We start from the raw sequence: 107,501 nt of genomic DNA on the forward strand, positions 1-107,501 counted from the left end.
TAACTATAAATACTCGCTGGAGTCACTCGGCAGCGTTGGAGCAACGCGGCGTTGTGTACCTAGAGTCCACTTCCCCGGGCTGACGGAGTGACAAGCGCCAGAACTTTCCATGGAAAAGGTTTTTGAGGAGGCCGGCTGCAGGCTGCCGTCTTAATGTTTTTAAACGTGCAGGAAAACGAAATTCTCCGACACACACTTCACACCGGTTCAGGTCAATGTAACGTACGGACATACTGTGAAAATTCACATCTTAAGTCCACACCGGTACTTTGTTTATGCTGCACATTTTTATATTTTTGAGTCTTGTTCCGGATGCTCTGCACAGTTTTCATATTATTAATAAGATGTGAAAGAATTGACTGTTTAACAAGATGAAGCGCCAGGTTAGAAGTGGTTTGTACAATGTCGGGAAGTTAATGTGTCTGGTCATCGTCATCAGCCTTGATATCTTTAAAATACTGTCAGTTAGTGTCTCTTGGGGAAAAAAATAGAGCTGAGAGAGCAGGTATTTCTCTGGCTTCATTTTCACCTCCACAGAGCTGATCAGTCACTGCGTGGGTGTGAATGTTTTTAGAAAGTTACAGAAATTGTCAGACGCAGCCTATTCCAACACTGGAAATGTGTGAGGAGGGAGTTACTGAAGGTATCCGAGCATTACAGAGGCATTTGGGAGTATGAGTGTCGAGTCAAGTTTCTTTATATAGCACATTTAAAAACAAAACATCGCCAAAAGCCCCCACACATCAGACAAATAAATCCACTGGAACAAAGTAAAGAAAATTGAGGATCCTTCTAGTCATGTTATAAGACATCTGATTATAATAATGATTGGATTCTGATGGTTTTTTTTACACACAAAAATGCTACAGCATCTGATTATGGACATATTGTTCATTTCACCAGTTTTCTGTTTCATTTCCTGATCTCCTAAAAGTTCATTCCAGTGTCTGAGGAGTGATGATTTCAGGATTCAACAAAACACTTAATGAGGTTGAATAATACACAACTTGGATTTAAATAACAAGTAGGTAGTATCCTTCCATTGGATAATTCCTGCAGTGATTAGTGTTTCAGCTGCAAGAAGTTGTTTAACCCTAAATGAACTGAAGCAGAAGCTTCTTCTGATGCATCAGGGTGAGAAGAGAGGTGGATTAAATGATTACCCATCATGCCTAGTGCCTGCAATACAAGCCTGTAGGGGTAGAGTTATGATCCGGGGTTGCTTCAGTCTTTCAGGTCTTGGTTCACAACATTGCGTGTCCATAAAATGATGGGAATAAATGTTGTGACAATGCAAAAATGTATCATATGTCATGGCAAATGTGTGCTGTAGTTAAAGGTAAAGACAGTCCAGTGAAATATTAGAATGTGGGTCAATGTATTTTCATATCAGCGCCAACGTTTCCAGTCATGTGATCTCTGAGTTAGAATCAGAATACTTTATTAATCCCAGGGGGAAAATATTGGGTGTTATAGTTGCTCCATTCAAGTTCAATAAAAAAAAAGTAGCAGGAAACAAAGTATCAATACAACAAAGAAGAGAAAGCTCTAAATATGCAAGCATATAGATAGATAGATAGATAGATAGATAGATAGATAGATAGATAGATAGATAGATAGATAGATAGATAGATAGATAGATAGATAGATAGATAGACACACACCAAATATACATATTAAATTAAAACACTGTATTAAAACACAATTAGAACAGCAATTTGTACAATATGTACTAGACAATAAATTATTAATATGATAATTAAAGTGATATACATGAATAAGTGTCCAAAAATATACTTGTGTGTAATTATACTCATTCCACTTCTTCTCCGTCACTTCGGTTTACGTCTTTGTCCCTTTGTTTGTTTGTTTGTTTATTTGACAATTTCATGAATCTTAATTTGTCGTCAGCTTTTCAAGGGGATTGTGAAGATAATGTAAACAAACCCTTAATAATAACACTATTAGAACTGTCCTGCTCAGCTGACATGGCCTGTTTATCTTTGTAATTACAGTATTTTACAGTGTATTGTACATAAATGTTACACTGACCAGTGTATTTCTAGCATCACTGTCACCTGTAGATGTGCTAATAAGTTTATTTCTGTCCATTTATAGCAACACGTCAGCAGCCCTCAGCACTAAAGTGTTCAGATTTAATCCCTATTAATTTACAGTGTTTCTGTGATGTATTATTTTGCTGCTGCTGAAGAAATGATGATGAATTATTGAAGTAAATCTACAAAATGTGTTTGGTGCAAGCAGTGAGTCTCATTTACAAAGTTACATTACAGTGTCAATGCTTTTGATTCATCATCAAACCCTGGCTGGATTGGCAATTAATGTCCAGGAAAATGTGGACTTGTCTTTATCTAATTATTGTCAATATTGTGGAAGTTGGTCCAAAATTTCACAAAAATCCAGATTTCTAATCGGATAACAGCAACAAAAATCTATGCTACACAGCCTAAGCCTAAACTACAGGTAAATATATGACTGTAACTCACCTACATTTTATAAGAACTGAGAAAATCATGAGGTGTGATTCTTCCTTAAAAGATCGACATATGATATTTTAGCTGGATCGCCCAGACCTACTGCGGCATTAATCCAGGTTCATGTAAAATTCTGGTTTCATTCTTCCTTCATATATTTTTAACCACATATACACACAAAGTCAGATCACCTCCATACATGTCACTTTGGACACGTTGAATCGAGCATGTAAATTCCACTCCACCCCTCCTTGACTCGCTTCCTCTTTCCCTCGCTCTCTGACAGGATGATGGGTACTTCACACTTCCCAGATGTACACACCGTGCCAACATGTACCCAGATGTGTGAGATTAAGGACAGACTCATGAACGCCCTCTTATTCCAAGGCAGAGAGGGAAAAAAAAAAAAAGCTGATGATGTGGAACTGAGAAGTCCTATTCATCTTAATGTTTTTTTAACTCAAGTATTTTCCACCATTGACTGCATTTAATACCTAGAGTAAGCTCCTGTTACTCATGAGTTGAACATATGACGTTTGACATTTTATTATATGACATTTTATTTACTAATTCTGTGCCTGGTTTCATAAAAGGAAATATTTATTTTTTCCCAGAATTGGAGTTGATGCTTCCAGCTGATGCATTAGTTGATCTTTTCTCTTTTTGTGTGGAATCACAGGGGGATTTTCGATGGGAGGAGCCATGGCTCTGCACCTGGCATGCCGATTCCATCCGGATGTAGCAGGAGTTTTTGCTCTGTCCAGCTTTCTCAACAAGGACTCAGTGGCTTTTCAGGTATCAGATTCTTATCGCATTCTTCCGGCCTTTATAGTAGAGCCCTGATGAGATTGTATTTTTAGGTGCAATAATGGCTTGAAAATAAATGTTACTGAGATTATTTGTGTTGACATGTAGAGCAGAGACGTGGTGGAAAATAGTTGGAAAATCATTTCATCAGTGCAGTAAAATGAAGACAGTTTGATAATGAAATATTTAAAAAAAACACAAAAACCAACCTTTAGTCAGATCAGTCCACCATCCCTGTATTATATTCTGTTCATGCCACTCTTCCAATTACTAGGAGTTAAGCCTTAAAGAACTTAATAGCCACCACAGACCAAAATTAGCTATAGATCTAAAGCAGTTCAAGTAAAATGCCGTTTTCCCAGCTTTTCGTCTGCATCACATGACAGATTTTGGACGTTCAGAGGCTCTGCAATGAATGTAGAAACACCATCATCTTCTGCAACATTGTTTAGCCAGTAAAACCCATGGAATCTGATAAATGACAGTGGTTGTAGACCCATGTTCTTAGGTTCAGTTAATGATTTATTTTGCTGAAAAGTCACTTTTTGTAAATTTTTCACAGTTTTGATATAATGAAGTTTGTATGTACTCTGAGATTTTATGAACATTTACATGATCAGTAAATTAAATATAGGAAAAAGCCTGATTTTCACTGGAAATGCAGACAATAAAATAGTAAATAGTCGACTCTGTCTTCAAAAATTGGCCCAAATTTGAGTCTAAACAACTTCATTTTTACCTTCATTTTGCAAATGCAATGGAAAATATTATAATCAATATTAATAAACTTAAGAAAGGTTAAGTATAGTGAAAATTCATTTGGAAGTTATCACAAAAGTAGTTCTACAACTTTCTTTGCTAGGTCACAGTAATGCTGACCTTTGACCTTTGGCAACTAAAATAGACTCAGTTCATCTTTGTGTCCAAGTGAACATTTGTGCCCATTTTTGCAGAATTCTGTCGAAGTTTTCCTCATATTCATATCCTGGTGTTATCCAAGCTGCTTGTTTACATTGGTATTTATTTGACACATCCTTTGTATGTTTTATCATTTTGTATTTTATCAGTTTCTAATAAAGCACTATATATAAAAAAAACATTATAATTCAGATGCATATTAATGTTCACAATAAATAAATTGCTGATCATGAGTTACATCAATGTTTGACACAATATTCATAAAGGACTCTGCTCTGTGAAGTGCACTTCAGATATTTCAACCAGAAACTGTTAAAAGAACAGTTTAACTAATTCATCTATCATATGTTGAATTGTAGTTTGTTGTGTAGAAAAGGTGATTCTGGGAAGCTAAATGATGCAGAAGTCTTTGAACCTAAATTTTGGCGGAAAACTGTTCCTATGATCTATATATAAAATTGCCCACATAGAATAGAACAAACACAACCACAGATCTGCCTAAAGTGAAGACGTCCTACAGTAAAACAGTGTATACAGTTGTATTCCTTGTCCTTATCCGTGCTGTGACTTCGTCCAATGTAGGCGGTTGAAGACCGGGCCCGAGCAGGACTGTCCCTCCCTGAGCTGTTCCAGTGTCATGGGACCAGTGACGACCTGGTTCTCCACCAGTGGGGACAGGACACGTCTACGCTGTTGAAGAAGGTCGGCATGTCGACCACGTTCCACTCTTTCCCTGGACTCTACCATCAGCTGTGTCAGCCTGAGATGGAGCTGCTGCACAGCTGGATCTTCAGCAGACTTCCACCAATCGCCTCCTGATCCCATCTACCTCCAGATGCATCATCTAAATTATGTCACATGTCTTCCAATAAATATGTCTTGTTTTTAGGGACCGAGCCGAAAGGTGAGGGCCTCTCACTCTGTGAGTGAGTGGCCTTGCCTTGAAGGCCCTGTTGTATTTAGTTTGTTTTTAGGCCCGAGCCGAGTAACGCCGGCGCAGGGCCTATTGAGTCTGCAGTGGGCACATGGGGATGAAAATGCTAGTGACGAGGTCGCCTTTCACCACTGTCGCCACTCTCACTCATATTCACATTCACAGCAGTGAGACCTTTCTGAACATGTACTTGTCATGGACACAAACCACATATTTACACCTGCTTGGAATGAATGGGAGTCAGTGGGTGATGCCCTGTCGGGGTCAGTCATGTGAGTGTAAGTGCACGGCATGTGACATTGGACCCCACGGAGACGTGGGGGATCTTGAGAGCTTTCAAATAAAGCCAAATATGTGGTTGCCATGGAAACGGCTATATAATTGCTGCTCAGATTATTATTATTATTTATTTTTTATTTTTAGGCCCGAGCCGAGTAATGCCGGTGTAGGGCCTTTTGAGTCTGCAGTGGGCGCATGGGGGACGAAATCACCAGTGATGCGGTCGCCTTTGGCCACTGTCGCCACTCTTCACTCATATTCACATTCACGGCAGTGAGACCTTTAAGAACATGTACATGTCATGTACACAAACAGCATATGTATAATTATTTAACCCTTTATAGAACACTCATAGATATACTCTGAAATTCAAAATTGTAGTGTGTTATGGGAAGATATAACAAGACTTTATTACTTTTGTGAAATTTTTCAAAAAATTGTTATCATATTGAAAATCAAGGTCAGTGAAGTTACCATATTTAAATCCTTGCCTGTATGTGGCCAAAAAAACCCACAATAAAAATATAAAAAAGAAAAGCACATGTAAGATGAAAGGAACATGTATTTTAGAACACTGGACCAACATCAGTGCTGATCCAAACCCCTGTCCACATCCACATTATTCCTTTGAACATCATTCCTTACATTAGTACCATTACTTCATGGTACCTAACAAAGCAGGTACACTCACTGTTCATGCAGAGGGGGACCTTACAGACCCTGAGGGTTTGTTGCCTCACTGTCCTCACTGTAACTGTTGCTGTGACTGTCTTGTAATGTGAATATGTGCAGAAATAACCAAAAATAGTCACTTGCCCGATAAAGGGTTAAACTCATGCATTGTACTTTTATTTGCAACAATCTAAGAACTATAAATGAGCAGACTTGGCCAAAAGAGCAAATTTTCAAGGCACCTTACAATTAAGTTACAATAACTCAAAAAACAACAGAAAATGTCAATCATTATAATGTAGAGATCATCTTAATTTAACATTGAGCTGTTTTCCTACAGATGGTTTTAGTAGACTAGAGGGTCCGTCCTAACAGTCTGCTCTGGGGCAGTTGGAACTACCTTTTGTCAGTGCTATAGCGAACACCGACATAGGATGCACATTAGTCACCTTCGACATGGTTCTTCTATGTAAAAACAAAGTAAAATTTTGAATTCCCTCAGAAGCTCACTGAAAAAGTTGAAGCTGATTTGAAGCTACTTGTGGCAGTGACTGAGGTGTGCCAAAGGCCAGCGTTATGACTCACATCAGTTTTCAGGATAAGGCAGTCACTGAAGAGACCAGCCCCTTGTGCACTTCTATTCACATTCCTGAGACCACGCCACACCCCTCCCCTTTAATTAACTTCATGGTTTGCCCTGAGAGGCCACTTGAGATAGGAGGCCGAGGAGGGAGAGGAAGTGAGATGTAGGTGAACGAGGTCAGGGAGTCTCTGGTGAGGGGTTGATAGGAGGAGCCCAGGGAGTAGACTCATAGATTTATTTATTTACTCACCACACATACCCCATATTAGAGGAAACACGTTGGCTGATAACAATAAATATGTTTGTAATGGTACAGTTCCCAGATGCTTACATATGTTTTCCCAAAGGAGTGTAAATAACAAAAAAACAGCACAAATCTCTTGCCCATGAGCTGAACATTCAATTCGCTACTAAATATCAATCAATCAAATTTTATTTATATATCATCACATCTTAACAAAAGTTATCTCATGACACTTTATATTTACAACTGGTGTAAACAAGACTCTTAACCCATAAAGACCCAAACATCCATCACCGACCAAGGTCCTAATAGTTTTGGATTTTTCATTATAGTTTAGTTTTATTTAGTTTTGACTTTTTTTCTCTAATTCAGTTAGTTTTAATTTGTTTTTAAAGCAGGTTTGCTAGTTTTTATTAGTTTTTATTTTTTTCTAAAAGCTTAGTTTTAGTTTAGTTTTAGTATTAATTTTAGTTCTGTTGTATCTTTTACCTTCTTCACCATCGTATTCAAATAAATCCCAGATAGGACTCTGCTGCTTTTTCCCAACTTTAGTCTCCATGTTTTCAGGTAGAGTGGGGACCAGAAGACGACTAAACGACAAGCGATGAGAAGTGATGGACCGTGAAGTACTGTATGGTGCCGCTAGCTAAAATTTGAAATGAAATTTTGGTTATCTATACTTTACTGGATTAATTATTTTTCTACTTTACTTCTACTCCTTACATTTTCACACAGTTATCTGTACTTTCTACTCTGAAAATAGCCTTGTTACGCTTACTTCATTTCTGCTTGTTTTCATTCATTCATTCATTCATTCATTCATTTTCTGAACCTGCTTTATCCTCACTAGGGTCACAGGGGTCACTTAGAGCCTATCCCAGCTACTTATAGGCAAATAAAGTTAACTTACTTAACCTATAAAGACCCAGAGCTACTTTTGCTGCAGTTACCAAAATGAATATTTCTCTCTATTTATCCGTTCTTAAGTGTTTTATCATCATATATTATGAAAATATCCTTTGCATTTTGCATTTTTAAAAGTGAAAATCTGTTATTTTCCTATATTCATAAAATCTCAAATTAAAGTTGAGGGTTATTAGGTCAGAAATAGAGAAAACTGAAGAAAAAGTGACTTTATCAGCAAAAATATATCATTCCATCCACTGTGATTTATCAAACTCCATGGGTTTAACTGGTGAATCAATGTAGAAGATGATGGTGTTTCTAAGTTCACTACGGAGCCTCTGAACGTCCAAATGGGTCATATGTGTTGACCATGAAAAGATGATAAACTGTATTTTATGCCAATTATTTACATGGATTGATTAACTTAATGGATCGGAAGTAATTAAATATTTTAGATCAGTAGAGGAATTTGGTTGCCCATGGCTGTTTGGGTCTTTATGGGTTAATATATCCCACCCATTGACAGGTTCCATTGTAATGAGATAATGTTATGGTTGATTGGTGTCTGTTTCATCGTCTCTAATAGAAGTTTATTATATATCTATAGGAGCATTTGTGATTCTCCTGTCAGTAATATTAAATAAATATCATGATAAATACAGTCAGTTTGATGTTCATATTGGATTGTACTCAGGGAATGACTTATGATTTCACCTCAGTTCACATACTGCAGCTAAGGAAATGCATATGAAAACAAACAATGTATCGTACTGCAGTGAAACAGTTCTTACTACGACCGCGGCTGTCTTCATTCCAACATATAAACGGAAGGTCCAAAAAGCTCTGGCAGCTCGACAGCAAGCGTTTATTGTGCCAATGAGGTCATTTGCATTCAGCTGGGATTTAAGACTTATGCAACATCCTGCTCCCAGCATCGGCGAGGAAGTATTAACGTACAGTATCTGTTTTATCCTAGTTGGACACACTGGACTCAACTAACTGAATGTAGACTTTTCCAGAAGAGATTTCTGTCACCTTTACATCTCATGTTTATATATATTCTCACGCCACACTACAAATGATTTAAAGGTGTAGAAATGTTTAAGGTCTTTGAATAAAGGGAATAATTCCACTTAATTCAACATGTGGTGCCAGGCACGACAAACCCTACCCCTTGCACATATTGTAGCTTATTTTGGCATCGATCCAGCTGGTGTCATCATGTCTATGAATGTGCTGAAGTCAACATATCAATTGTGTCTATACAGGGTGGGGAAGCAAAATTTACAATGAACATTTAGTTGTTTTTTCTCAGCAGGCACTACGTCAATTGTTTTGAAACCAAACATATATTGATGTCATACTCATACCTAACACTATTATCCATACCTTTTCAGAAACTTTTGCCCATATGAGTAATCAGGAAAGCAAACGTCAAAGAGTGTGTGATTTGCTGAATGCACTCGTCACACCAAAGGAGATTTCAAAAATAGTTGGAGTGTCCATAAAGACTTTTTATAATGGAAAGAAGAGAATGACTATGAGCAAAACTATTACGAGAAAGTCTGGAAGATACTATTAAAGAAGAATGGGAGAAGTTCTCACCCGAATATTTGAGGAACACTTGCGCAAGTTTCAGGAAGCGTGTGAAGGCAGTTATTGAGAAAAAAGGAGGACACAGAATAAAAACATTTTCTATTATGCAAATTTTCTTGTGGCAAATAAATTCTCATGACTTTCAATAAACTAATTGGTCATACACTGTCTTTCAATCCCTTTCAATCAAAATATTGTAAATTTTGCTTCCCCACCCTGTATATGTGCTGAGTTTGAAGTAAGTTGAAACAAAATTGATGTTTTTATAGAAATTTGAAATTTCGCCCATTATAAGTAATGGGAGGAAAGAAACATTTTAAAAATGTACAAAAAATTTGAACTTTGACCTACTTTTCCCAAAATGTAATGACATCTATTCTGGGTCACTGGTAACACTGGTCTGCAAGGAAAATGCTTCCAGAATAAAAGTAATGAAATTTTACCACATGAGAGTCACTGATAAAGAAAAATCAAGTCAAAAATGCTGGTTGGCTGAACTTTCCAAGATACAGCCTTGGGTCAAAATGTGAAATTCAAGAATTAACGAGAGAATGGGTTTGACTCAAAAGGAATATTTGTCTCAGAGCTACAAGATCTACTTTAAAACACTGTCTGCACATTACAATACATTCACTTTACAGGTTCTATTTAGTGGAAGATTTATAAAACTATTACATACATGTACATAAACCAATATATATGTGTAATAACACTTAATCATATACCTTGAAAACATCAGCAAACCGGCACTTTTGTCATTTATTTTCCAATTAATCTTATTAAAATATGTAACATTTAGCACATTTAACCTCTGAAGCAAATCATTTCTAAAAAATTGTAGACCAGTGGAATCTATAAACCCAGTTTGGTATGAATTCAACCAATAGTTTTGCTGCTCCAGACGTGTGAAATTTCACCCACTATAAGTAAATAGGGGGGAAAAAAAAAAAAATCTAAAACATCATAAAAAATTTGAACTTTGACCTATTTTTCCCAAAATGTAATAAGATCCAATCTGGGTCACTGGCAATCTATAAACCCAATTTGGTATGAATTCAACCAATAGTTTTGCTGCTAGAGTGTTAACAAAGAAACAAAACAAACAATACCCCTTGCCTCCCCTTGGGGGGGGGGGGGGGTATTAATTACTCAACATGCAGTTCTTGAAACTATTCTGGTCATTTGCTACTGCCCCTCAAAAGTATAAAATAGTGCAAGTTAAAGAACAAAATAGTGGAATTTATCAAGCGAGCAAGTCATAAGACAAATATTTACTTAACATTATGATTTGATGAACAGGTGTCGGCCTTTAGAAGAAAAGATGGACCAAGGATCAAGTTGTCAACAGATTTACAAGAGATGATCAAAAAGTTCCTTAAGAAGACATGGGGAGGGTTTGGATATTTCAGCTCCTAAAATATAACGTGAGGGGGCGTTCATGCACAATTTTTGAGTTTGGGGGGTGTGTACGCGGGGGTGCGTTCCATACGTAACGTAGGATATGCTGCCGTAAAACGAAAGTGATATTTAACACGCTTTCGACGTACGACTCCTGACTTCTGTGCCTCTATTGTACAGCTGATCTTACTCGAAATTTTCCCAACTTCTAACCTGTATTCACTGGACCCCCTCCATTGCTATATGCCCCCACACACACACAAATGCTGGGGCCCATAAATTTGTCATGTTAACCCCCCCACCCACAATGGCGCCCTAGTCTTTGGCAGAACTTTTGAATTTTTTATTCTAAACAATCTAATGATACTTTCAGGTAATTTTTTAATATTTGAAAGTTGCTTGTTAAACTTTGAACTATTTCCCATACTCCTTAGATCGTTTCAACGTCTTTCTTTTCAGAGTGAAGTCATTGCTTTCCCAGTAGTTTCCCAAATACCATCAACAGTACAATTGTACATACTTTTCTTTCTTCTCACCTTCTTTTTGTCTTCTGTAGGAAGGAGGGAAACTCGAGGATCAGATGTACTCTGATTAGGCAACAATGTTCAGATCATTTGGAGTGGATTGGTGTGGACGGATGGATGGGGGGGCTGCACAGAGACAGGATGAGGAGGTGGGCTCCTGCTGAAGTGGAGAGCAAATGGAGCCTTCGCTTGAAGAGTGAAGGCACAGGGAAGAGATGGGAGTTGCAGCCAAAGCAAACAGAAGGAGCTCAGAGTTTCGTTCAGGCCCTGATCGCTGATTACTTCCAGCTATGTGTGAAAGAATGCTACTGTTGAGCAGCCAGCAGCAAACGCTCCCACCCAACACCCCCACTGGTGAACTGGCAAACCCCACTTCATCTCCCCCTCCCTGGCCGAGTCCGCCTTGGCCATATAGGCATCCAGGCGTTTAATGATTTAACGATCAGAATAGTTTGAGCTAATAAAGACGGGCCCCTTCAGCTCTAATCTGTACTCTGTTAAATGAAGTTGAGAAGGGAAAAAAAATTAGAGACAACCTGGTTCCTTATGTTTTCACTCAACAAGTGTTTTTCCCATTTGTGATTTTTTCCAATCAGTTAATGCGAGTGTTGCTGTATTATTTCGGTTTGATTACAGCGATGTGTAATGGGCCGCATGTCTGGATTTTCTTTTACTTTTTGCATCTCACTTGAACTTTTTATTGTTCACTCATCTCCACCCCTTATTAAGCATTTCCATAGTTCATTATAATAAGGAAAGAAAAAAAATACAAATATTGCAGCGACTCTATTTAATATGGTAAATTAAGTACAAAGACATTAAAAGTGAAAATGTGATATTACTCTTTGGACTTAATTTACAAATGCAAATTGAATTGAAATTATTTTAATGCTCTAATTTATGCATCTCTATATTTGTTTCTGTATGCATTCATTCATCCATTTCTACTGTTTTCATTACCAAAATGTATTTATAAATTTTGACTTGATTTTTATGATTTATTTATATATTTCAATGGCGGTTTTCAGCTTCCATACCCCTAACCCAGCAGCTTGAAGTGAGTCTCCTATTGCTTATATGATGATGTCATCCTCACTCACTGATATATTTATTCATGTATGCATTCCCTGAATTTATTTATTTACTATAATGGCAGTTTTCACCTTACATACCCTTGACACTGCAGTCTGATGTGCATCCCCTTTTGTTCATATGATGATATATTTATCCATCCATCCATCCATCCATCCATCCATCCATCAATTTTCTGAACCACTTTGTTCACGTGAGATGTATGACTATAAGATCCCATTAAAATAGATTAACAGATATATTTGTTCCTGTATATTTAGTTTATTAATCTATGTTAATGGTAGCCTTCATTCTTCATCACTGGTCATGTGATGATGCTCTCCTTATTTATGCATATATATTTACTGATGTGCATTTTTAGTATATGTATATGTTATATATTTATTCCTGTGTACAGGGTGTCCCATAAGTCTCCATACATAGGAGACATTATATATATGGTTCTAACATGTATTTCTTTATATTTCTTCTTTATAGTTCTTCAGCAGTGGAGGACACGCATTGAAATGTGTTCCCGACAAAATGGCAGTCATAAAGAGCATATTATATAAATAAAAATGGTTTATGTCAAGAAACATTTATTTTTCCTATGTATGGAGACTTCTGGGACACCCTGTATTTTATAGTCTCTTTATATTATGTATTTTAATGGCACCTTTCAGCCTCCATACCATTCACCCTCCATCTTGAAGTGCTTCTCCCGTTGGATATATGATGATGTTTTTCTCAATAGTTTATGTATTTATCCCTGTGTATTTTAATTAACTTTTATTTTATATATTTTAATGGAGCTTTCAGCCTCCATACAACTCACCCTGCAGCCTGACGTGCTTCCCTTATTGGTCATAAGATGATATTTTCCTCATGTCTTTATCCCTTTGTATTTAAATTTTTTTTTTTTTTTGTACATTTTAATGGCAGCTTTCAGGCTCCATACCCCTCACCCTGCATCTCTAAGTACATCTCCTGTTGGTCATAAGATGATGTTTTCCTTAGTAGTTTATGTATTTATCCCTGTGTATTTTAATTAACTTTTATTTTATGTATTTTAATAGCAGCTTTCAGCCTCCATACACTCACCCTGCAGCCTGAAGTGTGTCCCTTATTGGTCATATGATGATGTTTTATGTTTTTCTTAGTGGTTTACATATTTGTCCATGTGTATTTTAATTTATTTTTATTTTATGTATTTTAATGGCAGCTTTCAGCCTCCATACACTGGCCCTGCAGCCTGAAGTGTATCTCCTATTGGTCAAATAATGATGTTTTTCTTAGTAGTTTATGTATGTATCTCTTTGTATTTTAATTTATTTTTATTGTATGTATTTTAATAGCACCTTTCAGCCTCCCTGCAGCCTGAAGTGCGTCCCTTATTGGTCATATGATGATGTTTTTCACAGTAGTTTACGTATTTATCCATGTGTATTTTGATTTATTTTTATTTTATGTATTTTAATGGCAGCTTTCAGCCTCCATACAATGGCCCTGCAGCCTGAAGTGTATCTCCTATTGGTCATAAGTGATGTTTTCCTCAGTAATTTATGTATTTATCCCTTTCTGTTTTAATTTATTTTTATTTTATGTATTTTAATGGCAGCTTTCAGCCTCCATACCCCTCACCCTGCACCCTGAAGTGCTTCTCCTATTGTCATATAATGATGTTTTCCTTAGTAGTGTATGTATTTATCCCTTTCTATTTTAATTTATTTTTATTGTATGTATTTTTATGGCACCTTTAGGCCTCCATACATTTTGCCCTGCAGCCTGAAGTGCGGTCATGTGATGATGTTTTCCTCAGTAGTTTACGTATTTATTCCTGTGTATTTTAAATTGGGTATTTTTAATTGCACCTTTCAGCCTACATACCCCTCACCCTGCAGCCTGAAGTGCGTTGCGTCCCTTATTGGTCATATGATGATGTTTTTCTCTGTAGTTAACATAATTATCCATGTGTATTTTTATTTATGTATCTTTTTTAGGTATTTTAATGGCAGCTTTCAGTATCCATACACCGGTCCTGCAGCCTGAAGTGTATTTCCTATTGGTCAAATAATGATGTTTTTCTCAGTAGTTTATGTATTTATCCCTTTCTATTTTATTTAATGTATCTTTATTATATGTATTTTAATGGCATGTTTAGGCCTCCATACTATTTGCCCTGCAGCCTCAAGTGCATCCCTTACTGGTCATGTGATGATGTTTTCCTCAGTAGTTTATGTATTTATTCCTGTGTATTTGAAATTGGGTATTTTTAATTGCACCTTTCAGCCTTCATACCCCTCACCCTGCAGCCTGAAGTGCGTCCCCTATTGGTCATTTGATGAAGTTGTCCTCGGCCTGATGTGTCAGGGGGAAGGAATGCTAATCTGGCTGAGTTGCGGACTGCAGAGTCTGAGTATTTTTTGGCTGCCAGTTTCCACTGCACAGTACTTTCCATGTGGACCGGCTCCAGAGCGGCCGGGCTACAGAAGGAATTCCCGGCCGAGGGAGCTGAGGTGCTGACAGATTCCAGATCGCTCTTCTGACCGCACCTCCTCAATAAAGATCACAAGCTGAAGGGATGATCACATTATCAAGGTTTTATTCAACTGTGTGCATGATAAGGACTGATAGATGAAAATGGCCTGGAGTCATGTCTTAATATGACCGGTGCATGACGACAGCTGAGGTGACACATGCCATAAATCTCATGTGTCCACAGTGAGATCATATGACAACAGAAAAAAAAAACAAAAAAGAAACACTGTGTGGTATAATCCCAAATTCTTCCAATTCTAAATCACAAATTGTCTGCAATGGGGCATGGTTCACTCTCAACTTATCCTGAACTGTTATTGTTCTGTATTCACAGCTGGTTTGGAGTTTTGTGGTGGCATGACATGTCAAAGGCAGAGAGTTTGTCAATGTCACATCCACCTGATCAGGAAAAATTCACGGTAATTTACTAAAAATGCTACAACATACATCATCTGTGGTCCTCTAAACAAGCTAACAAATGAAAAACAGAGCTGCCTGTCACAAAGCGCCAAACGAGCCCTGTAACTGAAAAGGAAATAAAACCATCCTAAGTGCTTTCTAAGTATTACCAGCTTTTACCGCTAGTGACCTTACTTACTTTCTGTTTAATTGAGCAGTAAAATACATTCATGGAAAAACAGCTTGTGTTGTGTACATTTGATATAAAGAACATAAATTAGTGTTTGTTTTTTTTTCTTTTTTCCTGTTATTGATCAATAACCACAAAGTACTATTATTAGATTCACCTTTGCTGAGACTGGACATGAGCCAAGGGACCCTAAATGTAACATGAAATCATGCAGATCACGCATTGGTTTATATAGAATCATCATTGCAGTTAGAGTAAACCACCAAAGAACAAAAAGCTGCCGGCCACCTAAAGCATCAACTGATATAAAATGTTTTAAAATTTTCGAACCACCAAACCTACCAATAAATTTATATTATTTGGGTAAAATTCAGTTTTTCATCTTTTCATGGTCATCAGATATGACCCATTGGGATGTTCAAAGGCTCCATAGTGAACATGGACACACCATCATCTTCTACAACATTGATTCACCAGTAAAGCACATATAGTCGGACAAATGTTGGGGTTACAGACGATTGTTTATCTGTTCAAATCATGATATATTTTGTTGAAAAGGTCAATTTTTCTTCAGCTTTCTCTGTTTTGATATAATAACCTTTGAAATTACTCTGAGCTTTTATGAACATCTATATGATCAGTAAAATAAATACAGGAAAACACCTGATTTACACTTACAATAAAATTATAAATAATGATAAAAAACCTCAGAGAAGTAAAAATGTTGAGAAAAATTCAGTTGGAAGTCATCACATGAATTGTTCTTGGTCTTTAAGGGTTACATCTCTGAAAGAGTAGGAGCTATTGACTCCATCTTTTTACATTTCCCACAGATTTAAGTCTAAATAACTTTATTTTTGCATAAAATGTCTTCAAACTACGTATTATTTTAGAAATTTTAACTTGTTGAGTTTAGGTTTTCTCGTTACAATATGTTTAAACTGGGTTAGGACAATAGGTCATCTTGAGGGGTTACTATCCCACAATGGGAATGCATCTGTAACCATGGCAATGGCAACAATGACGGCGAGCATGTACTGGCTCATTTACATTTGGCTAATCCTACCAGGTACAAGTTTACGATTTGACTTGGAATTGTTAAAACCACTTCACACAAAGGCCTTTGTATCTACTGTATCCAGTACTACTTATTTGACCGTGTCCATTGTTTGTAAAGTGCCTGAAATGACAGTTTTGGATCAGACTGGGTCAAAACCAGCAACTGGTGCCACAATGTCCAATATGAGATTATTATGGACACAGTGTGGAAGGAAAAATTCATGTTTAATGTTCTATGTCTGAGTGACATTCTTACATTGAAGGGGAAACAACAGTGCTAACGTACACATTGTACAACCTAAATGTCCACCAGAAAAATAATCTCACTAAACCTCTTCACTGAGGTGTTTTATTTTTATTATGTAGTCTTGATGTGCACAATTGCCACCTACTGACGTTTGTGCATTTGTAGTTGTTACGTTCTCGTGTTTATGACGATATTCTGTAAAAAGATGGCCATGTAGATGGAGATTTTCTTTTATTTACATAGAAAAAAATAATAATTTTGCAATATCGTCATAAACCCATAAAGACCTAATGGTTCCCAAAGGAATTTTTCTCTATTTTTAACCTTTCTTAAGTGATTTGTCACCATTTATTATTATATTATCCTCTGTATTTTTTCCAGTGTAAATCATTTATTTTCCCATATTTAATTTACTGATCATGTAGATGTTTATAAAAGCTCAGATTAAAGATGAGGATTACTATATTAGAAACAGAGAAAACTGAAGAAAAAGTGACTTTTGCAGTAAAATATATACTTAACTGAACATAAACCAAGCATTTCCATCCACTGTCATTGATCCAACTCCATGGATTTTACTGGTGAATCAATGTTGTAGAAGATGACGGTGTTTCCACGTTCACTACGGAGCCTCTGAACGTCCAACTGGGTCATATCTGATGACCATGAAAAAATGACAAACTGTATTTTACACCAATTATTTACATGTATTGGTAGGATTCGTGGCTCAACAGGTATTAAACAGTTTAAATCAGTAGATGCTGTTGGCTGCCAGTGGTAGTTTGGGTCTTTATGGGTTAAAGATGTTGCTAAATTTTTTGTCATTATATTGTAACAGTGACAATAAAATTCTATTCTATTCTATTAGTGTGAATGGGGCCTGAGTCTGTATATCCTCACCATTTATTTTTTCTTTTTAGATAATGTATTAATTAAAATCAGTATGTGGATATTATCAGTAAAATTGCTAAAAGTGAATTTGGTTGTGCTGTAAAATGGTCCCTGTCTATGTTTTGCTGTATTTATGTATATTTATGTTACATATTACTGCTGTACATGCTTAATATGGCTCATTTTAACTACTTTATAAACTGTTGGTAGTTTAATCTACAGAAATGCATCATATTCTATAAATTCATTATATCTTTGTAGTGTTGCTGTCGTGTGAGAAGGAGCCATCTCTTGAAAAATGTAACTTTTCATGAGCTCGAAGCGATGATACATTATCTATAGAATCCAAGAGGGTTTTTAAAGAGTTTATTTAGTTTAAGAAGGTGGAGAGTTTCTCTAATAACAGATGATGAATAAAAAGTACTTTCTAGGTTAACATGAACACTACTGTAAATACACTAGTAGATTTTTTTTTTTACTAATGGGCTTTCTTAACGTGTTTTTACTTGTTTTTTTTTTCTCTGGTTTTCAGTTTGTTTCTTATCTTCTCGTCATCTGAAAGCAGTCGGGCTCATAATCACATGGCAGCTGAAGGCATCTCTAATAGCTGCTACCAGACCACCCTGACATTCAAGAGGGTCCTTCTTATGAGAGGTGCTTTAATATGAAGACATGAAAACATTTTAGCTGCTTAACCCCGGGGCAGCTCACAAACACCATCAGGAGCCTCAACGCTGGCTCGGATCCAGAACCACGCCCCTTTTACTAAAATTACACCCCACCTCAGCCCCCCCGCCATCTCTGAGGCATTTTGCCAAACACAAATCATTAAAGTTCTGTTTTAGCTTAGCTCATCAAAACAGCTGTAATTCAATTATCCTTTTCCTGTTGCCAAAATACAAGACTTTATGAACATTAACACAATGTTAACAAGGCCTTAAACTTGTGCTCTGTTTATGTAAAACTCCACCAAATAAATGTGCTAATGTTACGGTTTGGCAACGATAACTCACATAATAGCAAAAAAAAAAAAAAAAAACCTGTCTGTGTGGCTTTTTTTTCTCCTTCATTACTTATGATAACACCTGGATGAGTGTTTCTGTTCTCCTAAAAAGGTCAGATTGTGCATGAGTTATGTGCATTGTTACCTGAGAATTAAAAGGACAATTTCACAAAGTACAGAGCTCAGTTTATGAAGCTGTAATGAGTGGATTAGCTAGTTCAGCATCATCTGTAATGAAAACCTGTTGTCACTCCTGTATCATCACATACTGAGCCGTGGTCATGGCCAAACACATCAGTAACTAGAAGCACTCGGAGAGCGCAGACCTCCGCCAAGGCTGATCAGTGGCCCCCCCCGTGGGCCCCCCCACCCCCGATCACCACCAAAATTGAATCATTTCTTCCTTATCCCACTTCCAACAAACCCTGAAAATTTCATCCAAATCTGTCCATAACTTTTTGAGTTATGTTGCACACTAACGATCAGTGCCCCCCCCCGTGGGCCCCCCCACCCCCGATCACCACCGAAATTTAATCATTTCTTCCTTATCCCATTTCCAACAAACCCTGAAAATTTCATCCAAATCTGTTCATAACTTTTTGAGTTATGTTGCACACTAACAGACAGACAAACAAACAAACAAACAAACAAACAAACAAACAAACAAACAAACCCTGGCAAAAACATAACCTCCTTGGCGGAGGTAACTAGAAAACCTCCACCAAGGCACCCCCCTCCCCGCATCACCATCAAAATGTTATTTGTGCCAGTATCAACATTTCCTGAAAATTTCATCAAAATCCTTCCGTAACTTTTTGAGTTACTTTGCTAACAGACAGACAAAAAAATAAAAAAAAATCCACCCCCTCAAACCACCCCAATCACCACCAAAATTTTATCATTTGTTCCTTGTGCCAGTATCAACATTCCCCGAAAATTTCATCAAAATCCATCCATAACTTTTTGAGCTATCTTGCTAACAGACAAACAAACCCCAATGAAAACATACTTACCTCTGGCGTTCCTTGGCTGAGGTAATTATGTTTTACATGTGACGTAGTCTGATAGGCTCCTTAAATGTTAAAAACTAACACCATAGATATGTTAAATTGGCAAAACACTTACTAGGAGACAGTTAGGAGTGGATATGCCAGGTTTGTATCCGATAGTAGGTTTCTGTTCCTGTATTTTTCACAGTAAAAGCCTTGTTAAGAAATGAAGGAGGTGTCTCCACTATAGGACCTTTAATTTGAAACAATTACAATTTAATTACAGTTAAATTCAATAACAGTGTAATGGGCTTTATGCACAGCCCCACCACTTCCTGACTGTAAAGCAGCTCCTTTATTTCCTGTCTTTCATTATTGGACACACTGATTAATCCAGGTGTTTCTGACCACCGTAGTCACAACAAGAAGTAGCAGACACACCTGGATTAATCAGTGTGTCCAATAATGAAACACAGGAAATAAAGGAGTTGCTTTAAGTTCAGGAAGCAGTGGAGCTGTGCATAAAGCCCATTTGAAACAAACATCAACCTTTATATTTTATTCCTAAAGTTTATCATTATCATCACAGATGCATTTGTGACAAAAATGGAAGATGGTATTCTGTTCACCTTCAAAATAAATATCATATAATTAGTATTTTTACTCTGTTAGTGATACTTTTACTGAAATAAATGATCTGAATACTCCCACCATTTGTGTTTCCACAGTCACTTGTTGACACTTAACTTCTTCAGGGGAAGAAAATGCAGCTCCATTAAGAACTGTGTTGTGGTTATGGTTAAGGTTAAGATGCTTTTTCAGGAAGTTAATGCAGTGTAAAGTCTCCTAAACACATGGAAACACAGCTTGTGTGAGTTGGTGATACAGATTGAAGTGTACAGTGTGCTGCTGATAGGTTTTCCTGTGATTGGAAAAGCAGCCGCTGGCGTCCAGCGGAGGAAGGAGGGCTGTTGACTCAGGGCCCTGCAGGGGCTGCCATGTTTTCCTATGCTGTTTTGGGGGCTTGGCTGCTGAAGTACTCAGGGTGACAGAAGCTCGCTCTGCTTCTTGAACCGTGAGGCCCTTTATTTGAGCTGGTTTGGATCATCTTTGCCAGAGAAAACCTTTCTGAAGCAAAGATCGGAGCCCCAACGCAGGATAAACACTAATTCCTCCAATCACAATACGCCCCTCCCCAGCACTGCTTATTTTGAAGAGGGATCACATTCAAATTTGGTCCTATTAACATTTCAAAGCATGATCAAATCATGAAGTACCGCAAGGACTTTTCCCCTCCTCCTCTTTTCCAACTCCAAAATGGCTGCCGTTTGAAAGTGAAAGCGTGGAACCTGATCACAGGAGGAAATCTAATTTCATGTCGCTTATTGTTCCCAATCTTGCCCCTCATCTATTACGGTGATTCAATTTAGGTTTTTGAGAGGGTCTTTGACATCACAGAGAGACACTGCAAGTCTTCTGAAGTTCATACAAATGCCCTGAGTGGACGCCATCTTTAAAAGTGGGCCCACATCCAACATATATATTATGATAACTTTCTTACCGCCATGAGACAGTGGCTCCTCTGTGCTTTGAGAGTCCGTAGAGAGCCCTGCCCGTTTATACTGAGCCGGGCCAGAGGATGTGATGCACTGCTCAGGGAACTGGCTCTTTTCTAAACACCACTATGTCCTACTTTAGATATGTGTGGCTGAAATCAGGTCAATTTAATTCAGTTTTATTCATATAGTGCCAAATCATGAGTACAATTCAGAGAAAAGTCATAGAAGTCCAACAAATCCCACTTGAGCAAGCAGCTGGCACCAGAGTGAAGGAAAAACTGTCTTTAATGGGAAGAAACCAGGTTAAGGATGATCTGCCACAAACAGCTGGGAGAAAGAAGAGCAGTGAGAAATCAACAAGTGAAGGCACCTTTTAACCAACAGTAATGTGAATGCAAGTGAAGGCACCTTTAAACCAATAGTAATGTGAACGCAAGTGAAGGCACCTTTTAACCAATAGTAATGTGAACGCAAGTGAAGGCACCGTTTAACCAATATTAACGTGAATGCAAGTGAAGGCACCTTTAAACCAATAGTAATGTGAACGCAAGTGAAGGCACCTTTTAACCAATATTAACGTGAATGCAAGTGAAGGCACCTTTTAACCAATAGTAATGTGAACGCAAGTGAAGGCACCGTTTAACCAATATTAACGTGAATGCAAGTGAGGGCACCTTTTAACCAATAGTAATGTGAATGCAAGTGAAGGCACCTTTTAACCAATATTAACGTGAATGCAAGTGAAGGCACCTTTTAACCAATAGTAATGTGAACGCAAGTGAAGGCACCTTTTAACCAATATTAACGTGAATGCAAGTGAAGGCACCTTTTAACCAATAGTAATGTGAACGCAAGTGAAGGCACCTTTTAACCAATATTAACGTGAATGCAAGTGAAGGCACCTTTTAACCAATAGTAATGTGAATGCAAGTGAAGGCACCTTTTAACCAATAGTAATGTGAACGCAAGTGAAGGCACCTTTTAACCAATAGTAAAATGAATGCAAGTGAAGGCACCTTTTAACCAATATTAACGTGAATGCAAGTGAAGGCACCTTTTAACCAATAGTAATGTGAATGCAAGTGAAGGCACCTTTTAACCAATATTAACGTGAATGCAAGTGAAGGCACCTTTTAACCAATAGTAATGTGAATGCAAGTGAAGGCACCTTTTAACCAATAGTAATGTGAATGCAAGTGAAGGCACCTTTTAACCAATAGTAATGTGAACGCAAGTGAAGGCACCTTTTAACCAATAGTAAAATGAATGCAAGTGAAGGCACCTTTTAACCAATATTAACATGAATGCAAGTGAAGGCACCTTTTAACCAATAGTAATGTGAACGCAAGTGAAGGCACCTTTAAACCAATATTAACGTGAATGCAAGTGAAGGCACCTTTTAACCAATATTAACGTGAATGCAGGTGAAGGCACCTTTTAACCAATAGTAATGTGAATGCAAGTGAAGGCACCTTTTAACCAATAGTAATGTGAACGCAAGTAAGTTCAGAAGACACATGTAGTGTTAATATTTTTTAGATATACAAGTAATGAGATCCACTGCAGAAACTACACAAACTGTGTGCTAAGTCTAAACAAACATCTACTGATCAGTTTTACAACAATACATTTCACTAGTAGTAAATTTTATAGAGGCATTTCTTGTTAATTGCTTATGTTCAGCTCAAAGTGGTAATGTCAAAACAGCTTTTATGGAACAACTCAACATCATAGCTCGTCTGCAAAAGTTCATAACCCGCCCAAAAACGCTGAACTCATACTTCAAAACAAAGTAATTGTCTCATATAAAAAGCCAATGCCCTGAAAATAAGTCAGTCTAGCACTGTGTAATGAGTTGTGGCAAAAAATGTTGAGATGTTTTGTCAGAATGTCGGTAGATGTTGGAAATGCTCCTTATTGACAATGTTTTAAACTCATGCAGATTGCAACACTTTGAGGTTTTATATTTCTCACTGTACTCACATTTCAATGGAAACAGTAGTTTTATTAACTAGTCAAAATCCAGACTTGATGTAAAATGTGAGAAACTCCTTATTCATTTAGTTCAGTATCACTGGCCAGGCAACTTATCCATGAACAAATCCTTTTTTGATAATATATACCTTCAGGTGTATATACCTGAAAATTTTTGACAGGTGCACATGATGGTTTATGCTATTGGGAGGTTTTAGGGAGTATAACTTCAACTATTCAATAGGATCACTTTGAAGGAGAAAAATATATTCAAGTGTACAAACTGTAGATGAATATACATACTCTGTGCTAAAAGATTGCAATTCACTTGAAAGAATTATAAATACAAACAAATGCCATTTGATTTGGAGGTTTGCGTATGTTTTTTTTTTTTTTTTTTCTAATTAATAATAATAAATCAAGCATGGTGCCAAATAATTTGAGTAAAAACTGAAAGGAAAGCATTAACCTGTAAAAGTGTTTCCAAATCTGATCCTCTGAGACATTTTACAGCAGTAAAACAAATGTCTGAGATTTAATCACTCTTTGTAAGCAACCCAAGACTATAGGAGTTTTAATAAAATGCATTTCAATCATCATATTGGTTATGCTTTATCTTCTAGGTAAAAATAGGACATGACATAAAAACCACAGTCTCCCAACTCTTTGAGGCATGAATAAAGAACTAACCACCCATCTGCTAATGTCTGATATATGATATTTATACATTTTAAATAGATTTATGGTCCACAAATTGTAGGAACCCAAAAGTACAATAGTATAGATAGATAGATAGATAGATAGATAGATAGATAGATAGATAGATAGATAGATAGATAGATAGATAGATAGATAGATAGATAGATAGATAGATAGATAGATAGATAGAAAACACAGTGTTATTAAAATGGGAAATTCCATCTAATGCCATAAACATACAGTAGTGTTTCGGTCAGACTGTTTTCTATTTGCCGTGGCTGCTGGCACCACGTTCAGAGCCTGTGTGGGTGTGGTGTTAATGAGCCTGCTAACTGTTTGAACAGACAAATAGCTTTCATTTTATTTTTAGTCTCTTTATAAAAACTCAACCTCTTATGTAACAGTGCAGTTACTTGTCAAGAACTTAAAGCTAGTGTCATGCCCCTAAAATGATAAAAGAGTCTCAAAACAAGAATGATTTCATGTGGTGGTGGTGGTGGTGGTGGCACATTTTTGCTTTCTTCTTTTTCAGAGACTTCTCCACCTAAATTTGTTGGTTTGTAACCCAGATTTGCATGGGTGGGGTCAATATATTGATATACATTGTATTATTTTTTAAAAGCTGCACATCTTGAAGTAAGATCAGTAATTGCACCTAAGCCACATTATAGTCTATAATATTCATAATAAACACAAACAGAAAGACTGATTACATTTTGTATTCATGTACAAAACATGCAAGTACAAGTGCTTCTTAAGGATAACAACTAATCAAGTAAATTTATAGAGCTTTTCTACCTTTATGTTACATTTGTATGCAAAAGAGTGAATGTGTTTCCAAACTGGAATATAATCTGTTGCCCAAGGACACTTCAGAACGTGGACAGGAGTTGGGAATCGAGCCACCAACCCGATGGTTTGTGCAGAACCTGTTATACCTCCTGAACCACAGAATAAACACAAGTCAGTCCAAGTCTTTTTGTGGTTGTTTTTGTTTGTTTGCGTGCTATTACAGGGGAAGATTTTTAACCAAATAATTAACAAGCCATTAAACTGATTTAATCACCTTTAACATCAGGTGACTTTAATAAAATAATGTCAGCTGATGAATAATTGTGTGTGTTCCCCTACTGATTTTTTTTCCTACAGTCGTGTGTGGGAGTTCCCCTCTCTCGAAGCCACACCGCTTTTAAGTGTAACGTACGGCGGGCATGCCAAACCCCCCCCTGCATACCCAGCTCAGCCTCCCTCGTGGAACCGCCACAAACACACTCCTGACCCCCTCAAACCAAACTACACCGAGCTGAATCACCCAGTTCGCCCTGAGGCCTAGACGTATAATTTGAGTCTTACAGAGTGTGTGGTGGAGAGAGTGATGCCATCAGCGAGCCCCCCACCACAATCCCACAGTGTGTGTGGGATGGATGTCTTTTACTGTCTTTGTGAGAACCCTCAGACCTTCAAAACCTTCCGTGTAGTAGCGCGTTCAAAAACTGACTTTTAGTGTTTAGGTATATGTAGAGTAAAGGTTAAGTATATTTCCATATGTGGACACAGGGCTAGTCTGTATCATTGATTGATATTACACAGAAGTGATTCAACCTCTAGACATTACATGACAGCTCTAACATTTCCAAACACTCCACTTCTTTGGGAAAAATTCTGTAGCTTACAGGAACCAGGACCTATTCGTGTAGGTTTCTTATTTCACCAAAATAAGGCTATACGTACTGTTTCTATCATTATCTTTCACTTAAGAGTCCCTTTGAAAAGCAGGGTAGTTCAGGGCTAAACCACTTGTATATGATAATTGTTGGCTTTGTACAATAATTTTGACCTCTGTATGATGTACAATCAGTAATGCCGAATGTCCATTTCATGACAGGATGAGGGTAGTCAACTGCAGTTACTTAAAATACATTTTTCACTTGGCTTGTCTTTCCAATCAAGCTTGTGATGCTGAGTGCAACTCAGAAACATAGCTGTGCTTCACTAATGCTGTGTTTCTACTACTTGGAACCAGCTCGACTCGACTCGGGTACCGGGTACTGTTCTTAGAGACCGTGTCCATTACAGGATACTACCGACTTTAGAGTTCCTGGATGTCATAGCAACAAAGCGCGTATCTTCCATGACGTCTGCTCAGAGAGTTGCTGATAAACTCGTTTGTTGCGTGTTGTCCCGTCAAGCTCATGCTGAATTTTTTCAACAGCCACCAAGGACAGAAATGTCTGAACCTTCTCAACCGACCACAGTGTGGTTTTGGTGGCTGCCATCATGTGGATTAACCAACTGGTATATTTACTGTAAACTTCCGCATATGTTTTTTTGAAATGGCAGGTCAAACATTGATAACACAATGACGCGCTCTCTGACCAATCAGTGGTCTGCAGTGTTTAAACGTCACGTTTTAGTATCTCTTCCCCCGTTTTGGAACCGCGATGGAGCAGATACCAAAAATCTACCAGATTCAAGGTTCTTTTACAGAATGGAAACGCAAAGAGGCCGAGTTGAGTCGAACCAGTACCATGTAATGGAAATGCAGCATAAAATTCTCTTTACTCATCACAAATTGAATGTGTTTTACATTGAATACAGTAAGTTACCGGTCAGTAATATGTATATGGAGATGTTAGGGGGAAACTCTGGATTCCTGCTTGTGACTGTTTCAAATTTAGTACCAAAACATATACTTTTTATAGTTTAACAGCATTTGGATGATACTATACTGCATAGATCTACTTTAAATGGCACCAATAATTGGAGAAGTTTTGGGGAAGTGACCATCTTTGAAGTTAAAAAACCATGACTTTTTCACCCTGATCTTTGACAGGAGACATATTCTGGTGCAGCAAAATCCTGAAATGTGTCAATAAACATTTAAAGCTGCTCTGCAATATCATTTAAGAGGTTAATTCACTTTAATTTTCCTGTAGGAAAAGTTGGTCTCTTCATTATACCCATCCTGGTACACATAACACCAAGCATTAGTGTTAGCATTAGCAATCAGTACTTGCAATCACCATTAACGATTGGCATTAGCAACTAGCATTAGCAAGTCCCTTTAGCACATTAGGAGATGTGAGCTGCCATGTTTTCTTTCCTGGCAATTCCTAAAAACTGAGGTGACATCTGATGATATCACAGTTCAGTTTCATCTGGGGTCGGATTGAGTTTCTGAGCCTCATTGACAAAATTGGTGGAATATTAAATTGGGTGGGAAGTCAAATCAACCCACATCTCTGTCGTCAGTGCCAGTTATCAGGGCAGACTGTGTGTCTTTGATGGTCTGTGGAAGACACCAGGAATAACCACGAACGCAGTCATACATGCCTCTGTAAATGTTGACAAATGAAGACACAAGGAGTTTTAAAAGGCCTCAGACATGTTTGCCAGTGGCACATGTGGTGCTCCGTGATCCAGTTACTCTGTCAGAGCATCATTTTTCCCACTGTCTGGCTTCAGAGGAGCTAAGTCACCGCTCTGTGGTGAGGGAGAGTTCAAGTCACCCACAGAGAGAGGGAGTCAGCCCCAGACAAACACAGAAACATAGCTGTTCCACTCGCCCTGTCATTTTCTTTGTCTCGTTGCCCCTTTTGTCACAAACCAAAAGCCTCCTCCTAATAGGAACTTGTTTGCTTTTCCATGTTTGTCAGAGGAATTGCTTATACTACACCAAAATGGTAGCAGGGCGTGTGCATGGTAAGATTCCCATCATGTGCGTAATTTAGCCCAGTAGTGCTAAATAAAATGAGCCGCCGCAGTGACACGTACTTACCCAAAATAAAGATCAAAATGAAGGGTTTTTGGTTCAAACGAACACCCCTGACCTTTACTAGAATGACCCCATCGACCAGCAGAGCCACAGAGAAGACCCAAAATGGGAAGGAAAGACGTCAAGGCCAAACAAAGACACAACAGGCTTAAAGAGGAAAAAAGGGTCAGTATTTAGTGGGTAAAAGAAATGAGTTTACACTTTTTGTTTTACACTCATCTTGCTGTCATACTACAGTCTACAAAAGCTAAAGCACACATTGCATTCCCAGACACACAAGAAAAAAGTGTATTATGTACTATTTAACTGGATTAGTTTTACATGGGCACGTGGGGTAATGTCACTTTACAACAGGATGTCAGTAATATTAATGGTCAATTCACACAGGATAAGAAATATTTGTAAATCTACCACAAGTGGGAGGTGTAAAACCATTCACACACCGCTGTCCCCTCCTCTCGTCATCTGCGTATGATGTTGCTTCCATAATTAGAATATCAATATTGTCCATCAACTACATGATGTGAGAGCCATGGCCTAGATTGCTGGAGAGTCGGCTTGTGACCAAAGGGTTGCCGGTTCAATTCCGTGGACTGGCAGAAAGTTGTTGGCTGATGCGCCCTTGAGCAAGGCACTTAACCCCCACCTTTGCTCCCCGGGCGCCTGACTTGGTGAGCCCACTGCTCCTAGCATGCAGTGAGTGTGATGCATGATTTCGTGATGGGTTCAAAGATAGAAGACAAATTTCGGTGTGTGGTGGATGTTTACGTGTGTGACAAACTACTAACAAAATAAAGATTCTATCTATTAAGCTACTAACATTTTTTATTATTACCCACATAGCCCTGCTACGTTGCTTATCTTACCTAAAGCAATCAGAAGTCCATGCCTCTAACAAGTGCTTTCGACCTTCTTTTGCTTCTGAATCGTGTTTGTCGTACACCAATTCCGACAGTAGACGAGGTTTCACACGCACTTGTCCGACTGCCTACTAGAAAACTGACAACTTCTTCTAGAGCCTCCATGCTTGAAAACCCACAAAAAACAATTGTAAGCAGGATATGACGAAATATCTATCTATTCACACAGGATTAGTATTACCTGGGGTCATTTTCTTGGACCCTTTACAGAAGGTGAAAGTCGCAGTAATCTTTACTGACATTGTGTGGTAATGATTACTAACGTAGCACTTTTGGATAGGACTGAAATCTCTGGCAATTATTTCTTTACCCCACGTACCTACGTATGTAAAACTAATCCCATCTGAATAGGGCTATAGACACTATATTTAAACTGGGAACAAGACATAAAGGGAAACGTGTCCAAGATTTACAAGACTATCCAAGCTTATAGTCTTTCTTCCTTTGATAAAGACAGCCTGAGAGCAGGATCTAAAAAGTTTGATCTCTGAATATATATTGATAGACTCTTCTCAGTGATTTCACACCACATCCCTATGCACAAGATAATGTCTCACTCAATTCAAGGTCCAGCATCATTTACATCTTACAGAAGAAACTAACAGAATTTTATCCTAATGTCAGTTCTGTCTGTTTTAGATGCCACTTGTCCCCAGCTACAACTAGGCACATGTTTTTGGAATATCCAACTATATCAATGTTTTTTGTGGAATTTTTTGCATATTTGTCATGCAACAATTAATCCTAACCCAATTACTAATAATTTAGAGGTTCCAGTAGAAGATGTTGTCATTGCAACACCACCAGGCCAACTTTATCGGATATTCACTTATTCTCTGAAGCTGAAAAGCTGATGAGCCCCCATCTCTCATGAATAGGTTTAAAGAGGTGCTGTCCTTGATTCCAGTGGAAAAACTAAGACATAACAAATGTAGGTCCAGTCAGTAATTCAATGATGCATGGTCTCCTTTCATAGAGTTTATTCCCACCTGTTCATTTTCATAAACTGCTCAGATCCTTTTTATTTTATCCATTTATTCAGTTTGAAATATTTGAGTTTGAAAAACTATCTGTATCAAAGATGCAGTATGGAAGATTTTCATATTTGCTTAAAATTTGTGTACTTGTATGATTTGTTTGTTTTTTTTGTTTGTTTGTTTGTTTTTTTTTGTTAGAATAGCTTGTTGTTTATTATTTAATTGAATACTAAGCTAATGGCTGAGTGAATGAGGTTAAAAGGTTAACTCACTTTGAGGGGAATTCGGCTACTGGATTTTAGCCATCCTAACACACTCAGTACCATGCATTGGCATTGGCATTAGCATTTAGCATTAGTACTTAATACATTAGGAGCAGTGAGCTGCTACTGAAGGCCCTCAAGAACCAATTCCAGATCTTTATCAGCAGCGAAGTCAATAAAAAACCTTTTTCATCAAATTTCATTTTTCTCTTTCTTTGATAAGATTTGCTGAACACTGGACATCGGCTTTGCCAAAATATTCTGACACATCACCAGACCAGTGTTCTGTAGTTGCTTTAGAGGGACTTGTACAAATTTTGCATAAATTTGTCATCAGACTGGAGCAACAAAATTTGCCAAATGTGATAATACAGACTGATAAGAAACTGTTAAAAACTCCACTTCCTGGTTGGGGAGGGGCTGGACCTTGCCTCACCTATCAGGCCACACCCAACCATTTAAGAGGAAGAATCAGACCCAGCACATCCTGTTTTCCTTTGTTTGACAGGGAGCATGCGGCCTGAGATAGAGACTAAAACTAAATGCACTGACTGGACATAGATGCATATCTGAGTGAGTTATATTTTGTGTTACTGTTACTTGAATATCCTTAAATATGTTTGGTATTGTTTTGGTAATAGAGTTATTGTTTCCCTTTGTTTAACATTCAAATCATCTTATCCATGTCATCACCTGAACCATTCAACTTGTAATAATTCTGCCTGAAGAGAAAATAAAAGCATTAAATGGAATCCCTGACCAGTTTTCACACCTGACTATATGCCAATGCAGAAGTTTTAATTATTCCATCGCAGTCAGCCCTTCAATATCACCCTTTATAGTTTTTACAGAAACTGTAAAACAAAACCATGATCATGACTTCCAATCCCTTCCTTAGTTTGCTTGGACTTCGTTTGCACTTTCCTGGATTGTGTGGGGATGTGAAATTGTCTATGTGCACCTTTTCTGGAACAGGTGAATGTCATGCACAAGTGACAAAGACCTGGTGAATTCAACATTAAAACTAGAGCAAATCTTAAGTAACAAAGAGACCTTTAGGGTAAAATTACACACACTTTCTTGAGTAAGATCCAGTGTGATTTTATGACCTAATATGACCTATTTGGATGTGCAATCATGGTCCAATTTTAGCACCGTGACATCTTTCCCACTCACTCCAACCGTGAGCCAACATGCTCCACATCTGATGTCAGTGTGCTGAGAATCCACAGACACATGTGGTGTTTGAGTGAGTGTGTGTGGGTTGACAAACTGAAGGGGTTTCTCTGGAACTCCCATCTAATTCCCATCTAACAGAGGATAAGAGCGGCCCACAAACCACCTGGGCATCGGTGTGGTCAAACACAGGGACTCAACAGACCGTGATCTACGTCACCTAACAAAACCAGGCTGCACTGTCACTCAAATCTAAGGATGTGGTATTAAAAACATGTATTCATAGGCAAAGTTATAATGAATATCAAAACCTGGGAACTCACATTACTCTTCATCCACACTACTTCTCACCTCACCTCATTAGAGACTGTAAAAAGGAGAGTTTGATTTAGATTTGGACCTGTTTTATTAAAAAATAGTGTTCCCTTCTGTTAGATGATGAGATTGTTTTCAATGTTTTCAGACACAGCACAGATGAATTAAATGAATCAGAGTACAATAACTCCATTTAGTGTTTCCATATATCCAGAAAAACAGAGTTTCTGGCTTCTAATGTCAGTGTGTGCACTGTAGTTATCGCAGATTGAATGGAAATGTTGGAAGAAGCCATCATGTCTTCATTCACTGGTTTGTGGACATCATTTTGATGGCTCAAGATGGCCATTGTCATTTTGTTTTTGTTTTTTTGGAAAGAAATGCCATTATAGTCAATTCCACTGGTGGCCTCTCAAAATACTACACTGAAAAAAATCTCCTATGGCCCAAAAAACATTCTCTACATTGAGGTAGTAGAAGTAGAACTCTCTGTTGCTGTTTTCCATGTAAAATGAAAGTGTTGTCTTTATTCCAAGGATGAGCACTGCAAAAATCAAAATCTTACCAAGTGTATTTTTCTCATTTCTAGTCAAAATATCTCATCACACTTAAAATAAGACATAATCACCTAAAGAGTAACTTGTAAGTGTGATATAAGAACTTATTTTTAGACAATAGATCCTGAAAATCTTTTTTCAAGAAATCTTACCAAGATAACTTTCACTTGTTCCATTGGCAGATTTTTTTTTTTGCTTAATTCAAGATTTTTTTTTTTTTTTTTTGCTTAATTCATGCCAAAAAAAAAATCTGCCAATGGAACAAGTGAAAGTTATATTGGTAAGATTTCTTGAAATAAGATTTTCAAGATCTCACTTACAAGTTGCTCTTTAGGTGATTATGTCTTATTTTAAGTGTGATGAAATATTTTGACTAGAAATGAGAAAAATATACTTGGTAAGATTTTGATTTTTGCAGTGCTCATCCTTGGAATAAAGACAGTACTTTCATTTTACATGGAAAACAGCAATAGAGAGTTCTACTTCTTCTGCCTCAATGTAGAGAATGTTTTTTGGGCCATCGGAGATTTTTTTCAATGTAGTATTCTGAGAGGCCACCAGTGGAATTGAGATACTTTGACTAGAAATGAGAAAAATACACTTGGTAAGATTTTGATTTTTGCAGTGAGACTGAGGAATAGTTCAGTCATCAGACATGTTTTCACACTTTTTCTAAATATCTGAGAAGATGCAGCTAACAGCTGATCCATCACTTGAAGTAAATGGTTACACAAGTGTGTTATAGAAACTTGTAATACAAGTTTGTATTACAAGTTTCTGTAATGCAGATGTTTTAAATCTATTGAATTGTCTATATGCCCCCATAAAACAGACTTTCCAATCAATGACGTAACCTTGCCAATGGAATGGATTCCATTTGTGAGTCAGGAACCCAGGTATAAGTAATACATTCAAGAGTTACCAGCTCACTTATACTAACCTACTGCATACAGCAACAACAACCAAAAGTGTCATATCAAACACCATCAAGTACTTTCAGGTACCCAGTAAATATTAACTAGGTTGCATTTTATAACAATAGGCCTAATAACAACATCATGAAAACACACGTGTTGACACATTAGCAAATAATAGCCAGGTATTATAATTATTCACCAGGAAACTTCATGGTAGAATCCACATAAAGACAAATGTAACCATGGAAAAACATTTTATTCAGTATATTTAACCCAGTGTACAGGAGCTAAGAATGTCTACAGCTGATAATCAAAAATACATTACTCGAGTTATGTAGGAATTCTTTCTAATGTAGTTTTCAAAAATAGTTGAGGAATTATAGAGATTTTTTGGTATAAGTCTATGAACATGTTTCTGCTTTACAGTTGAAGATTTTAACATGTGGATCTATGGGTTGGGATGAATTACGGGGTTTTAACTGACTTTTAGAGCCTCAAGTGGACATTCTAGGAAATGCAGTTTTTGACTCCTCCACTTTGACTTTATGTTTATGTTTATGTTTATGTTTACGCATTTGGCAGACGCTTTTTTCCAAAGCGACTTACAGGGGAAAACCAATTAAATCACTCAATCAATCAAATTTTATTTATATAGCGCCAGATCACAAAAAAAGTTATCTCTTGACATTTTATATATAGAGTTGGTCAAAACCAGACTCTAAGTCAATTCTACAGAAACCCAACAGAATCCTCCTGGAGCAAACACTTGTGACTGGTGACAGTGGCGAGGAAAAACTTCCCTTTAACAGGCAGAAACCTCGAGCAGACCCAGACTCCTGGAGGATGGCCATCTGCCTTGACCAGTTGGGGTTAAAGAGAGAGAGTAGAGAAGGGGAAAAAGAGAGAGCGATAGAGATAGGGACTGGGGGAGAGGGGGAGAAGGGGGGAGTAGGGGGAGACACATGACTTTACTTTTCAGGTTGCCGCCGATTTACACTTGTCCATTACAAGGTTATTATCATTAACGAAAACTAACGAAATGACCAAAGCTAGAATTGAAAAAACATTTTCATTAACTGAAATAAATAAAAACTATAATTAAAAGAAACAGTTGATCCTGCTGCTGCTGAAATACACTGCTGTTTTTATTCTGGTTTAACATGCTGCTAATTTTTTTTAATCCTGCACTGTAGTATTTATTTATGTATATTTATTCATTATTATTTTTTAGATTTTTACTGTTATCAGATTTTATAATTATTATCTTTAATATAGGATTCATTTTATAGGATTTTACCATGTACATTGCTGGACCTGAGTACTGATTTCGTTTCATGTATACACTACATGTAATGACAATAAAGTGAACCTTAAACCTTGAAATAAAACAATAACTAAATGAAACTCTATTGTGTGCTTATAAAACTAACTAAAATATGTAAAAATTGTGGATAAAATTCCCTTCGTTTTCATTTTTGTCAATGTCAGACTGATATGAAATCGATTGGCAGCTGGTGGCACCATATGGCACTTCATGGTCCGTCACTTCTCGTCACTTGTCGAGTCGTCTTCTCCTCCCCACTCTACCTGGAAACATAGAGATTAAAGTTGGGAGAAAGCAGCAGAGTCCTGTCTGGGATTTCTTTGACTATGACAACGAGGAAGATAAAAGATACGACATAACTAAAACTAAACTAAAACTAAGCATTTAGAAAAAAAATCTAAACTAATAAACAATAGCAAACCTGATATAAAAACTAATTAAAACTAACGGAATTAGAGAAACAAAAGTCACAACTAAATAAAAATAAACTATAATGAAAAATCCCAAACTATTATAACCTGGGTTCATTACACTGGGTTACTAAAAAATGTTTTTTGCAAGTTGTCTAGGTTTTTTCAACTGAATTAGGACCATTTTGCACCGCTAAATCCAAAAATGATATCTGTTTTTCTCAATCAGGTCAGGTTTTTTTGCTAATTTGATTTTGAAAAATTTGATCTTCTCACAAAATTGATTACATTTTTGTGACTTTATCAATTGATTTTTTATATAGTTCTCACCCAAAATAGGTTTTAAGAGAAAAAAAAATCATTTGATCACTTGATTCCTGTTAGGTACAATGGTGTATTCACCGCAGATGTAGCAGAATACGTCAGGCTTATTTTTGCAAGATCTTCTAGTCGAAGCCATTTCATTCACCTGTAATATTAAAAAAAACCATTAATCATAGATTGGCAAAAGTAAAATCTTCAGAAGTCGTTTATTGCAAGAAATATGAAAGAATTTTGTATCATATGATGTGAAAATGCCCATAAATGTAAGCAAAAATGTTAAAAAGCCAATATGTAGCATAGTTCAGAAAGTTGACCTGATTGAGCAAAATGAATGTGATTTTTGGATACAGCACACCAAAATTATTCTAAATCAGCTCAAAAAACTTAAACAATAAATTTGTTGTTGACCAGTGTTATCGTTTCTGTGTGTGCTGTCTAATGCAACCATCAACACACCAAGAATGAGGGCTGTATCAACACCGCGTCTCGGTTTGGTGGCCTTTTGACCATGTCGTTCTTTAATTGCACTTGCACAAGGGAGGGAATCTTCAAAAATACCCATGTGAGTGGATGCAGGTGTTTGGAGTCAAAGCTTCACCAGCTGCAACCTGTTCCACAATCAAGAACTTCACAAATATTCAGCTCTTCCACTTCCACCCTCACACATCATAGATTCTGCTACCTGTCAGTTTACTGCTCAACCCAACATTTTATAACCTGTTGCGATACTTGGCGTTCGTCTCATTCCCTGCTTCTTTCCCTATGCTCATCCTGCTTTGAGTTTCTCTAAATTCCTCTCTGTCAGTTCCGTCATCCACTGTTGCTTTCATCAGTCTTTTATTGAAAGTTTCGTGAGTGCTTCTCTTATCCGCCAGTTTCACAGCTTCACAATGAAAGACAGAAACGGGATGCGTGGCTCTGTTAAAACTGGTTCAGAAACTACATTTAGACCTGTCTTTTTCTAATTTCACATCAATTAAGTAAGACTTCATCAGTATTAGGGACGAGCAAGCCCGGATTAACCATATGGGCAACTGGGCAATTGCCCAGGGGCCCGCGACCTCTGAAGGGCCCTGGGTAGCTCGAGCATAACGAAAATATCTGGTTATCTTTTGCTTATAAATGAAACTGTCCGCAAAAAGTGTTCTTAAATAAATACCGAATACTTTGGAAATGGTTTCTTATTTATTTTTTGTGAAAATGGAGGACACTTCCCTCTCTTTCTAATGTAGTGGATCAATTTTAGATTATACTGATGCTAATGTGTTTTGTTTTCATATCATCATATGCAAGTGAGTGGCCTTGACAAGAGGCTATAGTGGTGCACTTGTAGTTCTACGAGCATTTACACATTTGTACATCAAAATGCATTTGATCATAGTTAGATATTGAAGTATGGGGTATATTTACATATATTCCTGGAATTTATTCTGTATTTTGCCAGATTATAGGGATCCTGGGATTGTGATGATGGGGCCCTTGAATATTGTTGCCCAGGGTACAATGAAGTGTTGATCTGGCCCTGGGGACGAGTAATCTGGCCAAAATATTACATGATGATATTTTGATGTAGAATCTCAGACTGAATCACCGGTTTTCTTCCTTCTAATCAAAGGTTCTACCTAGTTTAAGTTTTTCCTGATGTTTCTGGAGGATTTGGCAGGTCAGATGTCACATTACAATTGTGAGATCACCCAGCCCTAATTGGATATAATTCAATTTATAAGAGTAAAATCAGTGTTTTGATGATATTTCACCAGTTCCACAGAAGGGCCACCCTGTGTCCTATATCTGTGTGTGTTTATGTGTGAGTGTGTGCATATTTGTGTGTTTGCTGATCCGGTTAGCAAGCGGTGCACCACCCTATGCTTGCTGAGATGGGTCAGCGATGTTTAAACAATGACCGGATGAGAAGAACCAGAGCATGGCAGGGGCTGAAGAAGAACCCGTGTTTGAGAAGTGACTCACGTTATGTGTCGCAGACAGAGCGGCTGAATCACTGCAGATTAAGGGGCCCGGCAATTACAGCCTGTTAAAGGCATCTGGGTCAGTTTATAGAAGTCTATTCCAGCTAGGCCACCGGTCAAAAACAAAAACAAAACCACAGGTTAAAAAAAGTTGTGACCAGAATCAAATTCAATCTGGTAAATTTTAGAGACACCAGGAACAATTTAACTACAGAGGCCTCAAAGTTGGACGTCAGTGCCACCATTCACTTACATGTGAACTGGTATGTTTCCACATGGACAGACCACTGCACTTTTAAGACTTTATATTGTCCATGGTTTTATGACATGTATGCACGTAGCCAGGTAAATAATGATAATTTTCAAAAAAAAACTGATATTTTCTCATTTTCTGTTTTTGCCTTTTATCCACATGAAAACTCCAGTTTAGGACTTAAACTGGAATCAATAAACTTTAGGTCACAGTAAATGATAATTTCTTGCCAAAGTGGAGATGTTGGAAAATTCAGTGTGTACAGGGGGGACTGGAGTAATAGTGTCCCAAATATGATAGAATGCAATACAAATGCATAGATGACATACAGAGTGGGGAAGCAAAATTTACAATGAACATTTAGTTGTTTTTTCTCAGCAGGCACTTCGTCAATTGTTTTGAAACCAAACATATATTGATGTCATAATCATACCTAACACTATTATCCATACCTTTTCAGAAACTTTTGCCCATATGAGTAATCAGGAAAGCAAACGTCAAACAGTGTGTGATTTGCTGAATGCACTCGTCACACCAAAGGAGATTTCAAAAATAGTTGGAGTGTCCATAAAGACTGTTTATAATGGAAAGAAGAGAATGACTATGAGCAAAACTATTACGAGAAAGTCTGGAAGATACTATTAAAGAAGAATGGGAGAAGTTGTCACCCGAATATTTGAGGAACACTTGCGCAAGTTCCAGGAAGCGTGTGAAGGCAGTTATTGAGAAAGAAGGAGGACACATAGATTAAAAACATTTTCTATTATGTAAATTTTCTTGTGGCAAATAAATTGTCATGACTTTCAATAAACTAATTGGTCATACACTGTCTTTCAATCCCTGCCTCAAAATATTGTAAATTTTGCTTCCCCACCCTGTATGTGCAACCCTTTTTTATCTTAATCCAAGCCCTGTGATAGTCCTCCACGGTATATTTATGCAGGTTTGTGGAGATGAAAACTTTACGGAAAATAATCTGGTGTGTATGAAGTTATTATTGAAAACAGAGGTGGGGAAATATCCATTTATATTAATACCCAGTTATGTGTATACATGGCCTTAACCCTTTCATGCATAGTGGTCAGTACAGTGGACAGTTACTCTACAGCTTTACTCTTGTATATTCATGGGTTTTGTTGTTTTAGTTCCATATCAACCAACACAGTGGACACTTATGCATCATCTCATAAACTGCAATTCATACCATTATTGTAACTTTGCTGTTCTTGGTTGGTTCTTGAGTAGAAATCAATTAATATTTATTTTTTGCATATTATCTCCATGAAGTGAGTAATAACTAGTATTAGAATATGTTAAAATGTGAGAAAACATCAGATTAGCTGCATTAAACATGGTTTCATTTCACTGTTTTCATATCACTTTATGATATTGGGTTTTAAATACATGTTTCTTTGCTTCAAGAATAAAATTCATGGTGTAGCTGAGTGGACATTTTTGTAACTCCATGAAAAACAGGTTGATTAAAAAAAAAAAAATTCAATCACATTGTTTTTTTTTCATGCCTAAAGAGGAATAAAAACACTCAGGAAGAAAAATCTTGATTAAGTTTCTCATAATTCATGCATGAAAGGGTTAATCAACGTAATCCAACTCATCTACAAGGCCTACTACTGCGGAGGATTATTTAAAAAAACAGCCAGGACATCACATCTTAGACCTGTGTTTCTCTAAATAAGCTGTTCCTTTTTTTTTTTTTTTTTTATATCCAGATATCATGTCAACAGTTACAAATAAAAATACATCTGGAACGTTTGCATGATAATATTGTTGTTATTGCCCCTTTTCAGGGAACTTTCACACATTCCTCACTTGGTGCAGATTCCTGAACTTTCTAGTCTGATTTGCACAAAATCTGTAGCTGTGAAACCTCCCTCAGACCATAATGCGAATAAAATAACCTTCCTTTTTGTCACATCTAGAAAAAATGTTTCATGCTTACGAAACTGTACCCTGTGCTTCAAAAACTGACTCTAGTGTCAAGGGCATGTGACGCAGTGACTTCAGAGGGAGAACGGGCACCTACAGCAAACTTGGTAAACATAATAACATTACATGATAATTTTATATCTTTATGAGCTTCATAATCAGCCTCACAGTGTAGAAGAAACAGTACAATTTCAGCATCAAACTCCATGCTTTTCATTCAGAGCTGTGTCCTGTGGTGAAAACAACAACAGTGGTCGTACAGGGGTTGGACAAAATAATGGAAACACCTTCACCTCAAGGTGATAATGCCCCAATCCATACAGCTAGAATTGTTAAAGAATGGCATGAGGAACATTCTAATGAAGTTGAGCATCTCGTATGGCCGGCACAGTCCCCAGACCTCAACATTATTGAGCATTTATGGTCAGTTTTAGAGATTCAAGTAAGACGTCGATTTCCACCGCCATCGTCTCTAAAAGAGTTGGAGGGTATTCTAACTGAAGAATGGCTTAAAATTCCTTTGGAAACAATTCACAAGTTGTATGAATCAATACCTCGGAGAATTGAGGCTGTAATCGCCGCAAAAGGCGGACCTACACCATATTAAATTATATTTTGTTGATTTTTTAAGGTGTTTGCATTATTTTGTCCAACCCCTGTAGCTTTCATCACTTTTATTACTTTCATTGACTCTAAAAGTTGTTTCATTGTGGTTCTCATCACATCTGGTCACTCTCTGACACTTTAGTCAAAGGCCCCATGGGATTAGTTTTCCTCACCATGGAAAACCAGCAGATCGACTCACTACTCCCTCTAGTGGCCACAAAAATTTACCAGCCCATCAGTGTACATAATTACCACCAAGGAGGTTATGTTTTTGCTGGTGCTGGTTTGTCTGTCTGTCTGTCCGTGTGCAAGATAACTTAAAAAGTTATGGATGGATTTGGATGGAAATTTCAGGAAATGTTGATACTGGTACATGGAACAAATGATTAAATTTTGGTGGTGATCGGGGGGGGGCGGAGGTCAGCTCTCTCCGAGTGCTTTTCTACAGGGTGACACAAAAAAACGGGAACTTTTTAACAATCCAATAAAACCAAGAGTGATGGAAGAAAAATATTTTATTCATAGTAATTGAAACCTTAAAACATGCCATTTAAGAAACAATGATGGAATTTTCATTTTTTTTAAATTACAGGCTGACCCAAAAAAACGGGAATTTTTGAAGTGCGTATTGGCAGACATGAGCAAGTGGCAGCACTGTGAGACAGTGACCTTGAGCAAGTAAACACACCCCCATTTTAGTAACCATCGGCGGCTGTGCGAGAATTGTTCGGTAACCGTGTGATCTCAAGACTCGGTAACGTTCCCTGGCCCCCTAGATCGCCAGATTTGTCCGTTTGTGATTTTTTCTTGTGGTGCTATCTCAAGAGTAAAGTGTACACGACTCGACCAAGAACTCTGGATGAGTTAAAACAGAGAATTCAGGATGAAATTCACAGTGTCCCAGCTGAGATGTTGCAGCGGTCAATGAGGAATCTCAACAGCAGATTTCAAGAATGCATTCGTACAGGAGGATGCCATCTACAGGAAGTCATTTTTTAAAAATGAAAATTCCATCATTGTTTCTTAAATGGCATGGTTTAAGGTTTCAATTACTATGAATAAAACATTTTTCTTCCATCACTCTTGGTTTTATTGGATTGTTAAAAAGTTCCCGTTTTTTTGTGTCACCCTGTAGTTCCACGTCATATCTCTATAATCCAATACACTGGCATCTTTGGCAGAACTTCTTACTGTATCTCTGCTTTCTAAATACTCTCATGATAATTTTAGATCCTTGTTTTTATCTAAAAGTAGAAATATAAGGCTACATATAACTCTTTTTAAATAAAATACACAAAAACCATTTTAAACATTGTAATCACTGACCACTGTTTTCTTATTAACTTTAGAAAATATGATTTTTATTAGATACTATGTTTGTAAGCGTGTGTTATTACCACTGCTGGACAACCACGTCTACTTCTAGAGAGGTATGGTTCCGCTCAAGCACCGGGGGATGTTCCAGAAAGCAGGCTTAAAGTTGGATTAGACCTTCTGAAGTGGGATTGTAAAAAAGTCAAACACAATGTGAAAGTGAATGCTACATAAACAATATTTGAACCACTTCATGTTGCTTTCAGTTGAGATTTTTTCATTTTTTTGTGAACTGAAATCCTTCATACCGCTGCCCCCCGTCACCAGCTGTACATTGTTTTGTTTCTGTCATTTCTCCAAACTGTTCGTGTCCCGGCCTCCGTCTACTGTAGGTGAAACATCGACCGTGCGTAAGTACCTCATACAACCCCACTTTAGAATCCAAACAGTCCCCTTAACAAACTTTGAAGTGATCCCTGAACTCTAAGCTGATTAACTTGGAGCTGTCAAACTTAAGAGTCCTCAGTTCCACAACAGGTGATCGGAGTGTGTTCACTCTGTGTTAAGAGCGCCATCATCAGTAGAGCTGTGATACTACATTTCACCAAGGCAGCAGGTTGTCAAAAAGCATCAATGTACATTCAGTGGACGCATGTGGAGTGGATGCACTGTTGAATTAAATACAGTAAGTAAACAGCGTGAATATAAAAAACACACGCTTTTTTTTTATTTATTTATTTATTTATTTATTTATTTATTTATTTATTTATTTATTTGACAGGGACAGTGCAGTCAAACGTAGTTACAAGTTTGCAGCTGATGTGATGCATATCGATGGCCAAAAAACAAAACCTCCTATCTGCAAATTTTTAGATTTTGAGTTTTCATATTAAACTTAGTATAACTAGTATGTATTGTTAACACATAATATAGAAAGAGAGCCTGAGAACAGTAGAATATGCTTGGATATCTTTAACAAAGACCATACTATAATAAAACTAAAGGTTTTTTTTGTTTCCTGAAAAAAGTGATTTTTTTGGACAGGAGGTTTTGTATTCTGGCCATCGATATAGAGCAGGGGTGTCAAACTCATTTTAGTTCAGGGGCCATATTCAGCTAAATTTGATCTGAAGTGACCCAGACCAGAAAAATAATAGCATAATAATATTTATATAATGACAACTCCAAATTTTTGTCTTTGTTTTAGTGTAAAAAAAAAAACCATTAAATTTTTGAAAATACTTACTTTATAAACTATCCCAAAAAAAAACTGAAAAAAAAAAAGAAATTTAAATTAAAAGAATATAAGAAAATTTTGTACAATTTTAACAATATTTTTCCTCAACTTAACGTGCTTAATTTTCTTTAGACATTTCGGGTTGTTCCTATTTGTTCAGGTTATTCACATTTTAGTGTTAAAGGACAGTTTGTAAATGTAAATATTTTCATAATTTAATGTTATTTTTTGCACTAAAACAAAGAAAAAAAATTTAAGTTGTTAATTCTAGATTTTTTTTTTTTTTTTTTTTTTTTGCTCAATTCAAGATTTTTATTTACTTAACTGAAGATTTTTTTTGTTTTTTGCTTAATTCAAGATTTTTTTTTACTTACTTGAAGATATTTTTGGCTTAAATCAAGATTTTTTTTAACTTAATTGAAGATTTTTTGCTATATTTGAGGTTGTTTTTTTTTTTTGCTTAATTGAAGATTTTTTTACTTAATTGATTTTTGTTTTTTTTTGGCTTAATTCAAGATTTTTTTTATTTGATTATGATTTTTTTTCTTTACTTAATTGAAGATTTTTTTTTTTTGGCTTAATTCAAGATTTTTTCCTTAATTCAAGCTAAAATTTTTTTGCTTAATTCAATTCAAGACTGTGGAATTTCTGCACTTGGCAAAAATATCCCAGGGGCCGAACTGGACCCTTTGGCAGGCCACATTTGGCCCCTGGGCCGCATGTTTGACACCCCTGATATAGAGTTTAGAGAGTCATACCATACAATTCAGTAATCCAATGTTACACTTATATATGAGGCATTCATTCACTCACCCACTCTCCCACACAATATACACAATATTTACAGATGAGAACGGTTGTGTTTTGTCTTTAACCAGGTTTTGGTTCTGTGTCATTCTATCCATGATCCAGCGTGGGATTACATGATGCATGGAATATAGACTCGCAAACTTTGAACCAGACTCCTGTTAACTCACTGAGGTCCAGATGTCAAATCATGAAATGACTGAGGGCTTTCTTGTGGACATTTTGAGCCCTTTATGGCCACTTCTGCAGACTTTGCCTGAGGGAATTACCCATAGTTCATAGTGACATTACACATGGGTTTGAATGATACAACTCTGGGATCAGGAAATAGTTAGGAATGGTGTTAAATGGATTTGGAGCCTTTGGTTGTGTTGCATTTAACAAAAAGGTTTCTCCCTTAACACTACATGTTTTTTGACAACAAATCTTAATCTTAGGAATGTACAGTGCATAATGTAGGTACATAAACACAGCACAGAAACCTAGTTTGTAAATTCTATGCATACATGTTTTGCAAAAATCAGTGAATGGTTGTTCTTTACTGTATATGTCAGCCCTGCAATAAAGTGGCATGGATGGATGGATGGATGGATGGATGGATGGATGGATGGATGGAAAAACTGTTAGTGTGTATGCATGGAGACAGGAAAAATGGAGAGACTGGAAAACGATGGCATAACACTCTATTTTCCTCATGTCCATTATTGTTGTTGCAATGTAATGTAATTGTGTAATGAAGATAAACCTGACACATAAAATCCAATTGTATAAGTCAGTGGATGACCTGCCGTAAATTGAAGTAAGGACGGATACCTTTGGGAGGTGGACCGTCCAAGCATTATGGACAAATCCACATTATGTAAAGAATAGCTACATTTCCACAAGCCCACCCAAAATTTTGCTAACTTAAGTTTAGAACTGAACTTGTTGCTGCTTCACCTTCGTGACAGATTAAAGCCTGTACGTCCAGTATTATACAATACAATACAATACAATACAATACAATACAATACAATACAATAGGACACAGACATGTATTAAAAAATATATAAAACATAAGATAGTGAAATATACTGTATGAAAAGTGTAAAATTCAAAAATATGTATAAAAGTAGTATAAAAATGTGCAAATGTAACAGTGTAAACAATGTAAACATACATGCACCAGTGTATTTATGTGTGTATTATCCATCTTGTCCACATTAACTATGGTTTATCTGAGTGTTTGCAGTTGTTTTTGTATTGTCACGTGGACAGAAATATTATTTTATTTAAGGTTGTGTGGACAGAATTTTAAAAAAGAAACACCTGTTTAGAAAAATATCCATGTTAGTGTGGACAGGGCATCAGTATTTTTAATGAGAAGTTCAGTGTAAGTCTATGGAAGCCAGGGTTTATATGATCAGTGTTATTATAACTTTAAGATACTTGTGCATCAGCTTCATTTTGCTTGGATCCCAAATCACAGTTTTCATGTTGCTGATGTTACTAAGTGATTATTCATAGAACAATACATTAAAAGAATTATACAAAAGTGTGTGAGTGAAGCTAAGTTGAACAAAGTGGAGGAATGATGGCAGGAGGTAGAGGGGCAGCCAGAGTGGCACCAGGTACAATTCTTTATGGGAGATGGAACACATTAGAGATTATTATTGCTTCAGCATGTTTGAGCCCACACTTTATTTTCCTCCCACTCTTACAGCAATCAGTTTGCTTTCAAAGTCTTACAGGCTTAACTCTGAATTCCACAGATAAAAGGGACATATATATTTCCAACCCCATGTGGTGATGTAAAACTAGATCACGTATGATCAGTGGTCCATGACTGTAAGACCAATACCAACCAGCACTAACAAAACAAGCTACTTTCCATGCCTTACAGTCCACAATTTTTCTTAATATGTTCATTTCATTTTACTTAAAAGGAGGGGTGGGGGTGGGGGTAAAAATGTGGTCTTAGAGAGTAGAGATGCTATTTTGTGAACTCTGTGTTGATTGTGCCATGTAATATCTGTTCCATATTAGCTTTGACGCTCACTTAAACACACTGCCTTTAATAGCCGTTTGGTGTTTTTATATGCTTTTAACCCCAGGATATGTTTTTCATCTCAGAGACGCTTTTCTTCTTTTTCTAATTTCAGCTGCTTGAACATGAAATTAGAAACATGCACATTTTATGACTTCTATCTTACACCTTTTGAAAAGTATTCAAAGGTGATAAACAGAGAACTTCCAACTGGGAAGGTGTGTATTTACATCTGAGGTTCAGCGTAGAAATGGCAGACAGATGTTTGGTATTTGTTGTTTCTGTTGCTATTGATTTGGAGGGGGGTTTCATAGGAGAGGTGTACAGTAGTCAGTATAAAGACTGAGTTCAATAAGATCAGGTTAATGGGGTCACTGTATCATCAAATAAAACACTGAGATTGGATTTTTCAGTACAACTCTTCCCTGTTTTAAATCAAAAAGACCCAAACATCCACCACCGACCAAAGTCATTTACACTAATTGGATCAATACTTGTAAATAATTGGTGTAAAAAGCAGTTTGTCATCTTTTCATGCTCACCAGACATGACCCATTTGGACATTCAGAGGCTTTGTAGTGAACATGGAAACACCGTCATCTTCTATAATGTTTATTCACCAGTAAAACCCACATATTTTGATAAATGACAGTGGATGGAGACATTTGGTTTATGTTTAGTTAATGATAGATTTTATTAAACAAGTCACCTTTTCTTCACTTTTCTCTGTTTTTAACCCTTCCATGCATGAATCATGAAAACCTTTATCAAGATTTTTTTTTCCTGAGTGTTTTTATTCCTCTTTAGGCATGAAAAAAAGAAAAACAATGTGATTGATTTTTTTTTTTTTTTTTTTTTTAAACAACCTGTTTTTCATGGAGTTACAAAAATCTCCACTCAGCTACACCATGAATTTTATTCTTGAAGCAAAGAAACATGTATTTAAAACCCAATGTCATAAAGTGATATGAAAACAGTGAAATGAAACCATGTTTAATGCAGCTAATCTGATGTTTTCTCACATTTTAACATATTCTAATGCTAGTTATTACTCACTTCATAGAGATAGTATGCAAAAAATAAATATTAATTGATTTCCACTCAAGAACCAATCAAGAACAGCAAAGTTACAATAATGGTATGAATTGCAGTTTATGAGATGATGCATAAGTGTCCACTGTGTTGGTTGATATGGAACTAAAACAACAAAACCCATGAATATACAAGAGTAAAGCTGTAGAGTAACTGTCCACTGTAGTGACCACTATGCATGAAAGGGTTAATATAATAACCCTCAACTTTCAGTCTGAGCTTTTATGAACATCTACATGTTCCGTGAATTAAACATAAGAAAACACTTGATTTTCACTGGCAAATGCAAAAAAAAAAAAAAAAAAAGAGAATAATATTAAAATAAATGGAGATAAATCACTTAAGAAAAGTTGCAAAAAATAAAGGGAAATTCATTTCATTCAATCATCATGCAGTCATTCATTTCAATTTCAGCACATTACAGTTATTACCCAGATTCTACCCAGATATTTTTATACTTCTAATTTACAGTGTACAGTTTTGCTCTCGAGTTCTATCTATCTATCTATCTATCTATCTATCTATCTATCTATCTATCTATCTATCTATCTATCTATCTATCTATCTATCTATCTATCTATCTATCTATCTATCTATCTATCTATCTATCTATCTATCTATCTATCTATCTATCTATCTATCTATCTATCTATCTATCTATCATCCTTGTATTGTATTGATCCTAGTTTTCACTTCTTAAAGGGACCATTACAATCTGTCTGTGAAGGTAAAAGTATGAACAGTAAAAACACAACAGTTATTATATAAGGTTTTTTTTAGGTGACACTTGATATTAAGACACATATTCACCATTAATTAGCTGCTTAATCACATGTATATCAAGTTTGACTGACTGCACAAGCTTACAACAGCAGATAAATAACCCGTTTTATATAAGTTGCAGGATGAATTTATGTGAAATTGCAGAATTTGTGAATAAATCTGAGTCAATGACTATAATATTTGTGCTTTTCTTCAAGTTTAACCTTAAACTTGAGCAGTTTTTATTTTACTGATGTAACCAGTGCTTGTTGTGTTCCTTTTAGATGATAACGCTCCAAAAATTAACATCTAATGCAACTTTCAGTGCATGAATTGCAGCATTTATCAGTGGAGAAAACATGCGTACATACATAGGCCTTGTATGTTCACGTATGTCACTATATTCATGATGTTTTGTTTTAGAACAACTTGACAAAACAGCCCAAAGAGATTTACCACAAATGTAGACATAATTAAATCCTAAGAGAAAACATTTCTTTTAATGCATCTGTATGAACTCTATAACTTATGCTCTTTTTTTTATCACACTGCAATGTGTATTGCAATGTATATCTAGAGGACAGTATCTTTTAATCATTCAATAAAAATTTTATAAATAGATCTATTTTTTTTTTCTCTTATATTTTTTATTTTTGCATATCTGCTGTACTTTCATCTTATCTTATCTTATCTTATCTTACCTTATCTTATCCTTTATTTGTCATTTTTACCAGTAAAGCAGTTGAGTCAGTCCTTCTGCATTTACTTTTTTACGCAACTATCTGTATTCCTGTGAAAACAAGTTAATTTGGGTGAGGGTGCTTATTATGATAAACAGCGGTGGTCCCAAACCACTGCATAAAGCCAGTCTATACCAGGTGGGTGGACTTTAACACCATAAACATCCAAGCTCACACGTCAACAAGCTGCTCATGTCGACATGAACCGACTCTTTGTGTGGCAAGTAAACAGAAAGACATGAACCAGCTGCAATGGTAAACACACTCACATTTATTTGCATTGAAAATTGTAGAAATGAAACTAGGTCGATCGGTGCACTCTCAGGTTAAAGATACAACTACAACTATATTTGTGGTGACTTCCAAATAAGTTTTTCTCTATATCTAATCTCTTCTTGGTAATTTATAATTTTGTATTTCAATCAGATATTTTTCTAGATATAATTCACTGATCACGTAGATGTTCATAAATAGCTAAATCAATATCAATAGCTAAATGTAAAAACAAGTGTTGTCATTTACTGTCATTTATCAAACTCCATGGGTTTTACTGGTGAATCACTGTTGTAGAAGATGACAGTATTTCCACAGTAACTACGAAGTCTCTGAACATCCAAATGGGTCATATCAAAGACGACAAACTGTTTTTTACACCAATTATTTACATGTATTGATAGGATTAGTGGATGAACAGGTATTAAACATTTATATCAGTAGATAGTTTTGGTCAATGGTGGATGTTTGGGTCTTTTTGGGTTAATAGAATGAACTTTAAATGTGCATTTTTAATGTAAGAGACCTCCTACTTGGCGTCTGGTGAGGATAGTAACAGGTTTGTCTGCTGTTTTGACCCATATGAGGGCTTCGTACTCCGCTGAGGCGTGGTGCCGGTGACTGGGTGGAGATGTGTTTGTTGGTCGTCTGAAAACTGGCTCACAATTTGGTGACAAATGGAGGTGGAGGTGCACATACGCACATTTGTGTTTTGAGACATACGCAGGAGCTGACTTCTGACGTTATAATGTCTGCAGCTTTCCCACATGCAAATATAATGAGGTTAAACCCAGACGGTTTTCAGTAGCTGTTATTATGTCGTGTGGTTATTCTATGACCTCAGAAGGCAGGGGCAGAGGAAGTTTTCAGATCCTTTAGCTCAGTAAAAATACTAATGTGAAAAAGTACAATTCAAAGCCCTATACACTTATACAGATGTGTGGGTATCTACAGAATATACTAAACGTATGTCAAGGTACGTAGTAAATATGATGTTTTTGGGTCAATATCACTGATGCTTTAATGTGTGTGTTAGATTTTACTGCTTTCAGAATAAAGCCACATAATAACAATAAAGTCTCTGGATATTTCTATGTTTAGTAAAATTCTGTATACAACCTTCACCTGATGTCAGCTGGAATAGGCTTCAGCCCCCCCACAACCCTCCAGAAGATGAATAGGTCACAGAAATTGAATGAATGAATGAATGAATGAATGAATGAATGAATGAATGATCTCTATCCATACTAAAATGCAAAAACAATTACAAACTAGGACAAACATGCAGAGAAAATGTTCATGTTGGATTTTAAACTGTGCATGATGTGGACGTTCAGATAAAATAGGATGCATCAAATGTAGATATTTAGGTTTGTCATGAAATTCAGCTGCAACAAGTTATATTATAAACTTAAGTTTTCTAAGCATTTTCATTATATTACTGTATGTAGATTTCATCACAACACAGGTACATGTGTCCGTTTCCAAAGGTATCTGTGCTGACCTTGATCTACCTGATATACACCTGGATTTGACGTTTCAGGTGCAGGTTCATTAGACTAAGACACTGATAAAAAATTTGCAAATTTGGTTGTGATGCCATCATTATCTAACCTCAAAATTTTCTTGTGTTTTGAAGTGGATGTGTAGATACATCCATCCATCCATCCATTTTCTGAACTGTTTCATCCATGCGAGGGGTGCAGGGGTGTCAGAGTCTATCCCAGGTACCATTAGGCAAAGGTTCATCGCAGGGCTGACATACGGACATAAATTCCAAACAGAAACAATTCAAACTCTGGACTGCTAACCACTACATCGCTGTGCTGCCATGCAATAATATAAAGTACAAAAAAAAAAAAAAGGTGCAAACTAATACTGAGCCAATGACTTAAAGGGTGTTTTCACACCTGATGGTTTGAACTAGGGTCAAAAATGGTTGACATCTGACATCAGCACAATGTTAATTCACCTTAATATTAATTTCTTCCTTCCTTCCTGTTTGTTTGTTTTTCCATGTTCTTCTTTTGGAGGAATAGCCTTGTATTACTTGGCCCACAAGTCTAAACTACCCCAAGAAGTGTCTTGCTGAAGTGCCTGTCTTGCTTGGACCAAAGACTAGCTGTAGGTAGGCAGCTATAGGAGTCAAAATGTCCTAAATTGGGAAGAATTTTCAACTTTTTTACATTATTATATTAACTTTTTTCTACTGGCATTGGTTAACATTAAATCAATCAATGATGTAACTCAATATTTGTTAAAATTGTTAAAAAAAAAAAAAAAAATCAGTTGTTTTATTAACACTACCAAAAATGTAAATACTCGAAGCACAAATACTTGAGAAAACGTACCTACATTCCAGCACTCGAGCTTGTCCACAAAGCAGCATCTGATCCAAATGTGGGTTAAATCAATTCTTCCCTGCAGAACATTTAACAGTAACATGGCGCCTCCTGTTGGAAAATGATGGTATAACAGTGGCAAACGTATCGTGCTTCTGTTTCCTGTCTATTTGGAAAACAGTTCACTTGTTTGACCTCAGGTTGTATTTTTCAGGTGGTTCTGATAAAAACATTTAAAAATGCGACATGTGCAGAGTCAACACATCCTCTGAGTCGGTGGTTTCCATCCTTGAGCCCTGCAGACATGCTGGTTTTCATAAGTCTTCAAAGGCTGACTCACTTGGGCAGATAAACAGAACCAGCAGGTCTCTGTAAACCTGGTCACCGATAATTGTGAAACAAATGAGCAGCGATGTCAAAATGACTCGTACATGTTTTCTGGAAGTCGTCCTGAGTTCTATCTCATTGATTCTGACTCATGGAGCCCCTAGTGCTGTGTCAATGAGGTGACACTTCACCCTTATTTTCAATAACAGTTGTATTTCAATGCTTTCTGTGACACTACATCTTTTTACATTGTCACACCCTCACATTTTATATATACACAATTTGTCTGCTGCGTTTTATACATTATCTTTCCTGTAAAGCTCAAGGCAAATATGTGATATACAATTCAAATAATAATCATTAGACTACTGTCACATGGTGTTAAAACACATTTTCTGCCTCTTACTTTGTAGATCTTAATAGAACCATGTGACAAATTCCTCTGGAGTTTGTTGTGAACAGCTGTTTAACAAGACTGTGTCCAAAAATGGGTTTTCCTAACCATTTTCCTTTGACCTCAATGGACCACAGTACAAGTACTTGACTTCTTTATCTCCTCACATAATTCTCTTCACTTGGTTGAGTTGTAAATTACCTTAATGACACAATCTTAACCATGCATATGTAGCTGCTGGGCATGATAATAGCATCTCAGAATTGTTGTCATCTAGTGAAAAATTTTGAAATGTTAATTATTTCATGTTTTTTTAAGCAGGAACTGTAATTATTTAGACCTCTATTATATATTCCTCTGATGATTTAATGACTTTGATGAATTTAAAACAAAATGATCAGTGTTACACTGAATTTACTACAAAAACAACTAATGATTACTTCCAAAGCTGTACAGCTATATAAAATAATAAAAAAAACGGACTTGACTTGAGATTAAACCCCAATTTTATTTTTTTAATTTGTCAGCTGTTCTTATTAATATTTAGGGCTTCATTTATAAGTGTCATTCACATTTTTGCACATATATTGGGTATCATTGATATCTCTATACAGTAATTACACAGTATGGTTCTTCTTATTATAATGTCTTATTATTCATGTGTAAAAATGTTTAAACATTGAATAGAAATGTTTAGGAGTATTAGTACAGAGTGTGCAGATGTAGGTTTTGATATGACATTTAACATGATGAGATGAACTTTTATCTTCTCAGGCAGCTTTTCGTCATTAGATGACCGACCTGGTCGCTGCTGCCCACTAGTGGACACGTGTAATTCACAGAGATTGGTGAATCCAAAGTGTCTGTGTGTAAACAAACTAAATCAGACACATCATGTGTCAATCATTCATATATTTGTACAATGTTCTTTAAATATTCCAATAAAAGCTCCATCCCCTTTAAACATTCATGAACCTGAGCCCTGACACTCAAACAAACACAGACTAAACAAAGCAAGTAAAATCCCACAGTCTGTCCTGATTCCACTGGTGAACAGGTCTGAGAGGAACAACCCTGAGTACAAGCCGGGTGCAGGAGGAGGCGGGGATTTCAGGGCTTTGCCAAAGCTCTTTTGGGTCAGCGGTGCAACTGGAAGCTCTGCTGCAACACTGACAGGTGTACATGATGGATCGACGACCGCTGAGGCTATGTGAAGATCTGTCCCTCAGCCCTGACAATGCTGGATTCAGAAAAACCCTGGAAAGAGGTACTGAAGGAGGAGAACGATTCCCACCACCATGAGGCCACAGACGACCAGCACCAGCCAGACTGGGAACGAGCCTGCAAAACAAAATAAAAAAAAAAAAATTCAATGAGGACTCTTAGAGTAGGGCTGAGTTCTGCTCTTCAGTACTGTTAAGGCAATGACTCAACCTCTTCGATACTAGTGACCAGGGTTTTTCTTTCATTATAAGGTTTATGTACAGCACCTAAATTATTTTGGACACCACCTAAGCCAAAATCAATGTGAAAATCGTCAAAAATAATTAAAATCCCTTTTTCCCAAAGAATTTGGTATGTTTTGTTTAAGGCTTTCTGGGTGTCATTTCCTATTGCCTCAAAATTTGGGACCAAATTTTCAGCACCTACTGTATATGTCAGATTCTGAGTCAATAAGAATACAGCATGCTCATATCAAGGCCAAATGATGCTAATTATTGACCGTCATAAATAAACATGTTGTTTTGCACCAATTACTTTGAAAACAATTTCTGTTCAAATTACATTTCAGTCTCAGACTTTTCCATGTGTAAATATCTGGGCAGGAACATTGTTTATCATTTATAACACGGGTTAGACAGCGAGGTGACTGACCTCTCAGTGTATTTGTGATGTCCAATGTGCCATATCGAAATAAAAAAATTAAAAAACAGAGAGGTAGACTTGTATACGACCAATGCAGAAGTAATTTTTCAGATATATTCAGCTCATTTACCTGCATTTAAAGACTGGACATTCTAATTTCAATTATAAAAGCAGCAGTAATATGCGAATGCCTGGACTAACACAACACTTTTAGTGCTGACAGACTCTAAATAATCCCTGTACAAGGATTTTAATATACCCAGTAGCCCAGGACTACCAATGGTGCTCTATATAAAATCCAGTTTTCATACTGGTAGTCTATCAGAAAGTTTGGACCGCGCTGTTATCCATAACATGATGTACTGTGGTATGTGTGGAGTGAACTGTTTTAGTCATTGGTATTTTTTAATGGTGCTTTGGGAAAATTGCAGAAACATAAAAACATTATAAAACATTATATGTTACGAAACTACTTTGAGTGTATAAATATAATAAAATTTACTAAAAACTAGGTTTAAGCTCTCTGGGGCCTACAGCAAAGGTATATCACTGAAATCTCCCCAATCCTCTGCTATTTATAAATCTATCCACGATAATTGTTAGACAATTGATATGAACTCAATTTGAGCTACATCGACCTGATAGTGTCAGAATAATGATTAGAGAACCAATTTTTCCCCACAAAACTCAACCTAGTGAATGAAAACGACACCATATGAACTCTGGATGGTAGCCAGAAAATGGACATTTGTAAGACAATCAATATGAACCTAATTTGATCTCAATCGGCCTAATATTGCTTGATTTATGTCCAAAAAACTTATTTTCAACTAAAGCGCTCCAATTTGGATGACTTAAAATACTCATAGAGAAGCTGAAATTGATAGGGTTCTTCCACTAGGGGTCCCCTATGTTGGTTTTCAAGGGAGAAAAAATCAAACCAAATCTGTCTTAGCTATCGTGTTCACACGAAGGATATCCAGCAGTGGTGGATCCAGCAATTTCGGGGATAGAATGAAACTAAAGATGTATCTTGCAATGTGTAGTGTAATATTCTTTTGTCAAAATGATGCCCGCTCTGGGTTGTGCATTCAGTGTTCTTAACACTCACTTCGGTTGGCGATGGTGTGAACTTGACAGCGGCTGTCTACAGCGACGCTCAGCAGGGCTGCTTCATTGTTCCCTTTGATGTTTTTGCCTTTTAAGGTGTCGGGCAAGAAGGCCAGATCTGTCACAACGATGCCGTGGGTCTCCTGCACATAATATAGCTTCTACACACACACACAGAGGAGGACCAAGGTATTGTCATACAACAGGACCGTTTGTTGATTTATGATTTCAGTATCTGAGTCTGCAGTGACTGTACCTGTAAGGAGAAAGCGATGTAGATAGCTACTGATCCAGTCACTGTTCCAAGACCGATAAACGTTCCTGAGTCACTGTGAAAGAAAACAACAACGATATTTTATTGGCAGCTACAAGATGGGAAATAGTTTGTGGATTCAGTTTTGGTTGTAAAGAGTCAAACACATATGCACTTATTGTTAAAACTACATATTTTGTGTTATTTTGTGCATTTTAAAATTATGTTTTACGCCATAAATCTCATGAGATGACATTCTCAATGTCACAAAATAAACTAGTGTAATAACAAATTTTAACATGCAAACCAGAAAAAGATCTGATCAGTACCTTATGAAATAATATTCACAATGTTTTATACAGATCATGGAATCAGTATATTCTGTTTGTATATTCCAAATCATGCCTCATTTAAGACACATTCATGAGACCAGACTAAGATCAATGAATCATATTTTGTCAGAATTTTTTGAGAAAATGCAACTAAGTTTTTTAACTAGGAGTATAATGCAACTTGTAAATATGCTCCCCAGTTCTTTCTTTTTTTTTTTTTTTTTAAATCGTCTTCTATCATATCAAACACCAACTATGAGCAAGAAAGGTGTGTGTGAGACTTCAGCCCTCAAGGATGGTTGTTATTACACTGGAGCTGTTTTCTTTAAAGCTAGTGTCCTTTTTTGTTTCCTGAAGAGGAAAAATGCTTTGTTTTGACACAAAGTAGCACAAGCTGATCCATTCCATAACTGGAGTGTACATGTCTGCTTGTAAACAGGAATATGGGTGGATTAATCATCTTTATTATCCATGAAAATGACTTGGGCACATGTTGGCAGTGCCAAATATGACATGGCACTGGTGTCTGTTACTGTGTCCACTTCACAGTTAAGGGTGAGTATCTTATTTGTGTGGTTGTAAGGGTCAGAGGAGCCAAATGGTTACCTGACAGCCAGACTGGAGATGACCTCAGCTCCACAGGAAGACGTCAGCATGGGCAGGAAGCTCTTCCCCTCCCACTTGGTGAGGTAGCAGGGAGGAGGTTTTCTGTCTCGTTTATGGGGGATCTGGACTGTGTAAAGCCTCAGCGCATCTTTTTGGTCTTCAACTTTCCCGAACCTAAACCATAATCAGTCAGTCAGTATCAGAGTACAGTATATAGTATAGAGAAATAAACTGTTGTTTCAAAAAGGAAACATGGCACTTGTGTTTTACCTGCAAGCCATGTAGCGGTAAGTCTTGTCTGCGATCTGTGGCATGGTTTCATTCCATTTTAGACTCATCGCCAGCTGGTTCCCACTCCACACGCTGCAGGCAAAGTCCCTGCCAACTGTCACAAGGTGCTGCACAGAAGTCACATAAAAAAAACAAAAAAGCAATTATAACTAAAAAATTAATAAGTCAGACAGGAATGTGTTACTTTCAAGTGCTGTTAGTGTTGATGTGTAACCTTGTTTCCTGGACTCATATCCAGGTCTTCGATCTCCCCCTCATGGGCTTTGAAGTCAAACTTCTTCTTCAAGGACGGAAACTGTGGGAGCAGGACAGTGGAGATTTACACTTTATCTGTCAGGTACCAACAAATGCACTGGTAGCAGAAACAAATAAACTGCTGAGGAGTTATGATTTAATGATAGAATTGTAAATAAATAAATAAAAATACATAATGATTTTTTTAAAATCAAATATTCAATACTTAAAAATTTTTAAACCAAAGCACTTTTTTTTATCTGGCATGCCAAACATAAAGTGTCATATACTTGAAAAATTCTGAAATATTTGACCAATTAAAATGTGAATCAAGTCTGATGTGGATACGGAAGAAATCAAAGATTTATTTAAAACAAAAAATGCAGCAAATTTCCAGAAAAACCTGCAAAGACACCAGTGCAAAGCTGTTTACCTCCCAGACTCGGATGTGTCCATCTGTGCCTCCTGTAAGCAGGAGGCTCAGGTCAGGACTGAACCTGACGGCCTTCTGGAGTGGATCCTGAGGGTTCAGGTCTGACTGTACCTCAGCCAGGCCCTTCACAGAGATCTGTGCAGTCTCATCCTTCATGTCTTCCGTATCTCCAGACGCTGCTGCTCCATCCGGTCCACCTCGGTCTCCTTTCCCAGCTCGCCGCCGGGCATTTCCTTGCTGCCCACTGTTCCCGGCTAAACAGGGGACACAAGATTAAAATCCAAGAAAAAATGAAGATTTAACACAGTGAGGTTTCTAAAGACCCTGTAGATATGAAACCACATTTTAAGATGAATATAAATTATGCATAAATATACCATGTACTGTATGTAGTGCACTGTGTCTTAAATCAGTCTCAGACAGAGATGCACAACAGCACTTGTTCCATTTACAGTATGTTTCCTGTACAGTTTACTTCCAAACACATTAATTAAATCAGTAGACTGCCTGTGGACTCTAGATTTTTTTTAATGGAGAGAAAAAAAACAACCTTTTTACATTATCTGTCAAAATGATTTGATCACCAGTTTTGAAAAAATTAAAAGTACCTAAAAGGGATTACACTACCAGTAAAACAATGCAAAGTCATTTAGGATATTTTAGTTATTACATTTTCAGGCATAATTACAATTTAAGCAATTTATCACATTTTTGAGTACGATAGGAATGTCTATAATCATCATGGAATCTCAAAACATATGTGTTACTATTGATCAGAATACTAACATGCTGTTCACGGTGTCAAAGAAAACCATAACCATTCATCTACCCATTCATTCTACCAGTTGAAGCATATTTATTCAACACCACTGCATCAGTGTAACCTGCAGGAAGAACTTACCCTCTTTAGCAGCAGCTTTAGCCCCACAGGTTTTAAACTTCAAGAGGCAACAGGTCCCGTCCTGGCCTGCAGCGATGACACCATTATTTACAGCCATGTTCATAGTGGCACGTGTGTCCGTGTCATGGGAGTGGACAAGTGTGGCACTGTACTGATGTTCACCAACCAACTGCAAGTCCAGGAAGTGCTGAAAACAAAAAGTCATAAGTTTGAGACAACATCCTGCTGGTGACAATGCAAATACCTTTCCTGAAATGGTCAGATGTATCCTAGCTGATTAGATCCCAGATTATGTTATTAAAAATGAAGCACAATCCATTTGACATTAATTTCAGTGTAAATTTGATTCCAAAAATCACTATTTCCACTAAAATCATATTATCTAATACAGTAGAATCTGATTCATATGTCACTAAAATATGAGTTTTTGGATATCAGTATGATACTGACGTTTTACTTGAAGATAAACTGTCATAGACATAAGACTACCAGTTAGTCATAGAAATAATACAAAATGATAAGAAAATAAGACACTTTTATTACATTCATCCATCTGTTTCTAAAGGGGAAAGGAGATGATTACTGCCATTATGTAAAATAATTGCTCTTTGCTTAAGTAGCTGCAGTAGGGTGATTATGTAGTAATTGTGGCAGGCCTAACTGGAGACATTGACGCCACTGTGCAAACGATTTGAATGTAAGCCTGCATAGCTGGTTCTGGATGATGCAACTAACATGTATGGTGTGTCAAATGGTCACTGTAGTTCATTCAGAAGCATAATTGAAGCATTAATTAGTTCAGAAACAAAGCCCAAATGCATTTGTCTTATCAAACCCATCTACTGGAAATCTGGCTGTTGATGCTCAACCATACACTGAATCAGTCAGTCTACAGGACTTACCACTGCGTTCTTTATGCCAGTCTTGGACGCTCCTCCTCCTCCTGCTGTGATCACCAGCCCTGTTGTAGGGTCCACTTTAATGGAGTACAAGGGAAAGGGGGCTCTGTACAGATCTGGAACCCTCCTCTTCCCCATGGCTGTGTTCTGATTCACTCACACTTCTTCATAAACCTGCTGCATTAAACCACACCTGTAGAAAGTACACAGTACCAGTGACCTCTATGTCCAATTTATCTGTTATATATGCTCATATCTGTTACATATGCTGATTCACTCACACTTCTTCATAAACCTGCTGCAATAAACCACACCTGTAGAAAGTACACAGTACCAGTGACCTCTATGTCCAATTTATCAATTATATATGCTCATATTTTACTTTATATACACCATTACTTTTATTACAAAAAACTTAAGCTTAGGGAGAGACTGATTATCGGCACATGACCAACATATTTTTATGATTATCTGACGATGAGAGGGGAAATTAACTGCTATTTATCTATCTTGTATATATGTGCTACTTATTATTTATTATCCTTGGCATTAAATGTTGTTCATACATTACTTAATTGGGCTTCCTTATTCTGTCAGTCATTTTAAAGACATATGAACAAGGTTATAGGTTGACAGTACTCTAAAAGGTGTCACCAAGAATTACATTTTTGACGCAAATCCATATCAGTTCCATTACTAATAATTGGTATCAACTAATTATTGTCAGTTACTTTGCAGACTCATACTACTCATACAAAACAAAAATCTACGAATAAATAAAAATGTATTAATACAGGTTAAACCAAAAGCAGTATACATACTATTAAAAAATGAGCTCCGTGATAACCAGCTGTAACATTATACATAAACACATTAATGCGCCAATAATTACAGTCCAGTTTTACATGGTATCCTGAAATGTTTACTTTAGCATAATCTGCATGCTGTATATTGTACATCTTGGTGCTAATACTTTACTATTTTTACTCAAGGAAGGTTTTGAATGCATTATTGTAACGGAGTATTTCCATACTGTAGATCTGATACTTTTGAGTATGAAGTGAAACCTCTGAATATTTCCTACACGACTGATCCCATGTCAGCTGTCAACCCAGCAGTGGAGTTTTGACAGTGACACTGATGCTCAGTATGAACAACCCCTAAATAATAGACGTTACAGTAGCATAAGAAAACAGGAATATTAAGTCGCTAACATTTGCAATTTGTCAACATCATCATCAACATCGTCTGACTGTAGCGGCTAAGTCCCTCGTAGCTCCACAGCTGCTAGTCTGTTAGCTCTTACGGAGATAAAATTAACACTTCCCTACCTGTGTAACAGCTTCAGTGTCTGTTCCTTTGTTTGCACCGGCTAGCTAAACACCAAAACAGCTGATTTCATTACGAGCTGTCACAAAGGTTTAAGGTAAACAGGACGTGCTAACAGCTAACGGCTAAAGACAGCTCAACAGCCACTTCCCGACCTACACGTCAGCAGCGTATGAAGTGTAGGCTGCGTTGTGACGTCATTGCGTAATTGGGCAGGTTTTTTACACCCTTGAATCTGTGAATGAACTAATCTAGAAATAGTAAGAAATGTGCTAACACACATATATGGTATCTCTATTTATAATAATAATGATAATAATAATAATAATAATAATAATAATAATAATAATAATAATAATAATAATAATAATAATAATAATAACTTTATTTGTATAGCACCTTTAAAAACAAAGTTTACAAAATGCTTTGACAGAAGGCACAACAGCAGGATACACGAAGCAAGTAAAAACACTAAAACAGAAGCAACACAATTAGAGAGATGTATGAACAAGTTAATAATCAAACAGGATCAAATTTAAAAATTAAAATTAAAAATTAAGGTTAAAAAGGGGACAGACATTACATAAAAGCAAGTCTATAAAAATGTGTTTTAAGAAGTGATTTAATATAGTAATATATATTATAATATATCCCCAAGGTTTGGTTGAATTTTTTTAAAAAATGTACAAAGAGAAAGAAAACAACTGATTTTTATCCAGTATAAAGGCGTTGTGAGGCAAAAAGGCACATCTTTTATTTTACCTTTAAGAAAATCAAAAATTCCAACACATAATATTTTTTTGTTTTGTTTTGTTTTTAATATCCACAAGTTTTTTTTTTGTTTGTTTGTTGTTGTCACATCTCATATTTTTCCATCAGACAATCACATTGCAGCTGTGAAACATATTGCCATATGGAAGCTGGTCATGTACCATTTTGAGTCTGGTACAGTAGTAGTTTAGTTATTATTTGTTTTATTGCTATCAATTCTATTGGCCAACTGTGTATTATGTAAGTAATTTCAAACATTTTTTTCCACTGTTTCCTTAATATTTTCCTCATTAGTCCCATTAATATCTATATGCATCATTTTGTTCAGAAAAATGATTAATCTAGTTTGTTTTCAGATATGACCCATTTGGACGTTCAGAGGCTTTGTAGTGAACATGGAAACACCGTCATCTTCTACAATCTTTATTCACCAGTAAAACCCACATATTTTTATAAATGACAGTGGATGGAGACACTTGGTTTATATTTAGTTAATGATAGATTTTACTGAAGAACTCACCTTTTCTGCAGTTTTCTCGGTTTTTGATATAATAACCATTAACTTTCAATCTGAGCTTTGATGAACATCTACATGTTCTGTGAATTAAACATACAGGGGTTGGACAAAATAATGGAAACACCTTAAAAAATCAACAAAATATAGTTTAATATGGTGTAGGTCCGCCTTTTGCGGCAATTACAGCCTCAATTCTCCGAGGTATTGATTCATACAACTTGTGAATTGTTTCCAAAGGAATTTTAAGCCATTCTTCAGTTAGAATACCCTCCAACTCTTTTAGAGACGATGGCGGTGGAAATCGACGTCTTACTTGAATCTGACTTGAATCTGAAACTGACCATAAATGCTCAATAATGTTGAGGTCTGGGGACTGTGCCGGCCATACGAGATGCTCAACTTCATTAGAATGTTCCTCATGCCATTCTTTAACAATTCTAGCTGTATGGATTGGGGCATTATCATCTTGAGGTGAAGGTGTTTCCATTATTTTGTCCAACCCCTGTAGGAAAACACCTGATTTTCACTGAAAAATAAAAAAGAGCATAAAATTAAAATAAATGGAGATAAATCACTTAAGAAAGGTTGAAAAAATAGAGGAAAATGCATTTAATTCAATCATTGATCAATTTCAGCACATTACAGTTATTACCCAGATTCTATCTATCTATCTATCTATCTATCTATCTATCTATCTATCTATCTATCTATCTATCTATCTATCTATCTATCTATCTATCTATCTATCTATCTATCTATCTATCTATCTATCTATCTATCTATCTATCTATCTATCTATCTGTCTGTCTGTCTGTCTGTCTGTCTGTCTGTCTGTCTGTCTGTCTGTCTGTCTGTCTATCTATCTATCTATCTATCTATCTATCTATCTATCTATCTATCTATCTATCTATCTATCTATCTATCTATCTATCAAAACTCTTCATATTTCCTTGTCATTAAACTGGGGATAAAAAATTGTGATCCAGGAAATGTTGTCCTACTTCCCCACATCGACAGAAAACAGGATATGCTTCAGGCACATCCCACCAAAAGGAGGTCCTGGTGCAGACCCAGGACACGCCGGAGGTGATTATAGCACTTGGTTGGCCTGGAAATGCCAGGGTTTCCTCTAGAGGTGTTGGAGGAGGTGGGTGAGGAGAGGAAAGTCTGGGGTGTCTGGTTCGGCTGCTGCTGCTGTAACTCAGACACTTATAAGCAGATGGAGGGATGGTTAAGAATCTGAAATGTTTCACCAAATAAATCTAAAGAGAGACCAAACTCCTGTTTTGTCCCCCAACTAAAACCCAACTGTTACAGTTTTGTTATGACACTAAAATCTCTTTTTGTATCTCTAAATCTACTCTACTATCCCATCTGATAATGAATTTTACTAATGCACATACAAACTTTATTTCCTCAAATGAATATTGATGATTTACATGTCTGGTTTTCCAGCCTTGAATTGGCATATGGCACATTAAACAGATGGAAATTGTCGACACTGGTCCCTTTCAATGACACAACACTGCCACTAGGCCTATATTGATTATTCCACAGAAACACGGTTTTGAACCTATGATCAATAAACAGATTGTTGGCTGTCAACCAGAAACATTTCATCAGCATCATCTCAGTGTCCCAAATTAAATGTCAAGGGCATTGCAACACATACACACCAACACCTGTATTATAGCACATTAAGAAAACACAAGAGGATCGAAACATGTCACCTTTTAGCCTGAGTTACAGTGTTAAATTAACCTGCAGGAGCCCTTAGAGAGGCTTATGGATGCACCATCAGCAATTAATTTACCTCTGGATTTCCCTAATGATGTTACTGTGGGAGAGGGATTACCACAGAGAACAGCCAGCTCCATAATTAATAAACTGCATGCCATCTCTGCTGCACAGGAGCCAGAACTCATAGTGATGGAGGCAGATTACAGGTGGGATTAGAGTCGCTGCAGTGTTTGACAGATTAGGCAAGATTAATACAAAGGGGAGAAATACTAGACTGGCTGTAAGCACAGTGTGCCTCCACATGGGATGTAACGTAATATTTAGATAGAGTTTAGCATAAAGTCTATCTGGATTCTTGTCAATGTCTGTATTTCATGAATAGTATAAATGTTAATGGATGCTGTGGGTACAACTCCAAATACAGTTATGAAAAAAGAGAACACATTTTAAATCAATGGTTTTATGTATCTAGATATGAAAAAAAAAAAACAAAACAAAAACTTCACACACAGCAGCTTCCACTGTGTCCTTATCTATTGAACAAAAAGGAAGTTAAAATGGAGAAGCATTGTGTGTAAAACTAAGCACAGCCAATGGTTAAGCAGTTTTAGAATGACCGTTAACAGCAGTAACTTAGGTAATTGTTTTATGTCTGACTTTATGACTGTAAATGGTTTGTACATACTAGAGCTACTTTTTTATATGTACATTTATATTTAGAAAAACACTTTTAACCTTGTGTGCTGTATGTCCTTTTTTCTATTTTACTGTCTGTTGCAGGTACAAAAATACATTTACTGTGCATTGTACAAGATATAACTGTGCATATCATGAAAAATAACCTTATCTTTTCTCACATCATAGTGGAGGAATTTTTGACTCTCTGCTTTAATACATCGTTTCATTTCATGAAGGTTTGTAGACATTTGTATAAGTAGTTTTTTTAAGGTCCTGCCGTGGCTTTTCAATCAGGCTGAGGTCTGAACATTAAGTGGGCTGATGGAACACCTTGATTCTTTTCATTTTCATCCATTCTGTTGCAGATTTGCTGGTATTCTTGGAGTCATCGTCCTGTTGCATGACCCAGTCTCACCCAAACTTTAGCTGTTGGACATAAGGCTTCCTATTTGACTAAATTGTATGAGGACTTCATGGTCGACTCAATTATTGCAAGGTGCTGAGATACTAAGGCTACAAACCCCTCCCAAAACATCACTTTTCCACTACTCTATTTACAGTTAAAATGAGGTATTTGTGCTGATGTGGTGGGTTTGGTTTTTGCCAAATGGGGCACTTCAGCATAAAGTATTACATCTCCACTTTGGTTACATCTGTCCAAAAAGCATTGTTCTTCAAATCTTATTTGTAAATGTTATATATGCAGCTTTGCAAACCAACCCTATGCTGCCATGTTCGTTTTTATTGAGAAGAGTCTTTATCCTGCCAACTCTTACAAACAAGACTGAAGAAGCCATTTGTGGTGAATCTTGATCTAATTGTACTGTCATAAACTAACATTTTACCTGCTGACTACAACCTGTAGAATCTAGGATGTAGCACTTGTTTTTTGCAGTTTCTCTGAGCTTTGCACAGTCTGACCTTAGCGAATTTACTGGGATGTCAACTCCTTGAAAGATTGGCAACAGCCCTGAATTGAATTGATTACACTTAGAATATTCTTCTCACTGGAGAACGATGGACTTCACATTGTTTGGAAATGGCTTTAGAACCCTTTCCACATTGATGGACAGCAACAGTTCCTTCTTTAAGCTTTCTTTGTCTTTCCTCCTTGGCATTATATTAACATACACCTGAATGCCCTGTAAAACCTCTTCTTCAAAGGTGGCCACCAATAAATGACTACTAAATCTGGCTGCTCCTTAAACTTTTAATTTAGAGGTATATTCCTTTTCTCATGACCATAAATCCGAATTGTAATTTCAAAAGGTAGTTTTAACTTGATAATTACATCCACAGAAAAGCTGAGGATCATTTTTTGATGAGTCATTAATGACCATTCACACAAGCTTCATTTTCATCACAAAGAACAAATAATGCCTCTTATGATGTTCTCTCATTGGACAACAAACATACAAACCATGGCTGCATGTCTTAACCGTCAGCGGTAAAGTGTGCAACATGCAAATGACATCCTGACTGCACCTAACGTCTGCCTGCAGTATACAGGTTTCCTACATGGACCTTCTCACCTAACAAAAGGACAGACCTGTTACCTTCTGTCTGAGTTCATTGGTCTGTTTGCAGTGTGCACACTCAGATCCGGGTTTAGGAAGTTTTAAATAAATTGAGTAAACATGCCCTACTTAACACGACACCTTTGTCTAGAGCTGTAAGCTGCCCGTCCAATCAGAAGTTAGAAACAGCACTTGTATTTTCTGTGCTATTTTTCTATTGGCTGACATCTCATCCTCACCATCACTGACCTAATACATATGGGAGATTTTGGAACAATGTATCAGACATTTCTTCCCACCTCCGTCATAAAAGCACCAAATGAGCAAAATAGTTAATCTGGAGTCATGTTGTGGACCAACACTTAAGACACTTATGTTGGTTGATTCTTTAATTCGTCACCTGTCTGTGGATGCTTTCGGCTGCAGAGTATAATCCAGGTTGGAGATGTCAGTGATGATGAATAAGCTCAGTGATGTTTTTTGTAAACACTGAACAGCTATAGTAGATATTAAAGTATTAGACAGCACATTACCATCACTACAACAAAGAAATGACAGGAAAACTCTAGGATAAGTCTGTGTTTGTTCATCACTGTTTGACTTTGTGTTTATTTTTTACAAGTGCTGGTTCAATCTTGACACTTTTTCTGTTTGATTCTCCCATTTTATGCAACTATTTATTGCTTTATCTATTTGTACATCTTATCTGTGATTCCTTGGCAGAATGTACAGGAAAAACTTTTACACCTACTTCAGTACAAATTTGAGGTACTTGCACTGTGCTCATGTATTTCCACAGTATTAATCTTCTACTCTACTACATTTAAGAGGGAAACATTGTACTTTATACTTCACCACATTTTCTGACTTTGTGAAAACCACCTATCTTCAAATGTCTGAATTCATTTATTCATTTTCTGAACCCGCTTTATCCTCACTAGGGTCATGAGGGTCACTTGGAGCCTGTCCCAGCTACTTATGGGTGAAGGTGGGGTACACCTTGGACGTGTCACCACTTCATCACAGGGCTTGAATAAACTATTGTAAAACTTTAATTTACTTGAAAATCAATTTTCATAAAGATGAAAACCGTTTGTTTTTCTAATCTTATGACAAGTTAAATGGTACTTTCATATAATATATCACATTTCTGTAGATTAAATTACCAACATTACGTAAAGTAGCTAAAACGAGCTCAGCTAGGGATACACAATATATCAAATTAATTTTAGTAAAGTTTTGCTTTTCTGAAAAATGTGAAACTTACCTAAATAGCAAAATTATAGATTATTCCTCCAGAGATCTTTTTTCATAATGCAATCTTTTTGCTTCTTGCAATATATTAATTGTAAATGTGTCTCTTAAGTCAGATATATATAGACCTTTAGGAGAGAAAATGTATTTCTGAAGCAAATTTTGACTTCAGGTCACGTAGCCAAAAACTGATTGATTAAAATCATGCATCATCCATAACACTGAAAAAAATGTAAATGTAATTTTTTTGGCCATACTGCCCTGCTCCAACCTCATCCTTAACCCTTTATAGGGCACGAATAGAAATACCCTGAAAATAAAAATTTCAACCTTAGTGTGTTATTTGAAGACCTAACAAGACTTTATTATGTTTGCGAAATTTTTCAAAATGTTTTATTTTTATGTAGAAAATAAAGGTCAGTGAAGTTCCCATATTTAGTTCCATACCTGTAAGTGGCAAAAAAAAAAAAAAAAAAAAATTATCTGAGAAGTTAATTAAAAAAAAAACAAACAAGAAAAACACATGTAAGATGAAAAGAACATGTATTTTAGAACATTAGAACGTCACTTTTAGAACATTACAACAACATAAGTGTTGATCCAGACACCTGTCCACATCCATACTATCCCTTTGAACATCATTCCTTACATTAGTACCATTACGTCACGGTACCTAACAAAGCAGGTACACTCACTGTTCATACAGAGGTGGACCTTAAAGATCCTGTAGACCACAATGGACCTGAGATGGTTGCTGTCTTGTAATGTATTTGGAAATGACCAAAAATAGTCACTTGCCCGATAAAGGGTTAATCATGTAGGCCTACAGCAGTGAAAGGGATCATACAGGTGAATGAAGCAGCAAAATCCAAAAACATCACATATAATAGTATAACGCTGACAGGGGCCATTAATAGCCGACCCAGCTTTACTTTCCATATTGGGTATATTGCTGATAATAGTTACATACTTTTTTTACTCGTCAGAAGTTTCAGTAATATCCAGTGAATAGATGCTGACATTCTTTATTCAGATTTTGGAAGATATGAATGGATGAACCCTGAACTTCGTGGACAAAACACAAACAGTGACTGAGAGGTTGCTTCTCATAACGGGCAGGAGAATGAAGGGAAGGAGGGGCTGATGGTTCCAGGGGGCGGGGACACGGAGGGGAGAAAATGTGCAGATGGAAAAGTGGACGCGTCAAGTTCCATGTAAAATATGAGAACCACCACGGAAGCTCTGAGACACTACAAATAAAAGCAGGAGAATTAGTGCCCATTATTTAAAAAAAAGTATCTTAAAAAATTATAGGACAAAGATTGGTTTTACAAAGGCTGAGGCCAATTCAGTGGTTCTTACATTAAAAATAATAGATAAATGAAATAAAATGTTCTATGTATGTGATTTTATTTATTTATTTATTTATTTATTTATTTTTTAAATAGATGGACTTCTGAAAAATCCACACTGAACAAAACATGCAGGAATTCCTTTATATCAATTGACAATATAGTTCTCAATATATATCAGTGTATTCCACAGATTTTTTTTTTTTTTTTTAAATTGCCTATATGTCATTATATTACATTGTTGTATAGTGATCAGACATAATATTCATTAATTCATTCTATCTATCTATCTATCTATCTATCTATCTATCTATCTATCTATCTATCTATCTATCTATCTATCTATCTATCTATCTATCTATCTATCTATCTATCTATCTATCTATCTATTGTTTTTGTGCATTGCTTTTATAAAATAACAAAGAGCAAAAATGCAATTTTATTTTTCTGTTATTTATTTATTCTGTTATTTACACATATTGTAACTTATTTTCATAAACTTAACTCAACCACAGTAAAATGAAATTAAATAAAACTGAAACAAAAATAAAATAAAATAAAATAAAATAAAATAAAATAAGCATGTTAAGGACATTTAGCCCTTTATTTGGAAGTGACCGGAAGTAGTTTTCCTAGCATCTCTGGCTAGCTTGATGTTGAATCTGTTCCGTGTGTTTCTTCTGTGGAAAACACCCAAGACCTAAAAAGCAGAAGCAGGGAATTGTGTTCACCCGTGGAGGGGACTTTGTATTTTCTAAATGTGCTCCAGACCGAAGCTGAATGTATGAGGGCCGCTGTGTTTGAAGGCGGCCCGATGACACCCACATCTGTCTGAGGGACCAACGGTAGCGCCTACAGACGGTAAGAAGATGCTCCAGTACACATTATTTACACGGCTTTTACAGCAGCTGGAGGAATTACACACAACTATCCGCTTCACTGTGAATATAACTGAGAAAGGAAGCGGTGAAACAATCTGTAAGTAAAAGCCCATATTCAGGTATTATTAGGTGACAGACGCTAAAGCAGCCATTTAACAGGTTTGTTTAATGAGTGACCGCTTCAGTTGTATTACCTGAGCACTTCCTGAGCTGCTCAGTATATTTACACATTTGACATTGTGGTTATTATGTCAGCAGCAGGTTAACAGTCACCAATAAATCACTGGATCCTCTTTTTTGTCATGTGTTTTCACCACCTCAACGCGCAACATGTAGCTAGGTAGGCCCCTGTGTCGAAGTTCCAATGGAAAATGACAATTTAACACTGCTTCCACCGTCAAGTATTACACATTTGTACATGTTAAGGCTCTTTTTTGAATGTAGTATACATTTAATATCACGTAAAAATCTTGCATTTATATTTAACCTGAGCTGACACTCACCTACATTTTGTATATTTTGGTAAAAAATGGGGAAAAAAGGATGCTAGCCCATACAGTGATGGTGGTTTATGCTACCTTTAAGGTATCCTGAAGATGCTAATTTAACATCTATTGTAAAATATATGTACATATGTAAACATAGATGTGAATACAATTGTTATTATATGCACCAATTTCAATTGTATAAATATATAGTTTGTCCATACGTGTTTTAGATTAAACTGCCTATTTTAATATTGGATCCATATTAAACATGATTGCAAGCTGATATTGACCTTGTTGAATGCCATCAGCTGACTGACAAATGGCCAGTGTTTATATCTTGTAGTTTAATAAGAGTTGTTTCATCATTCAATTTATGTTCATTCTGAAACTGCTCCTAATGATTATATTCACTGCTGATTATTTCTTCAATTAACAAATGTGTTATGTCCATAAAATGCCATAGAGTGGTGATCAATCAGTGTTTCCCAAAAGCTCAAGAAAACATCTTCAGATGGGTTGTCTGGTTTGTTCAGTTTACTGTCAAATGGTGGTGGGGGGGACCTGAAAATACTAGCATTTAAGGTGCAATCGTGGAATTTGTCCTGTTTTTTTTTTTTTTTTTTCTTTAAAAATTACACAAACTGATTTAATCATTCTGAAAACAAATGGAGATTCATTTGGTAGTTGATGACAACAAACCGTTTAGTTGAAGTATTAATAGCATTAATGGCATAACTGGAGCATTAATAACAAATAAAGAGCTGTACGACTTGAAAATTCTATTTTTTTTACATTACAGGTGAATTCAATGCTTTTCCAGTGGTTTTCTGTGGTAAATTGGAAATCAGTATGTGAGTATCAATATGTAAAATAGCTGAAGCCGTGCACTACCAGCTTCAGGCAACATGTAAAATCCAGCCATTTTGACATGAAGTTTTTGTTTCACAGAGGACACAGAGGTCACAGTGAGCTCAGCCAAAAGAAGCCAGGTGCAGGATTTAGGACTGTAGTGTACCTCATCATCATGTATCATCAGCTTTTATCTAATGCAACACAGAGGAATAACTGTTTGTAACAAAGCTATTTTGAAATTTGCATTGGTTAAGTTTTGTTTTGTTCGTGTGGTTTTTCATTTTGGTTCACAGTCTGTCAATACTTTTATTTTTATATTTATTTGACTAAATGGCTAGTTTCTTTAGTGTTTGTGTTTTGTGATTTATGATGCTGAAAAGTGAAAAATGTAGGATCTAAATTTCAAAACCATTGTTTAGTGGATATTTTTGGTGCAAAGCCATTTTATTCGTCTATTAGCATTTTTTTAAAACATTTTTTTCTTATTTGTTATTTCTGTTTATATTCAATTGACAAAATTAGTTTATCAATACCAATTTCAGTAATCGTTTTCATTACCAATAACTATCCTAGTGTTTGTGAAACTTGTGATGCTTTTCATCATTGGAAGCTATTCACACATTACCATTATTAAAAAAATAATATGGAAAAATAGATTTCCTTGCCCCACATCTCTACCATAATCATTTTGTGTTGCTGCTTTTTAACCAATATTGTTTTTTGCTTTTTATTTTTAGCAAAAGTGTTAAATGTATGTATATATTAAAGTGTTGGAGGCATCTGTCATCTTTTTTCTGTATCTATTCAAATGTGTACAAAAAAACCTAAAGCCTTTTCCTTTTCTCTCTTTATTTAGGACATGTGAGGTGTGACTATGGAAAGCCAAAATGCAAAAAGCAGTCCAGCCCAGATGAATGATGAATACAGCGGAAGTCATGCAAACATAAATAGAGTTGACCTAATGAATTCAGCAACTCTGACATGGTGCACAGCTGTGAAGGTGGAAACAGGCTGGTGAAGCTGAATGAGGAAGCTGCTCACTGTTTGCATCACGTTACGGAGGAGGAGGAGGAGGAGGAGTAGGCGTGCTCACTCGCCGTATGACACTGGACTAACTGAGTCGGTGGCAGCAGTAGATGGAGTGACCGTGGGTGCAGCTATGTAAGAAGACTTCTCTCCAGTGTACAGTCCTGACAATCAAGACTGCTTGTGATTCATGTCACATATGTGGCTTCTCAGGGGATGGAGGCGCTCGCTGAGGAGAACAGAAACAAGCAGATGATGTATGTGTGAGTTTGAGCTGAGTTTCCTTTAGGACGACACACAGCTTCCCCCCTTTTTTTATTTTAGTGAAGGAGTGATTGCCATGCCTCGGAACAGAGCCTTCTCTGAGCCGGAGTACTCGGCGGAGTATTCAGCGGATTGTTCAGTGACGCTGCCCTCTGACCCCGGACAGGCGGTAGGACGGACACATGAGGTGACTGTGCGGAGTTCAGGATGCTGCCTCTGCTTGCCACGGTTTATGCGCCTCACTTTCGCTCCTGAGTCTCTGGAAAACCTATACCAGACCTACTTCAGACGGCAGAGACATGAGACTCTGCTGGTGCTTGTAGTGTTCGCGGCTCTCTTCGACAGCTACATCATCGTCATGTGTGCGGTGGTCTACACCAGTGACAAGCTGGCGTCGGTTTTAGTGGCTTCAGTGGGACTGGCTGCAGATGTGGTCCTGTACCTACTGTGCCGTTACGGGCTGCTACCGGACCGCATCTCGCGACGGGTGGTGCCCTACGCCCTGTGGGTGCTCATAGCGGCTCAGATATTCTGCTACTTGGGTCTGAACTATGCCCGTTTCCACCAGGCCAGCGACACAGTGGGCTGGCAGGCTTTCTTCAGCTTCTCCTTCTTTTTGACTCTGCCTCTGAGGCTCACACCCATTGTGCTCATCACTACTGTGTCCTGCGGGGTCCACACTCTGGTTCTTGGGGTCACCATCGCCCAGCAGCAGCAGGAGGATATCCAGGGGGCAGCACTTGGTAGACAGGTAAGAAGGTTTGGGTGGAGGAACAAACAACTTTTCTCATATTTTATTATTTCTTTTATGGGAAAGGTCAATGCAAATTTCCCAGATTCCTGATTTCAATTTCCCTGTTCTGTGTCACATTCATTCTCAACCATGTTTATTTGTGTTGATTTCATGTAAATGCCCTGCCTGCATCTATATAGAAGAACCCCAAAGCAACCACATGATGAAAAAATTTGCCTTAAAGGGTGTGACTATAACCGACAGAGGATAATATGAACCAATAGATGTTTTTCTATGGTCACAAGATATACTGTGTCATTATATCACACACAATCCTAGCATGAAACATTAATGACCTCAAGCTTGTCCTTTCATGGAATATGGAAAAAGACTAGCTTAATTTGGTATGAGACATATCCTAAAGCCTTTTTTTCCTCCTTTTAGTTTTTTTTTATGGTACCAAATAGACAATAGAAGTAATTTGAACTTGATGTGTTTACCACACAGTCAAAAACAGCCAAAATCTGTATCTTCGGTTAAGTCTGTTGTTTTCATGATCATATAAAATGCTTTAATAAGTTTTTGGAATTTCTAAAGTTAAGGATAGAATTTAAGCAGGGCTGGGTGATATGATAGTGTATTTTGTGCAAATGCTCATTTCTACATCAAAACCAAAGCTGTGGAGATGATCTCTGAACTTGTTTGTACTCATAACTTTTATTTCCTCTGTGGCACAAAACTTGTCACACAAACTCATACAGGTTAAAACACTGTATTAAAACACAATTAGAACAACATTGTACTAGACAAATATAAGTAAAAAATGTAGGCTACATAAATAAGGGTGCAAAAGTGCACTGCAGACAAACTGTTCTACACTGGTAACATGCTACTGGGATTTTTGAAAATAATAGACTTTTGTTCAGAAAAAAACCCCATCTATTCAGAGTGATTTGGTTGTTCTCTTCTCCAGCGATGTAGAGAAATCTCAGTGTAATTTTTCCTTCTATGGAAACAGACAACAAACATTGCAGCTAAATCGTAGATGACATACAGTATTTGTCCTACTGACTACATGTTGACATATGGTAGAGCAGGAAATGTCTCCAAGTTATGTTAACATTACATAACAGCTAATATAAATATGACTTATAAATGTTAAACCTGCAAGTGTGGTCGCTCTCATCAGCATTTTATTAATGGATGCCTGAAGTGACTGACTGTGACTCAGTATCCTCCTGAAACTGAAAAATGGATGTTTCTCACAGGTTTTAATACTTTTCAATATGGGCCGGTGTTTACAGATTACATTTCAGTCAAATCATACACTGAACATGATAAAATGCATGTACATGGTTATTAAACCTTTAAAATCCTTTGGTAAAGGTTGACTCCATGGCTGACAGGACAGAGTATCTGACAATGTCTGTTCCTTCTCGCTATGCGAATGCTAGATCCCTCATAGTACACTGTAACTTCCTCAGAGAAGCTTCATGGTAAAGTTCACCTTTTGGTTTACTGGGCTGATAGGTGTACATAAACAAATTCCAAAACCACCCTAGTGCATGAAGTAAACATGCAAATTCAGTACTGCTGTTCTGTAGAAGGGAAGTGAGACTGTTTGAACTTTTAAGCTGTTCTAAAATGATTATTTTGTTTCAATTTTCACCAGTGGTGGAGAAGTATTCAGATCCTTTATTTGAGTGTGTAAGCTTAAGACTGAGTATTTTATATTCCAGGACTTTTCTAAACTGAAACTTAACTCAAACTGTGAAAGTGTGAAAGTGACTTTTCGCAGATCTAATGACTTTAAGTTTTCTCTTAGACTTTTTGTTTGTTGGTTTATATCCTCTAGCCTCTCCACACTAGTGTACTTTTATCTGGGTGTAAAAGTGGTTGAAACGTCCCAAACCACAGAGGATAAGAAATTCCAATATCTTGGGTTGTGGATTAAGAAATGGTCTAGTGTGGGAGTTTTACTGACAACTGTTGACCAAAGACTGATATTGTCAGAAATTTAATTCGACCATCTCATTGTGTGACTGTCACTATGACCTACCTCTACTGAACAACCAATAGGAATTCAGCATAGGAGTGACACATTGATTAACACAACATGTAGGTTTATGTGTCTAAAAATAGACTACCAACCTCATTGGTTTTTGTAAAACTGTCATTCTAAGTAGGCCTGTTTTAACTAGTCACTACCGGGTGCTCATTGTTCTCTCTTCCCTTGACTTTGGAGGTTTCAGTGTTCATGTAAACACCACTTTTGTAACAGCTTGATTGTTAGCTTTGCTTCACTGTTTACAACTAGCGATAGGCATGCACCCATGACGCTTTGTTCTTGTACATTTACCTACATCATAAACTGAAATTCAGTAAATGTTACTACTGTACACTCTGCAGACACATACTAAAATGTAGCAGATCCATGTCACCATGTTGCTACTGATAAACGTATGAGACTGTCAAAATTTCACAGTCTATAGGAGCCATAAGTCTAGCTGAAGAAGGCATTGGAATTCAGACAGCACTAGACGCTTATGAAAAGCCAGAGAAAACCTTGAACTCAATCTGTTAAGGACCACTTTATCCTTGAGTTTATCATAAACAATCAGAGATGTGGGGTTTTCACTGGACAGGAACAGCATGAAAAGCTGTAATAGAAAAAAAAAAGAGGAACTAAAGCGGTCAGACAAATGTAGTGGAATAGAAAGCACAATATGTGCTTCTGTTATATAGTGAATGGAAGTATAAAATACCTCAAATCTGTGCTTAAGAGAAAGTACTTGAATTGCACTTCTGGTTTTCACAGCAGTTTCAAAAAAGTTGCACTTCTCTTGTGTTTTTCCAAGGTGTATAAAGCTTTGCATTGCAAGTGCATTTTAAAGTAAACGGGAAAAAATAAATAAATAAATAAAACAAAACTATATGATTTTGGCTCATTCCCAATCCCAGTTCACCCCTTAGCCCTTCCCCTTCCCCCTACCCCTTGGCCCTTGCACTTGGCACTACCCCTTGAAATGGAGCTGCAAGGGGTAGGGGTTGAAACATTCCCCTATGAAATGGCACAACCCTTCGCGACCTGTTATGTCATCAGCAGTCATTGATGCCGCTATTATAGATGCGACAACTTTGTTTCCGAAAGAATTCTCCATGCCGTCAGCAGCTGTAACCGTCTGTGTTGCATGGACTTTGGGCATCTTTTTGTGGCTATCAACTATAAACCACAGAAATCTGATCTATAATACATTGAAATGGCATTAAACGGTCGATCAAATGATTAAGTGGTTTATGAAGAAAATATGAACATTTGTGTGTGTCTTTCATCACACTGCCGCACTTTTTTGCTGTGTTTACCACCATCTTGCTGATGATTCGAACAGAATTATGGGAAATTTCTCCTACTCCTCCGTTCGTAGTGTGGTCCTGAAATATCTCGGTTTTGAGGGCTATACAGCCCTCCGCCTTAGCCCTTCCTCTCCGTCTAATTAAGAATTGGGACACTACCCCTTCATGCGTACGCGCAAAACGGAGGGGTAGGGGTAAAGGGGGGAGGGCCAAGGAGTGAATTGGAATTCAGCCTTTATGTCAGTAAATGTTCAGAGAACTATGTGACATTTTATATTCCCATCTTTAAGACATCATGCTTTACATTCGGCATTTCTGCCACAGGTTGTTGACAAAAGGACAGAAATGTCCTGCAGCGGTGGAGTCATTAGCAGCTTGTTCCTGTGCAGCTCACCTGGGAAATGCACTGTAGTTAAAATTAGGCGATGTGTTTGCAGACACACAGTATGTGGCCTTGATTTAGTGATCTGTAGAGCTCCTTATGATCCTTATGAGCTGCATCTGAACAGGGCAGCAGTGTTTTTTTTTTATTTTTTTTATTCCATCCATATTACTTCAAAAAACTGATTTAAGAGATGTGAATGTGTAATTATAATGCTTAATTCGGACTCAATCCCATATAATAGTTAAATATTAATTATGTGTTTCAAAATGGATTAAATGTTAGATCTATATCTAAAAATAAACCCTTGAACATCTAATTTAAGTATATTTTTTATACAAAATAAGCATAAAAGTATAGATGAAAAAGTTAATATCAATATCAAATGTAATCAATATCTTGTTACTTACTTATTTAATATAAAATAGGCTAAGTATAAAAATACCAGTTTAACCCTCAAAGGCCTAAACAGCTGCAGGTGACCAAAATTATCTACTGATCTAAAATGTTATGTAATCTTTGAACCACTAATCCTGTCAATACATGTAAATTACTCAGGTTAAATGCAATTTTTCAGCTCTTCATCATCATCAGGTTTGACCCATTTGGACACTCAGAGGCTTCGTAGTAAATGTAGAAACGCCATCATCTTCTGCAACACTGATTCACCAGTAAAACCCAGGGAGTTTGATAAAGTGGTTGTAGACTCGTTTGTGATCAGTTAATGATATATTCTGTTGAAAAAGTCAGTTTTTCTTCAGTTTTCCCTGTTTTGATAGAATTTACTCTGAGCTTTTATGAATATCTACAAGGTCAGTGAATTAAATATAGGAAAGCACCAGATTTTCACTGAAAAATGCACAATACAGAGTATAATATTATAATAAATGGTGATGAATCACTTAGAAAAAGTAGAAAGAAAAAGTACAAGGTCTTAAAGGGTTGCTCTGAAGAACAGATAGTACAAATAAATAAACTAACAAAAAACAATGACAAACTTAAAAAAGAAAAAAGATTTCTGGTAGATGTATAAGTCTCAATAACATTTGATACTGATTAAATATAGCTTCAACAGCCATGTTGTGGTGAACATATCAGCATTATTATACATGTGAAAAGTTAAATTACTGACAAAGCAAGAGTTGTTTAGAGGGAAGAAGGATTTTCTGTGTTGTTCAGTGAAAAACTTAATGCTAGTCAGTGTTTGGGTGAATGTGTTTTACTGTCCAATTACAACACTGAAGATTAACTGTATTGATAACAGACTGGAGAACAGTGTGTCCAGTTCTTCTCCAACAAGGCTACATCTCATGATCAGTTTGTTTATGCCTCATCCACACTAATGCAGATATTGTGCAAAAGTGATATTTCTTCTCTATTTCTCTGTGGTTGGGCATCTTGTCCACATGTAAATGGTGTTTTAGGTTGCAGAAAATTGGAGGAAGAAATTATCTTTTTAAAATAATATCTGTAAGGCATTAGTCTCTTTAGCATAGAATATGGATTTGGCTACCACGCGCTCAAATATCTGAATGATTAGTAGTTTAACCCATAAAGACCCAGATTTAATTTTATTATTTCTATTTTTAACCTTTCTTAAGTGATTTATCACATTTTTTTCTAATATTAACCTCTATATTTTGCATTTTTCAGTGAAAAATCATGTATTTTCCTATATTTCATTCACTGATCATATAGATGCTAGAGATAACTGAAGAAAAAAGTGAGTTTTTCATCAAAATATATCATTAACTGAACATAAAACAAACATCTCCATCCACTGTCATTGATCCAACTCCATGGGTTTTACTGGTGAATCAATGTTGTGGAAGATGACGGTGTTTCTATGTTCACTACAGAGCCTCTGAAAGTCCAATGGGTCATATCTGATGACCATGAAAAGATGACAAACTGCATTTTACACCAATTATTTACATGTATTGGTAGGATTAGTGGATCAACAGGTTTTTCACTTTTTATACCAGCAAGTGATATTAGTCGCCAGGGGATGTTTGGGTCTTTATAGGTTAACATTGCAATGCTTGATGGTTTTTTCGGCGCCATTCAGCAAAAATATCAAAATTACCTTTCAGTGTGTTAGAATTCAAGAGATCTGAGAGGGAGCAAGAATTGTATCTTCTTCTCTGTAATGTAAAATGGCTTTATCCAACATGAAACACGGCAGGTCATCTGTCTCTATATTTACAAAGATCTTTTAATTTGGACTCAGAGGGAGCTGATTTCTATGTTTTTAGAAATTTAGTTTAGGATTGCACATTATCTGAAAAAAGTCATGTTGTTATTTGTGTCTTTTTGTTTTGTTATTTAAGAAAATGGGAGCAGGTCTAACTCAGGCTGATGTTGGAATTTTGATTTGCCTAATTTTGTTGCTCTAATTCAGGGGTGTCCAAACTTTTTTTAAAGAGGGCCAGATCTGATAATGTGGAGATTGACAGGGGCCAGTTATCCCTTCGGACGTTTTTTAAACAGTAAAAATTACATATAAAAGCGATAATTTTAAAAACAACTTTATTTTCATTGTCAAAATATATTTTTTTTAAAATGGCAATGTAACCAAATCTAAGCCACTCAGGTGTGAACAAATTAAAAAAAAAAAAAAAAACATTTCTGCCTTCCTTTCACATCTGGAGTCAGATAACATAGAACAAACTGTATAGAGTATCTTAAACTTCCAAAAAGTTGATAAAAATCTTAACCCCACATTCATTTTAAACATGACTTATATCAGTAATCATTACTCTTTAGTAATGTAAAGTCTTTTAACGTTTAAGATGAAAACATATGATTCTTACTCTTGTCTTTCACAAAATCATTCAGAAAGTAATATTTGTGTCACATCTACAAGTACATAACACCAGCAATTATAGGCAACTAACCTGGCAACTTGGTAGCCTGTCTTGGTGGTGAATTCATTGAACTCACAGGTTCACATGAAGAGTCACTGTTGTAAGTTTAAAGCAGCTTGAATTTGCTTCACTTTTTCAGAACGCTCACTCCCTGCTAGCTTGTCGTATGCGTTAGCATGTTTTGTCTGCTAGTGTCTCTTTACATTGAATTCCTTAAACAAGACAACAGTCTCTTGACAAATTAGGCAAACACAATCACCTCGATTTTCAGTGAAAAAAATTTGTAATTCCCATCTCTCCTGGAAGCGGCGGCCCTCACTGTCAACTTCCGTTTTTTTTATTTACAGGCGCCATGGTTAGAAATTAGCGAAAATGGTTCATGGCAAAGTCACAGAGCCAGATAGAGTTACAGTGGTGCTGCCACCATGAGGTGACAGGAGAAACTGCATTTTGAACCTTTTATGATTCATGTACTCGGATCAACAGTCCAAGCGGGCCATAAATAATACAGTATAAAACCGAAGCTGGGGGCCGTATAAAATCTGACCGCGGGCCGTGATTGGCCCCCGGGCCGGACTTTGGACATGCCTGCTCTAATTAGATATTTGTTTTCAGAATGTCTAAAGCTAAAATGAACATCCCTTGATTTGTTTTGCTAGTCCCTGATCATGTATAGATTTGTTGATTAATTGCCAAATTATTCAACATGTAATGAAAATATTATGCAATACAAAAATCTCATTCTACATTAGCCTTTATTTTATACTGTTACTTTAGCCCAGAGTGTGCTATTGTACCTAAAGAATAATTTATTAATGAGCTGTATTTAAGAGGAGTTTTATTTATTAGTCATTTAATTTGTTTAGTTTTTACCCCTCGGCCTACTTTAGGCTGAAGGGGTATTGTAATTGTTTTGTCATCTGTCTGTCCGTCTGTCTGTCTGTTCATTCAACAACATAATCCCATTATCTGAAGAATACATTGAGATATCTGCCCCAAATTTATACTGTGGACGCATCTTGGCGTGAAGCAGAAGCCTATTGAAAATAGGTCCCCTTGACCTTCTTTTTCAAGGTCAAATGGCCTTGTGCAGTTACAGTACTTTCAAATATTAATTTGTATGTAATAAGTCTTACACAAAGACAAGCTAATCTAAATTATAGGGCAGTAACTTTCAATAGAGTCCTATACTATATTTAGCTGAGGGGGATTAAAAGTGTGCAGCATGTTATGTTATTTTATTAGTTAACAATTGGACACAGGGCAACTAAAAAAGGTCTGAATGGCCTTAGACTTATGTGTGTGTCTCTAGCTTGCTACTTAGCGTGAAAAAATGTATAAATGACAAAAAAGAAAAGATGGCTGCTTTAAAAAAACAAAACAAAAACAAAACAACAACAGTGAAAGAAGGAAGCTCACATGCCATTACACAACATATCTGGAGTGGTTTGTGTGGTCATGGCCATGTTCTCATTGGACATTGACATTTGTGGATTGTTTACAGCTCTCTCACAGATGGTGTTGGGTTGTCAATATGATTCAGTCTGCACGAACACATGGTAACTTTTATCTCAGAGAAGCCCGTCAATAAAAGGTCAAACACCGAACATGAACTTATTACGTTCAACATGACCAGTCGTCAGAACAGATTCATGTGAAGAGCGTGCAATGAAACAGCCTCATTGTATTTTAATTAAACCACTCCTCCTGCATCTAATGCACTGATCCATGGTGGGATGAGTTCAGGAGTGAACACTAAAGCATTTTATTAGCTGTTTCATGCCTGCTGACCTCATTAGTAAAACCAAATAACCTTGATGGAGCAGAAGAGAGGCACTGCTTTATGTCTGTCTGTCAGCTAAACATTTACCACTGTTGACCTACTTAGTAGAGCTGATTTTATAGATGTAAAATTAGTGAGTAGTATTAAAATAAGGGTTATGGCTAAAGTAAGTTAATGTCGAGCAAAGAAACACAAGGGTTTATTTAAAGGCTCAGATTTATTCTCCAGTTTACATTTTTCAGAGTCATTACCTTCAGTTAAATGGACGACATTCAGGATTTACAGATATATCGGTTGAACATCAGTATTGGCTGATATTTCTCGTGGATTTCACTGAAGACATTTGCACATATTTATCCATATTAAAGTATTTCATACATGTGGATGATTGAATTTGTGATCATCCAAAAATAATTTGGTGAAGTGATGAAAGACTTAATGTAATTAGGATTTCTCTGTCTTCCTGCCCCCCAAAAAAGGGTGGGGGGGTAACAAAAATAAAATGAACAAACAGAAAATAAAATCAGTGTCGGCATCAGCCAGACTGTTATTTTAAGTACCAGTATTTGACCACTATGGAGCCTCTGAATATCCAAATGGGTTATATCTGATGATGATGAAAAGCTGAGAGCTTTACATGACTTACTTAAATATATTGATATGATTCGTTGCAAAGTGGTTACATGAGGCATTTTAATTGTGACTGGGCTGGTGTAATAAATGATATTGGTAAAGAATGAAGGAATATCACATTTGACCTGCTATAAAAGGAAGTACAAATGAATAGATTCTAAGAGCATGTATGTGCTACTGTGTTTGTATACTGTGTGTTATTATTACAGTGATTTCTTACCTTTGCCTTCTATTTTGTTTTCAAGCTGATGGCCAACATTGTAATCTACGTTTGTGCCATCACCGTTGGCATCATGTCATACTACATGGCCGACCGGAAGCATCGCAAAGCCTTTCTGGAGGCGAGACAGTCACTGGAGGTCAAACTGAACCTGGAGGAGCAGAGCCAGCAACAGGCGAGTGGCTCGAGTCTATGTTTTTGTTTCACTTTCAATGTCCTTGCTTAAATTATAGCTCTGGGGATAAACTCTGCACAATTGTCCAGGTATAGAAAAATAATTAAGATGTCTTTCATTAGTATTATACATTCAATGTTGGCTCGTTCAAAAAGTGGCCATTTTGCATGTTTTACACACTAGCTCTGTCTGCTCTGTATCAGTGAATTAAAATTATCACCATGCAATAGACATTATGGTTTTCTTTTTACATTTCTGCATTAGATCACCCTAAAACCTTCTATGGACATTCACATTGCAGCTTTTTTTGATCATAGAGTTCCACAGGTTGATAGTGGGATTAAATTTGCAACTGTAACAGTCAGCAACAAGCATCATGTTCAACATTGCATCATTTTGGACCATCAAATGTGTAAAAATTTAGGAGACATGTCCTTCAAGCTTACACCATACGTTTATGACCCACACATGGGTCCAGCTGCATTATTTTTAACAAGGGAAAAGTTGTTTTACTCCATTTTGATTTTCTCTATATTGATTTGACATGAATGTCTGCCACCCCCTCCACATGTCATGAGGTGTCCCCCAGGGCTCACTGGCCCACTGTCTTATTAATAGTTACCACTGACATTCTGCATGCCATTTCTAATGCACAAATTAACTCATATGCAGATGATACAGTTATGTATGCCACTGATTCATCTTTTAAATAACAATGTGCAACATGTGACATTGTTTTGTTACCATGGTTCAGTCAAAATTAAAATCAAAACTTGATTTTCTGAACAGAATAGTTCTTCATTTACTTCTGCCACCAAACATATGATTGTTGAAGTGACTGTTGTTCCCTTTTTTGCCAATGGGGATATAATGTGTCTATACTGGCTTGCAAAGGAACTATTCATAAACTTGATACAATCTGTCGCTCTGTTATTCGACTAGTTACAAACACCCCATTGAAAACACATCTCTATTTTCTAGTCAAATGACCCACATTGGATACCCGCTGTAATATCCACTGGTTCACACTCATTTGTAAAACTATTTTAGGTCAGTCACCCTTTATTTAATCAAGCTACTGCAAACAGTATCAACAACAAAGTACAATACATAGAATATACTCTTTACAGCAGAGTAAATACCTCTAAATCCAAATAATCCATATGACCTGTTGTCTTTCCAATCTACTGCAGCTAATGACTCCAATCTTTCACAAAAACACTGATGCTTGATAAATGTATCTCTGTCATGACACCTGTAACTGTTTCATTTCTGAATATTTCACACTGACTCTCCATATTATTTACAGTTTTCTAATTAACTTTCTTGGTTTTGTCTGTTTGATTGTTTTTGTTTGTTTCTATCCCTCCTCCGCTTCCTTCTTCCTTCACCTGCCAGGCTGACATTATAGATAGGAAATCAGTCTTAATGTGCTGCCTGGTGAAATACATTTTAAGACCAAAAATTGGCTCAGGTGGTACTCAAACTTGCTTGGGCACAACACTAATGCTTTATAATGGTAGGGGAAAAAAACTGTATTTAACTAGTTTAATACCCAAAACAGATAATGAATGACACATTTTCTAAAATAAAGTACAAGTTAAAGATCATCAACAAACTAAGGTACTAGCTACCAAAGTAGATGCAAAAGTTTGCCTCATGGATGTAACGCTTAACTCTATGTCTCTGGAGAGTTTTGAGGCCTACTCATTGTCATTGTTTAACATGTCTAGTCAGTCACATGTGAACTGTTTGCTCGAATATGTTTTGTGTGTACATTTACGTGTGCTGGTTTGTTTGGCTTTTGTCTGTTTGAGCTCATACTGTGTCAGCAGTCGCTCCCCTCCCCGCCTCCTCACATCTGTGACCACTGGGCATTCTCCATCACTACTATTTATGGAACAGATGGTTTGCACCAGAGAGCAAGCGAGGAAAGAGACCGAAAAGGAAACGAGAGAGAGAAGGGGGTGGGGGGCAGATAAGGGTGATTATGTGTTGTGAGAAAGAGGGAAATGATAGAGAGGAGGAAGGCAACAAGAGGGATGATAAAAAACCATGAGTGGAAGAAACTCCCAGAATGTTAATGGAGAAGCTTGGGGCTGCTGGGAGACGAGGGCCGCCAGCCAATCAAGGAGCATCCGGTCGCTGCCGGTTACCATGGCAACTGGCCTCCTGAGACAGCCTCAGCTGTAATCACACAGCCAACCCGCTCCTCTCGCTCTCTGTGAGGTTTTGATAAGAATATTGAAATCTACCAAGCTGCTCTCCAGCCCCCACCTCTGTGTGTGTGTGTGTGTGTGTGTGTGTGTGTGTGAGGAGGCCTGCTTTAAATATGGATCCACAGAGGTCAAGTACATGTGTAATTAGGGTTTTTGTTCTGTCTGACACATCAGTGTTGTTTGTCCCTGTGGGAGTGGGTCACTGTGAGCAGGATCTCACTGACTGACAGTATGAGGCCAGTCAGCTGCCTTTAAACAATGCTGTCTACTAATGCTACACACTTTATACATTCCACACACAATTTACTTTAATTTTCTCTTTTTTTTCTCATTTAAAAGCTGTTCAGGCTGTTAAAAGGAACTATATGTAAATGTTTGAGAGATGTATTTATATAGAGGTAAGCAGCTATGATTCTTCAATGTGCAGGAGGTTAAAATTGTAATTAGGCATTACATAATTGGGATAATTGTCTCCATTCATCTGTATTAAAACAGCTGGTGGAACAAACAGAAATAACATAATATAATTTTTATCTCTACAAAGTTTTTCACTCCTGAGCTGGTGCTCCTTCAGTGTAGTTGTTTTGTTGCGTCTCATTCTTCATATTCTTCTGTAAGTTCGATGGAGACCTACCATCACTTCATAAGTTGTATATACAAGTTAAAGTATTATTAGACTTGTACGTTGATGGCATAAAGTTGAAGAAGAGACAGTAATGTCGTTAATTGCTATTATTTACAAGCCAATTCATTGTCAACAGTTTTCTTTGTAAGTGCCTGTGGGTTGGGACCCAAACTGGGGTGTGGACCAGACATGTTCATGTCAGAGCTTGCATAGGTGTGCCTTCACCTGAAGAACAGGAAATCATCACCCAATATTTCACACCTGCGCTGGCTGTTCCTCACTTGTTTAAGATGTTGGATTCAGTCAGTCTTGCTTACCCTGATCATCTGGTTTTAGTTTGGTTTACATCTTTCATTTGTCCATACACACACTGCACTGCTGAATCATTTGATTCAAACATTTTATATAATTTATCAATTTTCAATTTTATAACAGTAAATATTAAATGAAGTGGTCATGTGTGGTCTTCTCCTTTTTGTTCATCGTTTGAGCTGATTGTGACAATGCTTTAAGCTATGGTATGTTGTTAGTCAGGTTATTATCATGTCACATCACATCAAGACTATGGTCAAAAGCACAAGATATTAAGTTACGTTCTGAAAGGGCAAAAAAAGTCTTCACAGCAGTAATGGAAAGGAGTCTAAGTGCAGCTGTGCATGATTAACTCCCACTTTTATTCCCTCAAACACCCTGAAAAAGTCGGCTTTTCAATACTTGTGCTCATCCAACAACCTGTTGATCATATCTTATGTGTAAGTAGGTATGTGTCGGTGTGTGAATTGTGCAAATCTGCGCATGTTCAAAGCCAGTGTTTGTTAATTTTATGAATGGATTTTTATTTTTACTATCCTTTTTACCAACTAATTGATTAGTTGTTAGAGCTGTAGTGACATCCATGATGTCTGTGTCTGTCCTCCTCAGGAGCGTCTGCTGCTGTCCATCCTTCCAAAGCACATAGCTGATGAGATGCTGCAAGACATGAAGAAGGAGCCCAGTCAGAAAGAGATGCAGCAGTTTAACACCATGTACATGTACAGACATGAAAATGTCAGGTACCTGTTAACTTCTTTATACTTAGTGAGCTGATGTTAGTTTGGATCTTGTCTTATGATTTTATGATTGTGTTTGTTCTTAGTGTTTTGTAAGTAATTGGCAATCTTTTGTGTGTCCTGTAGTATTTTGTTTGCAGACATAGTTGGCTTCACCCAGCTGTCATCGTCCTGCAGTGCTCAGGAGCTGGTCAAACTCCTCAACGAGCTCTTTGCTCGCTTTGACAAACTTGCCGCAGTGAGTTTCTCATTATTACCTCATGATGATTCTTTCATTTTTATACATGAGCGATTTCTTATAAAGGACTATATCACAGTTACAAGAATTCTGAACTGTTCTGTGTGTAATCCAGATATTTTATTCACCGTTATACAGATCATTTAGAAATACTAAACATATTTATGCACAGTCACTGTTGCATACAAAGTAAAAATGTGATCTAATATGTGATGATATAACTGAATTTTTCTAATTCCCAAGACTGACTGGCCAAGCCTTACCTTAATCTAAGTGATGATGACTAAGTTATGATGCTTGTATTCACCAATATTTTTATGTAACACTTATTCAAAAAATGTCCAAGCTCATTTCTTGTATATTTGAACTCTTTCTGAAATGCATAAGTAATATACCATTACAAATGATCAATAACCAAAACAGAGCACTTGAAAGGGCATTAAGTTTATTTAATGTCTAAGCATATTCAAGTTATCTGTTTGAAAAAAAAGCATTTGCTGTACATTGAACATTTCATACTTCTGTAACTGTGGTGTCTGACATCCTTCCTCTTTGTGTTAAATTTTCATTATCCATGTCAGAAATATCACCAGCTGAGGATCAAGATCCTGGGAGACTGCTACTACTGTATCTGTGGTCTGCCAGATTATCGGGAGGACCACGCTGCCTGCTCCATCATGATGGGCCTGGCCATGGTGGAGGCCATCTCGTGAGTACACACACTGCTCATTTTGGGTCACACTGGCTTGTTAGAAAGATCATTTCTAGTCAGGATGGGGGAAATCTGATGAGTGACGCAGTGAGATTAAGGGTGGATTGATTAGTCTGATGGACTGCTATTGACTTCCCCTTGTTCTGACTTAAAGTGAACTGAACACAAAGTCAGTCTCAAACTGGTAACATTTAATTGTGCTTCATATACTTAGTTTTGGTAGCTCTGAACACTTTTTCAGAGAGCCTTTTCATCATACTTATCTGTTTTGTTTAGAGCTGTTTATGTGTCTCTTGGTGTATTAATGTTGTGCTGTAAACTCTCACCAGGTATGTTAGGGAGAAAACCCAGACAGATGTCGACATGCGAGTTGGAGTCCACAGTGGAACAGTTCTCGGGGGAGTTCTGGGTCAGAAACGCTGGCAGTATGATGTCTGGTCCACTGACGTTACTGTGGCCAACAAAATGGAAGCAGGAGGGATACCAGGGTGAGAATGGACCTGAACATCATGAAATTGATCTATTTAAAAGGTTTAAAAATTGGTTTAAATATCCTAAATCTGGACCTAAAAATTGCAGTCTTTTGCATCTAAATAATTGCACAACTAATATTGTGATTATGATTATGATTGTGACTTGATTAATTGTGCAGCCCAAGTTTTAAAGCAACTGAAATTACTAAAAACCTGTTCTTATTTACTCATTTTTCTGTTTCTATACGTAAACGGCTGAAAGAGTGTGAAACATTGCTACATGTTTACCACTTAAGCAACTTTAAAGCTGAAATAATTTATTTAAGATGCTTTAATTTCTTCAGTATATGTCTTTGCCTTCAGACCTGCAGCACCGTGTCTGGCTTCATTTCACAATCTGTCTTGCTGCAGTTTATCTCTTATTTTATATCCATGATACTATCTGACAAAAAACTAAACACCTGCTGAATGTAATAGCAATCACACAATTTTTCCTGTAGTTAAGCAGAGAAAAAAAGGTTTCTCTTTGCAAGTATGATTCCTTACTTTTGTGACACAAATAAAGACTAACTTGCTGACTTAATGAGGCAGATATTAAGCGTTTTAATATTTGCTTGTAAATTAAAGTGTGCTGTCACTTGTAGTCAGCGTCATGGTGACTGTCAGACTAGCAGACATCAGCGAGAGATTCTGCTGCTGATTCACTCGTCACCTCATGGTCAAAATGGGCAGTAACATCCCACATTTTTACCACCAAGTTATTAAGTTTTAAATAAATTAACCAGGCAACATCAACCCTGAAGTTGGCATTAAACATACATTCTTGGTCATTGACATTTACTTCTGAAATCCTACAGTCCTATGCTCTATAGGCATTAGAATAAAAACCACATCATTCAGTAATCTCTCTAACATTTGACCGTCTTTGTGTGGACCAGTCGTGTCCACATCTCACAGAGCACTATGGAGTGTCTTCACGGGGAGTTCGACGTGGAGCCGGGGAATGGAGGTGACCGCTGTGACTACCTGAGGGAGAGGGGCATCGAAACCTACCTGGTCGTTGTTCCTAAAGGACCTGTGGGCAAGAACGGCATCAACGGTGTAGTGAGTTGACCCTAAATTTCCCCTTGAAATGACTCCTCACCTACAAATTTAATGATATACATGACATGGATTGTATTTCCGTAGTGGTGCCAAGTAGAAACAGATTTGTGTTCCAACATTTTACACAAATATACAAAGCAGATATTTGTATATTCAAATCTTTACCTTATCCATAACCAGCTGCAGATGTCATAGTACGTGCAAATATAAGATACTCTCTTGCCCATGAATAGCACTGAATCTGGAATCATAAATGTAAAAGGCAAGAAATATTTTAACTTCTGAGAGAATCTGCTCTGCATTTCATATTTTCTTCTTTCACATTAGAAGCTGTCTGTAACCTCTTCCAATGGAAACTCTCCTTTGTTAATCAACACTACTGAGTGTAACGGCAGTGTGAACACAGCCTGCACCACACCGGAGGAACCTGAGGAACTGGACACCAGGGTAACTATAATTATATGTTATAGATCAACTGAATTAAAGTGAAGTTAACATGCTTTAGGGCTGGATATCTTCATTAAAACAATACTTAATACCTTGTCTTTTATTAGAGTTCTGAGTTTTGATAGCAGTTTCCAATTTTAAAAAAGACATGCACACAATACATGCATAATGCATGTACTGATACTCAACAGATTTACTCTGGCAGTTTTTTATATTTGACAGTATCTAAGCGATTCAGTCAGAGCCATGAAAGCAGCTGAAGTAAAGTCATGCCGATAAAATCATCGTGAGTGTAAAATGTAGATCAGGTGTGATGGTCGACGAGCACTTGCATGTTTCAGGAGTTCATCTTCTTGTTTTTTGGCCCTCAGGTAGTGAATCCGTCTTTCCCGAACCCACGGCGGAGACTGCGGCTCCGAGACCTGGCTGAGAGGGTGATCGACGCTCAGGAGAATGAACAGGAGCTGAACAAGCTGCTGAATGAGGCTCTACTGGAGAGAGAGACCGTGCAAGCGTAAGTGAGGACCTGACTGATGGTACTGTGTTCTTGGGTTTTGGCTTTCTCATTTATATTGTGAACCACACATAAACAAAACCTGCATACCTACTCCATACCACAGACTTTTTAGTGGTAATCTTTGGATAAATAGAATAGAATAGAATAGAATAGAATAGAATAGAATAGAATAGAATAGAATAGAATAGAATAGAATAGAACTTTTTTTGTCTCTATTACAGGAACAATGAAAATCAGTTTAGCAGCTCTGTTTCTTGTTGAGCAGCAAACACTCAAAGTGCAAAGAAACATTATGAAAATATCACAAAATTATACTGAAAATATATACTGAAAAATATTGACAGTGAACAAAAACTACAAAGAAATACTAAAATATGCAAAAGGCTAACTTTATACTACAGATAAAAGAAGTATATACAACATGTAAGGATATAAAGATATATACATATAATTGATGCCATCAGAAAGTTTTACAACAATGGGAATCAGCAGAGATTGGCAGCGATAGTGACCAATAGTTAATATCAGACCTCTCAACTGGAATCACTCACCTTGAAAACAAGATGTCAAAAAATAAAAATTTTATCTTGAATCAAGATTTTTGACATGAACCTTAATGATCAATTCCACATTCACAGAGTACATTGAATTAGATCTTCCAAAATACAGATAAACACTTAGAGAAAGCAGAAATGGAGAATAAGTTCTTCAACTATATGAACATGTATTTGATGTATAAATACGGATCATATATATCATATCAGCCCAAAATGCCATGACAGTGCTTGTCATGGACAGATCTTGTTCATAGATGGAGTTTTTAGAAGCCTTTACTCGTTTTACTTGGATTTTTTCAGACAGTAATAGACAAGGCCTCAGTTTCATGGCATAAAGCAAAACAAAATGTAGTGTGTTTTTTTTTTATTGTACTTTGTATGATATCTGAGGATAAACATAAAAGAAATTAAATAATCTAAATCAGGGGTGTCAAACTCATTTTAGTTCAGGGGCCACATTCAGCCCAATTTGATCTCCAGTGGGCCGGACCAGTAAAATAATAATAGTGAAAAAAGTAAAATTATATTATGATCAGGTTTAGATATACAAAGATTCTTTAAAAATCTGAATAACATAAATAGCTTGAATTGTCTTAAGAAAAACAAGTACAATTTCAACAATATTATGCCTGGTTTATCAGTTTACCATTTACACATGTACATTACAATCACACAAAACATTTAGTAACAGGCAGAATATTGGTAAAATTGCATTTACTTTTCTTAAGACATTTCCATTTGTTCATATTTGTTCAGGTTATTCATGTTTTTTGTAAACATATAGTTTGGTAATGTAAACATTTTCACGTAATTGTACTTTTTTACACCAAAAAACACAAAGAGAAAATTTGGGGTTGTCATTATTTATAGGTTATTATGATCATATTTTACTGGTCTGACCCACTTAAAATCTAATTGGACTGTATGTGTCAGTATGTGGAACCTGAATTAAAATGATTTTGACACCATTGATTGTTAATATCTTCAGTGTAAGTTTTGCAGTTTTTCACAAATTCATACCGTGGGCTGGTTTGAAAACTTTGGTGGGCCGGATTTGGCCCCCGGGCCGCATGTTTGACACCTGTGATCTAAATGAAAGGAAGCCTAAAATAAGGATTTAAAGCATCAAGTAATACACGAACATTACTCAGATCTAATAATTGCAGGTGTCATGTTCACATTTTGGTCAATACCAGAAAAGCACTGTACAATAAACCGTTACATTTCTCTGTCCACAGTCTGAAGGGGAAACATACGAACAGGCTCTCCCTGAGGTTTGTTGATCCGGACCTGGAGACTCGTTACTCTGTGGAGAAGGAAAAACAGAGCGGCGCCGCCTTCTGCTGTTCCTGTGCTGTGCTGCTTTTCACTGCAGTGATGGAAGCGCTCATAGACCCCTGGTGAGTCCATCAGGTCAGCAGTGGTCTTCTCACATGTTCTTATACTACTGCAGCCACACTTACATTACACTGACATTCACATACACACTAAGACTTCACATATTCCGATTATGATAATATTAGGACATGTAAACAGCATATTCTGAGTGGATATTCTGGATTCTGCCTTATTCTGATTGAGACATCTTATTTTATTAAACATGTATACTAAGCCCTCAGATATTCTACATTTGGGTCCGATCAAGCGAAAGTGAACATCAACATGAAAGAGTAAATTTGCACGCATCATTTACCAAGTGGGCTCATTTTTTAGTTAAAGATTTCTATTTTATGGAACTGTTATCCTTTTTAAAATACCACTTGTAGAAAAAAGTTACAACGATTTTATTGATTGTACTTTTTACGCCATAGCCATGCCTCAGACATAAATATATAGCTCAAATTTGACGCTAAAAATTATATCCAAAAAAACTGAAAATGTATTCAATCGGTTACATTTAAAAAGACTATCTGTGAACTGTTACCAAGAAATTACTCTTTATTTGTAATTTACCTATATCAGTATAGATCACCACAAGTTGTAAATAACACTGTGTTAGTATTAAATACATTAAATAAAGCATTGTGATTATGTCCGGCCTGCTTTTAAAAAATGAGTCGACATTTTGGGTGATGCATACAATGGTAAATAGTCGTCCATGTGTTACTATGGCAGCCTGTCCACATGTTACCACATTCTCATGTCAAGTCTGTCAAAACACAGACTTTTCAATATTTTACTCTGAAATTTATTTTCAGCATAGTTCAACATAATATCTAAAAGGTTTTGTCCTACTTGAAATCAATTTCTGTCAAGAACCGCATGTTTTGAATGTTTGCATAAAGCGTCAAAAAATGTATGTCCGTTTCAAGTCCATGTGTTACCGAGCAGTAATTTGACATTTTTCACCTAAAATTGTATCTCCTCAAATTTTGTTATACATAATGTTTAAGTGGTTATAAATACCCACTCAAATATGTATAATACATGCATATAAGTTACTCTGCTTACATGACAGAGACTGTTGAACGACAATTGTGTCCATGTGTACCGCTCGATCGGATCCATTTGCAGCTTTATCCTATTCCTCCAGTTCTGTGAGCTTAGACAACTCATACTAACTTACTTTATGCCACTTTTGCATTTTGCATCATGTGTGCTGTCATCTTCACCACAGTACTGTTTTTGCCTCATTTGCAGCTACTGATGAACGAGCTCCAGGTCTTGAATTAAATCAGGTCTTATCAACTGGCATCACTGTCGTTATAAGGGTTTTTTTCTGTGTTGATGTGAAACAGGCTGATTGCAAACTACATCACCTTTGCAGTGGGAGAAGTCCTGCTGCTCATCTTGACAATCTGCTCTCTGGCTGCTATCTTCCCTAGAGTGAGTTAACGTTTTGTTTTTTGTGTTTTTTTTATATGATAATATAATCAGTTTCAATCTGCCTGCTAACACTGCATAAACTGTATAACTAACTAATAATGTCTCTCTCCTTCTGTCTTGGTTTTTCTTGACCTTTTCTTTTTTCACTGCCAAAACCTTCAAGTATTAGAGCTGAAATAAAGTCTGTAACAAAGAAAATATGTTATTCAGTATTAATTTCAAGTATAGGCCTTTAAATACAGTCACAAGTCAATTTTACACCCCTGAGATTTTTTGAGCTCTGTCCTGAATCAACCTCCTATTCATTACGCATCCCACATATTTACTTGAAATGAATGCGAAAATTACTTTTGTGCGACTCCACAGCTTTCAGTTATGACTCCACATGATGATGACGATGAGTCTGAAATTTCAGTTTGCGGCTCACTAATGAAATACTGACTGAGCGTTTAGTGTTTATTAAAAGAGGGAGTAGTGAATGAGTCAGCAGCTGCAGTTACATGGGCTTTTTTTTTTTTTTTTTTTTTTTTTTTTACTAAAGTCATTGTGACTACAGATTCCATTTTAATTGTTTAGGTGGAGGCTAAATAAAGTCATTTTTCTAAGCTTTTAATTGCAATAGAACTTGATAAAAATGGTTCTTTCCCTTGTAAAGCATCTTGTCTGCTGGAAATATAACAGGCTACTTTGAATTTTAGTCCTGATTTAAGTAGTTTTCAACCTTTTGTATAATTTAGATAATGCTTCACTGGATGGTGGGTGGATATTTTATTTATTTTCTCATACACAACATTTCCAACACTTGTATCAGCCACACACCAATTTTATTTTGCTACCTAAATGTTTGTGTCCCAACTGAAAACTCATCATATATTAGGCACTGATATTTTCCTTCTCAAGTAATTATCAAACCACTCCTGTGGACCTAACTGATAATTTCCTATGATCAAATCTGATTTATGCGTCAGCAGTCGTGCTGTTATCCCAATTGTTCCAGTTATCAGTGGAATGTTAGTGTCCATGGAAAGAGCAACAGACAGATTGATTTCTGACATAACCCTGGCAAATATTGTAGAGCTAACAGTTAAACTCTCCTGCTTTTCTCACAACAGCTTCCAGTCCAAAATAGTGGCTGTATAGCTGTGCTGATACACGCTGATGTAGCTAGTGAACGAACATTACAGGGTGGGGAAGCAAAATGTACAATATTTTGAGGCAGGGATTGAAAGACAGTGTATGACCAATTAGTTTATTGAAAGTCATGAGAATTTATTTGCCACAAGAAAATTTACATAATAGAAAATGTTTTTATTCTATGTGTCCTCCTTCTTTCTCAATAACTGCCTTCACAAGTTTCCTGAAAGGTGCGCAAGTGTTCCTCAAATATTGGGGTGACAACTTCTCCCATTCCTCTTTAATAGTATCTTCCAGACTTTCTCGTAATAGTTTTGCTCATAGTCATTCTCTTCTTTACATTATAAACAGTCTTTATGGACACTCCAACTATTTTTGAAATCTCCTTTGGTGTGACGAGTGCATTCAACAAATCACACAGTCTTTGACGTTTGCTTTCCTGATTACTCATATGGGCAAAAGTTTCTGAAAAGGTATGGATAATAGTGTTAGGTATGATTATGACATCAATATATGTTTGGTTTCAAAACAATTGACGTAGTGCCTGCTGAGAAAAAACAACTAAATGTTCATTGTAAATTTTGCTTCCCCACCCTGTAGGTTTCACTTCTTATCAATGGAAGTTGTTGACAGTAGCAAAAAATATAGACGCAGAGGCAAGATGGAAATGACAAAACTGCAGTGCTTTTTGAGAACTGCTTTCAGTGTGTAATAATGTAAAATAGCTCTGTTGCAATCAAACTATATATTCAGTTTTATTTCTTTGACCTTAGTTTCTCAAAAATAAGTGGAGCCTTTTTGGCAACGTTGCCAGGTGCAGGACTGGGAAGAATGCAGATTTAAAGAGCACTCCTCAGTCCAGAGTTTTGGGACTATCCTGATTCACAGTAACATTGACAACACCCTTAACATTTGAAGATCGTGCAGGGTATTTGTGATGAGGGTCAGCATAGTAGTGGAGCTCCCACTCAGTGTGCAGAGTACTCATTGTGTTTTTGGCATGTTCTCAGTACTCTGGATTCAGCCTCTTCATGGAAATTCAGATATATTGATGGCTATGAGGGAGGCCAGTATTGAACTCTTCTCTCACCATCAACCAGTACTCATCCCTGGTCACTCAGTAACACGCACAGTCAGGCAGCCAGACACATGGACGGCGAAAATGCAGAGTCACTCCTAATAATGCTCTGGGCTTTTCAGTTCTCATCGATATTTCATTATATTTCACAATGTCAAAAGCCCTCTGTAGCAGTTCTATGGCCACTAGACACTAGTGATTAACTGAGGTGTAAGTGCAAGAGAGGCATCATGTTCACTGTACAGCCACAGATACCATCAGTGTGTCGATTTCACTGCTGATATTTTGACATTAGAAAAGATATGTTAACAAAACTACTCGTAATGGCCTCTTCATTTTTCCTGGCACAGCTGTAAGTTAGAATACAAACAGTTCATAATATGGAGCTACGACACACTGATTAAAGTGCCGTTTGTCACAGGTCTTTCCCAAGAAACTGGTGTCTTTTTCAACGTGGATCGACCACACACGCTGGGCTCGCAACACCTGGGCCATGGCAGCCATCTTCATCCTCACCATGGCCGACATCGTGGATATGGTGAGCTCCTCTTTTACTTTGTAAAAGCTGGAAGAGTGTGTAGATGTACTATTATGTATTCAGTGAATTTAAATGTGGGCGACACGGTGGTGCAGTGGATAGCACTCATGCCTCACAGCAAGAAGGTCCTGGGTTTGATTCCAACACCAGCTGATGGGGGTGGGACCTTTCTGTGTTTAGTTTGCATGTTCTCTCGTATCTGTGTGGGTTTTCTCCAGATACTCTGGCTTCCTCCCACCATCCAAAGACAGGTTAAATGGTTAATCTAAATTACCCATAGATGTGAATGTGGGAGTAGTTGTTTGCCTTCGCCCATAAGTAGCTGGGATAAGCTCCAGTGAGCCTAGTGAGGATAAAGTGGGTTCAGAAGATGAATGAATTAATGAAAATGTTAAGTGTATACATGTGCAACAAGTTTGAGCAAGAACGTCTCAGGTAAGACACAGAAACTTAGAGCCAGAAATATACATCTATGTTCTAATTCTTGCTGAAATAGATTCGACAGCTTCTGGGGGCTCATATGCACGCAGCTGTATTTTACATGCCCAAGTTTTGAACATGGGAAAAACTCCATATATGCACATCCTAGAATAGTAGAGGAGACAAGATATTTATCTAAATGTGGTCTTTTAATACTTGAAATGAAGTCTTGCCACAGTTTCAGCTTCATAAAGGACCGATGAAGATCCTTGTGGTAAATCTTTCTCTGTCTCCTTTGTCTAGCTGAGTTGTCTGCCTCACATCCCTGATTCAAGCAGCACCACAGCGGCTCCATCCTCTTCCTCCTCCTCTACCTGGTCTGGCCCTGACGGTTGCGTGGAGAACCCAAAATATTACAGCTACATCGCTGTGCTAGCACTAATGGCTACCACCATGCTGGTTCAGGTCAGTCACATGGTGAAGCTCACACTAATGCTGCTCATCACGGTGGCCACCGGCATCGTCAACATCTACAGTTGGAGGGAAATCTTTGACCGTTACGACATGGCCCGCTTCCAGGACTACAGGTGAGCTAAAGGGAGGCAATGTAGTCTGTGTAAAAGTCATCCATCCACCCTTATGTCACTTTCAAACACCCTATGCTACAGTTTAACAGACATGTGTACCACAACTGATCATCATTAATAACTGAGTAAAACCACATCAACCCATAAAGACCCAGTGCTACTTTTCTGGCAGTTCCCAAATGAATTTTTCTCTCTATTTAACTTTTGTTAAGTGATGTATCACCATTTATTATAATATTACCGTCTGTATTTTGCACTTTTCACTGTAAATCATGTATTTTCCGATATTTAATTTCTTATATTTAATTTTATGTTGTTGAAAACTCAGTAAATGCAAAGGTTGTTATATCAAAACAGAGAAAACTGAAGAAAAATTTACTTTTTCAGCAAATATATCATTAACTCGGTATAAAACAAGTGTCACTGATCAAACTCCATGGGTTTTACCAGGGAATCAATGTTGTAGATGACAGTAACTTCGAAGCCTCCAAAGATATGACAATGGGTCATATCTGATGACAATGAAAAGATGAAAAACTGCACTGTACACCAATTATTTACATGTATTGATAGGATCAATGGATCAACAGGTATTAAACATTTTAGATCAATAGATGCTTTTGGTCACCAGTGGATGTTTGGGTCTTTATGGGTTAAGTGTGGCTACAGTTAACCCAAGTTTCTTTCAATAATCCTGTGTGTCAAAACAAGCCTGCCTTTAAGTCAAAGAAACCTGAAGCTGGTCTTCGATTTTTCAAGTCTGAAAGTGTCCTGAAATCCATGCCTCATATTGTACACGTAATGAAGCTTGTATTGTTGTCGTCGTTTGCAGGTTGAGTCTGGTTCCCTCTAAGTTCACAATGACCATCATGATCTTCATTATGATGGTCAGCTTCTATTATTTCTCCCGCCATGTAAGTTCACAAGTGTTCTTTGCTGTTCTAATCTTAAAATAGAAGAAAGTATTTCACAGTTTGTATCTACTTTGTGAACATTACACACCTACCACCAGCATTTCCGAGTAATTGTTGTGATGCCTTACATTTGGTTAAATCTAACATTACAAATGAAATACAAATAAATAAATAGAAAGAGGTTGTTTGGGCTTTTGAAGCACTGATTTATCATTATTACACAGATGGTACCACAAGTGTTTCTGAGTAACAAGTCATAGCGTTATACATACACAGCCTGGCTGCAAAAAGTCCCCACCTGTATGTGACTAGGCAAATATGTAAGAGCCTTCTATTGAATAATCACCGCAGTGAATAACATGTTTCAGCTGCAACAAGTTATTTACCCTTAACTGATGCAGTGAGAACCTCACTGAGAATCTTTGGGATTTGATGGAGAAGACTTTACGATGCCATCCAACTCTCCTCTCATAAATACAAGATCTTGGTGAAAAATTAGAGCAACTATGGGTGTAAAAATGTTGTGACACTGCATTAGCTTTTTGTGCCATAAGAAATGTGTCCTGTAATCAAAGCCAAAGGCAGTCCAACAAAATACTACATATGGGACTGTTTTTCGACTGTATATAATGGCAATGTATAATTTTTACCTTGAAACAACAGTAACCATATTAGTTTCACCTTGTTGCTATCTTTAAATGTTTCACCATTATTAACCTGTGTTTGTGATTCCTTATTACTCTGATACATGAATTTTGCTATTGATACCTACTATTAACTTGAAGTTACTTTGACATTCTAATGGTATTTAATATTTCTTTGTTATGAAACTATTACCCCACTATTACAATATTATTACTTAACTGTGATGTGAAGTTCCACCAAACACTGCATTTTAGAAGTTTTTGAAGGAATTTATTTATGATTTTAAAGTCTAATTAGACACATGTTTTTGTATCTTTTATAATTATTTTTTGTTGTTGTTCTGGCATTAACACTTGTATATATGAGCACAGAATATCATCATGTTATATGAGGATTTGTGTAGTATAGTTCTGAACAGTGGAGAGCTGCTAACAGCATCAGCTGTTTTTCTGTTTTGCAGGTGGAGAAACTTGCCCGTACTCTGTTCCTGTGGAAGATCGAAGTCCATGAGCAGAAGGAGAAGGTCTATGAAATGAGGCGCTGGAACGAAGCTCTAGTGACCAACATGCTGCCAGAACACGTCGCTCGTCACTTCCTGGGTTCAAAGAAAAGGGACGAGGTAAGTGAACATATTACATCAACTCTTGAAAAATCACTCTTTATTTAATTTGTACCTGAAATGTTCAGAGCTGTATATTTACTTCTTCTTCTCTTCTTCCATCAGGAGTTGTACAGTCAGTCCTATGATGAAATTGGAGTCATGTTTGCCTCAATTCCCAACTTCTCTGACTTTTACACAGAGGAGAGCATCAATAATGGAGGAATCGAGTGTTTAAGATTCCTCAATGAGATCATCTCAGACTTTGATAGTGTAAGTCGGTTTCTTTATTCTACTTGTATGTTTTGATGCCACTTAACAGGCTCAAGGTTGAACCAAAGGAGAAGAAAACTAAAGAAACTCAAGCTAAATATGAGCAAAATGTTAAAGACACAGTGGCTTTTGTTGGAGATACTTAGCTTCAGTTGACTTAATGCTGATAGTTAAAATGAAAAAAATGTTAAAAATGGTGAAAATTATGGTATAACATCAACAAAAACATATATTTACCTATAATTAAAATGAAAAGATCTGTAGAGATGCTGTTAAAATAAAAATAAGATAAAGATAAGAATAAGAGTTTTATTTCTTTTGATCATTAAATATATTTTCAGATTTTTTGTCAAGCATGTTTTATTGTGGTTGAAGCTCTTTAATGGGAAAACTGTTCATTTTAAAAATAAATGTAGTAAATAAGAAAGTTGCATATCTCCCATTTGAACAAAAGAAATATTATTCTCAAATCCAGTTGCATTTTCTGTAGATAAGTAAAATGTGAGTGGTAAAGTTATTGTTACAACTGCAAATGTGGTCTCTGTTTATGTCCCTTTTGGGCTTGTGTATACTAAGATAACTTGATTTATTCATTTCACTTTTTAGGTGAACATGTTAGTGCATTAATCATTACTAGTTTTCTGTTAAATTGCCTTTATTATAAAGCATGTTCATCCAGTGTATAATAGAGGCAATAAATTATATCATTAGTATTTCAACTATTTCAACAATTCAACATTTCATCTATTTGCTTCAGTTTTGTCGCAGATCCAGGTTTATCAGTAAGCCATTAGAATACCTTGTAACTATGTTTGTGTAGTTTAGATACATGTGGTTAGAGTGTGGCTTCCTGTAGTATGAAAGGTGACCTCTGACCTTATCTCCATAACAGCTACTGGATGAGCCTCAATTCCGCTGCATCACAAAAATCAAAACCATCGGCAGCACCTACATGGCAGCGTCTGGTGTCACCCCAGACGTCAGCAACGGTTACACCTGCATGAAGGTAAGCATGGTCACATGACCACACAGAGCTTCACTGTTTGTCTCTAACATAGCATTTTAACCCTTTTGTGCATAGCAGTCACTACAGTGGACAGCTATTGTATGGCTGTTCTCTTCTACATTGTGGGGAAGCAAAATTTACAATATTTTGAGGCAGGGGTTGAAAGACAGTGTATGACCAATTAGTTTATTGAAAGTCATGAGAATTTATTTGCCACAAGAAAATTTACATAATAGAAAATGTTTTTATTCTATGTGTCCTCCTCCTTTCTCAATAACTGCCTTCACACACTTCCTGAAACTTGCGCAAGTGCTCCTCAAATATTCGGGTGACAACTTCTCCCATTCTTCTTTAATAGTATCTTCCAGACTTTCTCGTAATAGTTTTGCTCATAGTCATTCTCTTCTTTACATTATAAACAGTCTTTATGGACACTCCAACTATTTTTGAAATCTCCTTTGGTGTGACGAGTGCATTCAGCAAATCACACACTCTTTGACGTTTGCTTTCCTGATTACTCATATGGGCAGAAGTTTCCGAAAAGGTATGGATAATAGTGTTAGGTATGATTATGACATCAATATATGTTTGGTTTCAAAACAATTGACGTAGTGCCTGCTGAGAAAAAACAACTAAATGTTCATTGTAAATTTTGCTTCCCCACCCTGTATATTCATGGGTTTTGTTGTTTTAGTTACATATCAGCCAACACAGTGGACGCTTGTGCATCATCCCATACACTGCAATTTGTACAATTACTGTAACTTGTTGTTGCTAATTGCTGTTCTTGATAAACCTGATTTGCAGTAACATGTTTGAGTCTAAATCAATAGCTGGTTGTTATTAGACTGTAATTAAGTTTTCTTCAACAAAAAGTTTTCTTTTTTTTGCATATTTTCCCCATGAAGTGAGTAACATCTAGTATTAGAGTATGCTAACATATGAAAGAACATCATATTAGCTGCATTAAAAATGTTCTTTTTCATAGTTTTCACACAGTTTATCACTTTCTGGTACTGCATTTTAAATACATGTTTCTGTGCTTCAAAAATTAAATGCATGGTGTCCAGCTGAGTGGATATTTTTTAACTCCATAAAAAATAGGTTCATTAACTATGAACCTATTAACTGCCTGCTCAACCATATGGTTGAGTTACTCATCAGGTTCCTTATCAGGTTCCTCTTAGTCTGGTAGTTAAAGGGTTAAAAAAATTTCAATCACATTGTTTTTTTCATGCCTAAAGAGGAATAAAAACACTCTGGGAAAAATCTTGACTAAGGTTTTCATAATTCATGCATCAAAGGGTTAATGTGACTTCTATCATATCATGTGGGAATGTAGAGGAACAGGAATAAGACAATCATGATCATGTTGAATCGTAATGTACTTAATCTGTGTTGGTTGTAAAATGTGCTTTCTGTTGTGTTGTGGCTGTTGTTTTACAGAAGGAGGAGCTGTCTGACAGAGAGCGCTGGCAGCACCTGGCAGACCTGGCAGACTTTGCTCTGGCCATGAAGGTCACACTAATGAACATAAACTACCAGTCGTTCAACAACTTCATGCTACGGATTGGTAAGCATTATAGCTGACATTATACAGGTGTATCACACAACATAAGCAAGTGTGACAAGTCTGCTAATTGATTTTCATTTTGTAAATAAATGTTTTAGGGAAATAAGCCCACAGCTGGTGGGTAAAGCAAAGAAAAATATGTTCAGTTTTACTTCCTAGTCCAGCATATGGATTTGTGAGAATTAAAAACAAACCTGGCTTTTAAATATAGGAACCAAGTATGACTCTAATTTCCATTATTTATTTATTTTTTAATGCCATTACTATAAGACCACAGCTTATTTAATTCATTATGTCAAGAAAATAAAGCATATTTTCCCATGATAATTGGTAAATTATGTAATTATCTTGAAAAAATAAGCTGTGTTGTCTTGATAATCAGCCTGTTACTGCAAGAAAACAAAAGTCATTTCCTCTTATTACTTGATAGTTATCAGAGGTCATAAAAATGTCAAATTAAGGATTACCAATGACTTATTACTGAACACATCAGATTGTACTTCAAACAAGGTTGAAATTGTGTTATGTCTTCCTGTAGAGAGAACTTTCAGATCAGTCTCCAGTGTTTCTAGAAACAACAACTTTATTAACATGATTGTGAGATAATGGCATTAAAAAATAATAATCATATGAGTGCTTTCAGCTTCTGTACAGGTTGAGTACATATTTGCAGCATATGTGCTTATTTTATGACCTTTCAAGCTTGTTAATAATCTCTTCTAGGTCTGAACAAAGGTGGTGTGTTAGCAGGGGTGATCGGCGCCCGTAAACCCCACTATGACATCTGGGGCAACACTGTGAATGTGGCGAGTCGCATGGAGTCCACAGGGGTGATGGGAAACATCCAGGTACAGCCCAGACTTCTACAGCCTTCCTGACATATTGAAACGTGTTCAGATAAATGAAAGGAAACTGTAGCAATTAAATATACTTCAAAATTTAGCTTTATTATCCCTTTGTATTTACAAACTTTCAATTAAACAATGATCCTGCTGTATTCAATCCAGCTATTTTCACTGACAAATACTCACATGGCCAATGAAGAGGCATCCAGTGAGAGTCAGCTAAAATCACTCAATTTCCACTCAGCTGAGTAGAGAGTGATTTTGGGCACAGCCTATTGTATATACATCATAAATTTGTGTTTTTATCAAGACCACACTAAGATGTTTTGTTTTGGAAACTAGTATATATTAACATTTCAGCTGCTTTTTGAAGGTATGGCCTACATGTATAAATGTAACTGAGGTTTATTATGTGCTCCTCAAGTAGCTCTACACTTTATGTAAAGTTCATTAATGCAGGTAAAGATGAATCATTTTTATGCAGTGTGTTATTACTACATGAACAGTTGTATGTCAAAGCCACATTGACCTTCTTATTAACCAAGTGTAATCATCAGTCAATATTCATATAGGTGTTTCTATGAAACTGGGTACATTTTGGCATCTGGCACTTTGCCAGCTTTTTTAGACCCAATAATAAAAGAGAAATTTAGATATGTTTCCCCCCAGGATGTACCTAATGATGACCTCAGATAAATGCAAAAAAAATTATACTCTTGCTCTGAGCCATCCCAAAATTAATTCATTTTTAATGAAATTTTGGGGCCAAAAATAGGAACAAAATTGGGACAAAAAAAACTACCTAGGTGTCAGTGCATTTGATCTGGAAAGCATGGCTTGAAATGGTCTTATATAGCGCTATAAATAAAGACACCGTTTTAAATTTGATGATCCTGGTGGTTTTTCTAATTCAGACATGCCGGTTTTTCATGAATCGGCAGTCTCATTCCAGGTTTTGTATGTAACCCATTATGTCCACTTGCATTACATGTAGAACCTGCCCATTTAAACGCATATAAATCACAAATGATTTTGCAACAGTAGTCATTTTTATGAAACACTCTGCCTTGCATAATTTGTTCAATTCCCAAAATGTACCTGTGAGAGAATAAAGAGACATTCACAAAAGTATTTGCGCGTAATTTTGACTGTGTTACATGCAGATTTTTGTATTAATTATAATGTAAAATAATATAAAAATGTGTTTTATCTGAAAAATAGTTTATTTTTTTATGTCAGTAAATATTTATTTTTAGAATAGACTCAAAGTGCTTCCAAACTTGCTTCATTACATCTGGTTTGAATTTTTAGCCCCCATGTCCTGTTTTTAGGGACCAGTTTCATAGAAAGACCCATATATAGACTAGGTAAACACCAAGCTCTCTTAAATGACATGTATGTAACATTTGTGAATAAATCTGTTTGTGTGAGTGGTTCTTGCATAAAGCCATCTGAATGTTTTTGTTAAAGAAGTCTCTAAATACCAATAGAGACAGTGTTAGTTTTTAGAGCTTCATTTAATACTGTGTGTTCGTGTGATGCCCCCAGGTGGTGGAGGACTGCTACAACATCTTGAAAGAGTATGGGTTCCGCTTTGTGAGGAGGGGGCCCATCTTTGTGAAGGGGAAAGGGGAGCTGCTCACTTATTTCCTGAAGGGAAGAGACAAACAAGGCTCATTTATCAACGGTTCCTCTGTCACTCTGCCACACCAGGTGGTGGACAGCTAAGGACTAAACACACCCACCCACATACAAACACATGTTAGGTTTTCATGCATTCAAGGGACTTTACATTGGATTGCATTTATTTCCTGGAGATTCTAACCTTAACCAGAGTCACAACATGCTTGTAACCTAACCCGTAAAACCAGTCTTAACCCTCAAATGTACTAGTTTACATTAAGGGGGTGTGAATTTTTGAGTGAAGACGGGCCAAAATGTCCTCACTTTGTAGGTCAGGTCCTCGCTTCAGTGGTAAGAGCTCACACTGGCCGAGACAGAAGAGACAGATGAGAGTTTTTGGAATTTTACCCAGAAATCACAAATTATGCCTGTAAACTGATAGTTTACAAGCTCCAGATCTTAAACATACATGTAGTATGTGTGTGGAAAGATAAAGGTACCAGAGGAGACTGTGTTTGAATGTGAACATCACACCTACACAGATGCATCCTGGGATAATTCCAGTAGACGCTGGCTTTTGTTATACTCAGAGATGCCCTGATCTGTGCTATTAATTGAAGTGTTATTTTCAGTGAGGCCATAGAAAGTATTAGTAGGCAAATAGAATAGTAGTAGCAGCAGGGGAAAAAATGCTTAAAAGCGTAAAATGAGATCCTTAAATGTCCTGTTTGGTTCAAAACCTGAGGATATTTAATTTAGGAGGAAAGTAGATGGAAAGTATTTACTTTTAATAAGCTGCAATCAAATCATTTTCCCTTTTTTTCTGATAATTATCAATGATCATATTAGTTGATTAACTTAATAATGTAAATTACTGATCAGTCGTTGAAACTCTTATTGTTGGCAATGAGAAAGACCATTAACTGATATTTGAGGCCATTACACATTTGCAGTAAAAATTTAATTTTTATTGAATTTACAACTAAAGCACAATATTTCTTTGTCTTTGAATTAACCTTTAATTCAAATGCAGTGCAGTTCATCAATAAAACAGTAAAACATCAGTATTTAAATATGGACAGATTGTCACAATAGTGTATTAGGGTCAATTCAGGTTAAAAAGGGTTGTACAAACCATGGGAATGGGATTTAAAACAGAATTTCTGAGGTTACATTTGTAAATTTATGAGGAAAGAAACTGACATTCTCTTAGATTAAAGTCACAAAAATATTAAAAAAAGTAGTAATCAGGTGAGGTAGTAATAAAAGTGACAAAGTTGAGCATGTGTAAGACAATGTAAGCATGTGAACGCATGTGGCTTCATAAACTCAGAATAGAAGGTTGTTTTCTCATAGATTTACCTCTTTAATCTCAGAGAATAAATGACTTTTTCTTCTTGTAGATTTTCAATTTAAGTCTCAAATACTTTTTTTCAGAATACTGTCCCCCACCCCCTGGCTCACAATAAATTATAGGAAAAAAAAAACTGTACTTATTGACTTAAAGTATATATTTTTTTTACTTAATTGACTCTAATGGACCACTATGAAAATAGAAGTGAAACAAGTAAATTCCTAGTAAATAAATGTTCTTTTTTTTCTCTTTGTTTTAGCGTTGATTGATTTTTTAAACATTTGTTATTAAATGCCAACAGCATCAACCCTCCACATGATTGCACAGGTTTAGAGATAAGTGTCGGCGAACAGGGTAAAATGTCAAATGTACTTTTAATTACGTAGTTACAGCACACTGCCCGACAGATTCCAATGACCCATTCTTTCATTACGAAGAAAATGTATCCGTTTTGACGCTGGAGAATGAGAAATGAAAACAGATACAAACACAGTGATGGTACTTCTATCTTTCCACAAACTTAGATTAAAAAAATCAAAAACACGATTTAAATGATTCCACTCACATGGCTTTGAAACATTGGACCTAAAATTCGAGCTTTATTTCCTGTTTACAAAGTCCGTCCAGTGTACGGAGTGTTGGGATCGACTGTCTCAGAGAAGGACCAGGATCTGAACCACGGCTCGGACTGTGAGTGACTGATCCACCACCTGCTGCTGCCCATGTGTGTGTGGGTGTGTGTTGCTCAGAGGGTCTTTTTCCAAAGTCTGGAGTATTTTTGACATTTTTGAGGCTGATCTGAGACTAGATCAGCTCTTCTTGTCGAGCCCTCTCCTCCTACTCGTCGTCGTCCTCCTCCTCCTCTTCGGCGCTCCTGGACTTCCTGCAGTGCACTCAGCACCACCAGCCTCTGGACGACGGTGCACTTGAAGCTGTTCTGATCACAATGAAGGATTACAGACGATTCGGAACTATGTGTGAGAGTGTGAATGTGATTGAAGAGACAAACGACGGTGTCTTGAAAGTAGCACAGATAAGTTTATCTTTGACACTGATTATTGACAGATGGAAGTGCCTATCGCAGCTGAAATCATGTTTTAACTGGAGCTGAAGGATAACCTAACCCCCCCCTCCTCCAAGCAAAGAAAGAACAGTACTGGATTCACTCTTTTTTTTTTTGGTTATTAATAACCATCATAAGTTCGACCTAGCAATACTCTAAACATAAAAACCCTGATCTGTTTAAACTGATTGTGTGCTCTGTTCAGTTCAAGGAAAGTTGGTTTGTTTCATTTTTCAGAAATCACAAAGGGTGTTTCTCAAAGTCAAGGAAGGATTCTTCTGGGTTTCATTTATATAACGCTGCATCATCAGATGGGGTGTTTCATTGTTCATGATACTCCTGATGACTGAGTCTTTCCTTTGGACACATTTCAAGGACACTTCTGTGAATCTTCTGTGCTGTTTAACTCTACCTTTCCAAACATTATGGTCAGAACCCTAGATGGGATGTGGATGTGGTTTTTGTCAGGTCCACATTCAGCAACAAACATAAATTTCCCGTAATATGTTACACAGTTCACAGCATAAAACAGGAGAATTGTGCTAGTTCAGTTCAAGCTAAAACCTATGACCTAAAAGCATGATCAGAGGTAACACTGATTGACCTCTGTGACTTCCTCACACTTGATTACATGTGATGTTAAAATGAAACTGTGAGAGTTTATAAATGTTATCTTTACCAGAGACACAGAGCTAAATGCTGAGAAATATTGGACAAAAAAAAAAAAAAAAAAATTGAAAAGATTTTTCCTGAGCAAAAACACTGACATCCCCTCCCTTACTCATCTCTAAAGTGAATTATACAGAAAAAGAGTAAAAATTTAGATATTAGGGCAGTTCATCTGTTCTTACCTGACTTAAAGGGGTCAAATTTTTCTAAACCTACTTTTATTAGTCTTTGGTACATTTATTTGTGTATTTGGACCCTAACAGTTAAAAAAGTTTTAATTTGATCCCTCCAGTTGCTGCAAAGCTATCTTTATATTTGTTCTGGCAAAAATCGAGTGGATTTCTTCAACCTGTTTTAATTCCTGCTTAATTTGTTACGTTTTATAACTAATTACGTCAGAACATTTGCACATATAAGGTCAAGACTTCTGACGAACATTTCTCCGAGTACGACATAATTGTTTGTCAGCAGCAGCAGTTGTAGTAAAAACTGAAAATATGTCCAAACTTTGAGCTGATTACCTAAAATGTTCAGTTGTTGGTTGTATTAAGAAACACAAGTGGTTGAACAGGACAGAGCAGCACAGTTAACAACCTGGAGGGGGTGGGGCATGAAGTGGCTCATTTGCATTTAAAGGGCCAGCGCTCAAAACAACTTTTCTGATGCCATTACTCAGAAATAGGGTTGAAGATGGACCTGTGGAGTTGAATTAATGAAGAATTCAGACCCAAGCATAGCATTTACAGTTTATGTAGACCACAGGGAAATGTTTTAAAATGAATAATTCCATTTAAAAAAAGCAAAATGTCACTCCTTTAAATCTTCAGTTCACAGATGTATTGATCAATAAGAAGGACTCTTGCCTGGAAGTGACGACTGTGGGAAGATCCTTGACTTTGAGAAACAGCTACAGTCTCTTATCAGCAGCTTCAGTTTGTAATTGAATTCTGGTCTGCAGTACAGTTTTAGAAAATACAGCCTCACAAAGTCTCATTCAACCCAAGCTGGAGACTTCAGTCAGATACAAAACATACAAAACATAAAGCGTTTGCCTTTTACTCCTCTGCCATGTGGCTCGACTTCCTCTTGATTTACAGGCAAAATATCACTGTTGTCATCTCAGTTAATTAAATATCATCTGCATGTGCACAGCACCAGCTTTAAGATGAATATCCATAATTTAATTTCAGCTCATTTACACATGAGGCTGCATGATGAATAGAGATGGGAATTACCTTTATTGATTCTGCTCATCAGTTCAGTTTTTGTCATCTTGTCTCTTATTGATTCCAGGTCAGTTTTCTCTGTAGGGGAAGCAGGACAATAAAAATACATGCATTCCTTAAATTAAGCATAAAAAGAATCATTTTACACACTACAGTGACATTTTGCCCTCTCCACTACATGGCTTGAACATGTCTTTTTTTTGGATGTGTCGGCATTGATAAAGAGAGCTGAAAAATTTGGAGGTGTGTTGATCACCTGGAGGGAAACTCTGCTGTTATTGTATGTTAAGGAGAAACTTGACTAAACTTGTTGCTTCTCATCTTAATCATATATTTTGGTGTACAACATGTGTGAAGAGCTTCTGCATTTAAGATAATGCTTTGTTGTACACCTGTATCTGTCACAGTGTATGAGCTTTTAGCTAAA

General features: G+C 36.8%; 3 protein-coding genes across 5 annotated transcripts in view; 2 read left to right on the forward strand and 1 right to left on the reverse strand.

Annotated features, from left to right (window-relative positions):
* lyplal1 (lysophospholipase like 1) overlaps positions 1-5,515 on the forward strand; it is an 11,323-nt gene extending 5,808 nt beyond the window's left edge. The window contains exons 4-5 of the mRNA XM_030157212.1: positions 3,175-3,290; positions 4,803-5,515. Of these exons, the coding sequence (XP_030013072.1) occupies positions 3,175-3,290; positions 4,803-5,039 (353 nt within the window). The 3' untranslated portion in view covers positions 5,040-5,515. The remainder of the gene's footprint in view (positions 1-3,174; positions 3,291-4,802) is intronic.
* A 45,993-nt stretch (positions 5,516-51,508) lies between these two features.
* Positions 51,509-59,447, reverse strand: preb (prolactin regulatory element binding). Its single transcript, XM_030158719.1, has 10 exons — positions 59,277-59,447; positions 57,949-58,138; positions 57,047-57,233; positions 56,146-56,399; positions 55,693-55,773; positions 55,458-55,585; positions 55,188-55,361; positions 54,253-54,325; positions 53,998-54,157; positions 51,509-52,361 (listed from the first exon to the last, which is right to left on the reverse strand). The coding sequence occupies exons 2-10, from the start codon at positions 58,081-58,083 to the stop codon at positions 52,267-52,269; spliced, it is 1,287 nt and encodes a 428-aa protein (XP_030014579.1). The 5' UTR covers positions 58,084-58,138; positions 59,277-59,447; the 3' UTR covers positions 51,509-52,266.
* An 8,307-nt stretch (positions 59,448-67,754) lies between these two features.
* On the forward strand, positions 67,755-105,913 carry adcy3a (adenylate cyclase 3a). Of its 3 annotated transcripts, XM_030157616.1 has the most exons (21): positions 67,755-67,964; positions 70,181-71,365; positions 80,612-80,761; positions 84,527-84,657; positions 84,781-84,892; positions 85,474-85,601; positions 85,934-86,092; positions 87,016-87,181; positions 87,509-87,628; positions 88,000-88,142; positions 89,941-90,102; positions 91,441-91,528; positions 94,162-94,278; positions 95,002-95,285; positions 96,118-96,199; positions 97,305-97,463; positions 97,569-97,715; positions 98,608-98,721; positions 100,168-100,294; positions 101,018-101,142; positions 102,688-102,867. In XM_030157616.1, the coding sequence occupies exons 2-21, from the start codon at positions 70,691-70,693 to the stop codon at positions 102,865-102,867; spliced, it is 3,369 nt and encodes a 1,122-aa protein (XP_030013476.1). In that variant the 5' UTR covers positions 67,755-67,964; positions 70,181-70,690. The 3 variants fall into 3 exon arrangements, with proteins under 3 accessions (XP_030013476.1, XP_030013475.1, XP_030013477.1); XM_030157615.1 differs by lacking the exon at positions 67,755-67,964 and having other exon boundaries at positions 70,691-71,365; positions 102,688-105,913; XM_030157617.1 differs by lacking the exon at positions 67,755-67,964 and having other exon boundaries at positions 70,691-71,365; positions 87,512-87,628; positions 102,688-105,913.
* The last annotated feature ends 1,588 nt before the right edge of the window (positions 105,914-107,501 follow it).

Source organism: Sphaeramia orbicularis, chromosome 16 (genome assembly GCF_902148855.1).
Source record: "Sphaeramia orbicularis chromosome 16, fSphaOr1.1, whole genome shotgun sequence".
NCBI lineage: Eukaryota > Metazoa > Chordata > Actinopteri > Kurtiformes > Apogonidae > Sphaeramia > Sphaeramia orbicularis.

Coding starts and splice junctions, on each gene's coding strand:
- preb (XM_030158719.1), bottom strand. CDS start 58,083: ATGGGGAAGAGGAGGGTTCCAGATCTGTACAGAGCCCCCTTTCCCTTG. Junction 57,234..57,948: donor CTGGCATAAAGAACGCAGTG/GTAAGTCCTGTA, acceptor TTTTGTTTTCAG/CACTTCCTGGACTTGCAGTT. Junction 55,774..56,145: donor GACACATCCGAGTCTGGGAG/GTAAACAGCTTT, acceptor CTGCTCCCACAG/TTTCCGTCCTTGAAGAAGAA.
- adcy3a (XM_030157616.1), top strand. CDS start 70,691: ATGCCTCGGAACAGAGCCTTCTCTGAGCCGGAGTACTCGGCGGAGTAT. Junction 80,762..84,526: donor AGGAGCAGAGCCAGCAACAG/GCGAGTGGCTCG, acceptor TGTCCTCCTCAG/GAGCGTCTGCTGCTGTCCAT. Junction 100,295..101,017: donor CAACTTCATGCTACGGATTG/GTAAGCATTATA, acceptor AATCTCTTCTAG/GTCTGAACAAAGGTGGTGTG.